The sequence below is a fragment of the Mytilus galloprovincialis genome, chromosome 3, assembly GCF_965363235.1.
Source record: "Mytilus galloprovincialis chromosome 3, xbMytGall1.hap1.1, whole genome shotgun sequence".
Classification (NCBI taxonomy): domain Eukaryota; kingdom Metazoa; phylum Mollusca; class Bivalvia; order Mytilida; family Mytilidae; genus Mytilus; species Mytilus galloprovincialis.
In genome coordinates, this window is record NC_134840.1 from 22,663,931 (window position 1) to 22,808,109 (window position 144,179).

Below are 144,179 nucleotides of genomic sequence, written 5' to 3' on the forward strand. Positions count from 1 at the left end.
AGTAATTTATTTTAACTGTTCGCTACAGAAGTTAACATAGCAGTATAACAGGAGGCTCTGAATCTCTAGTTTAAGTTTATATTGTTCTAGACATGGATGAAATATAAGTCTGTATTCATAAGCTCAAAGAAACATAACCGGCTTGACCATCTTGATAATATAAATGGTATCAAAAGAAACTCAATGGATTAGCACTGATACACGTGCATTGTTGTTTATACTTATATCAGGTTTATAATTTTGTTCAAAATAATCCATGAAAAAATGAAATAAGGTTTTTGAAAAACATATGTAACTTTCGGTTCTGTAGCAACCACAACAACAGCAGGTTTTATTTCCTATCAGATGGGCATACAAAGAACATTTAACAATATACACCAAAAAAAACCCAACAACACATAATCAAGTATGCATATAAATACATAAACAGTTAAACTATGTACCCTCTTGACCAAGATATTTACAAAAACATGTTTTGAAATTTTGTTTTGGTGAGGTGACAAACTCCTGCATAAATTCTGGATACGCCCCAGGTACTTTTCTATTTGTATATAAGAAAGGTCAATTGCAGGATACTAGTAAATAAGTAGTACATCATCGTGAATAATGGTACAAATATTACCGGGTCCACTCATTTTTGAGATAATTTGAATAAGTGTTCAATGCTTGTTATAGAAGAATTGATGATTTATAGATACAAAGGATTACAATGATTAATTTGTATGTTTTGCTATCAGAACTTTCCAGTACATAAAGTTGTTTATATCAGTAATTCTAAACATTTTGAAATATAAAATATGTCACAAATGTCATAACCTGCAGTAAAAATGTTAGGATAAAGCGTACACAATGTTTGTCCGCTGTTATTTTGTATGTACAAGGATTTGTATAGTGAGATCTCTATGTGCACATCTTTGGTATGAATTCGACTGTTAATTTACGCTGGTGAATTGTTGTTTTATTAAAGATGAATTAAAAAGTCGATCCGTATTTAAAGCAGGCAAAATCAGTAAATATTCATCTCCAGTATCTTACTATAATGTTATACGTAAAGACTAGGTATATTATATTCAAGTGTTCTTTCGACAGCATTAATTAATATCATCCCATGCCCAAACAGAACGAAATATTGACGGTGACCATGGAAGAGAATTAAATATCGAATGATGAAATCAGCAGTTTGTAAAGGAGGTTAACGAGTATCTGTGTCACCAACAACCATTATATATATTCTGTTATTTTATAATCATATGTTGTGCTGTATTTTCATTTACATGTATCTCTAACAGAATGATTCAAAGTTTAATTTGACACATAGAGAAAATATGCAATCAAACAAACCACAATAACGATATAGAATACACACAGACAAACACAATCTAAAGCGTTTGCCACATCCTTCCCTGTTATGTTATCATCTATATCATCAATATCTTTCTTGTGATCTTCCATTGGTAAAACAACATTACGTTTCTTCTTCATACCCCAGTTTGCCAATCTTTTTAATGGATAGTTTATTTCCGCTGCGTTTTCTTCAAAATAATATTTAGAAATAACTATGACACTTACCACGATTAGACCACTAAGTGAAATTATTGTTATCATGACAGCTAAAAGTACGCACATTGGATTGGAAGATGTTGGAATAGCGGTCGACACTAAAGTTAAGAATATGGCGTAAGAAAGTAATATTGTCATTGCTAGAGATACATGTTCACCTGATACCACTGGAATAACGAAGACCAAGGGAATCAAGAGAGCAAACAACAGAGTTGGTAAAATCATCATCACGGCATAATACAAAGGCTGACGCTTTATTTTAATTTTTACGTTGAACGTGCTGATATTGTTCTTGGTCTCAACAAATGTTGAATATTTCAAAAGGGTCCAGTCCGAATTTGGTGTATACCAGTCTAACCTTGCTTGGTCAAACGAAGAAGAATATTTTATCTTGGTTGTTGATAATCCCCAGTTTAAAAACATAAAATTACATTCCTGTGTGTCGAAAGGAAATTTTGCAACATTAGTAGGACACTTTGCTTTCATTATTCCTCCCGGGCTTGTGTAAACCTGTCCAGTATACATTAAAGTTGAGTAAAATATAACTCCTTTTCCAATAGGTTCCATTTCATCTACTGCATTTACAAGAAACATTAGAGGTGTCCAGATGTCAGATGGGTCTAAGGTTATAACAAACAAGTTATCAAAAGACAAGACATCCCACTGGAGCGCTGGGTCAGTCCAATTAAGTAACATAGTTCCCATGATGGAAATAGTTTCGTCAACTTCGCTCATGGATATGAAAGAATTTAAGAAAAATTCAACCCCAACATGAAGCTGTTTGGAATGGTTAGCTAATGGCATTATCCTTTTGGTGTAGTTTGATAACACATGTGAATAAAGATTTTGTACAGTAGCGTGACTTTGACATTTGAATCCAGGAATAATAATTAATAAGACAACTAAGAATGGTATAGTCGTGCACTTCATTATTCCGTGAGTGATGAATCTCAAGTAAACGAAATCGAAAAATACTGCCCTATAGTTTATCTCAGCTGATAAAATATAGATTAAAAATATCAATATGGTATGTCAATTGGCAGTTATTGTTCTCTTTTATTCATAATTAATGACTGGAAAATTCTGTTAACAATCTTAATGCATGCTTTTAAAATTTAAAATATTTTGAATGAAGCACTTCACATATTGAATTTATTTCATAATGAGGTTCACTATTAAAACAAAAAATAAGTGCTTACTAATGAAATCCTTGTTTGACTGAAACAATAACTTACTCATTTTATTATAAAACGTCACACTTATCACTTTACCATACCGAGTTCAAAATATATAATGTATTACATGAAGTAAGTTACTGTTTAAGCAATACTGAAAGGTCATATTGAGTAACGAATGATAAAAACCCGATTAAGCAGGAATTTATTGTTCTCTGTGAATACTTTAATTCAAATAAATACGTAAATTAGACAGGTCTGAGGCCGCATCTCTCAATCCATATTAAATTAATTAAGGCTATAGATATCGTATTAGGACACAAGCACACTGTGTAACGTTTTTATCTTACCGTTTATTATAACGTGTGACATTTAGAATGACGGCCTATCAAATTTATCAAGTCTTCAATAAAAAGACCTACTTCCATTGATGTATTCAAAAACAAACAAACGCCAACAATAACAACATATTGGCTTTTAATTGTTCTCTGCATTAATTAGACGAAACTATTCAGAATTAATTAAACGACTTAGCTTACTTGTTTAAACAACTTAGCTTACTCGTTTAAAAGACTCAGCTAGCGTGTTATAACAACTTAGTTTACTCGTTATAACGACTCGGCTAGCGTGTTATAACAACCTAGCTAATCAAACTCGTTATAACAACTTATCTAAGTTGTTTAAACGAGTAAGCTGAGTTGTTTAAACGAGTAAGCTAAGTTGTTATAACAAGTTAGTTAAGTCGTTTAAACGAGTTTAAAAACCAAAAGGCTAAGAACATTAAAGAAATGAAGAACTCCCTTTCAACCCTCAAGAAAAAAACTAAAATGTGTGATTGTTATTAAAGACTCTAATATAGCTTTTGATGTTATTTTATTTGATAATTTCATTACTAAAATCATTAAAAATGGCTGTTCCGTGCTTGATGTTCGATTTCGTCTAACTTGACCGTTCATTCGAATAAGAATCGGATGATTTCAGAAATTGTCACCAGTGTCTATCTCTATAACCTCACATTCAGAATCTAATTTCAATGTTTGTTTTATGAAATATTTGCGTGCTAATGGTATAAAAGAAACCAATAGTCCACCAAATATTTCCACAGCGCCGATTGCATAAAAAGATGTATTGTAATTTCCAGTTTTGCTGTAAAGCCACCCTAAAAAAGAACTTTTGATCATTTATGACGAACACATTTTTTTTCATTATTAAAGAACAAAATTTTCATAGAAGGACAACACTTCCACGTATACATATAACACAACTTAGATCTATACAAAACAACTGTGAACCTTTTATTGAACATTTGCTTTCCAAACATTCCGATGTTGAGAGTACCCAATGAATTAAAATCAAGAAACGTTATGATGTTGAGCGTATCCGATGAATGTTAACCAAGTACGTTTTAATGTCAAGTGTACCTGTTGAAATCAAGAAACGTTTTGGTGTTGAGTGTACAGATGAATGTCATAGAAACTTTTTGGTGTCTAGTGTACTTGATGAGTGACAATATTGATACTTTGAATGTCTAGTGTACCCGATGAGTGTTAATCCAGATACTTTGGATGTCTAGTGTACCTGATGAGTGACAATCTTGATACTTTGTATGCCTAGTGTACACGATGAGTGACAATCTTGATACTTTGGATGTCTAGTGTACCCGATGAGTGTTAATCCAGATACTTTGGATGTCTAGTGTACCTGATGAGTGACAATCTTGATACTTTGGATGTCTAGTGTACTCGATGAGTGACAATCTTGATACTTTGTATGCCTAGTGTACACGATGAGTGACAATCTTGATACTTTGGATGTCTAGTGTACCTGATGAGTGACAATATTGATACTTTGGATGTCTAGTGTACTCGATGAGTGACAATCTTGATACTTTGTATGCCTAGTGTACACGATGAGTGACAATCTTGATACTTTGGATGTCTAGTGTACCCGATGAGTGTTAATTCAGATACTTTGTATGTCTAGTGTACACGATGAGTGACAATCTTGATACTTTGGATGTTTAGTGTACCCGATGAGTTACAATCTTGATACTTTGGATGTCTAGTGTACCCGATGAGTGACAATCTTGATACTTTGTATGTCTAGTGTACACGATGAGTGACAATCTTGATACTTTGGATGTCTAGTGTACCCGATGAGTGTTAATCCAGATACTTTGGATGTCTAGTGTACCCGATGAGTGACAATCTTGATACTTTGGATGTCTAGTGTACCCGATGAGTGACAATCTTGATACTTTGGATGTCTAGTGTACACGATGAGTGTTAATCCAGATACTTTGGATGTCTAGTGTACCTGATGAGTGACAATCTTGATACTTTGGATGTCTAGTGTACTCGATGAGTGACAATCTTGATACTTTGTATGCCTAGTGTACACGATGAGTGACAATCTTGATACTTTGGATGTCTAGTGTACCCGATGAGTGTTAATCCAGATACTTTGGATGTCTAGTGTACCTGATGAGTGACAATCTTGATACTTTGGATGTCTAGTGTACTCGATGAGTGACAATCTTGATACTTTGTATGCCTAGTGTACACGATGAGTGACAATCTTGATACTTTGGATGTCTAGTGTACCCGATGAGTGACAATCTTGATACTTTGGATGTCTAGTGTACCCAATGAGTGTTAATTCAGATACTTTGTATGTCTAGTGTACACGATGAGTGACAATCTTGATACTTTGGATGTCTAGTGTACCCGATGAGTGTTAATCCAGATACTTTGGATGTCTAGTGTACCCGATGAGTGTTAATCCAGATACTTTGGATGTCTAGTGTACCCGATGAGTTACAATCTTGATAAATTGGATGTCTAGTGTACCCGATGAGTGTTAATCCAGATACTTTGGATGTCTAGTGTACCCGATGAGTGACAATATTGATACTTTGTATGTCTAGTGTACACGATGAGTGACAATCTTGATACTTTGGATGTCTAGTGTACCCGATGAGTGTTAATCCAGATACTTTGGATGTCTAGTGTACCCGATGAGTTACAATCTTGATACTTTGTATGTCTAGTGTACCCGATGAGTGTTAATCCAGATACTTTGGATGTCTAGTGTACCTGATGAGTGACAATCTTGATACTTTGGATGTCTAGTGTACTCGATGAGTGACAATCTTGATACTTTGGATGTCTAGTGTACACGATGAGTGACAATCTTGATACTTTGGATGTCTAGTGTACCCGATGAGTGTTAATCCAGATACTTTGGATGTCTAGTGTACCTGATGAGAGACAATCTTGATACTTTGGATGTCTAGTGTACACGATGAGTGACAATCTTGATACTTTGGATGTCTAGTGTACCCGATGAGTGACAATCTTGATACTTTGGATGTCTAGTGTACCCAATGAGTGTTAATTCAGATACTTTGTATGTCTAGTGTACCCGATGAGTGACAATCTTGATACTTTGTATGTCTAGTGTACACGATGAGGGACAATCTTGATACTTTGGATGTCTAGTGTACCCGATGAGTGTTAATCCAGATACTTTGGATGTCTAGTGTACCCGATGAGTTACAATCTTGATACTTTGTATGTCTAGTGTACCCGATGAGTGTTAATCCAGATACTTTGGATGTCTAGTGTACCTGATGAGTGACAATCTTGATACTTTGGATGTCTAGTGTACACGATGAGTGACAATCTTGATACTTTGGATGTCTAGTGTACCCGATGAGTGTTAATCCAGATACTTTGGATGTCTAGTGTACCTGATGAGAGACAATCTTGATACTTTGGATGTCTAGTGTACACGATGAGTGACAATCTTGATACTTTGGATGTCTAGTGTACCCGATGAGTGACAATCTTGATACTTTGGATGTCTAGTGTACCCAATGAGTGTTAATTCAGATACTTTGTATGTCTAGTGTACCCGATGAGTGACAATCTTGATACTTTGTATGTCTAGTGTACACGATGAGGGACAATCTTGATACTTTGGATGTCTAGTGTACCCGATGAGTGTTAATCCAGATACTTTGAATGTCTAGTGTACCCGATGAGTGTTAATCCAGATACTTTGGATGTCTAGTGTACCCGATGAGTTACAATCTTGATACTTTGGATGTCTAGTGTACCCGATGAGTGTTAATCCAGATACTTTGGATGTCTAGTGTACCCGATGAGTGACAATCTTGATACTTTGTATGTCTAGTGTACACGATGAGTGACAATCTTGATACTTTGGATGTCTAGTGTACCCGATGAGTGTTAATCCAGATACTTTGGATGTCTAGTGTACCCGATGAGTGACAATCTTGATACTTTGGATGTCTAGTGTACCCGATGAGTGACAATCTTGATACTTTGGATGTCTAGTGTACCCAATGAGTGTTAATCCAGATACTTTGTATGCCTAGTGTACCCGATGAGTTACAATCTTGATACTTTGGATGTTTAGTGTACCCGATGAGTGACAATCTTCATACTTTTGATGTCTAGTGTACCCGATGAGTGTTATTCCAGATACTTTTGATGTCTAGTGTACCCGATGAGTGACAATCTTGATACTTTTGATGTCAAGTGTACCCGATGAGTGTTCATCCAGATACTTTGGACGTCTAGTGTACTTGATTAGTGCTAATCCAGATATTTTTTTTAATGTCTAATGTACCCGATGAGTGTTAACCCAGACATTTTTTATGTCTAGTGTACCCGATGAATGTTATCCAGGCAATTATGATGTCTAGTGTACCCGATGAGTGTTATCCAGATACTTTTGGTGTCTAGTGTACTCGATGAGTGTTAATTCAGATACTGTTGATGTCTAGTGTATCTGATGAATGCTTATCAAGAAACTTTTGGTGTCGAGTGTGCTTGATGAATAGTAATCTAGAATCTTTTCTTTTATGTAGTGTACCCGATGAGTATTGAGACAGAAACTTTCTCAATCAAGCCACAATGTGTAAAAAGTAAACCATTATCGGTCAAAGTAGAGCCTTTTACACGGAGCCTTGGCACACACCGAACAGCAAGCAAATAAAAGACCCCAAACTGACTATAGAGTAAAACAAATCAAACAGGAAAACCAACGGTCTAAACTATATAAAAAAAGAAAAACGAGTAATCCAGACACTTTACATGACGAATGTTATTCGACAGGAAAGCTATGGTGTCGAGTTAACCTGATATTTTTTCACATAATTACATTTCAAAATAATGCATTAAACTTAACTTTAAAGCTTAAATGGCTGATTAGAATAAACATAATTTACGTTTAAAGTGCATTGTTTGTGAAATGACGTTTTTATTTACCTGCAGCAGGTGGTCCAATGAATGATGCGATTCCTTGTACCATTATGACAATTCCTAAAGCATTACTAAATTTCTGTAATCCTAATAAATCTATAAGTATTATTGCATACAAACAGATGAACACACCTGAAATAAAAATTAAATATCTAGCAAACAGGTGAAGAAATGTATTCTAAATTGGAGCAGCTTTGAAATTATTTTCATAATCAAAGTTATTTGATTTGAAAATTGTCTGTTAAATCTAGAGTTGTAACACAGTACATGATATAGTAGGCATAAAGATGGACTTAATTGCAGATTTGTGTTTACAGCCGTGTATCACCTTCATTGGTGATCCAATAGGTGGATCTATGGTAACGTATAAAAGTCCAAGTCAATATTTCATCGAAGATTGATGATTTTTATACTCTTTCGCGTTTTATATATTTGATATTCGTTTTAATTATTGTTTTGTTTTATTCATTACTAGTTTAATATTATTCCGTTTCGGGCCAACGATTTGTGTTTCCGTATATGGTGTAAGCGATTTTTCTCAGTAGAACTCATTTTGTCCGTCTTTTTCTGTTGCAGTCTCACTATCGCATTTCATCAATGTTGAACACATATTATTTGGTATATTAGATCCTTAAAAGCGTTAAGAATAGATTATTTGGTACATTTTATATAGGGAAGCGTTAAAAAACACAGATTTCAGTACACTAGATAAAAGGAAGCGTTTAGAATATAGATTATTTGGCATTTTCAGTTATTATCTTCATTGTGATTAACTACTTAACATAAACAAAATATAACGATCCTGATTTGAATAATTAAAAGTCGTTATTTGCAATTATGCGAGATGAAAACCATTGATATGTTGAGAGAAAAAAAAACCAACATATGATACTTTTTAAAGATTCAAGGAACTACAACATCTTACCGCTAAACCATCCATAAATCGCTGAATAGACTATCAAATATTCCACACTGTCATCTAAAGGATTGATGATAGTAGCCGTTCCACAAATCACCATTGAAGTGCCGTATAGCAGCAGACGATTGACCCACTTTCGGTCTGCAAACCAGCCAACCACGATGCGACCAGCCATGTTTGCTATTCCAATAACGGATATAAAGATAGCGCTTTCAGATTTACTAACGCCCTTTTCCTGTGATCGATCAGGTAAGTATATGTATGGAGCATTCATACCAAGCATTATAAAAAAGTTAGATAACAAAAAAATTATAAAATTAAAGTTTTTAAATGAAGAAAAATCATAATATGATAATGCCGACTTAAGGATTCGTGTGCAAGTATGTTCTTTTGGTAAATTGTCTAAGTCTCCCTCTTCCTTCAAACGTGAATTACTTTTATAAATAGCTGACGGCGTTGTTTGCTTATTAGCAAGAAATTTCTCTGTTTCTTCGAAAAGAAAATTATTTGAATTGATACCATAGGCAACATTTTGGGGTACAGAATAGAAATCTGGATGAGATTTTCTCTCTTTACTTAAACAAATGTTTTTATTATTGTCAAAATGTTTTACATGCGGTCTCAATAAAGAACCGAAAACTGCTAAGTTAAGAACTATTCCTCCAAGAATTAGAGTTGTACCTTTCCATCCATATTCATTTAAAAGTCCCTCCACAATCGGTGAACATACAAAAGTACCTACACCAGTTCCACAAACAGAAATACCCATTGCGAAAGATGTCTTCTTTTCAAAATAGATACCAACAGAAACGACAAACGGTAAATAAACCAATCCTAATCCAATCCCTGTGGAAAAAAAATAGGTAAGTGTTATAATGTATTAATATTATTCATCAAACCACATTTCAGGGACTATAAGATTGACTTTTAGGTATTTGCTTATTGTTGAAGGTCGTATGGTATCCTATATTTGCTCAAATAGACATCATTTGAACTCTGCTGATGGATAGTTATCTCCGTGAAAGTCATACAATATATTTGCACATCATTTGTTTCATATATATACTTCCTACAGATATTTTTGCACCGTGTTAAAGTTAATGAAGATGTGACAATAGAAAAGATATGTTGGAGCAGCTTTTTGGTTTAAATATGTTCAATTAAACTTGCTAATTTCTTGGTAGTCTTTCTCTAATATCGGGTACAAAATATATCAAACTTAAAACTTAAAACTAAAATAAACATTGAACACTTAAAAGAGTTTCGTGTGTAAAGCATGCTAACATTTACAGATATTACAAACGATTTGTGTTTTGTGTTCCTTGTGGTTTTTATTATTGGTTCAATACCTGATGTGTGATTTTTTAAGCAGTTGAGCTGCTTAATGCGAGCACCCTAGATTTATGTTCTACCCAATAAATGCTGAAAAATGTACCACTTTTATTATCTGGATGACTATCATGTTATTTATAACTATTTGGACACTTTTTCATACTTTTTATTCTGGAATATAAAAAATATTACCATAAAAACCTTAAATGATCGTCGAATCACCCAAAAGTTTTGAAGTTGCACATAGGAAGTAGTGCTCGATAGAAATCCTTCTATAGTTTATTATTTCCAAATGGCAAAAGTCGTAGGAATATTGTTTGTCATCGATATGTATTTCATACGTCCGTAGTCTATTAATCAGCTGATATAAGTTGGCGACAATTTCAAATTACATTTACGCACCTTTTAGATTTGGAGGATTCTGATGATACATGAATTATTATTAATCATTTTATTCGTTTTTTGTCTGAAATGATTGAAATTATATAAATTATCTTAATTCAGTAATCTTAAATGTATGCTCATTTGTGTTCTTGTTAATATTATTCCGTTATCTCGTAAATGACCTTCATGCTTGTCAAATAAAGTTGTTGTTATTGTAATTTTCTGATTGGTCGATGTCAAGGTCATTTCAAGATTGTTTCGCTTTAGTGTTACATAACACGTGGTTGATTTAGCTCAATGTCACTGGGGTAAAGCTGATGACCGTAACTGCATTCACGGTCATCCCAAGATGTCGGATGAAAATTTAGGTCAGTTTCTGTATTGTCTGTTAAAGTGTTTCTATATCATTTTCTTTACAAATCATACATTGAAACGATGTAAAGTTATAAAAGAATCACTCGGAAATCACTAATTACTTCTGAGAAATGTGCATGAAACGGGAAATTCGATTTGAAAAAATCGCCAAGATGACCGTAAATCACAATCGAGATGACCGTAACAGAATCAGCGATTCATAACAAGGCTGACCGTAACTGCTATTAAGATGACCGTAATTTGTAAATGATGACCGTAACTTTTAAAGGATGACCCTCAATTCTAAGAAATATCCGTAAAAACTATCTTTTTGTATCAAATGATTGCCAAAAGACATGCAAATGAACAGGAAGGGAAAACATGCCACAAAAGCGCGATAAAATGACACCTTACAAGCATAATAAAAAAATAAAAAATGGGGTGCACAGCCTTCAACTGCTCGACAAAAGATTTTTGTTTGTTTCTGGGATTCCTTTTAATGACATATAATAAATACACATTTTTAAAAATGCCAAAAAATTGCATGTACACCCATTGATATTATATCGTCTTTCATTTTGTCGTGCAAATAAAATAACAGAAATATTTTGAAAATATCATTCGAATAAACTAGTGAAGGTGAGCTCCAGCAAAGTAGATCCTTAAAATAGTATTGTACGAAAAGCGTATCACAAGGCGGAACGTTGTCAATTTGTATATATACAGAAATGTTATTCATATAGTCAGGATCCTACTTCTTCAAAATTATCTCCCCATTACGCCAGTTCATGCTCAAAATCGTAGAAATGGAAGCCATTGAAGGGATGACGCTCTGCCAATTTTGCTCTTGAAAACTGATAAATTTATCCACATAGCACCATTACGCTCGATCGTTATATGTCAGTTATATTTCAAAAGACAAATGTATCTACTAGCTAATGAGCATAATGCATTAGTTAATGATCTTGTCTGCATTGATTCAACTTAAAAATATTGTCTGTTCGGATGTCAGATGGAATTTTTGATAATTCTTAAGCATTTAAGAAAATTCTAATTAAATATTTCGTGGAAGGGCAGACTAAACATTTTCAGTGGTTGAAAATCATATTTTTTCGAAGATATCCATTTTCATCATCCAAATTAAAAGACTGTCGTCAAGTACTTTTAGAAAAAATAGCTATTCGAACACACCTACTCTGTTTTTGTGATTCATTAGATAGGTATCTTACTTGACCCATATATTTCATCTTTTCGTACTGTCATTTTTTTACGTTATAAAGTCAACCTGTAGCTTTGATATATAATAATGATAGAATCTGAAGCGAGATGCTATATAAAATACTCTTGCTTTGTTTAAAAGACAAAATATACACCCCAAACATGCCCTAACATAAAAAGGTGCACTCGATTTTTCTCTTTTCGATACAATCGTTACCTGTTTTGGGGAATTTTTTCTTGATTCACATAATGGAAGGGCAGACACGAAAATTTCTGAACTAAAATATTGATATGTTCTCCGTGATAAAAAAAATCGGAGGTTATGCATTTTCTATATCCAACTTTAGATACTATATATAAAAAAGAAGATGTGGTATTATTGCCAATGAGACAACTATCCAGAAAAGACCAAAATGACACAAACATTAACAACTATAGGTAACCGTAAGGCCTTCAACATTGAGCAAAACCCATTGTCGTTTTATTTGTTTCTATTAACTTTTTAAAATTTTGTTACTATATCAAACATTACAGTTAACATTTATCGCTTTCTCGATAAACACAGAGCTTCGATTCTTTTGTTCTATTTCAAAAGTGTTTCCGCCTGCATATATCAAAGACAAATTAAGATTTTAATCTGCTTCCTCTGGAACCATACACATGGGCTCGATTACCAAATATTCGTATGTATTATTAATGTTTTTAATGTTCCATTTATTGGCATTATGTTTTTCTGGTCTGTGCGTACGTTCGTCCGTTCGTCTGTTTGTCCGTTTGTCCAGCTTCAAGTTAAATAAAATTGAAACTTAGTACACATTTTCCCTAGGGTATGATCTTTTTAATTCTCAAGCCAAATTACAGTTTTATCCCATTTTCATAGTCCACTAAACATAGAAAATGATAGTGTAGATGAGGCATCCGTGTACTAGGGACACATTCATGTTTCTTTAAATTTTCGTCGTATCGCTGTCAATTTGTGTTAAAATTTTAACGTCGATATCAATAAATATTTCATTGGTTACGAGAAATATGCAATTTACTATCATTGTTATAAATCCTAAATATGGCCAATTATATTATAGTTCAAAACAAGAGGCTGTCACAACGACAGTAAACCGGATTTATTAATATTTATTTGTGTCCTGGCAATATCACAAGAACCATTACTGATGAATGGTGAAAGTGAAAATCGTCAATATCAAATTTGACCTCCATTTTGTCATCAGTATCAACATCTTAAAATTTGAAAAGCTTAGATTGAATGGTTCATGAGTAAATGCAACAACGTGAATGGAAACGCCATTTCACAATCTTTCAAGAACCATAACTCCTGAACGGTAAAAGTCAACATCGTCATTATTGAACTTGACCTCTAATTTGCCATCAGTAACAACATATAAAAATGTCAAAAGCTTTGGTTGAATGGTTCATGAGAAAATGCACGGACACGACTGGAAACACCATTTTTCAATCTTTCAAGAACCATAACTCCTGAACGGTAAAAGTAAAAATCGTCAATATTGAACTTGACCTCTAATTTGCCATCAGTAACAACATATGAAAATTTCAAAAGCTTTGGTTGAATGGTTCATGAGAAAATGCACGGACACGACTGGAAACACCATTTTTTCAATCTTCAAGAACCATAACTCCTGAACGGTAAAAGTCAAAATCGTCATTATTAAACTTGACCTCCATTTTGTCATCAGTAACAACATATTAAAATTTGGGAAGCTTAGGTAGAACATTTCATGCGTAAATGCACTGACACGAATGGAAACTCCATTTTTCAATCTTTCAAGAACCATAACTCCTGAACAGTACAAGTCAAAATCGCCATTATTAAACTTGACCTCCATTTTGTCATCAGTAACAACATATTAAAATTTGGGAAGCTTAGGTAGAACAGTGCATGCGTAAATGCACGGACACGACTGGAAACTCCATTTTTCAATCTTTCAAGAACGATAACTCCTGAACGGTAAAAGTCAAAATCGCCATTATTGAACTTGACTTTCATTTAGTTGTTAGTAACAATATATTAAAATTTTAAAAGCTTTGGTTGAACGGTTCATGAGTTAATGCACGGACAACATTTGATTGCCGCCCGCCCGCCCGCCCGCCCGCCCGCCCGCCCGCCCGCCCGCCCGCCCGCCCGCCCGCCGTACATCCCCAAATCAATAACCGACATTTTTGTCACAAAAATCCGGTTAAAAAGAAATTTATGAAACATATTTATATCCGCTTATCGAGCCCTTATTGAGATCGACAAACTCAACAAAAAAGCTTTGAATACAATACGGATATTTCTTAGAATTTATGGTCATCCTATAAAAGTTACGGTCGTCCTATATAAATTACAGTCAGTCTTTACAAATTACGGTCATCCTTTACAAGTTACGGTCATCTTTTTACCAATCACGGTCATCCTTGTTTTATGTTACGGTCATCTTGAAAATATTTTGATTATGATTTACGGTCATCTTAACGATTTTTTCAAATCGAATTTCCCGTTTCATGCACATTTCTCGCAAGTAATTAGTGATTTTCGAGTGATTCTTTTATAAATTTACATCGTTTCAATGTATGATTTGTAAAGAAAATGATATAGAAACACTTTAACAGACTATACAGAAACTGACCTAATTTTTCATCCGACATCTTGGGATGACCGTGAATGCAGTTACGGTCATCAGCTTTACCCCAGTGAATGTGCTTCAATAAATATTGAGATTAAATAATTAACAACTGTTTTCTAAAGGACGGCATTATTTAATTTCTAAAGGCTCATATTTTTTTAAAATATTAAGCCCGAATCATTGACGCGTATTACACCGTAATTGTTTTCGATTTACAAGGACTTTTTTTTTATTTCCGGTACAGAAAAATACAACTCTTTTCGATGTTTATTTAATAATTTTCACATTTAAACACTCTGAAAGTGTTCTTGAATTATTTCTGTGCGGTTCCTTCAGCAACTTGATGCTGGTTAACGATTTCCCCGTGAAAATGATGTGAAAAGAAATCGCATGATACGATAAAAAGGTAACGACTATTTAACGAGGCTCGAGTAACGTAAATGTTTTCTACAAGTTGAAGTTACAAACAAGTTTTTCTTAATTCCTACTATTACAGCTATTTAAAATTTAAAGAAATGTTTGTTTTTATGATAATATTATAGTAATGGAAGACAGTTAAACCGTAATCAAGATATTTAAATTCAGTTATAATTTGAGACGTTAATAAAATAGACAACTTTCGAGACGTTAATAAAATAGACAACTTTCGAGTTCGATGCATTTCCGTCAAAAACTCTGGTTTTAGTGAACGTCATTTGTGCGTTTAGGGGCGTCGTCACTTCCGTTCCCACGTTGAGCGAGTGGTTGGAAAACTATAATTCTATTTTGTACGAATTATTCGGCAAATTGAATTCTCAAAATTGACAATCAGCATTGCTGTCATTAGGGAATTGTCATTAAGTACCTGCAGAACAACCATTATTTTTTGTTTATCCTGCACAATGACGATCATGGGGAATGTGTCAAAGAGACAATAACCTGATCTAAGAGCAGACCAGTGGCGGATCCAGGGGAAAATGGGGGGGGGGGGGGAGGGGGGGTTAAAATTAAAAAAAAAATGTACAAAACAATTATGAAAAATAAATATGATATACAGCAACAATCGCCACATTAGTGGGTCCTCACTATGGACAGGTACATACAGAATGTGGCGGCTTAAACATCTTCATTGGTACAAAACTCTCCCCTAACATTGGACAGTGTATGTGCATAATCTCAGACATTGAATTTTTAAAAATATAAATTGGAAATAACTTTTGAAAGTGGTAGGATTGCATAGCGGAAACATTACTGTAGAAGCATTATTTGATACTTTAGAAATAGCTGAGAACAATGTCTAATGCACTTATTCTTTACAATATTCATCTGAACTTCGGCCAAGTTTGCCTTTGGGTTTTTGATTTACTGCCTATAGCACCCTTGGTGCTTTGATTATATAAGTTATTACAAATAATTTGGAAAAATAGGCCTACCTGAAACAAGTCCAAGTGAGATATATAGAAAATAAATACTTTCAGCGAATCCACTAGATATAAACCCGATCCCAGCTATCAAGGATCCAATAATGCTAATAATCCGACTCCCATACCGGATGGACAATGCACTGGATACTGGACCTATACAAACAAATATATGTTTAGTAATTTCAAAACAAATTCAATATGTTCAACAATACTGTTAGAACAAATTATAGTTTAATAATCCTACATAAAAAAATCATATGATATATAATAATATAACAAACAAAACTATAATATTAATTATTCTACAGTTTTTCATTTGTACGAACATATGCAGACGGCACACAAGAGCTGCTTACTCTTCCGGAGCGATTCCTTTTGTTCAGTCTTTATTTAAATGTGTGTTATTTTGCTATAATTGTTGTTTTTGTTTTTGCCATGGTTTCATGTTATTTTTTGTTTTTTAATTGCCCGCTTAGTGTCTTCTCTTCTGAAATGTCAATGATGCGATTTTTTTGTCAGTGTAGGTGCATTTGTATAATGTTCTTCAGATGATTTTCAATAACTATTAAATAAACAATTATTTACTCGAAACAAACAAAGTTCCAAAGGTTATTGAACTGATCCAAGCAGTTGCTGCTTTTCCTGCCTGAAGTTCCTCTGACAATTCAACAAACAGTATTCCAGATGAGTTGAGTATTCCAAAAACAATGAAGTTCATCATGAATGCAGCAAAAACAACAACCCATCCGTATCCCCCATCTGTTGGCCTTGCAGTACCAATTTTCGATTCTTTAATCGATTTGTCTTCTGCATTTACCATTATTTTCCTCCTTCTCTGTAAGATATTTCCACAATCATCTCTCTTACAAATACAATAGTGAGATAGATTTTTATATATAATGTATATTTAACGTGAGGATACCCTAATTGCACCTATATTGATAGTGTATTCACCATGCCGAATTACGGAGGAGGGAAGTAATTTTTCTTCTAATTGGCGCAATCGTATGTTTTATTTTAGGTGCAAATGATACCATGTAATTTTAAAACAGGTGGCGCAAACGTAGCATTGGAGATAAAAAGTTGTGGCGCAAAAGGACGCATTTTTGGCGCAAACGGACCTCTCCCTTTCTTACGAGGTGGTTGAATCGTTACGAGTAAAGATACTTATAAACAATACATAAATTATATAAATGCATAAAAGTGACCAAAACAACAACAATATTTAAATAGGAAACACAAAATGCAATCATTTATAAATATTTCGGATAAAAGATATCCTTCATTAGTATGATTATGATGTAAATTGAATCATTTCTATCTATTCTGATAACATTTTAACGTTTTGTGTAGCTACTTGATTATTTGTTGGTGTTTATGCCACTTTCAGCATTTTCGGCTATATCGTGGCGGGTGGTGTGTATCAGGGATGGGGTAATCCTAATCTGTAATCGTAATCGATTGTAATTGATTACATTTTTTCAAGTAATCGACAGTAATCTGTAATCGAAGACATTTTCGATTACATGTAATCGTAATTTAATCGATTACAGCAAAAATTTGGATGTAATCATCGATTACTTTTCGATTACATTTCGATTACTTTAGTAAAATAATTTGATGAAAAATAACCTATTTCAGAGGAAAATATGTATGTTATCACTTTGTAGTACAGATAAAATATTATGCATTAACAATACTTGAGATTTAAGCAACTGCCTTATTTCTATCTAATGTCTCTAGCTGCATTATGAGTAACCAGATCCCTCCCCTACCTAAATTTATTTTATATCTAGCTTTTGAAACAAATGGATGTATGTGCTTGTCAATAATTCAAGAGCTTTAATATTTAAATAAGAAAATAGATTTAAAAAAAAATAAAATAGATCTTAAATAAGAAATGTGTCTGTCTTTCGTTAAGTTCTGTACTACATTTTTTAAAAGTAGTAAGCTTATTTGTATTAAATTTCCTGAAAACATCATTTTCAATCAGAGTTGAAATTAAAGCTTAGAATACATAAACAGTTGGTTTCTTAAATGTTATGATATATATACATGTATATAAATTAGATTAAAAAAGAACACAAAATCCTTTTAACAATGAACCAATGGCAATGCATAGCAATTCTTTTTAGAAATAGATACATGTATCCCTTTGACACTATAAATATATTTTGTATATAATTTGATTGGAGAAGTTAACAACATTCTTGCCTTTACTAATGAGATGATCAAAGTCTTCTAATCAATAACAAACATACTTTGTTTTTATTTCAATTATCTTATGTCTAATAAAGAAGGAAATTTACAATATTTAGCCCCAGGTTATAAGTTGTACTCCAGTGGCAGTTAAATAATCTGTAATTAGGGTGGTTATCCAAACAAAAGTTTTAAAACATGCATGTCATTATATTAATTATAATAATAAATTTTGATCTTAAAAATTAGCTGAACTAATTATTTATTCTACTTTTTTTATATTTCCTTAAACATTGTAATAATTAACTATGCTAAAAAAAAAAATTTGAAAGAGTAAAAACAAAAAAGCTTACGTGTCAGTAAGAAAGCTAAATTTTTGAAAAACAATTAGTTATGAATAAGTGATTATTGCAATGCGATGACATCTTTCATATATGTTGAAAGTCAAAATTACAAGATTTTTTTTAAATATTTCTAATTTTCATCAAGAGATTTGATCTAAAAAGCAGCTATTAACTTATAATTTAGAAACAATGCTTTGAATGATGCATTACTAAAGATCTTAATTTCCACTATATATACAAATGTTGAGCAATATAATTGTGTTTTACTCATGTTATTTTTTGTTGAAATGTTGAAGTATGTAATTGAAAGTAATCGAAAAGTAATGTAATTACTTTTGATAAAGTAATCGATTGTAATCGATTACATACTAAAATTTGAGTAATCGATTATTAATCGATTGCACAAAAATCCTTCATATTAATCGATTACATTTGTCAGTAATCGTGCCCATCCCTGGTGTGTATGCCAGGAGAGAACTACCGATCTTTGGTATGAACACTGGCAATTCTAGTCATTTTTAGATTTCAGTCGAACACACTTGAAACGTACGGGGTTCGAACTCTCAACCACAGTGTTGGCAGGCTATTGATACAAAAAACAAATAAAAAAATATCCCATTTTAGACCAAACGAACGCCTCTTTTCCTTTACTACATAAAACCTAGACTCATCTAAAAAAAACACGGTCTGTTTTCGATAAAAAAAAAATAAAACAGGACAGAAAATAGTTTTATTTGCAAAATGTGCTTTATTGTACGTGCATATCATGTATTTGTGTAAAACGTAATTATAAGGAAATATAGATTCTATAAATGCATTTCCTTTGATTTGAGCATTCGTACGTGTATGAAAAGGATTTGCATCTAAATTTCTAAATAATAACATATAATCATATCAAGGGCATGTTTAAATTTTATCTAAAATAATAACTTTTATCATAGATACTTAACTTAAAGTACTTTAAATATTTATTTTCATCTTCGGTTTTATGTATTGATTCCCTATGAGACAACTATCCACTCAAGACCACATGACACATATATAAAAGTTAACAACTAAAGATCACAGAACGGCATTATTTTATAGCAAAACCCATTGTACAGCTATAAAATGTCCTTAATGACAAATGCATCAAAACAATTCAAACGAGAAAACTAATAGTCTTATTTACGTACAAAACAATAATCGAAAAACATAATTGATAAATAACAACAAACGACACACCACTGAATTACAGAACACACAGAATTTGGCCGGCTTAACCATGATTGCAGGCGCCAGACCCTCCCCTAGCATTGACCAGTGGTGTAACAGTACAATATTAAGAACAAACATTAAAAATCAGTTGAAAAGGGCTGCACTCATCGGACGATATAAAGCAAAAAAACAAACTAACGAAGACACTACATACAAAAACTGCAGATCTGAGAGAACTCTCAGTTACTGTAACAAGTATTCAAAGCCAATAACAACTAATAAAGAAATTTTCTGTTTGAAGTATGCATATATAATCCTACCTGTTACGACCATTTCATAGATAAAACAATTGAAGAGTCGTGATAAATCTTTCGCTCAAAGTATATTTTCAGTTAAAGTTCGGAGGACATATTTGACACTTAAGTACAGCATAAATTGTGATATTGCATGTACTGTGTACTGATTGTCACTACACTTCATATGATTATGATGATTAGAAATGTACAAATGATTATGATAAAGTAATTATGAATATTTAGTACAAACAGTGTATGCCGTGTACTATACATGCAATAGTGTAAATATGTAATGTTATCTTTGATCTATCACATGTTATACATGTTATATGAATGCAATTTGTCAAATATTCAGCTCTTTAAAAATTAGTTGGTTTGAAGAAAAACTCACAGTTCTTTCGGGCACACTTAAGAGCGGGAGAAGAACGTTTTTCGAGACGTCATGAATGGAATTTTATTTAAGCGGAAATCAGGGATTCACTCCTATTGGGACCCTGAAATAAATGAATAGTCCGGGAAATAACGCTTCAGTTTTTTGATATTTCGGAATGACAACCCTTGTAACCTCCTCTTCGTGAAGGTTCAGAATAACAGTGTTATTATTTGAAATAATTTAATGACGTGAGAGTTATTCTCATAAAAATTTTTTTTACTGTTTCTTACTTACCCGTTTTTGTATTGAAATTACGAGAACTGTTTACATTCTCTAATGTACTTCCGGCAACACAAGTCACAGATATTGCAGTAACTAATTTGTTTACAGGGATAGTAATACTATGAGGTCGAATTCCTCAATCAAAGAAGAAAAATCAATATTATTTTCTAATCACTGAGTTTCTCCAAGAAGGTATATCGTAAATTAATTACGTTGCTACATATTTGAGAACACATCGATTATTGTCTGAAGTTTGCAAATGGTATACACTTGTAATTGACCTTATCAACCTCTACCATGTCAAGATAAGCTGCATGTAATTAAGTGGCTGGTGATACTATAACAGAGACACAATGTCACCGTCCTTCTGAGAACAAATTATTTCAGCAGTGTTACAGAAATATAAAATTTATTTCCAAAAATAATATATAAATAAGAGCGCAAACGCTGAAATGTCTCGCCTTCTTTACAAATCATTGATATCATGTTGATAGTCCTCAATATAAAGCATCACTACAACTATCACATAAACTTAACATGATCCAAGAAAATGAGGTCTAGGTCATATAAAAAACAAACAAGAAATACATGTACACCTTACAATCATACAATACTCTAAGCAGTAAAGTTGACCTATTGCTCGTATATAGTTTTAATAAAACAGACTTAACCAAGAAAACTAAACATTGACAAATGAAAATGAAAATGAGGTCAAGGTCAGATGAACCATGCCAGGCAGACATGTACAGCTTACAATTCTTCCATACAACACATATAGTTGACCTATTTCCTAAGACAACAGACAAAAACACAAAAACTTTACTATAACCACTAAACCTTGAAAATGAGGTCAAGGTCAGATGACACCTGCCAGTTGGGCGTGTACACCTTAGTCCTTCCATACACCGAATATACTAGACCTATTGCTTATAGTATCTGAGATATGGACTTGACCACAAAAACTTAAACTTGTTTACTGATCCATGAAAACAGGTCGAGGTCAAGTGAAAACTATCTGATGGGCATGACGACCTTGCAAGGTATGCACAAACCAAATATGGTTATCTTTTTACTCATAATAAGAGAGAAATTGACATTACAAAAAATCATAACTTTTTTTCAAGTAGTCACTGAACCATGAAAATGAGGTCAAGGACAATGGACATGTGACAGACGGTAACCTCGTAACATGAGGAATCTATATACAAAGTATGAAGCATCCATGTCTCCCACCTTCTAAAATATAGAGCTTTTCAGAAGTTAGCTAACGCCGCCGCTGCCGGATCACTATTCCTTTGTAGAGCTTTCTGCGACGAAAGTAGCAGGCTCTACAAAAATATTGTATTGCCCTTGGAGGAATCATATCAGCTAAATTTAAGTTATTTTTAAAAATATTTTTCCGTCTAAGTCCCCGAGTTCTGATCTGATGTAAAGCGTTTGCGCGAAGTATCATGGATGCTTGCGAAACGGAAATTGAAAGTAGAGTCAACGTGGCCTTTCCTAACAACTGTAACAGCAGTATAACTAATGAAATGTGAGTTGTTAGTTTGGGGATATTACGTTGTCATTCAAAAGACTGACCATTTAAACAAATGCAATGAATGGCCATTGATTATATTATAACATTTTACGTATTTTATGTCAATTACTCTGTCCCTGTTCTTTTGACGGAGGCTGCAATGTTGTAAGTCATGCCGTTTCCCCTAAATTTGAATATCCCTCTTCACTAAAGAATAATGACATGCATGTTGTTATCAAACTTGACAATTCACCGTTTCAGAAGCTAAAGGCCAATTATCAATTGAAAATGATTATTCTTGAAATTTAGATGTACATGTACTAACAAAACTTTAAGCCAATTAAGTTACATTATATTATTCATAAACCAATCAAAATAATTTGGTGTACGTTTTATTCACATTGTGTTAGATTCTGAGATGGCGAATTAATTTCATATTGATTTATCTGATATATATAGGTTCCATAGATAATAGATTTACTTATGTACACATGTAATGATGTACAAGAACTCTCGCTATATTACCATGACTTACTTACATGTATCCTGGTAATGCCCGCGTCACACTGTCCCGATTTTTATATACGATGGACACCCGAATGCGAAAATTGTAAGTTCGTACGAAGTTGGTCTCGATCTCGTTAAAATACCAAAAAGTGACCGAAGCAAGTACGAAGAATAACGAAGTTTATACGATGGTGCCGAAATTATATACGATAGCAAAAGATGGACATACGAAGGTTAACCGAAGACGGGTATTTAAGCTTCATATCGCAGCCGAAGCCTACACGATAGATCACGAAGGCTACACGATGGATTATGATGATGGCGCGATGGCCATACGATGTCTAAAGACGTCGTGTACAGCTTAAGCGCTCTGACTTTAAAGTTCAAAGGTCAAGGTCACAGTTGCAGTTGTAATACAAGGCAATATCACCCTTGTGGACACACTAAAACCAATATTCTTCAAAATATTTTAACCACATTTGGTATATTGTTCCTCCTTGTAATGATTTGACATTTTTTACGTTCAAGGCCAAAGGTCAAGGTCATGCAGATGGACTTGTTTTTTCTCCTTGAAATAGCATAATACCCAGGAAATTGGTTGCTCATTTTTTACCTGCTGGTTCTAAAGACAATATTAAAGGTATTTCCAGTTACTGAATGTTTTTGTTGATTTCTAAAAAATTAGTTTATGTATCAAATATGCATACTCAATTTACTATTTTCTGCATGTGTCATATACAAATATAGGGTCCATATTTGTCCCCAATATGTTACATACGAGGGGATGCCACGCTCGGCATTGCCTTGTTTGAACTGTTAAATGTGTGCACTAGTCTGAATAATCACCCATGATTATGCCCATGTTTACTGATCTATCTTAAAGGTAAGGTAATGGGTTCGTTGATCCCTTTTATTCAAAAAGAGCTCTTTCCAGGAGAATATCATAATAATATAGACAAAATGAAGGATGTGGGGAAAGCAACAAATTTTCATTATGTTACTTGATATGAAAAATTGACAAAAAATAATATTTTACTTGTAAAAGTAAATCCTGAGCCTGTAATAGCTGTTCTTCTTGTTCCATTTGAATTAATAGAAACATCGCTATCGCCTTTCTTGTTCTCATAGAATCATATGATATGAGCTCCATGTTTTGTGAACGTCTTCTTTAACTGTCGTATTAGACTGACCAGTGCATATCGTGCATGGCACTTTAAATGTATTTTAGCGCGAAAATTAACTTACATTTAGCTGGATTTATTGCCGTCGTAGTTCCATCTTGTCGCCTTCGTACTTTTATTCGATGGCAACACGACGGGATTACGAGGTCTTCATGAAGTCGTGTTGTCATCGTAAGACCTCCGGGTAGCTTCGTGATTCATTCGTGTAGACATCGTAATGTCAAAACTGCCCAATGGAAACGATGGAAACACGAATGCAATACGATGTTCAAAGATGCATTCCCGGTGACATTACGATGGTGAGGATGGTGATACGAACTCAATACGAATCCTCAACATCGGACGCACCTTCGGGGATTTTTTAACATGTTAAAAAATTTAGAACCCTTCCCGAAGTTGTCCCCGAAGGCTAGAAAAAGTGGCCGATGGTTCTACGATGGTTAAAGATGGCACTACGAATAGCCCGATCTGGATACGATCAGTCCCGATTTTGAAAATTTCCATAATCGTGTTGCCATCGGCGTAAAAATCGGGACAGTGTGACGCGGGCATAAAGAAAATTAATTGGTTCAAAATGACGGCTACATATAATAAAATATGATACATGTACATAATATGTGGAAACACTCAGACACACACATGTGTAAAAACAGAAATAATATATATTTTAATCACAATTTTTAATGTTACTACAAAACAATGTTATCATAATCATATAACTTAGACTTAATAATTTAAGTTGCTTCTTAATTAACAGTGATAACTAATTTCCTCATAACTTATACTGAAATTTAAAGCAGGCCTTTCGTTTTCTGTACACATGGATAAATGTAGATGAAATCAGAATTAGCATAAAGTTTACATTGTCATGATTGTCTAATAAGCTATGACTTCATATTTTGAATAGGAAGCTTTGGTATACATTGCAATATCTCATTACATTGCTCCTTAAACACAGGTAGTAGGTGTTAATTTGTTGTTACATATATTGTTTGCATTTACATATTCAACTTTTAGGACTAAAGATCAGGAACTATAGTTTAGACTTCTTAATGGATAGTATTTATACCAAAGATGTTCATAAACATGCAATGAAACCTTGACAGTGAAACTTGAAAATAAAAAAAAAAAACTTTAGCTAAAACACCCTTAGGTGACAATTTAGGAAAAGTAAAGACAAAAATAATTTCAAGATTTAACACAAATCTACTTTTCACAATCAAAGGGAAATAACTCAAAAGATATTCATTGCATTTGGATTTTTTTTTTTAGTTTGAAACAAGAGCTGTACTCAGTATATTTAAAAAATATTAACTAATTAGAACTGCAAAAGAATGTTGTGATGAGTACAGCTGATTTATTCATAAATCAAGTTATATTTTCAACTCAATGAATGATCATTTTATAATGTTAACCTTTGATCAAAGTATAACAAATACCCCCCCCCCCCCCCCCAACAGAAGACTATAAATTGTAATTTCAGTAAGCTGGGTGACTATACCATTTGCAGGTATACATCTTGTATTTTTTAACTTGCTCTTATTTATTATTTTCCTTTATTTTTTACTCAATTTTTTTTTATTTCTTTTCTTTACAATGTTTTTTTATTTTGTTTATTATTTTATTGGCAAATATACATGAAGGTATAGAAATCATAGCAGAAGTATTATTATTAACATCATGTTCGAATCAGAGACCAGACCATTACTACATAACACAGATTGTGTTAACTTTTCTTTACTTATTGCCAGTTGTGTTGGACTTTTTCTGTCATTTTATATATACATTATGTTTCAAACTATTTGTGTCATTTATACTCTAAATGAAAAATAATCTTATTCAGATTGTCTCATACAACTGCCAAGGACTTAATTCAATTGAAAAGCGAAGAGATGTTTTAGACTATCTAAGAGCAAAAGATTGTAACATGTATTGTCTTCAAGATGCACACTTTTCTGAAAAAGATGAACAATTTGTTAAGAATCAATGGGGTGGAGAATGTGTCTTTAGTTCCTTTTCTTCAAATCAAAGAGGAGTGGCCATTTTATTTAATAATAATTTTGAATATAAGATTTTACAAAGTAAAAAAGATCAAAATGGTAATCTATTAGGATTGAATATTAAAATTGAAGATAGCAATATTACTTTAATTACATTATATGGTCCAAACAGTGACAGCCCTGATTTTTATGATAAAGTTAGTGAAATAATTGAAGAATTTGATAATCATACAGTCATTGTGACAGGAGATTATAATTTAGTGCAAAATCAAGACCTTGATACTTTTAATTACTTAAATATAAATAATCCAAAAGCCAAGGAAAAAGTTTTAGATATAAAGGAAATTTACAACCTAACTGATCCCTTTAGAGAACTATATCCAGAAAGTAAAAGATATACTTGGAGGAAACCAAACCCTATAAAGCAGGCCAGACTAGATTTTTTTTAGTTTCACAGAGCTTTTATCCAAATGTACATGACTTAAAGATACAAAATAGTTATAGATCAGATCACTCACCTATTATTTTACAAATAAAACTTAATAACTTCAGAATTGGGAGGGGTTTATGGAAATTTAACAACTCTCTTCTATATGATCCAAATTATGTCCATATTGTTCAAGAGGTAATAAATAAAACTAAAGAGCAATATGCTTCTCTTGTATATAATCGAGAAAACCTAAACTTAATAGACTCTAGTGAAATTGAGTTCACAATTAGTGATCAACTATTTTTAGAAACATTGTTAACTGAAATAAGGGGGAAAACAATATCATATGCTTCATTTAAAAAGAAAGAAACAAATAAATCAGAACATTTGTTATCTGAAGATATAAACAAGTTGGAAGAAATAACCCAAACAGATGAAATTTTGGAACAGATAGAAAAAAAGAAAACAGATCTTAGAATTCTCAGACAAAATAAAATGAGGGGTCAATGCATAAGGTCAAAAACACAATGGGTAGAAGAAGGAGAGAAACCTTCAAAATATTTCATAAATTTAGAGACATAAAATTATGTAAATAAAACAATTCCTAAATTAATTGATAAATCAGGAAATATAATTGAAAACCAAAAACGAATTCTAAACGAAGCGAAAAATTATTACAAAAATCTATATTCCAAAAATGAGACAATAAAATCTATTAATCTGAGCAATGCTTTACCCCATAAAGATATACCAAAATTATCTGAAAATATGAAAGAGTCGTTAGAAGGGGAAATATCATTTATAGAATTGACTGATGCAATTAAAAGAATGAAAAATGAGAAAAGCCCTGGATCGGATGGATACACAAATGAATTCCTAAAATTTTTTTGGATTGATATAGGTAAATTCATACATAGATCAATTAAATATGGCTATAACCAAGGGGAAATGTCTATTACCCAAAAACAAGGTATTATAACTTGCATACCAAAAGGTGACAAACCAAAACAATACATGAAGAATTGGCGGCCAATTAGTCTTTTAAATAATATTTATAAATTAGCATCAAGTTGTATTGCAGAAAGGATAAAGTCAGTTTTAACAATCTTAATGCCCTCGTCACACTGTCCCGATTTTTACGCCGATGGCAACACGATTATGGAAATTTTCAAAATCGGGACTAATCGTATCCAGATCGGGCTATTCGTAGTGCCATCTTTAATCATCTTAGAACCATCGGCCACTTTTTCTAGCCTTCAGGGACAACTTCGGGAAGGGTTCTAAATTTTTTAACATGTTAAAAAATCCCCGAAGGTGCGTCCGATGTTGAGGGTTCGTATTGAGTTCGTATCACCATCCTCACCATCGTAATGTCACCGGGAATGCATCTTTGAACATCGTATTGCATTCGTGTTTTCATCGTTTCCATCGGGCAGTTTTGACATTACGATGTCTACACGAATGAATCACGAAGCTACCCGAAGGTCTTACGATGGCAACACGACTTCGTGAAGACCTCGTAATCCCATCGTGTTGCCATCGAATAAAAGTACGAAGGCGACAAGATGGAACTACGACGGCAATAAATCCAGCTAAATGTAAGTTAATTTTCGCGCTAAAATACATTTAAAGTGCCATGCGCGATATGTACTGGTCAGTCTAATACGACAGTTAAGAAAGACGTTCACAAAACATGGAGCTCATATCATATGATTCTATGAGAACAAGAAAGGCGACAGCGTTGTTTCTATTAATTCAAATGGAACAAGAAGAGCAGCTATTACAGGCTCAGGATTTACTTTTACAAGTAAAATATTATTTTTTGTCAATTTTTCATATCAAGTAACATAATGAAAATCATAAACGCGTCTCGTACACCAACACTGCAGGTACACGTATATAGGGAAACCAACTTTTTCTTCATTATTCTGATTTTTTTTATGTATCGTCTGAGTTGTTGTCACACGAATGTTTACTCCATAACCATTTTGTTTTCTATATGTCATATTTTGCCGCATTTGTTGCTTTCCCCACGTCCTTCCTTTTGTCTATATTATTATGATATTCTCCTGGAAAGAGCTCTTTTTGAATAAAAGGGGTCAACGAACCCATTACCTTATCTTTAAGATAGATCAGTAAACATGGGCATAATTATGGGTGATTATTCAGACTAGTGCACACATTTTACAGTTCAAACAAGGCAATGCCGAGCGTGGCATCTCCTCGTATGTAACATATTGGGGACAAATATGGATATATGTATATCGGCATATAATTTAAATGCATCGTAAGATGTACACGACGGTTTTTAGACATCGTATGGCCATCGCGCCATCATCGTAATCCATCGTGTAGGCTTCGGCTGAGATATGAAGCTTAAATTCCCGTCTTCGGTTAACCTTCGTATGTCCATCTTTTGCAATCGTATATAATTTCGGCACCATCGTATAGACTTCGTTATTCATCGTACTTGCTTCGGTCACTTTTTGGTATTTTAACGAGATCGGGACCAACTTCGTACGAACTTACAATTTTCGCATTCGGGTGTCCATCGTATAGAAAAATCGGGACAGTGTGACGCGGGCATAATTAATAATGACCAGACAGGATTTATACCTGGTAGATTTATTGGTGAAAACACCAGACTAATATACGATTTACTACACTACACTGAAGAAAATGATATCCCAGGCATTCTCCTCCTCATTGACTTTGAAAAAGCTTTTGATACAATATCCTGGATTTTCATAGAACAAGTTCTTGATTTTTTCAACTTTGGATATTCCATAAAACATTGGGTTAAAACTTTTTTTACAAATACCAAATAAGCAATAACGCAGAATAATTTTCTATCAGATTTTTTTACAATTGAAAGAGGTTGCAGACAAGGGGATCCTTTATCCCCTTACATTTTCTTGTTATGTGCAGAAATTTTAGGAATTTTACTTAGAAAAAACGAAAATATAAAAGGTATTACTATTGAAGACTCAGAATTTTTGATATCACAATATGCTGATGACACCACACTTATTTTAGATGGTTCACCAGAGTCCTTAGATGCATCTCTTTGTGTTTTAGAACTATATGCTGAATGGTCTTGTCTCAAGATGAATTTAGAGAAAACAAAGGTAGTCTGGATTGGGAAAAAGAAATATAGCCAAGATACAATGTGTGTAAAGTGGGGATTGGAGTGGGGTTCCAACAGATTTACGCTCTTGGGTATTAAATATTCAGTAGACTTACAAGAAATGGAAACGCTAAATTTTGAACCCAAATTTAAAGAGATAGAAAGAACAATGAAAAGCTGGTCTAACAAAATTATACTTATCTCCAATTGGAAAAATTACTATAATTAAAAGTCTTATAATTTCAAAGCTCAATCACCTATTTCTAACTTTACCAAATCTTAATAATGGACTACTAAATCAATTCATAAAAAAATTATTTGATTTTATTTTGGATGGTAAACCAGACAAAATTAAAAGAGAAACAATTGCTCAAATATATGAACTGGGTGGGCTAAACATGTTAAATCTAAAACAATACATCAAAGGATTAAAACTAACTTGGATAAGAAGAATAATCAAACAAACTAATAATTATTGTAAGTTACTAACTTGTACTGAAAAAATTGAATTAAATGAATTATTCTTGGTAGGTCCAAGAACACAAGTAAGAAATCCTTTTTGGCAGGAGGTTTTTAATGCTTGGACTGAACTACAAACCAAAATAGCTATTAAGAACGAATACGATTTTATCACATCTAATCTTTGGAATAATAAAGAAATTAAAATTGGGAATCAAATCCCTCTGTATAAAAAATGGACTGAAAAGGGCGTCTGGCTAATAAATGATTTAATTGATAATGATGGACATTTAATGAATTGGCAGGAATTTAAAAAAACATATGATATTGATACCAACTTTCTTATATTTCAAGGAGTAATGTCAGCTGTTTATTCCTATAAGAAAAGTCTTAATATTAAAAGTAATCAGCTTATCAAGCCTTATGGGCCAATTATACCAACTACTATTTCTATTTTTATGAAATCTACAAAAGGATCAAAAGACATGTACAATGCTTTAAATGAAAAAATAACAAATATCACATCACAGGAAAAGTGGTCCTTAATCTTAAATAGACATAATATTATTTGGAATAAAATATACAGACTTCCGTTTTACATTACTAAAAACTCAAAATTACAGTGGCTCCAATACAGGATTAATCACAGAATTTTGGGAACTAATAAATTACTCTACAAAATTAAAGTCTCACAAAACAATAAATGCACTTTCTGTTCGGACTCAATAGAAACTATTGAACACATATTCTGGACATGTCCAAAAGTTTTTGATGTTTGGGAAGAACTTAATAAATGGATATATTCAAAAGTCCAAATTGAACTACCACTTAATTTAGATATTGTCTTATTTGGGATATTAGAAAAAACAGAAAAAAACTACATAAGAAATCTCATAATACTATTAACTAAATACTATATATACAAAACAAAAATGCAATGTGGACAATTAAATAGTATAGCCTTAAAAAATTATCTTAAAGAAAATTTGTTTATTGAAAAAATAATATTTTATAAAAATAAACCACTGCAAAGAGCGTACACCTGCTGGAACCCCTGGCTCCAACTAATAGAATGATTTTATAAGTTAACTTTCACGTTATAAAAATATCTACCCAATCCATGCTACCTCAGATTAAGATTTTCAATTGTTTTTTTCAAATTATTATTAATAATATTCTATGTTTATAGAAGGATTCAAAATATCAACTTTATGTACTCGATTTTGCTGATGTATTATGAACTTATTCACTATTGTTAATATACATGTAGTTCTTTGCCAATAAACACATTACAAAAAAAAAAAAAAAAAAAAAAAAAAAAAAAAAAAAAAGAATAATGACAGCATTACAATAAAAATAGAACTCCTAAAATGGACTTCTTCTTTCACAGGTAACACCTGCCTCATATCACAGGATCATAGAAAGATGTATCGTTTTGAAAGTTTCAGCGAGGAGAAGTTGGACCAAAGAGTATTGTTAGCCTTTGACACTGCAGTGTGTGACTTTACAAAATCACTTCCATTTCGAAATCCACACAAGAATGAATAAATACGGACGAACATATAATAAATGAGTTCTGCCATTTAAAATTTGTGTCAAAGCCGTTTACCGGTATTTATTATGCCCTAATGTAAATGTCCATCATATACATGTTCAAAGACATTTTAGTCCATAAATTCGCATATCCATACCGTTATTGTACGAAGTACTATGATTTACTTTGTAAGACTATCTATAGAAGAGACCGAACGAGTTATCACACATATTCACATGATACATTTTTACAAAATTACAGAGAGATTTTTCGGACTAGCAATTAAAAAATAAAAAAAACGACCATTTTTAGAAAAAAAATCTCAAACAGCACCGATCGGTCATAAAGTATGATTATTCGTACCAGATTTACTGGTTAAGATTGATAACTGCTACAGGACCAATATTTAGAAAGTTATAAGAGATACTGGTTCGAATAAGGACATCACTCTAAAAGAGGGGCGAAAGATACCAGAGAGACAGTCAAACTTATAAATCGAAAATAAACTGGCTAAAAATGAAAAAGACAAACAGACAAACAATAGTACACATGACACAACATAGAAAACTAAATAATAAGCAACACGAACCCCATCAAAAACTAGAGTGATCTCAGGTGCTCCGGAGGGTAATCAGATCCTGCTCCACACTCCACATGTGACACCCGTCGTGTTGTTCATGTTATAACAAATCCGGTAAATAGTCTAATTCGGTAGGTCACATTCATGAAAGGGAAGGGGATTGTATAAAAGAGATGCAGGATAAAACTGTCTATGAATTTGGCCTCTGAGATCTACAATTTCTTGGTTTAACGAAAACGACTTTACCACTAAGCGGTAAAATGTCGCTTTCCGAGTTTTGAAATAGCGAATTAACGGGTGAGCCACTGATGTATTTTGTCCTAGTCACCATTTTTTTATATTAATTTTCAATTGATCATGTGCAAGTATATTCATAGAAAAATATTTCATATAAAAAGTTATTATTTATAATGGACGATACGTAGTCATATATCTCAAACATATACATATAACAGCCCATCCAGCGTGTGTAGTTTGAACTGCACCAAGTAATCTACCTTAAAGTTTTCTTGTTATCCCAATTCTTTCCCAAGTTATTCACTTTTTCCAACATGTGCTGTGGACAATTTTGGTTGTAGTAAGATGTTGCAGATATGCCTTACGTTTTGGAAAGATAAACTAGTAGCTCATCTCTAAATCTGTTCCGTGAATCCTAACAATACGCTGTGACACCGACAGAAATAATTACAATCACGGACAACAACTTCTAAACAGAAAGTAAAATTGCACCATCAACCTCGATTTTGTCACGAGAAACAACAAATATAAATTTAATCAGAATTTGATCCAGCTCTCAAATAACACTGACCCGACATAAGTTGCCAATTTCTATTTAATGAACGACCATAATGGCGAAACCACAAACGTGAAAGTCTACGATTCGCTAATATCGAACGGAACTTCTTTTGTAAAAATTTACAATATATTAAAATTTGAAAAGTATTCGTTGAACATTTTGAACCTTTTGCACGAAAGCAAGTCTAACTTTATCTGCAATTGAGTTACCGGATTCTACGGTTGCAAACGGTTACTCCAGAAACATTCTGAAAACATAAACTCTAACGTGCAAGCATATACAGTTTAATTTTATGTTTCAAATATTTGCCATATATATGATTGAAAATGTAGTTAGTGTATATAAAGCCAAACATATTTTGAAAAGGTCCACTTCAAAGTATTTAAGCATTGAGTTATTCTTATAGGTTAAAGAGTAAGCATAACGAATAACCTCACACGTATATGATTACTATAACATTATACAAAGGCGGGACGAAGGATTATCAGACCGCAGCATTTATTATTTTATTTACTGAATTATAATCACAAAACCTAGTTTGTCTGATGTTTGTGTATATATATTAGTTTAAAAGAAACATATTCAGACAGATGATAACAGAGTAAGAAACAAATTTGCTAACATTTGATTGATTTTCTTTATTCCAAACAAAACATCCTTTCTACCTAGAACACACTACACAAGTTAGTTCTCGACCACTGACATACTTAGAACAATCTAGAGAACCGCATAGTACTTCTACAGGTGTAACCATAGCCTGGTTTTCTCTACTACCTGAGCCTGGGATTTGGACTGGCGAACCATCATAACAGATATATTCAGTTCTCCGTCTGTTCGCTGTAGACATTTCTGACATGAGATAGCCATTGTACTGACTCGTCCATCCTGGCGGACACGTTAGTCGTGCTGGAACCATTAAAATGGAATTACTGTTAATGGTCTGGCAGACGACACAAGCGGAATCATGATCTTGTAAGTACGAAGGATAAGGTTTTCCGGAACTGGTTTCCATCTCCACACCTACTATGACAGCTCTTTTGTTATTAAATGCTGCAGAGTAGTCGCCCCACTGCGGATTGGTTGGTAGACAGAGGTAATTGGATCCAGAGCCACCGAAGTTATGTTTAGGTCCCGACATGTAACCTGTTATGTACAATATAAATATCATTTCATTTCAGGTGAATAAAAAAAGAATATCATTATATATTATGACTTGTAAAGCTTTAAACCAAGAAAGAAATCAGTTAATGAAATTTTGCTTTACATTTGTATTTAGTGTAAACATTTTTTATAAAGGAAATCGTTATGTATATCTCCCTAAATGTATATAGGCTTACTTCCTCAATGAATATAATTTTTGTTCACTCAGAATGTCCTTCCATTTCAGTTGTGAATCATCACTGATTTTGAAAATTCTACCAGCTTTAAGCATCTTTTGGTAATTATAATTTGGTAGAATGTTCGAAAATGCGCAAACTGTTTTTAAAAATTCAAAGAATTTGTATGAATCTATAATGTGGCAAATTTTTGTACATGTTGAAAAATATTTAGAAAACGGCACAACCCTTCAAAAAATTCAGGTACAATTGACTCTACATTTTAAAAAATTTGGCAAAAACTGAAACTTATTTGCAAATAAGAAAGTGTATCCTCCTATTACATTTTTTGCATGAACCCCCTGAGTGGTTCATGCTTATATATTGGCGAGTTTTGGATGTGTCTATGGGCCACTCGATATCTCTCGGCCGGAAGTCAGAAGAAAATTCTCGGAACGTCTCGAATGTTTTCGGTCATTTATACAGGTCTTAACAGGTTGTTATCTACGTCTTTGATATGGTCTCTTGATGGCCCTTGACGACGCAATTATATTTGTTTAAAAAAGACCACTGTACACTGTGTGTATCTGGGTCAATTATAACGTGGTATTGTCTGTTGTCTCGATAACATGTAAACTAATTATGTTTGAAGATTCAACCACGGGATACTGTGTATTTCATCATAGACTTACGGAAGATATCTTTCTGGTTATAATATTAATATTAGGTCGGAAAACAGAGAGAGTTTTCTTATAAAAAGTATTTTATTCAATCAGAATCAAAGAAATATATACACAATATATACTGTATTTATGTTTCTGAAGAAACTAACAATGATTGAAATCAGAATATTTTCAGAGTTGCAATTAAGAAATAAGTATTTTATATGACAAGATACTCTGCTTTGGTATTTTTAAATATTCATTTGTAAAGAAAACATTAAAATTAAATCTAAATAAATTCTTGCATCCTACCAAAAAAAAATTGTTTATAAACAATAATCATTATATTTCTACGTTAATTATTTCATACCATTTTAGTATGTAGGTTTTATGAGTAATTATTATTATTTTTTTTGCATTGTAATATATCAATAAAACGGAAAGTAAGATAAATTTATTAAATATTAAAATTTTAAACGGTCGTAAATAAAAAAGTTCTTGTGTGTTTTCAATTCATAAAGCATGATTTTAAAGCCTTGCAGGTCACAACAACCGTAAAAAATAATTTACAATAATCACAACAAAATTCAATTACAACCATAATATTGATTATTTTATACTGTTTTAGTATGGATTTAGAAGTCTTTGCTTATATTTTGTATAGTAATATATTCATATAGTGGAATGTTAGAATTTAAAAATAGATTCATTCGATAAATAAAATGTCCATCCGTAATTACTGGACGTTCCTGTTTATTGATATTATATATATTCAAAAGAATTTGAAAAAAATACTAACAGGAACGTTAGTTTATTATAGAATTTTAATTCAATTTTTGTTTGTTTGTTTTAATAGTTTAAACTTATAGCATCTTCATATTTGTACTATGGTAACGGTTTGAAAATTTTATTCATTGACCTCCTTGTGTTGACCAACAATCCTACACGTCTTGATTGGTTTGATTTATTCACATTATAGATCACATTTCAAAAGCATTCTGTCGGTTTACGTTCTCAATTCCGGATAAAATGTCAATGAATCCGGAGTCAAACAATTTAATGTAGGCCGTTTGACATTCGAACTAACTATTATATTAAGATATGCGATGACGCAAATGCGTATTCTTTTCCTGAGTATCAGTGAGGAGCTTTCTATTTATTATTTCGTGCGCTAAAGTACTACTTGCATGCAATACTATTAAATTCACTACATGCGCCTTTCAAGCACGGTCATCATTACTAACGGTATTCTGACCTCGAGTTGTTTTTCTTTTGTTCCTTTTTTGAGTCACGTTCCTATTATAAACTTTGACCTTTTTGAAAAGCTAAGGATTGTCTTCCCAAGGAATACATTCCTTAACTTTGAAATATATTTAACCTTTTAACTTTTTTCATTCGAGCGTCACTGATGCTTTTTCATACATGTGAACCTCCCGACGGGAGTACAATAATCCCGTTTTCAGGGGTCTCCTCCCGTCCTCCCGTTTAGGAGAAAAAAACTCCCGTGTATGAAATATTTCATGAATGGAAATTTTCAGCCGCCATATTTGATAATTATTTACTACTGTACAGGTGTAATTGACACCTGTGTTAAATTTTACCTGTAAATCAAAGAAGATGTATAATTATATGGCTTCACTTGACAGCTTGGGTGTCAAACATACTGGTAATCAACGATGTTTACCTCTGACTAACTGCCGTTTATTGGAAATACTTGAAATACATTTTTGTTACTTCCCTTTGATTTATCCTGTTTTCAGTGATTTTGCTTTTAAAAATGTAAATTGTAAAAATACTATAAATGAATGATATTTTAATCAAATAATCATAAAAGGATGGTAATTAAATGAATTTAAATGTTTTGGGACAAATAAAAAAATATAAATTTATAAATTATTTCAGCAATCTAGAATTCTTTTCAAGGATTAAATTAAAGTTTATTTTTAAGTCTGTCTGACAAATATGTGAAATATGTATTTTACCGACCGTGCGAGGGCTGAAAGGCCAGCCAAGGTCGTTAAACACTTCCATATATATATGTGAAAGGAATGTAAGTACATTTAAACTGAATGTAAATGCGTCTATAAAGATAAAAAAAAAAAATGTAAATCCGTCTATTTTATTCCTAATAAATCCTTGGGGATGAGAATTTATTGTTTTAGCTAAAGACATCAAAATTTTTTACACTGTTTGAGTCTTTTTACAAATATGACTTTCTTAATGCTTAAAAGCCATGCATTACTATTGTAAGTGTTTGTTATTTTTTTAATTAATTTATCATGTTACAAATATACATGTATAGCATATTTCTTTCTTATTTGTCTATACAGTTACAATGATATGGAGATGGAGACATGAATACAAATCTGTACAGATAAGATAAATACATATAATGATTTATTTGCAAGCAGTGAACAATCAATTATCAAAAACAAAACAAAACAAGTAACAGATTTTTTTTAATATTTTATTTTCATTCAAATAGAAAGGCAATAAGGGTACTATAAACATATTACAAAAATTGATGGAAATTTGAAGAAAAAACACAATTTCTACATCATACGGTTACATTTACGACAAAATTTATGTCGATAAAAAACCTCCTGATCTGAGTCCTAATCTCCTGACCAAAATTTCCAAATCTCCTGATCTGAGTTTCACAGTCCATCACATGTATGCTTTTTTTGTAGACTTAACTCGTATCTGGCGTACATCATTTTAATTCTGGTATATTTTTATATCTAAATCTTTTTATATAAATTGTTTATTTTGAAAGTGTGTAAAGGTATTCATAAACTCCTGAATTAAGAAATTCTTCGGCAAAACTGAGTTTCCCTGTAGAATGTTTGAATTGATTTAAGTAAAATCAGGAAATCCTTAAAATTTGAGATGTTTCATGAGACCAAAATAAGTCTCTACATAAGAGGTCCGAACCCATTGCATGCCTTAGGTTTCACCGCATACAACATCTACCATAAGTAAAGACAACTTCAAATACGAGTTGAGAATATAAAGGCATTCATGTAGAAATCAAAATATAGAGATATGATAGATAAAATAAATGCATCCAGAATTTCCTGATTATATTTGCAAACTGAGTGCACAAATTTATAGTGCGATAGGTTTGTGCGATTTGCATAAGTCATCCGGTTAGTAGAAATTAGGATTTGCCAAAGGGTTATAATCGGAAAAATTATGTACATTCCAAAGTAATAATTAAAATAGTCGAGCTTTAAAATAACTATTCAAATAGAAGCTGTAAATATATACTTTCAACTGGCTTCTTCTATTCACAGTCAATTATTTCAATTCAAAAGCAAACACAAATTCAGCAACAATCTTTTGGTGACCCGGCAGTCAGCGGTCTTAGGTTCATGTATTGCTTTTCTTTTTTTTTTTTTTATAAAGAAAGCAACTTGTTTATACACATATAGTTTTAGATTTGATCGTGTGATGAACAATCATCTTGATTAGAATTTGCACTGAATATTTTAATTTTGATTGTATACAAAAATGTTGTAAGGGTACGGTACGGTTTCAACAATGGTGTTCATTTTAGTGGCAACTTTGTTATATATATATATGAAAGAACCAGAAGAATTTCACACTAGTAGTAAGATATAGATTTTTGACGTGGACTTGGTGTAATAATGACCCTAATTCGTTAATTGGTTTAAAATCAAAATAAAAGTCATATAAAACGAGTGACTTTTGAAAAATGATGTTTATCCAATTCTTGAACCAATGCATGTATATATCATAAACATAGTCTTCTGGGCATGATTTTATCATTTTTTAAGCAAACATATCTTATAATCGTCAATATTTTTTTCTCTCTGTCTGTTATGATGTGAAAATATGGCTGCTACTTAATTGTCGTGTTTTGAAGCCGTAGTTTACCGATTGTCACCTTAGAGTAACAATCAACAAAGAAGCATGTGTAGTTAGCACGTGTATAATTATTTTTTTTAATTTGAGGTTTCATATGACTTTAAGACAGAACAAACATTCAAAGCCTAAATTCTTGAAAATAACTTTGTAACGACTAAAGACTGACAAATCAAATATCAGTTCTATGTTTTTACATAGCGATAAAAGAACAAAAAAAGTACTAGGAATTTCAAATGTCCATATTTAAGTATGTTACATGAAGTAGCCTAGGCTTACACAATGACTAGATGAACAATCTTATAGATATTAAACCTACCATTATAAACCTTTTCGCTCGTAGGTGGACACTCAGAACGACCCCATCTGGTGAATGTAGGTCCATTACCTGAAATCAGTCAATACAGTAATTAAAATTTTACAAAGACTGGAGGGAAAATGTGTACATGTTCGAAACAATAATTATCATAGTTTGTAGCAATCACAATGCCCTTTCACAGAATTACATAATCAACAGATGTGAAACTAAAATATATTTTTCATTGCGATAGTTTCTTACTGGGAATAGGGGGGGATAAAAAAACGAATATAGTATAGCTGGAAGAAGCGGCCTTTAGCCTAACAGAGTTCTCGAAATCTTATTTTCCCCTGATGGTCATTGGAATACATCTGCTGGTTCTCACTATTTGCAAAATTGTGGTGGTCATTTAGAAATTTTGGATATCAAAACCTTTGGACCACCACTTTTCAAGAACTCTGGCCAAACGCAAAAAACAGTTTCAATCATAGCAAACTGTTCCTCAAGAGCAATATGATATATTTGATGTTAATTAAAGGGGCACTGGCTGTCAAAATCATGGTCACAGATTTGTTTCAAATTCTCATATTTGATTTATATAAACAATGTAAAACATTTATCCAAACTACCAAAAGTCCAAAAGAAACAGTTTACAGAGCATGGGGTAGAGAATATGTAGATTCGTTTCATGTGAATTTTAGTCCAGACGCCATCTAATTATCTAATTAACTATCGATTTGACCTCAAATGACCATATAAGCGATGTAAACATAATAAAGATATGAATAGATTAAACCAACACGTGCAATTAGATTTTTATAGGTCTGTTTGATTTTATTTTATAGATTAAACATATATGTTTCTCATTGTTTTTAACCGTATAAGAACCATTTTATATGGATCGAATAAGTAATTAAATGGGTTACCGTAGTTTCACGTTCATTGTTGACATTCTTTTTCTTTAAAAATAACCAGTACACGTACAATGCATGCGTTGTCAATCTCTAGCTAGGGGTTAAACTGAAGTTCACATGAATACGGATTTAATGAGGTTGACAGATTCATTGAAGAAAAAAATGTATGTGGTTTAAATTGTATTACTGATGAAATAGAGAATGAGTTTGATATCTACTTAAAACTGTTTGTGTTATTATACGCAGATGATACAGTGTTATTTTCGGATAATGCATCCGATCTGCAGTTGCAATTAGATATATTCTTTGAATATTGCAGTACCTGGAAATTAAAAGTTAACACAAGTAAAACTAAGATTATAATTTTTTCTGGTGGTAGATTACCCCAATATATTAACTTTATATATTACGGAAATGCATTGGAGATAGTCAATGAATTGACATATCTTGGGTTGAATTTTTCAAGAACAGGTAGCTTTATGAGTGCTAAGAAGATTTTAGTTAGAAAAGCAAATAAAGCAATGTATGAAGTATTGAAAAAGGGGAGGTTGCACAACTTGTCAGTGAAATCACAATATGATCTTTTTGATAAAATTGTGAAGCCAATTCTCCTGTATGGGTGTGAGATTTGGGGTTTCAGTAATACTGATATTATAGAAAAAGTGCACCTAAAATTTTGTAAATTATTATTAAACCTTAAGAAGTCGACACCCAATTTTATGATTTATGGTGAACTTGGTATTTATCCCATGTCTTTATATATACAGCTGCGTATGGTTAATTTTTGGTCAAAAATGGTTAATGGGGATGATAACAGGATTGCTAAAATACTATACAAATACGTGTTCTTGAAAAATTCGGACAACCAATTTAGGTCAGATTGGTTGAAATGCATTAAAGATATATTAGATAAATGTGGATACAGCAATATATGGTTGTCACAAGGAAATTTTAATTCTAAGTGGTTGGGTATTAGTTTAAAACAAAAGTTATTTGATCAGTTTCAACAGAAATGGAGAGCTGATATTGACTGTTCGCCAAAAGGTTTGGCCTACAAATTGTATAAACAAAATTTTGAATTTGAGGAATATCTGAATATTTTAAATGATAAAGATAGAATAACATATTGTAGATTTCGTACGGGTAACCATAAGTTACCCATCGAAACTGGTAGATGGAATAAGATTGAGCGAAACCTTAGATATTGTAACTTATGTCATTGTAACGAGATTGGTGATGAATTTCATTACACTTTGCAGTGTAGTTCTTTGGCAAATTTTCGAGCACAATATTTGGATACTTTTTTCTTGCACAGATGTAACATACTAAAATTTGAAAAACTATTTCAGTTAAAAATTAAGAATAAGTTGAAAAAGCTGTGCAAATTTATCAGGGTTATAACTTTTCAAGTGAGTCTTCCTGGTTAATCACCACTCTTCTTTACTATACTGTTTATCATGTATTATTTGATATTTTCATCTCATCTTGTCATGTGTGTTTGTGTTATGTTATATGACTTTTGATGAACTTCTTTGTACCATTGTATCTTTATGGTGTTTAAGAAATAAAGAATCTTGAATCTTGAGACAGATTCACTTGCAAGTGAATTAGCAAATATCAATGTTTCTTCAAATATCAATGTTTCTTCGCTTAATTTGATAAAATTGAACTATTTTGGCTGCTAAAAGCGAATTATTATTTCACTATTTCACTTTCATTATTGATTTAACAAAAAAAATCTTACTTTAGATTTTTTATGTATCTCGTAGCTAGTACCCCTTTAAAGGTTATACAACAAAATAGTTTAAACATATAAAGTTCTTGTTGATAAATTGTGAGTTGTAATGGGTTGACGACGGTATGTGTAATAGCCCCGAATGGCAACATTTGTATAATAGAAAAGAAAGCATAAGGGATATCCATCCATGACACAACATCATTGTTTGCACAGCAACATACACAAAAAGCAAAGGACAAGCGCTCTTATTGCTGTTATTGCTTTTACCTGCTACTGTATGAGTACTTTGCAATTTTAAAATGTACGTTGTAGATAGTGGGTTAAAAATTTACAATATTGTCCAATGGATCCCGGCACATGGATGGATGCGGTGAATAACATTTAGTTAGTGCAAATCGATAAATTATTTATTCTTGTTTTAAACGATACTTTACTCAACATTAATTTGATGTTTTAGAAACAATAATTTCATTTACTGCATAAATTATTCTTTTCCTACATTTATTCAGGGTTTTTATGTATGATAAATATCTGTTGTAGTAAATCAGCACAAATCAATATCGCATATTGCAGAAAATGATACCTGTAAAAAAAAAATGTCGAAAAAAGATTGTAGACATCGTATATTGTTTTGTATCTTGGCATGATAGTACTTTTTTTTTTTTTTACCTCTGAGCTGATAATCTGATCTGGAGTCAATTTCTTCTAGAACTTCCTCTAAGTTATAACCATGACACTCAGATGCCAATAACATACCAGTCCATAATATCAAACACTGGCGGAAATTTCGGAATACTAGACCCTAAAGGAAAAAAAAATATCAGTTTCATGAGTACATGCTCTTTATATTGCATGAGCGTGAGGGGTTTTGACGTGTGAAAAATGGACATCAAATATTCAATTTGGTGTATTACTATTTTTATTCGTCCAATAAAATCTTTGTGTATATATAATGACTTTTATATCTGACAAATTGTATTCATTAAACACCCACAAAAACAAAACAAAAACAAAAAATACAAGCGAAAGAAAGATATATTACCAAAACAACTAAATAATAATAATATAGTAAGCATTACCTGCTCCATTTGTTGAAAATATTTATCTGTTGGACCTGTATAGTTAAGTCTGTATAGTTAAAGTCTGTAGTTCAAAATGCTTCAGGCAAAAACAGAATTTTATTATCGTTCAGATATCATCTGTGTTATGGATGGATAGATGCAACAGACTCGCACCAATTAATTTGTTGACGATATTTACATTACATATAAACAAGAAGATGTGGTATGATTGCCAATGAGACAAGTCTCCACAAGAGAACAAATGACCCCACAGAAATATATGTTTTATTAGAATCTGATTTTATTCATTCCTTACTTTCAAGGAATCGATATTAATAGAGAGGCATTTAAAAATTAGATGTGGTTTCTCAATAAAATGTAAAATTCATGAAAACTAGTGCATTTCGTTACAACTTCCCAGCTAAGGAAACGACTAGACTAATTTGATATATTCGTCATATCTTGTTTTTTGACATAAAATTGTTATTTAATGCTTCTTTCGGTTATTTTATAGAGCTGTTAAGGTGTTGATCGTGCGCACATTTATAGTATGAAAAGCGTATAAAAATAATGCGTTTACCATTGCTTATACAGCACATTAAAGTTACAAAAAGAAGCATTAAATTCTTAAATAAATTATTTACATTACTTTATCAATTTTAGTTAAACAACTTGTAAGTTTTGTTTCAAATGAAAAAAAAAAAAAACCCAAACCAATACAAAATCAACGTTAGTACCGATAAGATCTGTATTAGGGATAAGGCAACGTCCTGTCCGTATACAAATATAAACATGATATAAAAACAAGAACAAAAGAAAAATATATAAAAAAAGGACAATATAATATAATATAACATATAAGTAAAGACAGGTCTGAACTGAAGTGTGAAAAATATATGTTGTGAATCTATGTGTTATTCTGATAGGGACTGAAACCGATTTCTTTATTTTACTAGGGTGAAATTTAAGGCCATCATCACCAACCAATAGAAGCTCAATTGATGATCGCATATTTTTTTAATTATAAGAACAATGTTTCTCTTGTTTCATTTAGAAAAGGTTAAGAGTACAACCTTCAACAAAAGACTGCCACTGTAGGGAAAACGGTACTATTACATTTTCCCAGCATTAGGTTGGCCTTTTGTGTACCAAAGACAGGTGAAGGAAGTCAACTCAGGAGGGCTGTGATTGGATTCAAGATTCAATATTTTATTATTTTATTTTATTTTGGATGTAAGGGTACAATATATTTTTTTAATTTATCTATGAATAACTGCAGTGTGTAAATTTACAATATAAATTTTAAAACCTATTAAAATATTTTCTAGAGAATTATTCGAAAAGGCTTCCAAAATTTCATAAATTTGGTGTAAAATGACGGTGGGCATGGATAACATAAACCAGCTTCGTTTGAAATTGGTCATGATACTATTTGGCTTCAATTTTTAAAATAGAGTAATAAAGTACTAACACCACACATAACTGTTTTATCCAGGTTTTTATTATGAAAACTGGTAGATTTAGAAAATGTTAGTATTGTCGCCTATGGCAGAATAAATAGTACCGTTTTCCCTGTATGCAGGATAATGTTTAATAATAACACGGTACAGATCAGCATCAACATTACTGAAAATGTTTCTCAAACGTGAATGCATACTGTTTAGTTTCTATTACAACAACTAAAAGTTGTAGACTGGCTATATCAATTTAGTTTTCATCTTTAGTTTAAATGTATTTAAATTGCGGCAGTTTGTTCAAATGATCAACGAGGAATTGTTTCTCCCCTTGTTATTCAAATCTTTTTTTGTCTTTTTTTTTTGTTTGTTTTGTACTTTATAAATGATGAGTGGATGTACGAGATATTAGGTGTTTGTATTACTATACTAATCGTGTAGATGTGAATATGTCACTGATAAGAATATTACAACTTGTGTTTGTAATGTCTATTGTGTCACAGATATAAAAGCAAAAGGTAAGTTTTATATTCAAATATACTGTGCGAAAAAGAACTAATGTAGAAATATTGAAGTCATGATTTATGGATTATGGAACACCCATCTTAAACCTAGACAAAAATATCTGTGTTTGATTTAGCATGTATCATGAGTATAGTTTTACAAAAACTATTTATCATATTCATCGTTTAAAATGACAAAAAAAAAAAAGCCGTGTACTGTAATTAAAAGATGACCATAAACACACCTGCATAGCAGCTACTATAGCAAATGTGCATATTGTTCAAATCTTCATTGTTTTTATTAGTTATGTATTTTCATATATTTTGGCCTAAAGCATCCCTGATGAGACAATATTTGTCGAAATGCGTAGTAAAAGAGGTACAATTAGACCTGTTCATGTAATTCAACCATTTTGATCGCCCAGTATATGTAATGTTGAAGCATATTGCATTCAGCGAGTTTTGATCGATCACTAACAAAAGGTAGCCATTAAAAAGGTTACTTTTATGCAGCTGCATAACATATTTAAAAGAATAGCATTGATTTTGGTTAGTACAATAAATGAGGCATAACGAGTTAAACGTACAAGAGCATTTTCTATTATTGTTCTTTTCTAGATTTAAATAATTTTGTTTTAAAGGGGACACTCTTTACTTAATTTAAAGGAAAAAGAGACAATCGTTCGTTCCGAACTTTCAAGTTTCCTTTTAAGACTGTGTGATGTTCCTTTAGCCATTTCTTCTCGGTTGTATAGTTCTTAGCTCATTCATTCTCAATACCAGTTTCTGTAGTGACATTTTCAAACTTTAATCAAATTATGTTAAAGATGGTATTAATGAAAATATATTGTGTGGGTGTTTGGATATACCGTAGAATTCTAATAAATAGAGAATATTATATGACCTTTTCAATATCACACCTGTATCAACCCGAGACATCAGTAATAAATAGAGAATATTATATGACATTTTCAATATCACACCTGTATCAACCCGAGACATCAATAATAAATAGAGAATATTATATGACATTTTCAATATCACACCTGTATCAACCCGGGACATCAATAATAAATAGAGAATATTATATGACATTTTCAATATCACACCTGTATCAACCCAAGACATCAATAATAAATAGAGAATATTATATGACATTTTCAATATCACACCTGTATCAACCCGAGACATCAATAATAAATAGAGAATATTATATGGCATTTTCAATATCACACCTGTATCAACCCGAGACATCAATAATAAACAGAGAATATTATATGGCATTTTCAATATCACACCTGTATCAACCCGAGACATCAATTATAATAAATAGAGAATATAATATGACAGTTTCAATATCACACCTGTATTAACCCGAGACATCAATAATAAATAGAGAATATTATATGACATTTTCAATATCACACCTGTATCAACCCGAGACATCAATAATAAATAGAGAATATTATATGGCATTTTCAATATCACACCTGTATCAACCCGAGACATCAATAATAAATAGAGAATATTATATGACATTTTCAATATCACACCTGTATCAACCCGAGACATCAATAATAAATAGAGAATATTATATGACATTTTCAATATCACACCTGTATCAACTCGAGACATCAATAATAAATAGAGAATATTATATGACATTTTCAATATCACACCTGTATCAACCCGAGACATCAATAATAAATAGAGAGTATTATATGACATTTTCAACATCACACCTGTATCAACCCGAGACATCAATAATAAATAGAGAATATTATATGAAATTTTCAACATCACACCTGTATCAACCCGAGACATCAATAATAAATAGAGAATATTATATGACATTTTCAATATCACACCTGTATCAACCCGAGACATCAATATAACCACGAGAGCTCTACTAAGTATACAATAACAAACGTTATACAACATCTTTGATTTAGCAGTAATGTTGATGTAGAAATTTCCATATTAACTCATTTATCCTTTGGATACACGTAAAGGTTATCCCCTTAAAACCATAGTAAGCACTTTGAATATTGTTTTTTTTATCGATATTAAAATAATTAAAAACATAAATAAAAACCATAAAGTCCTACATACTGTCAGTATTATATTTCTTTATTGTTGGAGAACATGATATATTTATTATTTGAACTAGGTTTTATAAACTGCGGGTACTCTTAGATCAGTACTTTGTGTTAACTGTTTTCGTGCTTTGTGAAAATCTGATGCAAATCGATTGAATGACACAAGCCCAGAAACATGTTTAACCAATCTTACCTCATTCTTTAGATGCTTATCGCAAATTTAGAGCCTGTAATTCAGTGATTGTCGTTGATTGCTGTCTGTAATTTAGTTTTCGTTTTATCATTTTTATATGACGCTTTGTAAACAAAACCATATTCCTATTTCAATAAGATTTGGGGTGCACGTGAATGAAAATTGCAATTGAATGAACTTCGGAGATCAGAATTAAAAAATTCAATTTTGAAACAGTTGGGTTTCTAGAATATACATGCTTCATCAAATTAAAATATCTGCTTTTCGAGCGTGTCTTTTTATCATCGCTTTGAAATACAAAAGGTTTGAATTTTCTTATTAAAACCGAAATATATAATTCTCATGTCATGTTCAAAGCTACTTTAAACACAGGTATGCATAATACGTGTCAATAATGTACACCTTGCATTATATTTGTCAACATCTTAATCTCCCATTATACTTGTCAACATTTAACATCTTATATTATATTTCTCATTATTTCCAAATTTACCTTACATTAATCAGCAATTTACACCTCGCATCATAATTATATTTGTCAACATTTTTCGGCACATTCATTGAAACATCAACACATTGGAGAAAAAGGACTACTAGAGTCATTTTCACAAAAATCTTACGAATAAGATTGATCGTAAGTCATGAACAATTCAGTGAGGTCGACGTTGTCCGCGCAGCCGGTGATATCGCTCAAGAATAAACAAAGTTAACTGCAATCCAATATATAGCCATATTTAGCCAATTTCCATTAAAAGAAGAAATGGATGTTAATTATTTCGATTGTCATCTTTCGGACTCTAATCTTATCTTTTAAAATGTAAAATAGCAAAAATACCGAACTCCAAGGAAAAAGTAAAACCGTTTTAAGTCCTTAATCAAATAGCAAAATCAAAAGCTCAAACAAATAAAACGAACGGAAACAACTGTTATATTTCTGACTCGGTACAGACATTTCCATTTCCAGAAAATGGTGTATTAAACCTGGTATCATAGCTAGCTATAAATATCTAACTTGTATGACAGTCCCGTACTCCACATGTAGTGCACTTGCTGCATGGGTAGGCATAATGACCTTTAGCTTTGCATTTAGCACACGTGAATGTTCAAGCCTAACACTTTGTAGAAGTAATTCAACTGTCCACGAGAAGGACCGCCACATGCCAAACACCCAGCTCCATCTGCTTGGGGTCGTTTTGGATTATGACATGTATCATTCATGGCACTAGCTGAATCTCCTACTGCACTACTGTGACTTTGCACTGCTCTTTCTGAGCAATAAATGATACAGTCTCTTCTAGTGTTTTTTCTGCATTGGGGTCACCTAGCAGGTCATTTATAATTTCTTGGTCTACAATACCTATCAATGAATTGTCTTTGATGATCTCATCAATATAATCAAATATGTGGTTGCAACTTGGCACGTTGTGTTATACTGGCAAAGTGCTTCTTGACCTCTGAGACTGGCAAAACAGTACAGATATTTTCCCAGGTAATTGATTTATCCTGCTCAATCTTCTATGTACCAGTGTGCTCTATTCTTTGACTTACTGTCTTTTGATAGCATTTAGAATGTCATGTTTGCGACATCAATTTGGTTGACATGCATAATATCTGTAAGAAGATTAAGGCAGTGGGAAAGACATTGTCTGTGATCGCCATCCATATTTTATACATTTTTCACTTTCTGGTAAATGCCGACCATTAGTCTGGATCACATTATGCAGCTGTATTATGTGGGTTAATTTTTACCTGTGCGTTGCTGGTTGAGGAAGAGTAAGGTGGATAAGTTCTGTCAAGAATCTGGACAGCATGGGTGAGAGCAGCTGCAAACGCTTTATCCAGGTCCTGGGGTTTCCAATCACAGCTGTTTATAGGGCACTGTAGAACTGGAATATTGATAAATTCACTTCGTTTCACCTGTTTATCAGTCATAAATGAGAATCACCATCTTCCTAGGTTTATCTCTTTAATTGTATGGATGACTGATACTTAAAATGAATATATACACAGTACATTAGTAAATGGTTAGTTAGGAGGTTACATTAAAAGGGAACTAGCTACGAGATATATACAAATATAATATATAACTTTTTGTGTTCAATCATTATTGAAATTAAAATAGAGTAATGATAATTAGCTTTTAGCAGCCAGGATGGTTCAATATTAACAAAAGAAGCTAAGAATCATCGATGGTGAATCGATCACTTGCAAGTGAATTCTTCGACATCATTGTATCAGTACTCGTGTGACTTCGATTCAACCCCATAGCTAAAGACGGACTACGCATTAATAATGTGTGTTCATTTATTAAAATAAAAAGAATTTCAGCATTGAAAGTGCATTAAAGTTAAATCCTTTGATTGATTCGATAAAAAATTTCATTCATTCATGTAAAAACGATGATTAGATATATTTTAAACCTATATCAGGAAATTAAGCAGACCTAAGAATAAATCCTATTGCACGCGTTCGCTATCTTTTTATGTCTATATTTATGTTTATATCGCTTTTATGACCTTCGACAGTTTTCGGAGGTAAACTCGATAGTTATAAGATGGCGTCTAGACTAATATATAGACAAAACGATGATACATATTATTGAGCCCATGCCCTTTAAAACTGTTTATTTTAAACATTTATTGTTGGATATACGTTTTTGTATGTTATAATTCAAATATGAGAATATGAGTCGAATCGTTGAACAAAAATTTGGCAGCCAATGCCGGCTTAGTGGCACCCAATCAGAAATGTTCATATTTAGCTCAAATATTCAAATATAATTAATGTTTGGTTTATAATACATGGTTCTATTTATCCGATTATGAACTTTGTCTCTCAATGTCAAATACAATATCAAGCAAATTATCTTAAAGGGGCACTAGCTGTCGAATTCATTTCCACCGATTTTAATCAAATGTTCATATTTGATTTATAACAATGTTGAACATTTATACAAACTATTAAAAGTCTAAAAGAAACAATAAACAGAGCAAGAGCATGAAAATACGTAGCTTCGTTTTGTGTGTATTTTAAAATTGAGAATAGAAATGGGGAATGTGTCAGAGCGACAACAAACCGACCATAGAGCAGACAACAGCCGAAGGCAACCAATGGGTCTTCAATGTAGCGAGAAACTCCCGCCCCGGAGGCATCCTTCAGCTGACCTCTTAACAATTATGCATTTCAGTTCAGTGATTATGAACGTCATACTAAACTCCGAATTATACACAAGAAACTAACATTAAAAAGCATACCAGACTAACAAAGGCCAGAGGCTCCTCCGATACCTCTAGCCAATGTAGAAAAACAAACGCACAACAATACGCACAGTAAAATCAGTTTAAGAGAAGTCCGAGTCCGATGTCAGAAAACGAACAAAAGAAAATAAACAAAATGACAATAATACATAAATAACAACAGACTACTAGCAGTTACTGACATGCCAGCTCAATACCTCAATTAAACTGATTGAAAGATTATGTCTTCATCATATGAATATCAGGCACAATCCCTCCTGTTAGGGGTTTAGTATTATACCATCATGAAATATATGAGAAGAACATAACCCGTGTCATGCCGACAATTGTTTTTAGAATAAATGTGTTTAAGGAGGCTCGCGGGTACAAAATTTTCAGCAACATTTTTTGTTTTCAATACAAGTCTTATTTATTACACTATTAGTTATAACTTTATGATATGGTACAAAAATCAACCAAAAAAAAAAATCGATTCGGTTTGGTCCCAGATGACTTTTAAAATATTTATATCATTGAAAAAGCTCAAAATTATCTCCCTATGGTGCAAAAATGTCATTTTTTGGCATTAAAATTGAAATATCTTTTTTAACTCATCGGTGACCTATATTTTTTATTGTTGTTTTCAAATAAGCTGTACATCAACTAAATTGTGAAATTTAATTGATTTCTGTAATTTAGTTCTTTTTTTACTTCGATATTACCTACATTTCTCCTATTAGTTTAACAGAAAAAAAAGGACTTTAACAAAAATGTATTCTTTTTTTGGAGGCAGATTGTGAGCTTAAATGAACGGTTATCCCACTTTTTTAATTTCATTTTTCTATTTAGTATATGATAAAGTTCATTTATAGAAAAATATACCGAAATCCTTTATGTAAAGAAAAAAAAATTTACACCCGCGAGCCCCCTTAATTCCGCTGCAAAGACCCTATAAGTGAATCAATATTAAATCCAAAATATGCAATCTTTAATGACCTGACAACAGTATCGTAACTATATCCCTTCTTAACAAGTCTGTTTAAAGGTTTTGTTAGCTTTTGTGGTGAATACTGCTATTGTGTTTTGTAAAGAATATTGCCATAAAAGATTGGATGTGAAATACATGAACGTATAAGATGTCTGCATGTAGAGTTATATTTACGAATTATTTCCTTGTACCGATGATAAAATTTAGTAAATGTTTTTTGACTAGTTTGTGATATCAAAAATCCTGGTGTTATAATTTTTCAGTAAGACATAAATTTAGTCTACTCACCATCTTATTAACTATCGAGTTGACCTCTAAAGTCATCCGGATGACCATATAAGCGATGTAAACATTAACATAGATATAAATAGAATAACTCGTGCTGTTTGGATTTTCTAGGTCTAATTAATTTCATATTATAGAGGAAAAATAAATGTTTATCATCATCGTTTTATCCTTATAAGAATAATATTTTGTGGATCGAATCGGTAAATCAAATGATTTACCTTTGTTTCACTTTGAATGTTGACATTCTTATCCTTTAAATAACTTAACACATAAAATTCACGTGATATCCATCTCTAGCTAAGGGGTTAAATTGAAGTTCACATGAATACGGATTCAACGAGGTCGAATTATTCACTTGCATATTGTGTGCTCAACATAATAAATATATATTTTTTCAATAATGACAACTATTGTAAACTATGTATATGTGGACAGAATGTGCATTCCTATAAACTTCATATACTATACTGCGAAATAAAAGCAAGTATTTAAATTCATTGTTATACTATACCTGAATACGAGGACACTTATACCTTGACACATGTTTAATAAGATCGGTATTTTATCCTGTTATATTGTTATCAAATTACAACGATATGGGATCAAATAAGTATTTCAATTGAATTTTCTTATAACAAGGGTTTCAATTGGAAAGAACAATCTTACAAACATGACGATTTTAGTTTTAATTGATCGATAAATCACATATAATAATTCTGTATTGGTACTAGATACCAAAGTATGGCAGTTGTTATCCATTCGTTTGATGTGTTTAAGTTTTGATTTTTCCATTTAATTCGGGACGTTACTTTTTGAATTGTCCTCAGGGTTTAGTATTTTTGTGATTTTACATTTTTTGTAAAACTTTTAGGTATTTCACATCAAATTTTTTAAGGTAATATTCTTTTCAAAGCATACTTATCGTATTGAACTTCTAGGAGTTAGGTAGTTTTGGCGTTGAACTTTTCTGTGTATGTTTTATAGAATTCGTAATCAAAATTTGTTTCAAAAGTGCTATGATAAAAATCAAACGTCAAAGTCAAAGATGTTATTGATATAAAATCCAAAATCTGGATTGTCATCAGACAAAGAACAAACATTTATCATTACAATCAATTATATATCAATATAGTACATTAAAAATATGATAAAAGAAAAAGACACTTCACTTAAACCATTAATGCCACCGGTTGACACCACCGATTCATTGGTATTCACGATTCGTCTCGACAAATTGACTTGATATCCTACGCTTACTGTTTAGAAACTTAGGAATTTAGATTTCCTGTCGACGGACTAACTCCATTGTGAGTACACGAGTCTACAATTGTGCTTTGTCATATGCTTTTTAGGTGGAGAAATATAAAGACTATTTGTATGTTTTGCAACAATATTTTAACAGTCTTTATTATGGAAAACACCATGTTTCCTAGTTGTAGAACACAGTTATTTCTTATTCACAGGAAAGATAACTTTGATTTTATTTTGTATTACAGTCTCAGATCATTAAACACTTTGACTTTTGCTTTCCTTCGAACTTCTTGTGGAGTATCATTTTCCTCAGCCACCCATATTCTGTCGTCAGGGTCGACACAAATTGACCATGGTTTCGTTATTCCGTCAACTACTGTCAAAATGTATGTTATAAAATGTCCTTCTTGATTTAAAAGGTGGATGAAATTATTGTCCTTGTCGGCAACGAGAATATTTCCGCGACAGTCTGAAGCAATACCACGAGGACTGAACGGTGAACAAGTCTTCAAATCTAATTGACCTCCATACCTAAAACGAACAATACCGAATGCATTAACTACTACCACTTTCCGAATAAAACAGTCTGAAACACACACGTCTTTATTTGTATTTTCACAAACAAATTTTGGTTCTCGATAAATTGGATTGTTTTGTCTATCACAGTTAATCTCTCTTTTTATAGTACCAGTTTTATCAAACTCTACAACTAGTCCACATTTGTCCTCGGTTGTATCAATACTGGAATACGGAATTAAACATACAAGATAATTCCCTGATTTAGAACAGCAAATGTCCCATGGGTCCGCTCCATGATATGTGAATATAGTTTTTCTTGATTTATCCATCGCAACTTCTACGACTCCAGCGTTTCCATCTGAATAAATGATGATCTGATTATAAGTTACTGTAAATCCTAAAACTTCCCTGGCAGTGTTGATTGTTTTAAGTTTCTTTCCTTTAATATCGAGCAGTGTGATATTCTTACCACTACCACTTACATACACTTGATCTTGTCCACAGTAGGAAATGTGAAATAACATGGAATAAGGACTGTCGAATTCGGCAATACAGCGAGGTAATTCTTTAAAACCTTGCTGTACCCTGTGAGTTGTAGCAACGTCCAGCGATTGTCGTAAGAAACAACTTTCTACAATATTTTCTTTTTGTTGTTGTTTTATTGGTGCTGTTTTAGGTCTTTGCATTAATGTTGTCGTTGAACTTTTGCGTGCTTTGTTAAATGGTTTCCATTCAACTTTCGATGAAGTTAAAGTTCCAAATATCTTCTCAGTAAGTGATACGTCACCCTCCTTAAATGATGGATAGGTGAAGCTAAAAGTGTCTTTAATCTTAGTATCGGAAACTTGTAAACCATACTTGCAGAACAATATAAGATCCACTGGAGTACTTCTCTCTAATGCTACTTCGGAAGTCTCAATGTTTACTTTCAATTCATTCAATTTCTCTTTCAACATATTCTGATACTCTGCCACTTTAGACACATCTGTCTTTTCCATGTCGTCGAGCTTTTTTATACTCTCTCGTAGAAGGGCATCGGCATTCCTTTTACATAGATCCACTTGTTTTTTCATCGCTTTTCTCACATCCTCATATATCTTTGATTTGTTTTGCTTTGTATTAGCAAGAAAGGATTCAACCTTATTTTCCTTTTCTTTCATTTTCTTAACGTTTTTTAGTAAAGATTTCCTTGTATCATCAAAAAGGTCATCCTTGCTAATATATTTGTGATTTCTGTGTGTTTTAATTTTACACTCTGCACAAATAGGAACTTTACAATCATCACATCCACTTTCAATACGGAATAAAGGATGATCTTGACATTTTTGATCCAAGGACGAACTTTCGCGAATCGAAACAACTTCATGGCTGACAAAATAAGCATCTAGAGAGTGCAATCTTTTGCAATTCTGGCTCATGCGATCCCCACATGGAACACACCTATACTCCGCTTCTGAAAGATTGCAATGCATGCATCGTATTACATCCTGAGCTTGGTTAGTGCTAGTTGATTCAGCCATCTTTTCCCTTCTATTCAAACACAAAGTATATTTTAAACAAAATAGGTTTTTTTTATAAAAAGATTTAAAAGTCTTTCATATTAAACAAGTAATTTTAGAACTAACAATTGATCAATATTGCACGGTTTTTATAATAAATTTGGAAGTTGGCCAATATCTTCAATGTGGTGGTCTATTTAATGTCTTTCATATTAAACAAGTAATTTTAGAACTTACAATTGATCATTATTGCGTGTTTTTTTTTTTATAGTATTTGGAAGTTGGCAAATATCTTCAATGTTGTGGTCTATTTAACAAGAACGGTTAGACTATTTTAACAGTCGTGAAAAGTCCTTACTTTTAAATGTGTTAATGATTGCTTCTTGTACTTGAAATGCATTTGTTGACACTTATTAGGTCTTTCCACTTTTCTGTGGAAAGACCTATTGTTTTTCTTCTGATTATTAGGTCTTTCTTCTGATTATTTTTTTTCCTTCCGCCTAATTGTTTTCTTGCGATAAATATTTGTTTCGCAATATTTTGCTTAGATATTTCTCATATGGTATCGTATGGTATCGTATAGTTTATGCGCTTTTAAATTATACCCTGCTAAGACGAAAAATCTTCTTTGTAAGAGTTATCTCCCCAAACACGGTTTTCCTTGTGAGTACATCTCCTCCGTAACAGTAGAAGAGACGGACAAATTTATTTCCCAAAATTGCTCATTAAATTCTTTGTCCTATTTTAACCGAAGCGATATGAACAGTCCATATGAGAGTTATTTCCCCTTATGCATTTGATATTAGTAATATGCATTTCTAACTGGTAAACCATAAGTGATAGAGACTTAGGGTCTTTTGATTTAAGGTCCTAGGTAAAAAAAAATGAAAATTAGGTCAAGGTCATATTATCAATTTGATTTGGCTTATTTTAATTTATCTTCAAAAACCGTATAACATATCAACAAATTATTTTTACTAAATTGATAGTTGCGACATGTCGTAACTTTTAAATTTTGGTTGGAAGGGTGCTTAAACAATTATTGGGAGTTTTCGCTCATCTTATATTTAGAATTATGCGTTAATTGATATAACTTATTAATCATACATATTAAAGACCTCACGTCTTTTGATTTGAGGTCGTTTATGACCTTAAAATTGAGGTCAGGGTCATTGGTTAATAGGACGTTCTATATTTTGACCTTTGCTTTAAATTCATATTTATACATCATAAAGCCATAGGACTTGACATTTTAGACTGATCTTTAGTATTTTAATATCAAAATAGATCTTTACTGGAGAAAAGACCTTCAATTGTTCTCTGAACAATTGTTTTTTTTCTTCTTCTAATTTTTTTCTTGCAATAAATATTTGTTTCGCAATATGTCGCTTAGATATTTGGTATATGATATCAAACAGTTAATGCGCCTTTGAAATTCACCCTGCGTAACCAAATAATTGTCTTTTTAGGAGTTATCTCCCCGAACACTGTTTTCCTTGCCTGCATCTTCTCCGTAACCGTGAAAGAAAGCGACAAATTTATTTTATGAAATTGCTTGTTATATCCTTTGCATGATTTGTTCTATTTTCACCGAAGCGATATGAGCACGCCATATGAGAGTTATTTTCCCTAATGCATTTGATATAAGTGATACGATTTTCTATCTTGTAAAACATAAGGAGGGATAGAGACCTAGAATCTTTGATTTAAGATCCTTTCGCCCCCCACCAAAAAAAAAAAAAAAAAAGAAACAGGTCAAGGCCAAAGGTCAAGGTCATATTCTAAATTTTGAATTTGGCTTATTTTCACTTATTTCCAAAAACAATATAAGAGATCGACAAATTATTTTTCTTAAATTGATAGTTGTGACAAGTCCTAACCCGTAAATTTTGATTGCAACGGTAAGTTGAACGTAAAAGGGAGTTTTCTACCCTCTTGTATTTAAAATTAAAATTGATCTCAAGGTCAAAACTTAATTTGAAGTCCTAGATTTTGACCTTTGCTTTTACCTCATATGTAAACATGATAAAGCCATGAATCTTTTTGCAATAGGTTTCAAACAATTTAACCTTGAAAAAATACAACCGGAAGTGACCTTGTGTGAACCAGAAGGAAATTTTGTTTGTACTTTATTGATATAAAAGTATATAGAACCAGATGTTTTTTGGAATAAGTGTGAAGTAAATATTTAAATAGTATCGGAAGTAACATTTTTTAAACCGGAAGTAACAAATTATCTCCCTTATTTAAAAAATATTGTGTAGAAACCATATATTTTTGGAATCAGCGTACAATAAGCTATCATTTGACGATTAAAATTACATTTTAAACCTAATCTTACTACTTTCATATTAAAATACAGGATTTTGAGTGGAAAGACCTTCAATTGTTCTCGGAACAATTGGTTTTTAATCATACTTTTATTTCTTTTCACATGAAAGTACATCAAACCACGTTTATATTTGTCCTTCTCTTCATAAAATTGTCACTCTTCGTTTCTTTAACTAAGAATATCTTGAATTTGCAAGTACTTTTCAAAAACAATGAAAACTCTCTTTATCGAAGGAACAACGTGTACAAGATCTTTTCACTAAGGCTTTTGTTCCTGTAGGATTTAATATAGTTGGATACATTTCCTCAGTATAACAGTTCACCGTCGAATTTTCTTATTACAGAATTAGCATGTAACTCAAATGTCAATTCAAAACAATTTACGCCTAATTTGTTAAACTAGAAAATCGCAACTTTCATCACCATAAAGATGGACATTATTAAATATTGAATTAAGGAAAAAGGTTAACTGTATTTTCCATTTAATAGAGTCGTATGGACTTTTGATATCATGGTATACATGTAATACACTTTCAAGGACAACTGGATGTGATTCTTATATGATTATCTCCCTTTTACCAGAACACAATATCTAGTGAAAAAAATAAAATGTTTATCGCTTTATAAAATAAATATAACGAAGATGTGGTATGAGTGATAATGAGACAAGTTGAACTTTTCATTCACAAATGTCTGACATGTAAAAAAAAAAGAAAGCGTAGATATCTCAAATATGTTTTCTGAATGCATGTACATGTATTATACATTCAGCTCCATAAGACATAATGACATGAAGCTTTATTTAGAGTCGGTAAAAGCATTGCAAGTACAAACATAAGCTCTGAAGAGCTTTTAAAACCGACATAACAAGAAGTAAAACAAAACATACATATCAAATCATGCACATACAATTAAACATATAAACCAAGAGTTCATATCAGTATATAAACATGCAGCACAAAAGTTCTCTAAGCATCAGTTACAAGTTAAACACACACTGATACATGCAATTATGAGATTAAAACACAAAAGCAAAAATAAAATGGTTTGCACATAAAAGTACATTAAAAGCACATATAGATTGGTTGGTTACTAAAATTATCACAAAGCAGCAGAAGCACTATAGTAAAGATAACAAAATACATGTGCCATGTTGAAAATGAAGCATTAAACCAAAAATAAAGAACAAAAATTAACTGGTTTTGAAGGCAAAACATTGGCATGATCTGCCAGACCCTGAATTTATCAAGTTCTTGAATTGATTTAAAGATGATTGCTTACGAAGCTCATCTGGCAGCCCATTCCTAAGCGGCCTATATCAAATCTTAAGACGTCCTAATGTTCCTATGGATGACACCATTTTGGAGCAAAAAATAGTATTTATTCGTCAGTTCAAATAATCACACTCATCTATAACAGTTCATGGCCAAACTATACAAAGGTCCGTCTGATATATATATTTAACAGGGAGCAATCTAATTGAAAAATTGAACCCTGGTTTCGTTATACTCTATATAATCAGAGTTTTTTATTACAATTATGTCATGAACTTTAACGAAATCTGAGTTCTATATTTGAATTACAATGTAGATTTAATAGAAAAATGTTATGAACACTTAAATACTGTTAGTTTTGAATAATACTCAATTATTCACAAACAATGCAAGAGAAATTGACTCGTCCGAACTGTTTGAATAAATCTTAACTGAACAACAAATACAAAGTAGAAACAAAAATACCGAACTCCAAGGTTAATAAAAAACACTGGACACTTTAAATTTGCAAAACACTCATTTGCAAATCTGCCGCCGCCTCAAATAAGAGCTACAGTGTCATGTATATAACCAAAATGTGCGGAATTACATGGGATTCAATAATTTCATTAGTTTTCTACTGTTACTATTATATTTATTTTGCTATTTGATTTATAAAAACATGGGATTTTCAATATCCCATGGGACAGGGCAAAATCCCATGGGATTTACCATTATCCCATGGGATTTTGGTTAAATCCCATGGGATAATTGTAGTCCCATGGGACAAAAAAAATCCCATGGGATTATTATTATCCCATGGGATTTTTAATATCCCATGGGACAAAATAAAATCCTATGGGATTCAAATTATAAATATATAGATATAAATATACAGTATGTGTATGTTGCAATGAATGCTGTTTGGTAGTAAAAAGTTTTAGATGTATACAAGTTTTTTTATATTTTATTAAATTTTTTTTCATTTTGTCACAAACATGTTTTTTATTTGTTAATACAATAAAGATTATAATTCTGATTTTGGAATGTATAATAAAATTTAAGGTCAAAGAGTAAAGTTCTTTCACTGAAACAAAATGATGACATGTTTAAATAAATGAAAAAATATTGTTTTGAAATCTTTGTCTTGTTTATTTTATAATGAAAAATAGAACTGAAAAAAATATTTCATATTCTGACTGAATAGTTTACTCTTTTCATGAAGTAAGGTTTTCTTTGTTATAGTTTCATTGCAATACATGATTGAATATGCAAACAATTTGAATGATATACCTTTGTGGTGTACATAATATTATGCTTATATTTGCAAATTTATAATTTAAACACTTTTTGTGTTAAAGTTTTAGTTTTCTTTTTCGCTGCTTGCTATGTACAATTATTCAGTCCACTATATAAGAGTCAAGTCAATAAATTATTTCATCCACTAGAATATTCCTGCAATTCTTAGACAAAACATTTTTCAATCTGTTCTTCAAAGATCCTCCTCGATACATCTTTATTGGATGGAGCGATTCAAATGAGAAGACAAAGCAGGTTTATTTGGACAACAACATACTAATATTTTGTTCATTCGTTCCTTCTTTCAATTGATAATAACATTGTTGCGTTTACATGATCAAGTTCTTGAGCATCTATGATCGTGATGATATGACTCCTTTTTGTTTATAGTCATATGTTGAAATTTCCTTTTTCTATTAAATGTAGAAAAAAACATTCCATTTCAAATTAATAAAAAAAGTAGCACTGTTGAGAAAAATATCATCTTCCAAGTTTTCTGTTCAGTATTGATCTGTTGAATGATGACCATGAAAACCGAGATGTCTGACCTACAAATACACAAAACTCAAAAATTATCAGTGAAGAGAAATACAGCAATAAAATGACTATTTTATCATGTTTATGAACATTTTAATAAACTTTCATTTAAATATCTATTGTTAGTACTCTTATTTCAGTGCTTTGTGTCTATGATTTACATATTACTGGTTATTGTTTGGTTCCTTGTTGCAGTCTTTTGAGTTAAGCCCATTGCAACAAATTTTTACAATTTGTTCAAATGTTGTGCTGTTATTAAAACCACTGTCCGGTATAGCGTTTGCTCATTGTCAAAGGCTGTACAGTGAACTATTTTGTTAAATTAAGGGGGCTCACAGGTTTCAATCAATTTTTTTTCTTAATACATGTAATATAGGGTTACGCTATATTTTTCTATAAATGAACTTTATCTTATACTTTATAGAAAAATAGAAAAATTAAATTAAAACTAGAGGCTCTAAAGAGCCTGTGTCGCTCACCTTGGTCTATGTGCATATTAAACAAAGGACACAAATGGATTCATGACAAAATTGTATTTTGGTGATGGTGATGTGTTTGAAGTTCTTACTTTACTGAACAATTTTGCTTCTTACAATTATATCTATAATGAACTTTGCCCATTAGTAACAGAGAACTATATTTGGTAAAAATTTACATAAATTTACCAAATTAATGAAAATTGTTAAAAATTGACTATAAAGGGCAATAACTCCTTAAGGGGTCAATTGACCATTTAGGTCATGTTGACTTATTTGTAGATCTTACTTTGCTGAACATTATTGCTGTTTACAGTTTATCGCTATCTATAATATTATTCAAGATAACCAAAAACGGCAAAATTTCTTTAAAAATTACCAATTGGAGGGCAGCAACCCAACAACCAGTTGTCCAATTCATCTGAAAAATTCAGGGCAGATAGATATTGACTTGATTAACAATTTTACTTCTTGTCAGATTTGCTCTAAATGCTTTGGTTTCATAGTTATAAGCCAAAAACTGCATTTTACCCCTATGTTCTATTTTTAGCCTTGGCGGCCATCTTGGTTGGTTGACCAGGTCACGCCACACATTTTTTAAACAAGATACCCAAAAGATGATTGTGGCCAAGTTTGGATTAATTTGGCCCAGTAGTTTCAGAGGAGAAGATTTTTGTAAAAGATTACTTTAATTTATGAAAAAGGTTAAAAATTGAGTATAAAGGGCAATAACTCCTAAACGGGTCAACTGACCATTTTTGTCATGTTGACTTATTTATAGATCTTACTTTGCTGAACATTAATGCTGTTTACAGTTAATCTCTATCTATAATAATATTCAAGATAATAACCAAAAACAGCAAAATTTCCTCAAAATTACCAATTCAGGGGCAGCAACCCAACAACCGATTGACCGATTCATCTGAAAATTTCAGGGCAGATAGATCTTGACCTGATAAACATTTTTTCCAGTCAGATTTGTTCTAAATGCTTTGATTTTGAGTTATAAGCCAAAAACTGCATTTTACCCCTATGTTCTATTTTTAGCCGAGGCGGCCATCTTGGTTGGTTGACCGGGTCACACCACACATTTTTTAAACTAGATACCCCAATGATGATTGTGGTCAAGTTTGGTTCAATTTGGCCCAGTAGTTTCAGAGGAGAATATTTTTGTCAAAGTTAACGACCACAGACGTTGACGCCGACGGACGCCGACGGACGCCAAGTGATGAGAAAAGCTCACTTGGCCCTTTGGGCCAGGTGAGCTAAAAATGGGGACACCATTCAATCACACTCACAATCCGCCTTTGAAAGAAGCATATATATACATTTTTGTAACGGTACTTTTTTTTCTGTTTAACTAATAGGAGAAATAGAGGTAATTTTGAAATGAAAAAAGAACTTAATTACAGAAATCGCTTAAATTTTACAATAGTTTAGTTTAAGTAAAGTTAGTTAAAAATGATTATAAAAAATATAGGTTACTGATGAGCTAAAAAAGATATTACAATTCTCATGCCAAAAAATGGCATTTCTGCACCAAAGGGAGATAATTTGGAGCTTTTTCAATGATATATACATTTTAAAAGTTGTCTGGGGCCAAAACGAATGGATTTTTTAGAATGATTTCTGTACCATATGAAAAAGTAAAAACTAATAAAGTTATAAATAAAATTAGTTATGTAAAAAAAAAAATTTAATATTTTTCTGAAATTTTTATACCCTCGAGCCTCCTTAAACATTGTTAAATGTCATTTTATCTCTATTGGAGAAAATTCTTATTTGAAATCAGACTGCTTCTTATTTTTATATCAACCCAGCCATATTATGCCTGTCCAATATCAGGAGCTTGTACATAGTTCAGTGGTTGATGTTGGTTCATATCCGTCATTTTTGTTTTTCATAATATTTTGTTTTTTTATAAATTAGTCTGGTATATTTGAAGTTTGAATTGATGCTTTGTTTCAAATTTTGTTAGCGTTGTCTTTTATAGATTACTATATCATGTATAGGGTATGAGTTTTTTCATTACTAACAGGTCATCATTGGCCTCTAATAAGTAATTACAATGCTTACATCCACATAATTGAACTCTGATGGATAGTTTTCTCATTTATCGTACCACATCTTATTTTAATAAATATTTAATCATTACTCAAGGGCTAAAACTTTTTTCAACAGTGGACTTACCATTTAGGCTTTGTTGACCTTTGTAAATCTATTTTTGTTGATAATTTCTTCTGTTTATAGTTTTCCTTTTATATCTTTAATATTCTTGCCCTACACATAAAAGGGTAAACAATATCATTTAATGACAAAAATAACTACTAATACATAAAAAGTAGGCAACTGAAAATTTTGCCTCATTTGTATATAACTTTGACTTGATTCTCATTCTTGCTGTTTAATATTATCATTGTTTTATGAAAATGAGGTCTTAGTAAAATTAACCTTGGCAAACAGATATCTTCTTTTTTTATATGACACCTTGCATTCATTTCGTACAACAAGTAGACCTATGCTTATAATATCTGATAAAATGACAAAACCAAGAAAACTTAGCATTGACCAAAGAACCATAAAATGCGGTCATGGTTTTATGAATCTGCCAGAGAGACATGCACACCTTACAATTGTTACATATCCTACAAATATAATCTACCTGTAACTTTAAGCATAATTATGATAAACAATGCAGTGTTTCATTGACCAATGAAAATGAGGTCATGGTCATATAAAATATGACAGACAGACATGTGCATCTTACAATCATTCCGTTCACTAAATAAAGTGACCTTATTGCTTACAGTATCTGGAAAATAAACCAAACCACAAAAGCTAAACATTTTCATAGTTCCTTATACCCTGTCACATTCATAATATATGTGCCTGTTCCAAGTCAGGAGCCTATAATTAAGTGATTGTCCTTTGTTTATGTGTAACATTTAACTGTTTTTCCATTTTTTGTACATAAATTAGGTTGATAGATTTCTGGTTTGAATTGTTTTCGTTGTCATTTCTGGACCTTTTATAGCTGACTATGCAGTATAACTGGGAGTACTCTCAGATCTGTTCATTGTGTCTTTTTGTGTAGGGATGTACAAGTACCCGGCCACATCCACTTGTATTTTTGTCCATCTGATGAGTTAAGCCTTTTTCAACTGATTTTTATAGTTTATTCTTATGCTGCACTGTTATACCACTGTCCCAGGTTAGGGGGAGGGTTGGGATCCCGCTAACATGTTTAACCCCGCCACATTATTTATGTATGTGCCTGTCCCAAGTCAGGAGCCTGTAATTCAAAGGTTGTCGTTTGTTTATGTGTTACATGTTTGTTTTTCGTTCATTTATTTATATAAATAAGGCCGTTAGTTTTCTCGTTTGAGTTGTGTTACATTGTCTTATTGGGGCCTTTTATAGCTGACTATGCGGTATAGGCTTTGCTCATTGTTGAAGGCCGTACGGCGACATTTAGTTGTTAATGTCTGAGTCATTTTGGTCTCTTGTGGACAGTTGTCTCATTGGCAATCATACCACATCTTCTTTTTTATATTTGTTCATTGTTAAGGCTGTAGGATGACCTTGAGTTGTTAATTTCTGTTTCATTTGGTCTCTCATGGGGAGTTGTCCAATCATACCCCATCTTCTTTTTTTATATTGTCCTATGTACTATGAAAATAAAGTAAGATGAAACTTCTCAGTCAGATATATGCACCTAGTTGACCTTTTGCTAATTTGAAAATAATAAAATAGAGAAACTGGTAAAAAAACCCAAAAATGTAACATTAAGCAATGAACCATAAAAGTGAGGTCAAGATTGAATAAAACATGCCAGTCTAACATGTACATCCCTAAAAATTTTCATACAACAAATATACTTGACATGTTGCATACAATATTAGAAAACCCGACCAAAACACAAAAACTTAACAATAACCACTGACCATGAAAATGAGGTCAGAGGATAGAAAACCAGATAAATTGACACAAATCCCTGTGGTAAGACAAAATGTGCCATAATATTAGTCCAAATGATAATAAAGTCTTGCATGGCTATTCTGTTCTGTTCTGGTTTAGAAAATCCCTCCTTCAAAGGAGCACTTTGCACAATGACGAATAAATGTTTATATATATATATATACACCTAAAAAGACATACTAGGTACGCCTCGTGAGATAAGTGTTGGTTACTGTCAAAGACCCTTACACTTGCTTGGCGGAAGGTTTTTAATTATGAAGACGAGTTCGTACTCCATGAAGAGCAAAGCAAAGCTTCCTTGTTATGTATTCTACAGTGTAGCAGGCATCCATGCATTTACATTTGCAACCACAAGCACATATAAAGCTACTAGGGTCCAATATAAAGTTAGTGTCTAGCTATTTCAACTTTTTTCTTGGACGCCGTCAGAGTAAAAAAAATCCTTTCAAGGTGTAATAATTGTTTGTATTACAAAAAGAAGAAACCTAAATCTTACTTGTTAGTTGTTATGGGCTAACAAAAAAGATTTATTTAAAGTTGGTTATACATACAATACAACATAAGCTCTAGAGCTTTTATCCAACATATATATATGACAAGCACAATACATAAAACATTAAGTGCATCACTGAGATAATAGTCTCAGATAGAGGGAGACAGGGTCAACCAAACCCCTATTCAATCTGAATGTAGGACAGAAAGTCACAGGACAAAAAGTCACGGTCAACAAGTCACAGACAAAAAGTCACAATTCAGTTTAGAGATTATTTTTCTTTGAACAAGAAAACACTTTTTTTTGTATTTTTCTTGAAGTTTTATTTAAGAAGCAACTTAGTAATTAAAATTTATTCAATAAATATCAATAATAATCAAATAATTGTTATGAAAACAAAATTTCAAAGTGGCTTGGTACTTAAATGGCTTCAATTTGCCATAAATATGGCCCCATAAATATATCCTTTGCAAGATTAAAATCTAATACATTTCCATTTATCGTGTTTATCGAGCTCTATGAGCAATTTCCTTAAATTAAAAATGAATATATGTAATAAAAAGAAAATATTTCAAGATCTTTTTCATATATATTCAAACCAATTGTCAACAATTTGTTTGTGACTTTTTGTCCTATCAAATTTGTGACTTCATGTCCTGTGACTTTTTGTCCTGCGACTTTCTGTCCGTTTACCTTCCATCTAAATCAGTAAACTGAATAATTGTTTTTTGAAGTAGTCCGGGTAACGAGTCGATATCTGTTATTAATCATGCAAATTGCGAGTCAACACTTACACACTTTTTTTCAGAATGTCAGCTAAAAACAAAGAATCACTGGTGATAGGGGAGTGTAACCGATGAATTGATACTGAATCAGATAAGATTTTGTAATACGGAGTTGGAGAACCTCTTTATTTGATCCACATTTGATCACACTCACCGGGAGATTTAATAATGAGGCTACTAAAAACATTTCATTTTCCCATGTTCGCTGTTTTTCGCTATAATTATTTAAAGCTGAATAAAGCTATTTGAAAAATACATTAATTTGTGTTTTTTACTGCTACAAGATATTTGAATAAAATCACGTGAAAAAAATGCTAATTACGCACCAGTTGCTGAGCAGAGAATCATTTAAAGCCAGGAACAGTATATACTAACTGTAAGAATAAAAATTCCCTGTAAAAAGGCAGTCAAATCTTAACAGAACTGTAACTTAATGATACATGTATATCAAGTTCCAACACCTCACCCAGCACCCTGGTTCAGCACACTGAGTTAGCAAACTGGTGTGTGTCAGTCTTATAATATAAAACTGTGTAGGTTCATATCGTTAGATTTATCGTTTGTTTGGATATTTTTAGGATCGTTGTAAAATTATATATCTTGAACTGTGTTAAAATACTATTTTAAATTGTTCAATTCGTTATATTTCATAATTTTGTCAAAGTGTACTTTTTAAAGTTTTAAATTTTAAAGATATAAAAAATGATTTGAGGGAAATTTGTTTGAACTGTAATGACATGGTCAGTCAACTGATTTGTTGCAAAGCTGATTACAGGTAATTATAACATACAGCAATTTTCCATTACGACAGTGCGTGTACTCTCCGGTGTGTATAAAGTAAAGTTTCTAGAGAACATCCTGTCTACGTGTAATACAGATTGATGACATTACACAAAATTTCTTTTGTTAAATGTGCTTAGGTATCTGTGTCTATTCCCTATTTCAACACCACAAATTTTTAGAAGAAAAAAAAATCAAAAAATCAATTATATGAAATAAAGAAGAAAAGTAGCTAATATCAACTTCAGTAACTAGTAACTAGTAACTGCGCATTGAGTAATCATAATTTCAATATTGCATGAACCAACAAATGGAAGTTTTTAACGACCTTGACTGGCTATACAGCCCTTGCACGGTCGGTAATGAACCAACCCTTGACAAAACGTATACATGTAGGCCTATGTAAAAGTGTTTAAAAAGACCAATTCCTATTGGTTATATTTCACACTAGGACCTTAGATAACTAGAACTAAGCAGTGGTTGATCCAGAAATTTTCATAAGTGGGGACCCATTGACTGCCTAAGAGGGGGTCCCTGCCAGTCATGCTTCAGTGACTCCCTATATAATCTCCCATTTTCCAAGATTAGTGTGTGGGGGTGGGGCTGGAAAAAAACCTAAATCCTCCTCTGCTAATTGGGAAGTCATTTTGTCTGATACACACATATAAATACCTATAATGTACAAAATGCTTCAAATATATGCATAAATAATAATGGTACGTCTAAAAACCGTTAAGGATCTCCTCGGTGCACGCAAGACATAAAAAGTCACTTAGGACATGTATTTTAGTGTTGAGGGTATTCATTCGATTCATAACTTATTTCTTAATCTTGTAATTTTTGTTTTGATAAAATTTGAGACATAAATACATGTATTGAGACATATAATATACATGTAATATATGTCTCTGATAAAATAAAACCAACTTTAAAGAAGTTATTTAAGTTTGAATCGGCTGTCACCTGTGTTTTGCATTGGGATGCCAAAACATTAATGTTATTTACAAAAATGCCAAAACCTGCAAATATATTTTAGGCAAAAAGAGACATTTATAAATCGATGATTTTTTACACTAAACGTTTTTATAATTTGTTATAGAAATATTAATAAGTACATGTACATAGTTTTATCAGAGACATATAATATAATTGTATTATATGTCTCTGGTTTTATCAAGGATTTGTATAGTAACTATACACATCCTTGGTTTTATAAAGTCCTTCATTGCTTCAACCCCTTGGTGAAATTTAAATGGCGAGACGATAATTAATAAACTATCTATCTATCGACATGCGCCGTTATTTAGGATTTTAGAATACGTCACGGATGACCGATGATCATTTTCAATACCAATCATCATTTGAATTTTGTCAATTGATCTTTAATGATTAGGACTGATTGGTGATGGCAAAGAATGTGTCTCTGTTGATGGTTATAAACACATAGAAGTAAACTTGACAAAAAAAAGTTTACTTGGAAAAAAATATAAAATTATATGAATATGCTAAATAAATTTTTCTTTGGTATGTAATAATCGAAGACGTTTAGAAATATAAAGAATCTTCACATAGTTGGGAAATTTTCTATTAAAGTTATATCATTTAAAAACGTTTAGAAATATAGATCTTTTTCGATGTACAATTTGGCCCGCTTGGAGATCTTAATAATTGTTTGCCTACTTTCGTCTATTTATATTGCTGAAATTCTTTAATAAAAAACTTGTACAAGCCCTTGCTATAATATAATGAAACTCGTCGCCAATATCACCATAAATACTTAAAGAACAGATACAATCTTATCCTAAATAGTTTGCCATCTAACAATTTAAAAAGAAATTTTGAGTCGAAACTGAAGTACCAAATCTTGAAAAAGAATCACCTTTTTTTGTAACAGTATAGACGTCGAAAATTAAACTCTATATATATATTCTTTTTTCAAAACTCCTGAAATAATTTAAAATTATCTTTAGACAGCTTTCATATGCAAATCTTTTTAGAAGTATGTGAGCGTATTACCCCCCCCCTTTTTTTCCTTCTATAAAATTTATTTGTAAACGATTTTGTGTTTTAATTTGTGTTTGCTAATTAACTGTTATGTAACATGCCGACTATGAATAAAGCTTTGAATTGAATTGAATTGAACTGCGGTTCATGTTGTCAAAAGTAAAAAATGTCCCCTTGTGTATAAGTTATTTTTAAAAAAATATTTGAAGCAGCCAGAAGAATAAATCATTACCTGAACTTAAATACATTTATTTGTAAATAAAGACAATTTGCCTAAAACATTCTCTCATATATTTAAACAATTGTAAAATAATTAATTCAACGACTTTCTTTTACTTTTTACTTTACTTCTTCAGTTTTTTTTTACCCATTGCTCTTCAATTACTGATCACACATTTTTCGGATGCTTTTTATCCTATTTTCGTATCGAACTTACATGTTAGCAGTTGAACGGAATTAAGTACATTTTTCAGGAATTTACAACTTAAATTTTCAACAACAAAATTCCACACTTTTTTACTGGGATTTTTTTTTCTGTTTTAAAGGCGCCACCAGTGACCCCGTAGCACACATAACCAACACCTCACATGGCGTATTCACGATGTTGAGGTATTGACCTACAGTCACATTTATCAATATACAGCAAGTAGGTAATTTGGTGTTGAATGCCAGTAGGTCAGAATTTGTTAATTGAATTTTACCTGTAAAAGGGTCACTAGCTGTCAAATTCATGTTCATCGATTTTAATCAAATTCACATAACATGTGGTGTTGAATTGTTTATTAAAATTCCACGCACAATCTTGGCTGATATGCATATAACCATTATTTCATGAACCTGCATGAAATATTGACTTATCACAGAACTAAAAAAATAAACCACCGAAAGTCCACATAAGAGATCATAAGAGGGTATAGAGAATAACGGACAAAGAAAAAAAGGAATAAAGAATAGTGAAAGAAAGAGAATAATGGTAAAAAGTGTAAGTCATTAAAAATATAGCTTAAAAAAAAGAAGCCTCTTGCATCAATTTGAGGAATTAACCCAAGATTAATTTTACGGCGGCTTATTTTATTTTGGATTAAAAATAAACACAATTGACAAGTTTCCTTCCCCTGCATTTTCGATCGCACATGTAAATAGCACGTTGGTCTCAAATAAGACACTGATACATTACAACACTTGCCGTCAGTATTTGAAAATATTAATTAAGAAGGTATAGAAAATTAATGCACACACACTATTATCCACCACAGGCCTAAATCGTTAGTCCGCAAACAACGAGGGTGATAAAAAACCCAGCACTTTGAACACAGCCACCGGCATGCTATGAATTTGAAAGCTTCCCAAATTAGTAACTATCAAGTTTATTAACCATCTAGAAAACTTTTGTCCTTCTTTATCAAAAATGAAATTTAAATCAATTTATTCATATATTTGACCGACTAGAATTAATTGGGGAATTTAAACCAATTTCTATTGTAAGTGATAAAACTATCAGATCATATCAGGGTGATTGAAATGAGGAAAAAGGGGGGTGGGTGGTGATGAGGTATTTTGGGAGGGGGGGGAGAAAGAAGGGAGGGGGAGTCCACCCCCTTCAATTTGAGAATATGCTATTATCTTGTAAACGGTTTAGATCCCCACCCCTAAACCATATATATTCTTGAATGGGACAATAAAATGAATCAATTAAAATTAAAGGGAAGTCCCTGGGGGGTCACCCCACCCCATTCAATTTGAGAATGTGCTATTATCTTGTAAATGGTTTAGATCCCCACCCCTAAACAATATATATTCTTGAATGGGACTATAAAACAAATCAATTAAAATTAAAGGTTAGTCCCTGGGGGTCACCCATCCCCGTTCAATTTGAGAATGTGCTATTATCTTGTAAACGGTCCAGATCCCCACCCCTAAACCATATATATTCTTGAATGGGACGATAAAACAAATCAATTAAAATTAAAAGGAAGTCCCTGGGGGTCACCCCGTCCCGTTCAATTTGAGAATGTGCTATTATCTTGTAAACGGTCAAGATCCCCACCCCTAAACCATATATATTCTTGTATGGAACAATAAAACACATCAAATGAAATATAGGGAAAGTCCATGGGGGGTCACCCCCACCCTCACATGTTTGAAAAACTTTTAAATGGTTGAGATCCCCAGTGGTTAAGTGAAAAAAATTCCGGATCACAGGGGGAGGATTCTAGGGGTTGGTAGTTCAACTTGGAACCCCTCCTTTTTTTTGGACACTCAATGCATTTGAATGGGAACATATAGTTGGAACCACCCCTCCTAAATCTTGGGTTGGGAACAGGGAACCCCTTTATAAAATGGCTGGATCCATCCAGGCATACCATCTAGCTAGCTATTAAGGCTTTAAAAATATGAAATAAATCAAACAAGGAAATTAACGGTGTAGGCAACTGTTTTGAATTTTAAAAAAAGCCTTTATTAACAATGTTAAATTTTGTGTGCATTTATTTTTGCTTATTTTCAATAACAAATAAATAATGGACAGAATTGCGTGATTGATTATTGTAATTTACGAAAAATCTGCATACATGTTATAAAATGGGAAGTAGAAACTGGGAATTTGTCAAAGAGACAACAACACAAGTGACAACCAAAGAGCAGACAACGACCGAAGGTCACCTATGGGTCTTCAATGCAGTGAGGAAATTTTGGCACTGGTCTTCAGCTCATAAATATGTCTCAGAAATGAGAATGATATACAGCTCTCATTTGCATTAATAAAAACCTGACAATATGTTCTGAATATCAGAATATACAGTATTGCAAGATACTCTCATATTGTACACATGGAGCTGAGAAACTGTAAAATTAATCATGCTAATTTAACATTTAAGTCCTCGGAATCAATCTTAATATGCATACTGTTGTACAAAGGAATATAAGTATGCAAAAGACATATATATATATATATATATATATATGGTCTTCAAAAATAAGAGTATCAATGCTATTAATTTATGACAAGAATTATTTTGGTCTGTTTAAATATTTAGGAGGTTAGTATGGCCTCCTTTTTTGTGATGATGTTTTCCTTTTAAGCTGGGAAAAATTGTTTGTATCAACAAAAATAAAAACACAAAGTTAATCTAAAATTATGTTTTTATCATTTTTTTATGTTTAGATCATGTAGATTGTCAGCAAGATGAAAAGAAAAAAAAAATATGCAGCTCAAAAGTCAAAATGTGGATAAGCTGAGGTTCAAGGTCCTACTTTTGCAGATTTTCATATTTTGCATGAATGAATTTAAAGTTTATACCATGGACAGCAGAGAAAGAAAAAAAAAACTTTCAATTTTCCTGCTTCTGAAGGATAAATGTAACACATCTTGTTTTTGGTAAGTTTTATGCTCTGTTTTAATAGTGTTGGTGCATTCATCTGTCCAGTCCTTCCTCTAAATTGTATCCTCTTTAATTTCAGTAAGTAGCCTGTGGATTTACATATATATACTCAAAATTTAGTACTAATATTAAGGGATTTTAGCATGACATTCTGTCGAATGCTTGTTAATCATGTTTATGTTCCAGAACATATGAGTATTAAGACTACGCGTACAGTCTGCCCAATTTTAAGAAGTTGGTCAAGTTTATTAGAAACAAATATACATTACAGATCAACATAACTGAAATCTTTAATAGATTAATACAAAAAGTTTAATTGCAGTAGAAATAAAAATACATGTTTGGTTGAGCTCTGGTATTAGACAGTACAAGTACCGGGTATACTCAAATGGTCTGATTGTATGCATATGGTCGGACTGTAAGAGTATACTTATATGTTTCGGACCATAAACGTACGGTCCAAATACTTATATGGTCTGAAACATTTATACATGTCTTAAAACAAGTATCTGACAAACACGTTGGTGTTTGTGAACTTGGTAATAAGTTATTCGATAGAAATATAATGTTTTCAGATTATAAAAATAAAAATATCCCATATTTACTTTTAATAAAGAAGAAGATTATTGATGTATGTATAACTGTAAAATGAGACAGCAAGCCAACAACACAAAAAATAAGTATGAAACAATATATTTTTTTGTATCAATGTTATAATCATGATAATTTCCAATATGTCCGAAGATTTCAAGGTATTTTTACATTGAAATAAAACACAAATTGAACTCTGTCAGAACTTCAAAAGCTTAAAGATATATTGTTTCTGTTGTCTGCATTTTGTATAATATATTGAAATTCTAGTGAATAATGGAATATGTTATTATAACTGCCTAAAGTTTTAACATTGATCTTTATATATGATATATATAACTTAGGAAAATACCCAAATGTTATAAAGAAGAATAAATTAATTGATTATTATATACCGGTAGTATTAGAATAGGAAGATGTGGTATATTGCTAATTTGACAACTCTCCATCAGAGACCAAAGGATGTAAGAGGTTAGAAACTGATGACATTGGACAACCTTTAACAATCAGTAAAATCCATACCGCATAGCTATTTTTATTAAAAATCATATTATTGCTACATGTATACAAAACATTTTATATAATACTTCAGATTTTATTGGTTCTTTTTCAGAAGGATTGAAATTCATCATCTAGAATAAATGGAGAAAACATAGAAACAAGACCAGAATAAATTCAAAGACGAAAGTTGGATCAGCTATTATTTTCATCGCTCACTCAATGATTTGAAGTTCTTTTAAATACCAAAGATATTGAAACCACAATAATGTCAATGTTCTGTGCGCTGAATGACCAAAAAGTGGACTATAAGATCACACAATGCTGGATGATAAGAAACTATTAATGTTTTGTGTGGAGGGATATTGTGAAAAAAAATAGATTTACTTAAATAGCTACTGTAAATTCAAGAATTGTTGTGAGGGTTTATATTTGCAAAAATTGCAACACAGATGTAAACGCAATAATTTAAACTCCCATTTAGAAATATTTTATATGAATTAAACTGATCTCAAAATCGTAAAAAATTACAATCTCATATTAGTCTTAAATGACAAAAATCCAATAATAAATGCACGCAATAATTTCTGAATTTACAGTACTTAAGTATGTTCAGCCTTATATTAGAGTTTTTCATTGATTTTAAATGGTAAATAATAGTGTTTCAAGAAAGTATTCTATAATTCATAAATTAGCATATATTGATACTTACATTATCTACTTTGTTGTTTAAAAGTTTAGTTTTGAACAGTTATGGAACAATATGTTGAATTAACATTTCCAAAGAAAAAAGATATTCAATTAAAAAGATTCATCTTATAACAATTTACTACCAAATAAAATACATTGTAACATACACATTACTGTATATTTATATCTATATATTTATAATTTGAATCCCATAGGATTTTATTTTGTCCCATGGGATATTAAAAATGCCATGGGATAATAATAATCCCATGGGATTTTTTTTGTCCCATGGGACAACAAATATCCCATGGGACTACAATTATCCCATGGGACCAAAAAAAATCCCATGGGATTTAACCAAAATCCCATGGGATAATGGTAAATCCCATGGGATTTTGCCCTGTCCATTGGGATATTGAAAATCCCATGTTTTTATAAATCAAATAGAAAAATAAATATAATAGTAACAGTAGAAAACCAATGAAATTATTGAATCCCATGTAATTCCGCACATTTTGGTTATATTCATGACATTGTAGCTCTTATTTGAGGCGGCGGCGGATTTGCAAATGAGTGTTTTGCAAATTTAAAGTGTCCAGTGTTAAAAGTATATGTAAGTCTTTAAATACCGAACTCCAAGGTAAATAAAAGTATATGTAAGTCTTTTTAAAAATAGCGAACTCCAAGGTAAATAAAAGTATATGCAAGTCTTTTTAAAAATAGCGAACTCCAAGGTAAATAAAAGTATATGTAAGTCTTTAAAAACTGATAAAATCAAACGTTACCTGTAACCGTCTGTAAATCCCTCTCTATCAAGAGAACCTAAAGTTCAGCCAGTATTTATTTCTCTATATTTAGTCTGTTTCAAGTCACTTTTTTTTCTATTTTCAACCAATGAGCTTGATAGACCTTTGTTAGACTTTATCAAAAGAGATATGATCTTTATAATATAGATTTTTATGACAAATAATTAAATTTACGATATGTAAGTATTATTACGCTTAAAAGTTGACAAGTGAAATTGAGAATGGAAATGGGGAACAACCCGAACAAAGAGCAAATAACAACCGAAGGCTTCAATACAGCGAGAAAATCCCGCACCCGGAGGCGTGCTTGAGCTAGCCCCTAAACAAAAACGTAAACTAGTTCAGTGATAATGGACGTCATACTAAACTCCTAAATATAGAAAAGAAACTAAAATAAAAAATCATACAAATCTGACAAAGGCAAGAGGTTCCTGACTTGGGACAGGCGCAAAAATGCGGTGGGGTTTAATATGTTTCTTTTTAGATCTTGACATTCCTCCTTTACTTCTAGCCAATATAGAAAAAACAAACACACAAAAAAAAAAAAAAAAAACGCACAGTAACAACTCGGTTCAAAAGAAGTTCGAGTCCGATGTCGGAAAAGGTAACAAAAGAAACAAAATGACAATGATACATAAATTAACTAAGAACTACTAGCAGTTACTAACATGCCAGCTCGTGACCTCAATTAAACTTAATGAAAGATAATGTCTTCATTATATGAATATCAAGCACAATCCCTCCCTTTAGGGGTTTAGTATTATACCATCATAAAATATACGAGAAGAACAAAATCCGTATCATGCCAACAACTGGGTTTTAGAATAAATGTGTTTGTTTTCGATGCAAAGACCCTATAAGTAGATCAATAGTAAAACCAAAATATGCAATCTTTAATGACCTGACAACAGTATCGTACCGATATCCCTTCTTAATAAGGGTGTTTAAAGGTTTTGTTAGCTTTTTAGGTGAATGCCGAAATGTTTGTGCTTTGTACCGGTAATTAATATTACCATAAAAAATTGGGTGCGAAATACCTGAACGTATATTTAGATGTCTACATGTTAAATTATATTTATGAATGGTGTCCTTGTACCGATGATACAATTTAGTAGATGTTTTGACTAGTTTGTGTAATAATTTTTCAGTAATACATAAATTTCTCTCGCTAAAATCGAATACGTTAGCGAATCGTACAAGTTGAGATATATAAACACCATAAGATAATGTCACCATCTAAAAATGGATAATTAACGAGAGGAAATGAAAAATCCTCTCTTTTATCTTATGTTTTGGTATTAAGCTTCCCGTTTATGATATATATATATCAAGATCGAGAAAAGGGCAGTGTTCAATGTTAGTATGAGCTTTAGTTCAACAGGATAAATTTCTTTAGTATACATACTGAAGTCGTCATTATTGAGAGCCAATATATTATCCAAATATATTAAAGTATTGTTGATTTTTTGTATCAGATGTTATTTATATAGTTCTACCACTCGAGTTATTATTGAAAGACGTATCATTGACCTGGTAGATCTAATGAACTTTCAGTGATACTAACCTACTCATGTTTTGAAGGCTAAGCCTTAAAATTCCAAACAGTTTGAGAATAGTATTTCTAATTATCCGGATACTTTCATTTTTAAGTTTGATTTATGTCCGTAATGTTTTCCTTTTATTGAAGCCTGTATCTCTTTTTTTTTTTGTTCAACTTCGTAATTTCGATCAGAGTAAATATTTGTGACTTCATGTATGCCGTTACCACGGTTTCGTAGCCTTTAGAAAATCTTACTGACGGGCAAATAATAAAAAAAACAACAGTTATCTTTTCATTTTAGAAAACCTTTACATATATAGTCTCAAAAGAGATCTTTGAGTATAACTACTGCTACCGATACTACTAAGTAATTATGCCCCAATGTACTATGGGCACATTTTTATTTTTATTTTATATTGATACATAACTAAATTGAATAGACTAATTTTTTTTAATTGAATGGTAGATTAGAGTTTAACAACATTTTCATATTGATGGCTTTGCGTGCGGACAACTTTAATCGGTGTTGAAAACCGGGGTGCCTTTTTTGCCATGGCGTTGTCAGTTTCTCTTGAATTATGGGTTTTAATGTCCCCTTGGTATTTGCAGCCTCTTAAAAAATATATTTCTATCCAGACTTCAAAGTGAGTCATTAACATTTATTAACACCTTATTATATTTACCTTGCACATGGTCACTGCATCTAATGTTTATAATCTTAATCCGTTTTAAGTATAATAATCAATATTTTAGTCTAGGGAAGCTTCGTCTATCTATTATCTATAATTATATGTTGAAATTTGGCTTTGCGGTGACATTCCAACTCTTATGCTGGTACTTTTTGTCTATAGTCATTGCAATGCTTTGTGTAGATCTAAGAGAATGTTCAATTTGGTCTCTGTCTTTTTAAAATTTTTTTTTTTTTTAAATTCATATGATTTTCTAGGTGACTAACTATATAGCAAAGAAAACTTAAAAAAAAAGTTTCATGGTTTAATATCATTATCTATGAAAATATTCTTTTAAATTATGGTCTTTTGTATCGGATATTAAAATGTCATTTTCTGTTTAGGAATATGGGATAGCATAAATAACTAATACTCCTATTTTCTATGCGTTTTGAGAGACTCTCCCACACAATGTAATTCATGTCTTTGTTTATCCGTTCATGGAAATATCTAGTGTCAATATTATACTTCCATGGACCGGCGCACTCTCTTGTTTATCCGATAAATCGAATGAAATGACCCTCTGATTTTAATTATTTTTGTATGAATGCTGAGAAAATAAATCTCTTGGGAGTTTTTCTAAATTGAATTTCATTATAAATTATTGAGGAAATGTTTCATTATTGTTCAGGAAAGTTAACCTTGAGATTGCCTCTCAGAACCTTGAAAAGTAATATATGATATAAACATCAATTACACTGATAAGACATGTATACGGTAGCACGAACCGTCTTATCTTACAAATCATAATGTAATACAAGTACATGTATACTGAGAGCACGGTCTTCTGAACAAGTGAGTTCAAACTTTGATATAGTAATGAAAATTGTTAAATGTTTGGAATGTGAAATATTTGAAGTTAATGAATTCGTAATAAATACGAGGATTAAAACTTTGTACGTCAGACGCGCGTTTCGTCAACATTAGTCTCATCATTGATGCTCGATTTAAAAATTTAAATACGCAAAATGAAGTTCAAAGTTAAAGTGCATTGAGGACCCACGGGTTCGGTCAAATGCGACTAAGTTAATATATTCCTGGGGAACTAAATCCTTAGTATATCGAAAAATTTATAATCTTAATAGCAGTCACTATTTAGTTATGATAATCATATCAATGATAATCCATGTCAACAGAGAAGTGCTTGAGACTTGGCTGTACTGCACTAAATGTACAATTACATACAATTACAATCGACATACATTTGATCATTGATATTTGCTAAATATTTAGTGGCTAATATTTCATAAAGATCACAACAAACATGAACAAGTTTTAGAGATAGTCAAACCCTGAGGGAAGTCAAACTATGTTTTTTTTTAAATACTCTTTATCTTGAATATAGCATGTTTACTTTTCTCAACCCCGCTGACAAAACACTACCAAAGAGTACGATTAGTTTAAGTGACTGTCTGACCTTCAACAACAGTATATAGCATTGGCTTTAAAGTCAAAAGATAACCAATATGCGGAAAATGTAAAAGAGGAATTAAAAGACCAAATGTATGTCAACTAATAAAGATAACAGATCAATATAGTGATCATTTGTTTACTTATGAAGATAAGCGTTTTATAGTGTGAACATTTACATATTTCACTGCTTATAATGCGTATCCGCATAAATCTACTTAAAGAAAAATCGGATATGGAATATTGGGAGACTTAACTATTTAAAAAGAGCTTTTCATCAGGAAATCTCAGCTTTTCCTTTGCAAGCTTAAAATTAAAAACAACGAATATATTGAGCAAAACATTGCATTACATAATGTAACTTAATATTAATTAGGGTTATACATATTGGTGTTTATTTGCTGGACCACTGGCGCATTTCGAAATGCATTTAGCAATATGGGCCATCATCAAACAAACAGGTACAATATCCTTAAAATCAACGCATATTTTAAAAGTTATAAATATTTCAGCCTCCTCAATTATGAAATGATTTCTGCGTTATATTTGTTTTCAAATCGACACATATTTTAACTTCGTATTATTCTGTACTTTATATTACACTGTCATGAAAATAGCTTTGATTTATTTATTAAAAGCAGGGAAGGCTTGGTTTTGTCTTTTCGGCGAAGTTTCAAAAGCGATGTGTGCTGTTTCTGGCGTCGGCGTCAACAATGTAATGTTTTGTGATTATGTCAGTTGTATGGCTATTTTTTAACCATTCAGGGCCGTAACTAGCCTCTTGTAATAGTGAGGCGAAATATATTCGCGGAGCGGAGCGAGGGGTCGTGTGTGTGTGTGTGTATGTAGGGGGGGGGGGGGGGGGGGGCGCTGAAGTCCCGCAGAAGCTCTGAGAAAAATAACACAAAATCGTGCATTCTGACTTTGGTGATTTTTTTATGACTAGATTTAAATATAGTAACAGTGCAGTATTATACTTTAAGTACTAGTACTGCTTAAGTCGACACTATGGACCATCTTGACCCTGTTTTACGGTATTAATGATTATTTTATTGTTGAAGACCCTCCAGCAACTTTAACCATTGATCATTTGTATTTTTTTTATGCATTGACTTTGTGTGCAATTAGGTTTCGTGCACATTAACTCAATATTGAATTTCCTTTATTGATCTTTATGTTCTGTTAAAGGGTCTGAACATGACTTAATGCAAGTTAAACCCTTAAATGGAAAAGGTCATATGGCAATAAATTATTCGTTTTTTTCAATTATTTGATACCGGGAAATTGGTGACCTTATTTTAATTTAAACCATGTCAGCTATCTAGTTTTCTCTACAAAATAAGACAGATTTGTATTCTTTTATATCAAGTTCAATTCTCCATGTACATTGTAGAAACGACCATTTTTTTTCTGTGTCTTGTAGCATCAACTATTCTTAAAATATTCTCTCGCACAATATCTTGACATCGGTGGGCATGCAACATTGCAAAACCACACTTTTACAAATGAAAATCAACACTCATACTATAGTCATAAAGTGGGACCATAAATGAACAAAAGACAAACCCGGGACACAGAAGTACAAACAATAGGCCATCAACTCTGAAAACTAAAAGTAAAAATAGAAACATGGATCACTAAAAACATGCAGGGGCGACACCAGAGAGTGAAGAGAACTTGCTTCTTGCTAGACACTTTCCGTTATTAAAACAATTTGATTTTGTTTTTAATTTCTAACATGAGGCAAAATGCCTCAATGAGGCATTTGACTCAATGTAGTTACGGCTCTGCCATTAGTGGTACATGTACGCCATTGATATACATAACTGTATTTCCTCTATGATAGTGATTAGGTATACATGATATAAATAAAACAGAAGATTAAAATTTTACCGGTTTTTGAAATATTTGACGATTTGTGATACGAGGGAATAGGACACAAAGATATAGGGTTCATTACACAGATCTTGTCGTGCAATATGCCTCTATAACCATACAATCCGACCAATCTTGTTGTATGGATCTGAAATTTGGGGTTATATACCACATAAGAAACAAATACATTTGGATAACTTTATATCAAAAGAAACTGATTATCTTGTACTAGAGAAAATTCATACTAAGCTTTGTAAATTTTCACTTGGAGTTAATATAAAAACATCAAATATGGCATGTAGAGGAGAACTAGGTTCACTCCCTACACTGTATTATGTAATAATGAATATGGTTAAATATTGGATCCATCTTATGAAAGATATTGAACCTTCAAATATTATTCTAAGGGAAGCCATAAATCTATCTCATTCTATGGACAAACATAACCAGGAATCTTGGATAGGAAGCATTAAACATATATTTAAATTTCTAGACTTAGAATTAAGAACTTACAGAAAATTTAAAAATATTTTTATGTTTGAACCATATTTAAAAATGAATTCAAAAAAAAGACAGGCAAATAATCACAAGATTTAGAACTAGCTGTCATGATCTTGAAATCGAAAGAGGGAGGTATATTGGAATTAAAGCTGAAGACAGAAAGTGTAAGTTATGTAAGAACGCAGTTGAAGACGAACTACATTTTCTTTTAAAATGTCCTGTTCTAAAAGATACTCGATCTCAACATCTATCTAATTTAAATTCAAAATTCAAACATTTTTCAAGATTATCTGATGAAATGAAATTTGTTAGGATTCTTTCATCTGAAGATTTGTTTGTTACTTCAAACTTATCTAATTTATTGCACTCCCTTTTTGAAGAACGAAAGAAAATTATAGAAAATATTGTTGTTTGAAAAAAAAAAATAGAAGAAAAATATATTTAGATATATATAGGAAATAAAATTGATCAGGAGTTGTCTCCCATAGACCTAAAACTATAAAGATTTATGTAATTTCTCCAGGTCACAGTGGCACCCATAACAACTATGTTTTGTCAATAACTTGGTTTATATCAGGTTAATTAGTGTAAATGTGTATTCAAGTGTTTTTTTTTTTGTTTAAATGTACTTCAATCATTCTAATCATTTTCTGTGCTTTATTTTATCTATCTATCTATGCTAAATATATGGTTTAGAGGCGGAAATCATCTATTTGAACAATTAGCTGAAAAAAGAGCAAGCGAGCAATGGACGTTTGGAACAAAACATATGGCTAACTGGAAATCATTGCAATTAAAATATATATAGTTTAGAGAGTTAGGATCTAAACAATGTTTTATATCTTAAATTTTATAACGATATAAGTATTGGTGTACTGCTCAGATATTGCCAGAAACATCACACAAACATAAAGTTTACGGGGTGGGATGTCTACTATTTGACCTTGAGATGAAAGTTAAAATCTAAGGGGTCATCTTAAACGGTATATGACATATCTTCTTTATGTAATGTACCCTAGCCTATGTCACAGGACAGAAAAGTCATGTAAAGGACACACGCATTGTGGTCTGACCACCGAAATTACCCATTTAGTCTCAACTACGGTGATCGTCATCGACAAGATTCATTGAGGGGAACGTTATAAAAGTTTTATTAGTACATATTTATTGTGGATTTTCAAAGTTTTGATTATGCAATGAGCAATAAGGAAAAATGGAGATGTTTTATTTTCAATCACAGTCGATTTGTAGTGAATTGTAATGACAATGTTAATATGCACTATATAAGAAGATACCACAGGGTGTCTTTGTCATAACCTATACGTCTGAAGTCTTTTTTTGTCAATATATTTTAATTTCAGAGATGATAGCTGTCATTTTGTTATCGTTAGAAGGTTTTTGTTACAAAGGTTTCAATACATAAATTATAGATACATTCACATTAGTAAGTACGATTGTGATGATTACACAATTGTATCGATATCATTCAAATAATAACAAATAAAGAACTTTACAAATAACTTAGACTTATCTATTTCTACTTTCAGAAATTTCTTGATATTCTGCATGCAAAATTTTAAAGCTTACGTAAAATTATGTATAAAAATGTAACAGAAATAACCATATCCGTGGACAACAAAGATACTGATAAACAGCATGATGTGGAGCAAGAACATCTGACCGGAAACGGTGATTTTAAAAGCAATTTTTCACTTGACAAAATTCAAGATAGAGATATTGATGGAGGCTGGGCATGGAAGGTTTTGGCGGGTACATAATTGTTTTACAGAAATATTTGTTAATTTATTAGATTTTATTACAAAATTGTGTTCGAATAAAATGATATAAGATCTTATTACAAAATTGTGTTCGAATAAATGATATAAAATTAAAGTAGCAAAAAGTTTGAATTAAAAAGTACAATAATGAGAATTTATAGATCCGATGTCTATCATACAAATAAACAATGCACGTAGGTCATCTGAGGCTGTGAGAGTAAGTAGAGTTTTTGTACTTTACTGGCCCTTGTGTTGATTATACAGTTGTTCCCATTTAGTTATAAATCAAATGTAAGGAATTGCACTAGATTAGCCAATATATTATTAGATAGCAATAATTTTATCTTTTAATTAAATATTTATATTGATAACCATGTATACTACGATTTTAGAGGATACATCACGTGTTTTTTCTGTAAAAAATATTCATTAGGGAATAATGTACACAAACACCCGAAGCAAGGTTGTCGGTTCTCTGAACTTTCCGAAGTCCTTCGTGTATTGCCGAGTTTATTAGCTTCGGTCCTTTCCTTGAAGTTGAATGTACAGCTGCGACCAAAGTTTTGAAAGCTGAAATGAGAAAACATGTGAGAAAACAAAAGTCACAAGGTTCGAAACATAGCAGTTCACCTTGTCTGAGTTTTTATATTAATACATTAACTGAAAAGTGTGACAAAATGTTTATTTAATTAAAACTAATATCAAACCACTAGAGCTACGCTGCAAAGAATCTGCAAATAGTACCCTAATTTAAAACGTTTTTTTTCATTTCAGGAGCTACACTAACTTTTTGTGTGTTTGGAGCTACCATGAAAGGGTTTGGTGTATTCTTTAATGGATTTATAGAAAGGTTTAATGCTAGTTCAGTAGTTACGTCAATGATAAGTGGTGTGTTACATACAACATATAGCATATGCAGTAAGTCTTAGATCTGTACACAAATACTTGTCTGAGGCACAAAGGTCATTGCAGGACATTTTGTTTTTAAAAGCTAAATGAGCAAACCATAAATTAATTTATCCGTGGTAAAACAAGTGTTATAACAACGGATTCATGCTAAATATTATATCTGTAACATATTTCCAAAAAGAAAAAGTGCCTTTTTTCAGAACAGATCCTTTTCTGATGATTTTTTTTCACATTTTGACCTATAATTTCTGTTTGCTTGGATCACACACCACGTTGTCAACATATTGGAATTATATGCGACTGTCATACAAGTGAGAGGTTGAGTTAGCTATACAACCAGGCTTAATCCACCATTTTCTAAAAGAAAATGCCTGTTCTAAGCTAGGATTATGAGTATTTTTATACATTTGTTTGACGTGTTTGAGCTTTTGATTTTGTCATTTGCCTAGGGACTTTTCGTTTAACATTTCTTCAGAGTTCGGTATTTTTGTTATTTACTTTTTAAGATCTAACATGTGTGTGTTTGTCTTCCCGAATTGGTAGTGTCAACAGTAAAAAGTTGTATATTTTCAGTCGTTCTTTATCTTAAATACCAGCGTGAGAGGATTTAGCGGGAGTTGAGACTGAATTGACAAGAGAAAAACTTTTTTAGTACACATATTTTTTATTTTAAACTAAAGAAAAAAAAATGAAATGTACAGAGAAATCGTTGAATTGCATCTAATTATACTTGCAGCACTGCCTGTTTTGACAATAGGTCTACGGTATCTGACAACAAGACAGTGTGTAATAATAGCAAGTATTTTGTGCAGTGGAGCTTTTATTGGTGGAAGTTTTGCTAGTAGCATAGATATTATTGTTATAACAAACGGATTAATGGCTGGTGAGACGCTTCGTTTGAATTAAAAAGCATTTGTGGTTTATGGAGAAGGACTATTTAAAAATTAATACTGATGTCTGCATGTTTCAGACAATGAAAGCAAATAACTAGCACATTTTGCATTTCTATTTGCAAATGTCCAACGCAATTCACTTTGAAATCGTTGAAAACCTACAAATTTCATTGATATTTATGCTTATCCTCTTAGCCAATTAAAATATCTTGGATATTTAAAATATTAACATCATTAATTTGTCGTGACAATATCTGTATTCTACATAACGAATGCTAGTTGCAATGAATTGCAGAAAATGAAGATAAACTTCAAGAGTATGTCAGAAAAGGATATTATTGTCTCAGTTCTGTAGAGTTTTCGTAAATCCATAATGCAACTTTAATAAAAATAACGGTACCAATTTTGTTGCACCAGATGCGCATTTCGACAATACATGTCTCTTCAGTGATGCTCGTGGCCAAAATATTTGAAATCCAAAGCTTATATAAAAGATGAAGAGCTATAATTCAAAAGGTCCAAAAAGTATAGCCAAATCTATGAAAGGAATCAGAGCTTTGCATGAGGGAGATACATTCCTTAATTTATAATAATTTCCATCATTTTGTAACAGCAAATTTTAATAACACAAAAAATCCGTATTTTCATGCCAGTACCGAAGTACTGGCTACTGGGCTGGTGATACCCTCGGGGACTAATAGTCCACCAGCAGAGGCATCGACCCAGTGGTAGTAATAAAATTAACGGTACCAATTTTGTTGCACCAGATGCGCATTTCGACAATACATGTCTCTTCAGTGATGTTCGTGGCCAAAATATTTGAAATCCAAAGCTTGTATAAAAGATGAAGAGCTATAATCCAAAAGGTCCAAAAAGTATAGCCAAATCCGTGAAAGGAATCAGAGCTTTGCATGAGGGAGATACATTCCTTAATTTATAATAATTTCCATCATTTTGTAACAGCAAATTTTAATAACACAAAAAAATCCGTATTTTCATGCCAGTACCGAAGTACTGGCTACTGGGCTGGTGATACCCTCGGAGACTAATAGTCCACTAGCAGAGGCATCGAACCAGTGGTAGTAATAAAATTAACGATACCAATTTTGTTGCACCAGATGCGCATATCGACAATACATGTCTCTTCAGTGATGTTCGTGGCCAAAATATTTGAAATCCAAAGCTTATATAAAAGATGAAGAGCTATAATCCAAAAGGTCCAAAAAGTATAGCCAAATCCGTGAAAGGAATCAGAGCTTTGCATGAGGGAGATACATTCCTTAATTTATAATAATTTCCATCATTTTGTAACAGCAAATTTTAATAACACAAAAATTCCGTATTTTCATGCCAGTACCGAAGTACTGGCTACTGGGCTGGTGATACCCTCGGGGACTAATAGTCCACCAGCAGAGGCATCGACCCAGTGGTAGTAATAAAATTAACGGTACCAATTTTGTTGCAGCAGATGCGCATTTCGACAATACATGTCTCTTCAGTGATGTTCGTGGCCAAAATATTTGAAATCCAAAGCTTGTATAAAAGATGAAGAGCTATAATCCAAAAGGTCCAAAAAGTATAGCCAAATCCGTGAAAGGAATCAGAGCTTTGCATGATGGAGATACATTCCTCAATTTATAATAATTTCCATCATTTTGTAACAGCAAATTTTAATAACACAAAAAAATCCGTATTTTCATGCCAGTACCGAAGTACTGGCTACTTGGCTGGTGATACCCTCGGAGACTAATAGTCCACCAGCAGAGGCATCGACCCAGTGGTAGTAATAAAATTAACGGTACCAATTTTGTTGCAGCAGATGCGCATTTCGACAATACATGTCTCTTCAGTGATGCTCGTGGCCAAAATATTTGAAATCCAAAGCTTAATATATGAATCCTGGATAATTCTTGTATTATTTGTGAAAAAATATTGTCACTGGATGTATATTGCTGTAAGAAAAAGAGCACGTCTTTCAAGATTCCATTAATCTGCTTTTTGATTATGATGACATTGTCTTCTTTTTTTTTAGGTTTAGCATTTACCTTTTGCCACGGTCCTCTCATGTATCTTACTGGAGTTTATTTCATGAAACGACGGAATTTAGCACAAGCTGTAGCAGTATCTGGATTTACCTTTGGAGGTTTAATTTTCCCGCCAATTTATAGTTACCTAATTAAACATTATGGACTTCAAGGTGGAATGCTGATTACTGGAGGGATGCAGCTGAATCTGATAGCTTTTTCTATGTTACTTAGACCTAAGACTATGAAAGGAAAATTGAATTTGAAAAATGAAAAAGATGATAGGGATACTACGCAACCGGAAGCAAGTACTTTACTAAAAAATAACAATATAATAGATATTTTCAAAGAACAATCATATGCAGGCAGAAAAAGAAGTATAAGCCTAAGTATTCCTAAAGCAAGAATTGAGCAAAAACATTTATTTGAGAATGCTTATTCAGAGCAACATTTAGCCACAGATGCAAACAAAGGTTCCTTAACAAAGATCATAGACACATTATCCAATTCAAATATATCACGTGTTTTGAGTGAATGTACTTTCAGCATATCTTTACTTGACTTTCATGACAAACCTGTTTCAAATGACTCCAATCAAAGTATCGAAAAAGATTGCAGTTGTAAAAATAAATTGGTTGATTTTAGTCTGTTTAAGAAACCTTTCATGTGGATATACGCTCTAGTTTATTGTTTTGGAAGAGTGCCAGCAGCTTATCTCAGCATCTTTATAGCACCATTGGCAAGAGAAATGGACACTGATAATTCTGGAGTCGCTATACTAGTTGCACTTGTAAATGCATGCGACTTTATTGGAATGGTAATGTGTGGAATTATAACTGACAGGAAAATAATAAAAAATCATGTAACTGTTATAGTAACACTTAGCTTAACCAGCGTTTGTCTGATGTTCACACCGCTTTGTAAAGAATTCTGGCATTTTGTACTACTCAGTATTGTAAGCGGAATTGGTGCAGGAGGGATATTCGCTCTGACTCCACCAGTATTGGTAGATTTCCTAGGACTTGAAAACTTCCGATCTGCTATGGGTATTCTAGTATTATTACAAGGAGTCAGTTTAGGAATGTCAGCTCCTTTCATGGGTGAGTCTTTATAAGTCTATATGTTAAAAACTACATAAGAAGTGCACTTTATATTTCAGTAGGTTTGCTTTTTGTTATTGGGAATGCTTTTTTCTCCGCAGTTTTGCTATCATTACTTTTGTGAATGTAAAATGAATAGAATTTTAAATGATTATAAACATAATATTATCTTCTCAAAACTATTTTTAAAATTCTATCTAATAGACTTTTTCATTGACAAAAAAGAGGGTTTTTTTAAAACAAAATTTATGCAAAATTGGACAATTTTACAAGACATGTGGCTTAAAAATAGCACGATGACCCATACTTTTATTATATATTTAAAAAAAAGCATAATAAAATATTCATTTTGGCAAAGAATAGGAAAATTCTATCTGAGAAAATATATACCGATGATCTACCTTAAAAAACAACATAAAAACTATTAACATGAAACCTATTCAGAGACTTACAAATATGTTAACAGGGAAAGTATTTGTTGTGTATGTTATTAATGAAAAATACTAAAGCTGTCAACTACAATTTATATTGACATTCAGTGCTGTTCGTATAATTTTTGACTTAATTTAAACAATAGAACTGTTTCATAATACTGCATCAATATTTCATTTAATAGAAAATTATAAGATAGGAGTAACTTTTATTACTCCAAATTGGCAATATTGGCGTGTACAGCATTGAAAAACAATGTTACTGTGACCATGCAGTCAAGAAATATGTTCAGAAACGCTTCATGAATGCAAAGACACATTTTGTTTTATAATTGCCTTTAATCTGTGCTAAACCATATGCATTGGTCATAGGATGACATAGATTCCGGATTTAGAAAGTAAATTTTTTTATGATCTTTCCTTTTAGTTAAATGTAATGAAATGTTCTCAATAAAACATCGAAACCATTCCTTCACTAATGCAAGACTATTTATCATGCAGTTGCCTATTGTTAGAATGTACATGTGTGATTTTGATATAGTTTAGATGGTTAATTCGGAATATCGTATCTTTTATATTTCAGGATTTTTGAGAGATGTAACAGGAACCTACGTCACATCATTTTTCTTCATGGCAGGTTGTGACTTTTTAGCTGCGACCATCTTTGTGATTGGCCTTTACATTATACGTAAAATCAATGAAGTTAGATAAACAAATATCTAGTTAAATAGAGTAATCTATCATGACACATAATTTTTGAGTATTTAATCAGATAAGTTGAAAACTTTCTCTCTCTGTCATCCACATCATATTAGATTTACACAAATATAATGTTGTCTTACATATTCTATGTTCGATACAAAATACAAAAGTTATAATTTCTATTTCTGATTGGTTTCAGTTATGTCTTTTACACGAGCATTTATTTAAATATACGAGTAGATAGAATATTCATATCACGACCTAAAACAGTTATGAAAGAAACCGCGACTTAAGTCCAGCATTGATTGCTTTTGTGTCTTTGATTGAAAGCGCAATATACTCGCTGCCTCTTCACATTCAAAATGTCATTTGTGTATCACCACATACAAACAGACAATAAGATTCACAAGATAACATATCATATAAAACAATCAACCATTTGCAATGTATGCACCAACCTAAAACAAAATTTGACAGACTTTTAAGACACAATATATATATATATATATATATATATATATATATATATATATATATATATATATATATATATATATAAATATCAGGTTTTGCAACTACAGTAACAACATTTCATTATCAAATAAATGTATATATTACCAACTATCTGGTAGAGAAAAAAACTTATTATAAATGGCATGTTTCCGAGGCGCTTTCAGAATTACCTTCATCAGGAACACTCAATGTCACATGTGAAAATTAAAAAAAAACTCAACGTATATCTTTATGTATCAGGCTTTGCTTATGAGAGTCTACACGAGAATATTTAAATGTCACGAAGCTCGTTTTCTATAATAGAAGGGCAGTTAAAACATATCATCATATGAACTTTCTTTCCGTTCATACCTTCCACTTTCTATTTTGTTTAGAACTACTCCACATCTCAAGCATGGAAACATCACTTCTTACGTTACGCAAGACATCGTTACTAGTAAGCGTTATCTGCGTTCCCATGACAAGGAGATTTAAGTATGGTTCAAAAGAAAATTTTTAGAATCAAGGTTACAGAGCAATTTAATTCTTTGCATACATTTACCTAATTTCTTTTTTCGGGTATTTACTTATGCCACAATGCGAAGTTGTCAGTGAAAAAACTATGTCGTCCCTTATCCTGTTCAATACATACTACTTTAAGGCAGGAACTTCTGGCTTTAATTTCAGATTTTCTAGTTCTAGTTCAATTTGACATTAATACCTTATTTGGTAAAACCATACTCTCGAACGAGCAAACCCGACTTTTATTTATTTCAATACAGAAATATGTCATAATAACTAAACGATTCAACTCCTTTATAAAACCTAAGCATTTCATTCTGCAAACAAAACACTACTAGTATATACTGTTTACCACGTTTATCCAGTATTTTATTTTAATGAAACTATCACTAGCTTACATCAAATAGGTAAAACATGGAACACAGAGGACAAATGATCACTATGCTGGAGTTTCTTATTGACAACACATTTGTTAAATTTGAGGGTACTAGACTTTTTCAACAAAGTGTCGGCCTTCCTATAGGAACGACTGTGCCTTCTTGCCGACTTCTTTTTATTTTCATATGAATCGGAGTCACTTCAGCCACTTGTTAAAAACAAGAAGATCAAAACAGTCAGTTAATTTATATTAACATTCAAATATATTAACATTCAAATATAACTAATAAAAATCCAAACTTTTCCAATTGGGTACAACTAATATATTCCTGAGATCTAGAATTGAAGAAACAAGAGACACGACTTCCTCTGTCTCATTTCTAAGCATATACCTCGCATTGAACATACGCGTTCATCTTTTTTTTCTGTTTTACTTTCTTCTTTTTAGCTGCGGAACCGTAGCTCATAGGTCCTTATGTTATTTTTTTGACTATTTGCAGACCATAGAGCTACGGATATTTCCTGTTTCAAAACACGTTCGGAATTGCGACCCAAGTTCAGGTCGCACTTATTTCCCCCCAAAAAATGTTTATAAACCATGCAAAGCTTGTCAATTATATATATAGTTCGTTTCGTTAGACATTTTTCTAGGAAATGACGTACCTATTTAAGTTTGAATATTCATATTCTTAACACTATTATCTAATTAATCCCATTTGTATACATTCTCCGCCTATTTTGTTCAGCCATATTGAATTTCGTCGTGACGTCACGAAAAAAAAAGAATACTATCTGGTAAGATATAGGTTCTTGATGTTAGTATTTATAGCATAATTCATTTCAAAAATATATTTGATGAAATATTTCTTTTTCTTTCATTTTTTTTTCTATATAGTACTTAGTTTTCCAGAATCAACTTCGTTATCGGTATGATCGGTGTTCCCTTAACATTGGGCACAGTGTTGTTTCTTCAAACATATGCGCTGTCGAATATGGCTTGAATATGTGTCGTCTAAATATTATTACACGGTCATATTAGTACCAGAATCTATGACAAACGAGACGATTTTCTTTTAGAAATGATCAATTCCCCCCACTTAAGCAGCAATATAACAACTTTACCTGCATATGGGATATAATTCCCAACTTATTCGGTACACTATTCAAGAGCTTGCAGCTCATACGCAGACTTTGTTAAACGTCACCACTGTCTGAGTAGAAAGTTGATGAACCGGGGATATGTCAAAGAACGTTTCGCCTTTTTCTAAACAAAGTTCATCGGAAGGTACCTTGTTGATAAATGTTCCATATCAACTAAATAAATAATACACGATGGTATTGAAGTATAGAATCTGGGTATTCGCGTCGTTTATTGTCTTTATGAATATTACTTTACACTGTTTAGTCTGTTTTGGTGATATCCATTTGACGTGGCTCTGTACTTGTACATCCCGTCAATGTGTTAGGGTAATATTTTGTATTCTTGTCATTCATTTTTACTAATGGGTTTTTTTCTATATGTCTTTTGTGTTTCTTTGTTACATATTTGTTTGTTTTTATAGTGATTTAGATTATAACACAGTGTTGACTTCTGTACCCCAATTTCTGACATTATTACCTAATATGACTGTTTGTTTGGTTTACAAATCGTAGTCAATATAATGAAATATAATGCACCAATTTCTGACATTTTTACCTAATATGCCTGTTTGTTTTGTTTACAAATCGTAGTCAATATAATGAAATATAATGCAACTGTCATACAAGTGAAAGGTTTAGCTCGCTATAAAATCAGGTTTAATCAACCATTTTCTACACAAGAAAATGCCTGTACCAAGTCAGGAATACCGAGAAGTTTTATCTGAGAAAATATATAATACTATATACACACAAAATTCTGATCTACTATACACAAAAAAGAAACGTTGGCAATAACGTTTCTGCTTTTAAATAGAGACATTGAGTTTTAATATTTGGATTTGTTTTCTTATTTTCAATAATAATTAATATAACAATTCACATTGTGCATGTACCAAAACAAAACAATATATCTTCCTTAATTTTTCAAAAACTATTTTTTTGTAGATTTATTGGCACTTCTCGTGAGTGCAAATTGAAAACACATTTTTAAAAGGAAAATCATATTTGTCCAATATCTTCTTGTTAAAAAATACTTGAAAAGTGTTAATAATTAAATTGAAATCCTGCATACAATGATTCTGACCCAATAATATAGTGTCCAAAAGCTTCAATTACGTAAAACAGCGTAGGTATCATACGTGCAAGATTTCATTAAATCTTTCTAGATAATCTAATCTAGGAAAATAAAAGAAGTAAAATATTGGCAACGTTATAATTACTGACAAAATGACGTTAGTTCTCTCCTGTGTTTAAGTATTATATATAATCATGAAATAGATTTAATGTTGCCTGAGCAATAGGCTGTCAAGAGAATTCATTAAGATTTTCTGATACTACTGTTTACAGATTAGTAATAATTACAGTTCCTGTTGTATATGTACGTGTATATTTCAATAATTATGCAAGCTGCGAATCGACCAGCATCGATCAAGTACATCTAAACTGTTTTTTTTATTGAATTGTTATCATTATTTTGAACACCACATGCGCTTTGGGAATGACACCCCTTTCTAAATATTTGTTCGCGTTTTATTTTAGTAACAATCATTATGCTTTATTAAGTACTAGTTTTGTACTAATATTGTACTATTAATATTTTCTGATACTACTGTTTACATATTAGTTATAATTATAGTTCCAATTTTATATGTGTAGGACTCTAAAGTGTGACGGGGATGCTAAGGTATGATGGTCACGCTAAAGTGCGATGGTCTACGCTAAAGTGCGATTCCTCCAAACGCTAAAGTCCGATGGTCTGCGAAAGTATAGACGTAAGAAACGTAGATAAATTATGACGTTTACAAATTACAGTCGTTTATACAAGCTAAAAATGAACACGCCGGAAGACAAATAACAAATATTTGATTAATAAGATTTTTTCATCCAAATGTCAATGACTTTATTAATTTACACCTAACCGTGCTTTGTCGACTGAAGCAACTGTGTATTTGTGTCGGGTGCTGGAAGAAAAACTTGCATCCTGCTGTCAACTGTTTTACTAAAGACCCTAATACAAGTAGTATTCGCATAGATATCCTGTATCCTGCTTTTATTGGAAGCGAGCGGATACATTTGAATCATTGTTTATGTTGCAGTTAATTGTGCGGTCCCCGTTAAAATGTTCTCACTTTCATTGAAAAGTATAAACGTCGGCTAAATAAAGGTGCATCTTTATTGTGTAAATTATTAATTTTCGGCTGAAACGTTAGTTTGTACATAGCAGGAAAATATAACATGGATGTATAGTCGCTACATAAAAAAGACGAAAATTAAGCTCGGTAAACATCGCTTTTCTCTCTCATTTAAATTAAACAAATAAACGTTACATATTCCGACAATAATCGAATTATGTATCTGTAATGTAAAATGGACGATTGTAAGGAATGTGATCCCATTAGTGATAGACTAGCTACACCAATATCACAATATTTAATACGCGCGAATTGTCAAAAAATCATTTACAAGATATATAGTGTTCTGTGACACCCAAATTACTCTTTAGTAATTATTACGTAGTCGGTCTTTTAGAATTATTCACTTAAGACTACGGTTAATTAAAATTATAATGCCTTTCGCATATGGTATACCTTATAATACTAGATTATACAAAAAGAATTATTTTTACATTAAGTGTTCTTAAACGTTTTTAAAAAGCCCTCAAACCTTACTCTATTGGTCCATCGCACTTCTGCGTTATATGCCATCGTATTTTAGCGAAAAAACAACCATCGCACTTTAGCGTGAGACACCATTGCACTTTAGCGTAGACCATCGTACTTTAGCGTGACCATCGCACTTTAGAGTATCATCGCACTTTAGAGTCCTACATATGATGTACGTGTATATATCAGTTATGCGTGCTTCGAAACGACTAATATCGTTTTTTTTTTTTACATCTAAAACAATATTTGTATCATATGAACACACCGTGCGCTTTGGGTTGAAGGAATGAAACTCCTTTCCATAAATTATTAGCGTTCTCCTTTCTTCACGTGAAAAATCATAAGACTTTATAAAGTGCTAGTATTGTAAAATGGTACGGTAATGACAAGAACACATTAAATAAGTGAACTTAGCTAAATTAATAAAATAAAACAAAGTTTTCAAAACACACACATTATTATTTAGAAAGAAAGGAGGGATAATCCCCAAGCGCATGTGAAAAATACGCAAATGTTTATATTTATCCAAGATAATGATTCAGTTTAATAAAAGTAATGTAATTAATCAGAGAAATAGATTAATCGGAAAAGCAAAAAGCGATCAAACAACTACAATCAAGCCTATTTGAAAAACTATCACATTAAAAGTTTAGGCGTAAACATTATTCTCCTATGGCATTTTAATGAAATGTGTATTGACGGTTAAATTCTACACATTGGAAGAGTAAGGGATGATAGTATCGGGAATAGTATTACCTTTTACCTTCTGCATAAATATAAAACAAAATCACAATCTTATCTTTGAAAAAATCTTTGTTGCAACATTCAGTTCTGAAATAAATGAATGAAAAGGGAGGGGGGAGGGGTTGGATGAGTGGATGCAGGAACGGAAGAACGAAAGAGCAAAATATGAAGTTATAGTGACCATGAATTTTTACTATAAACTGCAACATGTAACTGAGAATCATTTAAAAAAAAGTCTATTTTTAAAAGTGATAGTCGATGTGACGTATGACCTATTGACATCAACATCAATAGGCTTTCCTCCTTTCAATACATATCTAACCTGTGAAGGTTTCATTCCAATCAACCAAGGGGCATGTGTTTTTATTTAATATATTTTTAGTTAAAAGTACCTTAAACTTTGACATATGGACCCAAATCCAATAAGCTACCTTCCCTTTATCTGTCAAAATAATATAACTTACTGTAAATATTTCCTTTAACATAAACCACATTTATCAAGCAATTCTTAACAAAAAGGTTTGGCAAAGGATCAGCACATGAATGCACCACAATTGACAAAAAAAAAATAAGCTCCGAATCATCAATTAACCTATTTGAAAAATGTTTTCAACATTATCACTAACTCGCTAATTCTCAAATTCCAGATAGAACATAAAGACCACAGAACGTAACAACCACAGTTCTCAAGATAGCAGAGTTAATATAACATATAAGGTAGATGTTTTCGTTCTATTTTTAAGTGTAAATATGACTGCAAACTATTTGCAGATTACACGTCGTTCAATAAGCCGGATCATGATGCATAGCAGATTGAAAAATCGCGACCTGGATGAGTTAAACGAATGGTTTATGTGTTTTTATCCTGATAAAACAAACATTGTGTTATATCCGAGTGTTGTATATAATAAATAAACTCATCATAGATACCAGGATTTAATTTTGTATTTACGCCAGACGCGCGTTTCGTCTACTAAAAACTCATCCTTGACGCTCGAATCCAAAAAAGTTAAAAAGGCCAAAATAAAGTACGAAGTTGAAGTACATTAGTGACCAAAATTCCTAAAAAAAAATGCCAAATACAGCTAAGGTAATATATTCCTGAGGTAGAAAAGCCTTAGTATTTCAAAATTTCATTTTTTGTTGTAAAAAGTTAATTTATAAATATAACCATACCTATTAAATTCTTACAATACTTACATGTTCTTTATCTTTCTGAAACAAAATCAAATGGTAAATATTATATGAGCCAGTCCATGCGAAAAGGTACAAAAACGAAAAATTTACGAAATTCTAAAAAGTGTGCATAATTATTGGTAGTAGACTTGTGATTTATAAAACACATTTACTTTCCCTCATATCATCAAGCTGTGAGCTACACGCACCTGCGAGTGTTGAGACCCCCCTAGTTTTATCAAGATTTTTAGTGAATTATTTCATATATTTCAATCATTTTCAAAGTACAGTTTAAATGGCTTGATTTGCCAATCGATAACGTTAAACCTGGTAGCAGTGGGGATAAGGCTCTCGCTTACGATGCGGATATCAATGCAATCAAACCGGGCAACGGTTCGAATCCCGTGCAACTAAGGTTGATTTATATAATATTAAATAACTTAACTTAACTCAAAGTACAGTTTAAATGGCTTGATTTGCCAATCGATAACGTTAAACCTGGTAGCAGTGGGGATAAGGCTCTCGCTTACGATGCGGATATCAATGCAATCAAACCGGGCAACGGTTCGAATCCCGTGCAACTAAGGTTGATTTATATAATATTAAATAACTTAACTTAACTTGATTTATATAATATTAAATAACTTAACTTAACTTAACTTTAAATAACTTAACTTAACTTGATTTATATAATATTAAATAACTTAACTTAACTTAACTTAAATTTCAATTTCTAAAACAGAAGATGTCATAGTTTTTGCATTTTCCCTCATGTTTTAATGTTGTCTTTCTTTCTTTAAACCTGTAGATCTAACGGAAATTATTGACTTTTGTCTCTGTAGTGTCATAATTTTTTGTAGTTTCTGGTCGGTATAGCATTAGTCCGGGGAACAAATGATTTTACACTTGCTCAAATACCAAAAATTCAGATATTTCTACGTCTTTTTCGGTTTTAGTTGACAAATTCGGGATAGAATTGACAATCTTATGAATGTTTACATTAATGTAATTTTTTTTCGGATAAAATCGTTTTTCAAAAATACTATAACAAACTTTGATAACGTGTCCTGTAAAGTTTACCAAAAGGACTTTTTGTACCTTTTCGCATGGACTGGCTCATATCTGATCCACATCAGATTCGTACATTGGTTGAAATGTGTATTTTTTCTAGACAACCAAAGATAACTTTTGACATATAGTATAGAGACTTGTCTATGTGAAGACCGTACATTGCCACGTCGATATTGTTTGTATTTGTGTATTTGTGAAGCTGTACCTTACCATACATTATATCTTATATTCACTTTAAATAAAAAGTTTCAAAATTATTTTCTATTCATTATGTAGTTTTCAGTTTAAACATTAATATTTTTCCAATATATTTCAAACAAAATATTCAATTTTTTTTTCTTCTCGACAATGATTTAATCATCCTGTCTCTATGTGGAACTGTCTCACCACAACATAAATCGTTTTATTCTGTACTGAGTTGATAAAATTATAGCTTTTATCTCCCCTTACTTCAGGTCTAAAGTTGATAGAGTTCCAAACAATGAATCGAACAGTTTGGAAAAGATCAAAACGGAAAAACTTTCTAACGCTTTATGTTTCGCAATCAGAACACCTAAAGCTCTGTTGGCGCCAGACATCTGCAACATGTATAGCCATAATCTAGTAATCCAATTGTTCCGACACTACAAGTCCAAGATAGGTATACTTATTGACTATTTGCAAAGTTACATTTCCACTTTTGAAATCGATGCAGATCTTCGTGAAGAATTTACAACATTTGATTTGTTTCCATTCACATACCAAATAATTAATTCATTTACTTGTCATGAGTAAACCTCAGTTTTAAGAAAACTATGCCACTAAAAATGCCTTATACAAACCAATAAAGTTTCCCTGAAAGGCCGTACCTTGACCTATAATGGTTTAATTGTTATTTGGATGGAGAGTTGTCTCATTGGCACTCATACCACATCTTCCTTTATCTATTCATTCAGAATGTATCATGTATTTCCTGCAGACTCTTGTAGACTAAACATGTAGCTGTCAAATTGACACTCGTGTATCCCCTTATTCCATCTTTATCTATGTACATATTTACGATACCATTAAAGTTAAAGTAATTCCCAACTGTTCCACAAACTGAAATAGATTAAAAGTTATCGCAACTGTACAAAAGCCTTTGCACGAGAGCAGTGAAAATATGGTTATTTACCAGGCTTTGAGATCTTATGTATTAACTGTTATGTCGTTTGAACTATATAAATAAAAAGGAAATTACATATATTATATTACTGCCAGGAAGGATTCCGTTTCAAAAGTGGATATAAACAGATCTTATCGTCAATATAATGTTTAAGGGATACATCTCTTTTGCAGTTTTGAACTATTTAAACCCTGCGTACTTGATGAATTTTCAATATATAAAAGCGGTCCAAATATTCCTTATTTAAATTTGCTTAATTCGTATACGCTAATCTGTTTTGATCTCAAAGTGTTTACTTCTGTATAACATTTATAAATGTGTATGACGTAATTCTTGATGATTAAAATTATAGTTAATATTCCATGAAATATGATTAATGATTTCACATAACATAATTGTTTCGGGTTTGTTTTTCAATTCATACAAAGGAAAATAAATTACATTGTTTTTTTTCAAGTAACAAGTTTTAACAGAGAAATCTTGAAATCCACAAACCATATCTCAATTAGATTCTTTCAAAGGAGTGCTAATAGTCAATAACATTTGATCTGTTATATCAGTAGTATGTAACGATACAATTTATGTGTTGGGAGCTATCTGACTAATCAAGATTTCTTGAGGTGAAGCCGTTCTTGCTACAGTTATTAAACGATATTTCGAAATTCTGACTAGTTGTAAACTGATTATATTGTAAGGTATCAATAAATAGATTTACCTTGCGTTGTGCCAGTATCCCAGCCATTGTAAAACTAATTTACTATTTCCCCCCCTTGAAGTGAAATAAAACTTTGCGAAGAGTATATGAATGTGTATGTCATATTTATATGCGCTTGTGTTGTTCTTCTATATTGGCCAAATCAACCGATTTTGAGGGTTTAATGACAAAACCCGTTCAATACGTAGGTTAACAAAATTAAAATTTACAATATTTAAATTATTTCAGTTTAAACAGTTTCGACAATAACAATGTGTTGACATTGATTAGCTAAACAGTAATAACAGTCATATCTAAGACCGACTTTAAGAACTGTCTCAGGGATATAAAACCAGTAGGCATTATATGCTGTAGTTGAGAAATGCCGTGTAGAACGAATATCGCACTTGTACTATGATTGCTTTATATCTCAAAATAATATACATGATTGATTCCTATATTTACTATTACTAGATACAACACGCAGAAATGTAAATACTGGACAGTATCATTAGATTTGTTATTATCTCATTATCTATGTGATGAATTTTTAAAAAGTTCAATATCGGATATTGAAGTGATTATGTTAATATTCTCCATTTAAATTGGAATTGATTAATTACGTTGAAGAAATAGACCAATTGTCGTCAAATCAAGTGAATCTTCTTGATTGGACTAAATATCTACAAGTATTGTTAGTATTAAACAGTTTTATTAAGCTTTACACGGAGATATAAATAAACAGTTGGAGTGTATTCAATGAAAATGAAGGAAAACGGAAGTATTAAAAGAAGTGAAAAAAAAGTGAAGAAATTCAAAGCACTGAAAGATTTTGGGGATCAAACCAGTTTCCACGGATTTCGTTATGTAGCGGAACATTCTTCATTCTCCATTAGAAGGTAAGAATTTTTTATGCTTGAAAACATTTCTCACACCTTTGTATTTTTGGTCTTAATAGATAGTTATCGTATGGCCTGTCATAAATATCTCATCTTCTTGATGACGAAAATTATCCTTAAAAAAACCCAGAACGAATTGAATATGTTAGTCGCTATGATAATAATAGTGAAATTGGAGAAGGGAATATAGTTGAAAATGAAGCATACAAAACCTTATTGAGTACAGCTATTGATACAACAGAAGAAACTTGGGATAAGAAATATGACAAGTATGTGAACGAGGAAATGAATAAGGAGGACGTCAACGATGCAATTACAAACACATTTCTTGTCCAACAGCAGGTTTTAAACGTAATACTGATTTGTTAACAGTGATCGTTCCTCTGCGGGAAAGATAAGTGCATTATAACATTATTCGACAAATACAGGAAGCAGTTGATGACGAAAAATCAGCATCAATTTAATGAATTATTCGATAATAAGTACCTTGTAATCAAAAGTGAAAATGAGGCTTGCGACGATGATAAGGAGGAAAGTGGTACTGACCACGATATACAGGAGGAACATTCATGTATTTAACCTACTGCATTATACGTACTTTGTTAAATTCATAGTTATACTTATGTTGACAAAGAGGGACGAAAGATACAAAGGGACATTGAAACTCATAAATCGAAAATTAACAAACAACGCCATGGTTAAAAAAGAAAAAGACAAATTATAGTACACAAGAAACAACACAGAAGACTAAAAACTAGGCAACGCGTCTAACTTGTCTGCTTTGGAAATATCTAAAGAACATTTACTATAATCTGTCAAATACTGCTAGCTTTTCTAGACCAACAAACTTCATAACTGTGTACAAAAAGAGAGGAAGTACAAACCAAGTAAACATAAAATATATGACATTTAATGGTCACATTGGCCTCACAGGTTTATTTCCTTATTAATGTTTTAAGTTAATCTTATATAATTACACCTGTCAAAACTATATCTTGTGTAATATTATGAAATAACTGTATACTTCATTACCTAATGACATACTCAATTCAATTAAAACGTTTCTTAATTGAAATATTCATCACAATCTTCATATGGGATTTATAATTAGTAAGCTGATAATACAAATATCGTCTGCAACTGTTTATTACTTATATTGATATAGGAAGATGTGGTGCGAGTGCAAATGAGACAACTCTCCATTCAAATAACCATTTATAAAAGTAAACCATTAAAGGTCAATGTACGGCCTTCAACACGGAACTTTGGTTCTTGGGAAGGGATAAATCCTACTTTGTAAAGGACCACTCTGATTCAAATAAAAAATTCTCTGACACTGACATTATCAAGATGCATGATTTCTTGATTGACAACATATTTGTTACGTTTGGAGGACGTGTTTTTCAACAGACTATCGGTATTCCAATGGGAACGAATTATGCCCCTCTTCTTGCCGACTTGTTTCTTTATTATTATGAGGCTGACTTCATACAGGAACTTCTTAGGAAGAAAGATAAGAAGTTAGCAATATCCTTTAACTCTACTTTCCGTTATATAGATGATGTTCTTTCACTAAATAATTCAAAATTTGGTGACTATGTCGAACGCATCTATCCCATTGAACTAGAGATAAAGGATACTACAAATACAGTTAAGTCGGCCTGATATCTTGACTTACATCTAGAAATTGACAATGAAGGTCGATTGAAAACAAAACTTTACGACAAAAGAGATGATTTCAGCTTTCCAATTGTGAACTTTCCATTTCTAAGTAGCAACATTCCAGCAGCACCTGCATAAGGTGTATATATCGCCCAATTGATACGATATCCCAGTGCTTGCATTTCCTATCATGATTATCTTGATGGAGGGTTGTTTCTCACAAGGAAGCTATTAAATCAAGAGTTCCAAATGGTGAAATTGAAATCATCTCTTCGTAAATTTTACTGACGCCATCACGAGTTGGTTGACCGTTATGGAATAACCGTTTCACAAATGATATCGGATATGTTCCTTACCTCGTAACTACAATTCCCTTCCCTTTCATGAATGTGACCTAACGAATTAGACTATTTACCGGATTTGTTATAACATAAGCAACAAGACGGGTGCCACATGTGGAGCAGGATCTGCTTACCCTTCCGGAGCACCTGAGATCATCCCTAGTTTTTGGTGGGGTTCGTGTTGTTTATTCTTTAGTTTTCTATGTTGTATCATGTGTACTATTGTTTGTTTGTACTTTTCATTTTTAGCCATGGTGTTGTCAGTTTATTTTCGATTTATGAGTTTGACTGTCCCTCTGGTTTTTTCGTCCCTCTTTTAAGGAATTTTTGTCAGAAACGCGGTTTCCTTAGTTTCCCCTTACGATACAGGTTAAAATATTTGCCCCACAACACCCATTTTCTCTTCATATAAGTCTTTAAAAGTTCATAAAAAGGCATTCATCAAAATTTAAGGAGATTCTAGATTTCTTTTCTTTCTATTTGAGACCTAAATAATACTAATGCAAATATAAGGAAAAGTCCCAGTCAGCTTTTTCAGTTTTTTTTGAAAATTAAATACCCCGAAAAGGAGGTCTTTAGCCTATCAATATTTTAGCTGATTCTTTTTTCATTAACGTATGCTCTTCTGATTTATAGAATAAGTTTTAATTTCTAGACTTTGCTGAGTCTATGTACATTTGTTGTACCTTCTTAAAACAGTTAAAAAAAGATTTTTTTAAAAAGAATTCCCCGCATACTTATTTTAGTAATATTGCTGACATTCATAAATAAAATAACATGACATTTTAATTCTCTTAACATTGTGATTTTTTTAATAGTTTACAAGCTATGTAACATTTGAATATTTTGTTTTATTAATCAACAAAAACGTCACATTACAAATCATGTACTTGTTATGATAATCAATTTGACTTTTGGTTGGCGATACACTTAGTATAAGCCAATACATCTATATTCTCCAGGCTAACATGTTGAACTTGTGTCGATTTATATAGTCATTGTAGTGTTAAAACAGCCATTGTTATGACTTGTACGACTTTGCCCCCCGCAGAGCTATAGAAAGTCAATACATTAACGGGTGTTACACGGACTCTTTTTAGATGATACACGGACTCTTTTTAGTTGTTACACGGACACTTTTTATAAAGAGAATCACTCGTGCATGATCAGTGAGTTCATGGGCACTTTAACTTCCAATTAGATTTGAACAGTTTGGTTCACCGACTTATTTCCTGTCTTTTCATTGAACAAAATATTTACGTTAGCATCAATATTTTTTTTTTTAAAACATTTTCAGTAAAATACTATTCATATCAGTACACTAAGGGATTAGACATTTAACTTCAAAAGGAGGGGGGTATGGTTTCTCCTGAAATAGATATTTTGATCCCAAATTTTATGAGAAAAAATTTATTATGGTCAAGCAGATGACAAATGTTTTGCATGATTCCTGATTTTCCGAATACCGTAAATAGTGCTAATTTAAACAAAAACTTTTGGGTGATAGCGTTGAAAAGTAAATAGTTGATATACTCAAAAGAGAACATACCGCCCCCTTTATGAAGCAAAATATTCGGTCAATAAATGTTTTCTTCAATATATGGACATGAATAGTATTTTGGACAATGCGGGAAATAATGAAATGATGATACTGACGCGTATATTTCAAAAAAAAAAAAAAAAAAAAAAAAATAAGACAGGAAATAAGTAAATAAAAATCAAATCTAATCAAAAGATAAACTCCCTATCAACTCACCAATGCACGATTGATCCTATAAACAAAAAGTGTTCATGTAATACACGTCCAAATAAGCAGCAAATCCAGAAGAAAATCATTCAACTTATGTCATCAATTTAGGGCGGTACGCTGCGATTGGATCATAATGTAACACGTGTTTAATCCCGATCAACACTTGCTGATCTAGAGACGAGCATGCATTTAAAAAAAAAAATAAAGTATATGCCTGAATAGATATAAAATATTAAGACGAAACCAATTTTTTCATAAACATTTCATTTACTAATGAAGTAGGAAATTCATTCTTTTGATACATTTATATTGTTATCGAATTTATATCAGTGGCGGATCCAGGTCCAAATCCAGGACAAAACAGGGGGTCCAATTTTATGTCCCTATTCAAATATAATGATCGTCCAAAAAAGGGTTGTTCCAAATCCCCGGGACCCCACCACTGAATATTAAATTCATGTATTTTGCAACAAACGCGCGATTTCTAAGATTTTTTTAAGGGGGAAACGGGGGATGGAATGGCACATCCTGCCTTTCCTTGTTCACAGCCTGTTTATTTTAAAATGAATTAGCCCCACTCCCACCCCCTCCCTTCCCCGCTTTCCGTTTCATCCATAAAAATCAAACGTTATCCTACTTACCACTAAAATATAACTTTAATATATTACTTTTTTACAAAGTTGCATTTTAAAAAGTTTTAAATGTGTACAATATTCATCTTTTACTTGAAATGGTTCTTTTTATCAAATTATTAGATTCTTGATTTTTTTTCTTGAAAAAAAAAATCTCGGTTGTAGGGAAATGGAAAAAATGGGTTTGTACTATAACTTACATTTACTGCTTTATGGCTATCTAAGTTTCTCGAATGTTTAGTCTTGCAAAATGTATCATTACTTTCTTGAAACGTCGTACAAGTCAGATAAAAAACAAAAGTAACAAAAGAAACAGGCCGGTAACAACCAGCCGAATAGTTTTTCTGCACTCGTGCAGAAAAACTATCCGGCAACGGTTGTTACCGGCCTGTTTCTTGGTTACCTTTGTATTTTATCTAATACTTTTCTGTGATAAATATCAATAATTAATACGGGTATTGGTCAATTTATACAAGTTTCAGGCATTTTCATTGTTGTAAATTCAGTATACTACTATGAAGACAATTCACATGCGATCAACCACAATGAATGTGATTGCTATATTATATTATCCGTGCATTATAAGTATTACGGATAACTGGACACATTCTGATTGTCTTCAAGGGGATCTCGTAATTAATAACAAGGGAAATGTTTGGAGTTTGAAATAAAATGCTGACGTTATAATGTTCAGACATCAAGAATCTTCATAAAAACATACTCTTTAGTTTGAAATTCATTACCAGTTTCATATTTGTATAAGTGTTCGGTAAATAGATGTATTTCCCTGTAAATTCGAAAAATAAATATGATAAACGATTACTCACGTTTGAATTACATAATATGTCAGGGAAATTACATAACATCAATTTACCTTTAAAAAAAGTTAATGATACATTCACATTAGTATTGAACATTAACTAGAATTTTAATTAACACAAATATGTTTAAGATCCTAGTATTGTTTGAAAGATAGCGATATCGACAGAATCATAATAGTGATTATATATCATTAGACAAATTTAGTAAAGTGCATAGGCATATAATATAAATTTGAGTAGATAATGACACAGTGAAGCGCAGCTAAAAAAATAACCCTCTTTCCTTACTGGAACCTTAACGCAATGACTATCACCGGTTTGAACGGAATGATTTGCAAACTGACGGCTACGAATTTTAGAACAACATCATCGAGTAATGCCAATAGAGGTCGGTCATTTAAAGACGTATCAACCGTATCATATACGTTGACGTATCTGCATCTGCAGATATACCAAAAAAACCGTATATGATCCAGAGCTTTAATTTTGTGTACTTTCAATAATGCAAATGGGCGACTGATCTCTAATTGAGAAATTTACAAATCAATTGAAAATATCGATGTTTTTGTGAAATATGTAACCCGACTTTTTAAGATATTCCGGATAGTTCGAACAGTTTACAGGCATGATAGGAATGAATACGGTAAAATCGTTTGTTTGTGTATGAACTCACGTAGAACCATATTGTTAATTGACAAATAGAGTGATACTCAGTAATTTTCTATTACCTTTTATGATAAAATCGCAAATGAACAATATTCAAAGTTCCTTTAATACATGTATACAAGTAGTACATTTGATTTCTTTTGTGTTTATTCATATAAGATCTTGAAATATTTTTTTAACTGGATTATTAAAGGATTGTGTACGATATTCTTGTACCTGCCCTCCATTGGCTCTGTTTTAAAAGTAGTTGATAGAACCCCTTATTGTTTTTTTTACAAAACACCAATATCACAAATATTGAAAGTGTATGTTTGATTGTTTCGAAGAGATTCCAATTAGGTTTTTTTAAATGAAGCATGGTCTTATTAATAAGCTCGAGATCACATAATATTTTTTGATATATCTGGAGATGCGGATACGTCAACGTATACGATACGGTTGATACGTTTGTAAATGACCGACCTCTATTAGAATTAATAACAACTAAGAACAAATTCTAAAAAGGGAAACACCTATAACTAAAATACCGTACTGCAAGTTAAATTCAAAAGGGAAAGGTCATAAAAACTTACAAAAAAATCAAACGTGAGACTTTATCAACAAAAAAAAAAAAACTGGTCATATTCCTGACTCGGGACATGCATGTTTGACTGTCCCTCTGGTATCTTTCGTCCCTCTTTCGTATGGAAATGGTGGGTTAACGAAACCTGAGGTTGAAGCTTGCACTTGTCTGACAGTTTTTTTTATAATTATAATGACAAGATTGAATGAACAACCCATAAAGACATATCTAGTTAATATGACAATTAATATGACCATTATTAAGATCCAGAAATCAAAATTGTCAATCATTCAACCAAACGTACGCATAAATATATAAAAAGACGTCATTTCAATATAAATATTTGTTACTAACCAACTTACTAACTAAAAGTGTGAAAACTTGTATTGTTAGGTATATGAAACAACATTTTCCTGCTAAAACCATTTACATTATAATCAGCCCAATACTTATCTATGTCAATATCAGAAGTAAAAAGCCGGGACAAATTGTGCTGTTTTATTTTGTTAAGAGAATGAAAAAAAAACCAGTCATCTTCAAATTTAGTCAATATCCTGTTGATTTTTATTTGCTGAACATTTCATGATCAAATATGTAAAAAGATACTACTGCCTATTAAAAAATATAATTTCAGCTAACAAACACAAAGCTATCGACCAACTGTACCAAGTATTGACATGTGTCGTAATTTTTGCTTCTTGCTATGTTTTGGTATAGTTATTAAAGCCAACAAATACAAATATCTCATAAAACTAGTAAATACACCGGGTAATAAATAAATACGGACGTCAAATCTGTTGTCTGTTCTCTCTCATCATTGGTTGCGTGAATAAAGTCAATAGAAAAATGATACTTTTATTAAACTTTTAGACCAGCCGATATATTTCCATACAAGTACAATATTCCAACAATAATATATAATTTACACACAGGACGGAGCTACTAAAATAATAGTCTTACTTTTATTTTCGTACGGGTCAACTGGAATTATCTTACATATTTCAATGACAATATAAATAAAATGCAAGGCATACACCTATCTGCGTTGCTTCTTACCTCTAAATTATAACCCTTACTTGTAATATAAAATGCGAGGCATACAGCTAATGCGTTGCTTCTTACCTCTGGGAACCCCCGGGATGAGCCTTGCAGCAAGCCAAATGTAAACACAGCAAAGACTGACGAACGTGACGTTGCACTGGTATTTATTTCAAATTATCGGAAGTAAATTTTCTAATCAGGAAGAAAAACATGACGTCAAAAGCTTACATAAATGTCTGTGTCATTTTGGTCTTTTGTGGATACTTGTCTCATTGGCAATCATACCACACCTTCTTTTTTATATATAAAATATAGGAGTCCTCGACTCAAAATGCTTATAATAATACAATATTATGAATAAACAAATCTAGACATATTAATTCTTCCAGTTAAGAGCTCACAAATGAAAACTTTTGTGTTCACACTTTAAATATTAACCCAACAGTTACATTCTGAACAATACATGACAAAGTTGCGCCATATATGACATTATCGATACAGCTAATAACATAAAGTAAAACGTACGTTAATTACTCATTCAATATACTTATTACTAGAAATAACTTCTGACAACTTATATAAACTCTTTTGATACAATAATAACAATATTTCTTTACTTGGAAATAACCAATACACACATTTACAACAGTATGGTTTCCATTACATTGCTATTTGAAGTTTGCAGTCAAAATTCATGTTCACCGATTTGATTCAAATTATAATATTTGTTTTAATTAAACATATTAAATCCTATATCCAAATTACAAAAAAAAAACCAAACCAAACAATCAATACTGAATGGACTCGGTATAATATATCAGTATTTCGTGTGTAACTTTAAACTTGATGCCATCTCATTAAACTATAGAGGTTTTTCCCGTAAAATGTCCAATCGTATAACGACGACTGTTATATGCATGTTAATTATCATGTCATGATTAACAAAACATATTTAAAGATATGTTTATACATGTATAAAAATTTTAATAAGTCAACGTAATGATTTTTCCTGCATGGTTGATCCCTTGTTTCACTTTTCAGTCTTGACAATCGTTTCGTTTTAATAAGTAAGTATGTGAAGCACATTCCTTACCCATATCCAGCTAACATTATTAGGGTCAAATTGATATCCAAGTATACTGATTCAAATGAAGTTGAATTATTGACCTGCAAGCCATTAATACATTAACTTATTAGTTACTGTTAATTTACTGACGCAATATTTATTTTTGATGGAGCTTTTTTTTTATCCGACTAAAGGTAGACCATCGTACAAGCATTACTGCAAGCCAAAATTTGAACAATAGAAAAGCTGAATGAATAATTGTGACGGTTTGTCACGCCCGCATAATCTTCAGCTCTATCAACGACCTTCTGTTAAACTATAAACTCATTAGAACTGTTCATTAGAATTGTTAAATAAATCTACGAATACTGATTCGTTTTTTACAAGATGCATTTGAAAAGAAACTCATCATAGACACTAGGATTAAAATTTGTACGCCAGACACACGTTTCGCCTATAAAATGCTCTTCAGTGACGCTCAAAACATAGAAATTAAAAAGTAAAAAAAAAGTATGAAGTTGAAGAGCATTACGAACAAAAAAATCCGAAATGTTTTGCTTATTACAGGTAAGGTGATAAGGTAAAAGACTGTTCCTATGCGTAAGGTTATGTCAAGTGCGTGTGTCGTGTAAGAAATTAAAGCTTTAGATCAATACACCATGATAGTCTTATGTCAGTAGATAGTTATTTGAAATTTATTTGCTTACTAAGATGAAATATGTCCTTACACTGTCTTACACGCAAACGTACCCGTAGGTCTTAAAATGACACATAATAATTTCAAATATATGCCAAAGAGTCTAGTCATTTTCGCAATGATTGAAGAGTACTGTTTGCATCAAACATTAAACAGCTCTGACCATACACATGATAATTAATCACTATTAGATAATTTTATTTATTAAATTTCACGCTTACGATAATAAATTCTATATAAACATGGATGTATATTCATTAATTTGTCTTTAATCTTTACACATACTTTCGTACGTGGATTATTAATATACCTCATGTGGCAAAAGTAATACTGATTCAAATCAATGTTGATTTCTACGAAGCAACTTGTGAGCGATGTGAATATATAATAGGGTGTAGCTCTTTTAGTGTATTTGTTAAAAATGTTTGACAGGCTTATAAAGTATATACTGACTTTAAAGTTATAAGAACGTGCATTTTTCTTTCAGACTGCTGTGGTTCTTACTGATCTTAGCATGCTTTGGAGGTTTAGTTTTCCAAATTGTAGACAGAGTAACATATTACTTTGGATGGCCTGTTACAGTGAATGTTGGTGTAAATTATAATAAAACACTTGAATTTCCTGCCGTCACCATATGCAATCAAAACGCTTTCAAGTAAGTTGTTTGAAAAGAGAATTCTAAATATGAATGCAATATATTGATTTCTTTGTATTGTTAGGACAGTGAGATTGTACTTCAAAAATCTTTTACATTTCTATCTCAGGGTTTGCATAGTTTTTAGTATGGACAATTTTGCTTTCATTGAAATCTGAGACAAACCTCGAAAAACTAGCATACCTATACTCTATACAAAGGGACACCAACAACATCACAGGTAATATTACAAATATGTAATATAACCGTGACAGATACATTATACAACATGAAATAAACATTATTGAAACGAATTTGTCACAATTTCAACCATGTCGTAATTTTTTTCGTGTGAACAGCAATACTTATTCGAATGAAAATTCAAAACGGAAAGTCCCTAATTAAATGGCGAAATCAAAAGCCCAAATACAACAACAGAAAAGATAACACCTGTATATTCCTGACTTTGTTCAGAAATTTTCTGATGTAGACATAGTGAAATAAACCTGGTTTTATAGCAAGTTAAACCTCTCACTTCAATGACAGTCGTACAAAATAATGGTTTAGTTAAGTTCTTGAAATATTTCAATTTTCGATTGTTGTAAATGTATGAGCTAAATGTAGGCCTAACGTGTCCTATTAGAAATTGGAATGTCCAAAGCCACAACCTGTTCTCTTTCCGTAAATGTGATGAAACCAAAAGTGGTGTAAGACAAAATTGTTTACATCCCCTTGTTTTAATAACACTGCTTTAATATATTGGAATTTTAAGTAAGTGTATTTCATTATAAATTCAAATTTTTTGTCCAATTCATATTGCTAACCTGATGGAACCATCGAGAATTCATTCTTCATAAACAGCATGTATGCTTGAAAATCGGGTATTATTAAGTATAATTACAAAAAGTAAAACTTAAATAAAAATTCAAAACGGACATCCCCTCAACAAATGGCAAAATAAAAAACCCACATCAAACGAAAGGAAAATGGTACAACAATTATGAATAAGATTAAACTGGTAAAAATGCGAGAAAAAAATAATGTTCTGCCGACTTTGATGACAATCGTTGTTCAATTATGGTATACTTAATTTCGAAAGGTTTTTGTCTAACATTTTTCAAACAACAGCAAATAGAATGTCCATTTTATTTGATTGAATTTATTTACCTTTCGAAAGCATTTCGTATAAAGAGAAGATTCTCAATCATTACTAAGCGATGAAAGTTACAAATTGTCTGATTCGTGTTTGATGCATATATTTTGCACCGTAGTGTAGCACTTTGATTGACAAAACTTCTTTTGTAGAAGCATTATCTTGACTGTGAACTGTAATTTATGAATCAATTTTACATACATCATCAAACTTTGTTGCTATATCAGTAATATAACGATTAACCGATCAGTTACTATGTATAATTATTGCCAATGATAATATTCCTCACAAAAGATCAATTGACACAAGAAAATTAATAACAATAAGTCATCGTACGACCTTCAACAATGAGCAAATCCCATAATCATAGTTAGTTATAAAAGTCATTGAAGACAAAGAAAATTAATGCAAACGAGGAAACTAACGGCCTAATTAATGTACAATTTGTTTTAGCGAAAAACAAATATGTAACACAGCAACAAGAGACAATCACTGAATTACGGGCTTCTGACTTGAGAGAGGCACACACAACCATAATGTGGCAGAGGTTTTATATGTCAATATAACACAATAGACAATGATTATATAAAATGATAAGCTGGATACAACTAGTCTAAAGACGTCATTGCCTTAATACTGAATTTCAAAGTAACACTAAAATGCATGTGCTGGGGTATTATTCCCGCTATACAGACAGTTCTGATTTATTGTTTATTTGAGTCTCACATCTTTGTTATTTTTAAAGTGACGTGTAATGCAGTTTTAATTTCGGAACGGCTTTATGAATAAAGTCTTTGCATTTAATAGCATTAAATATTTTATTTGTGATAGAGCATCTTTAGCTACAGAATATGGTTGGTATGAGATGATAGAAAAAATGTTTACAACACAAGCATCCCTTGATGATTTGCTACAGAACAATATGTATGAGAATATTACGTTAGAAACGTTGTACCTTAAGACTGCACATGAAAGGAATGATTTTATTTTCAGGTATGCAATTAACTCAATCAAACTATTATAATATGTATATCAGTTATACTGAAAAAAATTGTCCACAATACATTTTTTTTTATTAAAATTTTTCGTCGGAAAATATCGACATAGGAATACGCACATCATCATCCATATCGCTGTCGTTCTTTCTTCATCCCCTTTAGTTTTTTCAGTGTAGTTGTAGTTATATTTAAGTTATTTAAATTTGATAGAATACATGTTCACGTTCAATTATTTTACATATTGTATTGTAAAGTAGTATACGCATGTTTAATTTGTGTCTGATTCATTTTCCTTTTTGCAAATGCGTTTTTTTCTCAACTAAACAGAACAGTGGTTGTCGTTGGTTTATGTGTTACATATTTGTTTTTCGTTCATTTTTTTTATATAAATAAGGCCGTTAGTTTGCTCGTTTGAATTGTTTTACATTGTCATATCGGGGACTTTTATAGATGACTATGTGGTTTGGGCTTTGCTCATTGTAAAAGGCCGTACGGTGACCTATAGCTGTTAATGTCTGTGTCATTTTGGTCTCTTGTTGACAGTTGTCTCATAAGCAATCTTACCACATCTTCTTTTTTATATATAGCCTATATAAACAGGTCTTCGTGTTTTATATGTAGGTTAGGTCATTTTTGTTTATGTTTAAGTACAGTGCATTGTAAAGGCTCTAATAACCAAAATACTTGAACATTCTGTAGCTTATACAAGGCATAGAATGATATCGCATACTAGTATACTGTCGTATATATTCAGACACGGAACAGAGATACAAAGACGGTACAGTACTAATTTGTACCATTCTTACTCATTTTGTAATCCTATTTGTAATCATAGATGATATGTGTTTCGATTAGAATTCCTATAATCAATGGTCTAGATTATTGCGTATTCTGTAATCTTTGTTCATTATGACCTCATGTTTTGTTAAAATATACTGCCATGTAAGATGATGCTATTCTGATTAAAAGTATAAATATAATTATTTATGTTTAATTTGATGTACTTTGTTTGGATATGTTTTAGTTGTTCTTGGAAAGGGATACCATGTAAACCTGATGACTTCAACCAGATATTGACAGACCATGGAGTATGTTTTACATGGAATAATAAAAATGACCATTATGTGTCATCCCCAGGTAAACTAACATACGAAGGACGTATGCATTTTTTCAAAACTTTCAACCACTTTACACGTTAAAAGTAGCGCAATGTTATCTAGATGTCGCGTTTCCTTTTTTTACTTTGTTTTATTTCAGTTGTTGTACGAATAAAATGATTGGATACAATAACGTAGGTGTATTAAGGCATACTTATGTTCTTTTAAAAACTTAAGTTTCTAACCGTATCTTATAAATAAAAAACAAACAAACAACAAAACTACCAACTTAAATAAAGTACAAAGGACTTATTATTTATAATTTATATTATTCTATGACGATACGTTAGACAATAAGTCCAAATCAGCGTGACGTCAATATTTCTTATGGTAATATGACCAGTTTTTCATTTTCTAAGAAGTACAAACCTATTAGATTATTTTTACGTCTGAATACCTACACAGTCTTGTAATTAAATTTTCTGTCTTGTTTTATGAACTTAAAAAGCGTAAAACATTTCCCATTAAAGAGTGATTATGTGTTCATGCGCATTTCTCCACCAAGCCAAACCAGATTATTTGTATAGTTAATACGTTATGATATCAATACACATATAAAATAAAAACAATTTCTTCAGTTTTGACGTATTGCAAAAGAGGCATAAGATGTGGAAAAGTTTCCATGACGATTAACAGTATGATTTATTGTTATGATAATGGTATCTGAAAAACAACGTTACCGGAAACTTAACGTATTAATCATTTAAGATGGGATTCAGATATATCTTTTGTTTCCTTTTATTGTTGCAAGTCTAAAATGTACATGAAAATTTCTAATAAACAAACTTTTTCGTATTTACAATACATAAGTCATATGCCAATCTTATAAAAAATCACCATTAACAAATTAAAACTAAATGAATTACTTTAAGACAGGGCCGGGGCTCTATCTTTTTCTTTAAGTATCGCAAATAAGTCTAAAAAAACCCAATAATTTATAAACGTTTTTCTGAATATTCTATTGAAATTTCTATTCATTAGTTTTAACTACTGCTAACATGGTCTTAGTCTAGAATATGACAGTTGATTTCGATTCATTTCTTTGTTGAAATCTAAGTTTGTGATTTTGTGATCTTTGGATTTCCTGTTTTTTTTTTATTTTACATTGTAGCTCGGTATTTTTGTTACAACTCATGTTTTCTAATTGATTAATCATTTTGATGATGACAAACTGAAAATGCGCGTAATTTGAAAAAAAATCATTTAAGAATAAGGAATACTTGTTTATTATCATTAGTATTGATAGTGTCTTCGACGCAAAGAAGACAAGTGTCAGTCCGTGTAAATAAAGAAAACGATCACATCTCTTGAAGTAATTCAGAAATGAAGCAGATCTGTATCAACATTAAGTGATCTGAAAGGGGCATAAGCTGTAAAATTCAAGTTCACCAATTATCATAAACTTTCATATTTGATTTATAAGCTACAAAAACTTATATCCTACTTACAAACAGTCCAAAACATGAACGTTTAACAATGCATTGACTACATTAGAAAATGTCTGTATCAAGTCTGGAATATGACAGTTGTTATCCATTTGTTTGATATGTTTGAGCTTTTGATTTTTCCATTTAATTAGAGACTTTCCGTTTTGAATTTTTCTCGAAGTTCTGTACTTTTCACAAATAAACTGGAATCACTTCCAATCATATATTTTGGTGAGCTTGTATCAAATTTAAATGTATGTCAGCAATTATCTCAGATACTCACTATCAATAAACTCTTTAGAAAGATAAATGGTTATGTGAAAATGAAACGGATTTCGAAAATTGTACTGTAAGCGCATTCATGACTATTTCTTGTTAAAGTGTAAGTAAAATGTGTATCACATGTTTATATATCAGCATTGTGCTTAATTCAGGTATGATTAAACAAATGTTCTAAGGAGTTATGCTACTCCGAAATGTAAATTTAAATATACAATTGCAGTATAAGCGCTAATATGCTAACTGTTTATGCCAGAGCGCCTCCGAAGACATTGGTTTACAAAACTGCTTGTGTTATTATTTCAAAGGTTGATCGTCTGTTTCTTAGGAAGAGTACATAGCGTATAGCGCAGATCATATATTTCCGGCAGGGATGCCATTGAATGTATAAATGTTAACGTAAACTAATTTGGAAGTGTTCCTACCCTGACACGTCTTATCAGGGTTTACTTGAAGAAAATCAAAGTTTTGGACAACAGACGATAGTACATATACTCTATGTGCTGTAGCGGGTATTATTTGAACGGTGTTTTTTATACTTTGTCATGTCATATTTACGTTTCTATTTGTGCTTAATTGTTTATTGTTTGGGTTTATATTCAAAATATTTGTAAGGAGTGTAACAGAATCAACTGTCAAAAAAGAAGTTACGTATGCAACAAAAGAAAGCCGGAAGATACCAAAGGGTTTTCTTTAAAAGTAGTGTTCGATTTTACTAAACCTTCAACATTAAAAGAAAATTGATCTTTAAGCCGATGTTTACAAATAGGATACATGATTCCAAGTTTATGATATATAGAATTTGTATCATAAATTTCCATTGAATATGATTTTGTCATAGTTGCCGTTCCTTTTGACAATTATTTACAAATCTGCTTTTGTTAAATACACGACTTTTGATTTTTTTTTTAATAAAGTCGAAATTGTCCCACATATTGATTGATGTCCCGTAAATGTTTGCACTATCGTATTGGAAACTTCTGATGAGTGCGTCGTCTCTGATTGCGAAATGGAAAATATACAAATGAGGTCCTTTAGGACTCAGCTTTAATAAGCATTTGCTATAAATGTCTTGCCAGCAGGGATTTCAAATTGTTACATCTTACAATCAACAGACGATCCATAAACATGTCATAATCCTAATCACGCATTTATTATGAAAGGGATTAATGAGTAGATTTCCTCAAGAAAATAACTAGTACTTGGGAATAATCGTAGGTTAGTTCAGTGACTTGTTCAAATGAAATGGCCAAACAGGGAAATTAGTTGTCAAATGAAAATTAAATTCATTAATCAGAGGAATGATTTCTTGTTTGATCTTCGAGTACTATGATTATCAAATCTATTTTTACCGAATATACCATCTTTTGTTTTAAGATTAGGTCTTAAATTATAAAAACCTGAACAAATTAACATATATTTTATACTAATAATCAAAGCATCAAACAATAATTTAAAATCATACAGTTTTACTAAAAGGATTTCGTGAATTAATAAACACTCATTAAAACACATGTTGTCAAAAGATCGAAAGAAATTATAAAATATGAAACAAATTGGTAATACATACAACAATGGGAATACAAAGTAAGTTCCGTGAATAATATAAAACAGTCACAATTATTGACGAATTTAAAGTGTTTAACATTTCATAGTCACACGACTTGACAATATAAAAATTCTATAAAGCAAAAAGGGTTGAAAACAATTTCATCGTGAAGACATCTTCAGAATAAGTAAACAAATACGAAAAGTAAAGTTAAAGAGAAAATAAAACCATGACATAAAAAAGCAAATCTATAAAGTTAAAGCACTTATAATATAAGGACAAATTAGCTTTAAAGTTTTAAATCATGTTTTGTTACATAGGATGTTATCTTTATTAGAAGTTAAGAGTATATTCGGCAATGCATACGGAACACAAAACATTGTGTTTCACTATGATGTGAACTTATGAGTATTTTGTAGACAAAACGCGCGTCTTGCGTAAATATAAAATTTTAATCCTGGAATCTTTGATGAGTTTAGTATTAATTCATATTATAAAATATAGAATTTTAATTTTGTTAGGCATATTTTATAATTTCTTTACTAGACAGATTTAAAATATTGACTTTTATTTTAGGTGTAGAAAATGGATTAAAATTGAGACTGAACGTAGAACAGTATGAATATATGCCGGGACCTCATGATGCTGCCGGTATTAAGATTCTTATACATGATAGATTGGAAATACCAAGAGTGTATGCCCTTGGTCAAGCCGTGTCCACAGGTTCCAATGTTTTTGCAGGTGTGCAATTGCTGAAGGTAAAGATATATTTAAAGTCGATAACTTAACCACGACTTGCTTGCTCTTCATCCTCTAAATATGCTTTTATCTAGCTTTTTATTACTTGTTTATCTTTTTTAAAGTAAGAAAAATCTCTATTTGATTTGTCTGTGCATATAATTGTAGCAATATGTTACAATATACAAATGTTGTTAGTTTATTTTCGATGTGTAAGTTTGACTGTCCTCCTGGTATCTTCGTCCCTCTTAACTATAACTAGCAAACAGGCAGATTAAACCATCTAAAAAGATTGAGCTGTTTATCTAGTAATTCTGTGTGAAATGATTGATTACTAGTAGTTGATTGTTGATTTCTAAACGTCCAGTGACAACTCTTTCTCGCAAGTGAAATATAAAAAATGTAGAAAAAAAGTATATAAGGCAAAACATTCGTACGTTTTGATTTTCACTTTGTCCTTGCCAAAATCCCTGTCTCTTTCTTCCGTTTTTGTCAAGAGCACGGCGGTTGCAATATGAGTTGCTTACTCTCTCAGATCCTTAATGTGAAGTGAAGTTTGTTTTGATCAATTTTTGGTTTTGATTATTTTTGTACGCAATGATGTCTTGTAACTTGTTTTCTATTGACTATTTTTTCCCTCAATGCATTTTGATTGTCCCTAATAAAGTATTTTTTACTTTTAACTTTTCTAGCAAATAAATATGTTATTATTTTATTTGCGCAAATAGATCGAAACAAGCAAGTTTTATCTTCGACAAAAAAAAACCGTTTAGTATAATAGGAACTTTATTTTCTGTTTACACGTAAAGGATTGGTATGTTGACAAGAGTTTGATTTTGTTCTTGTGCTGTTTGATTATCTATAATACGGGATTGGTAACTCTTTGATGTTAAGTTAAAAGTAATAATACGTCATCAATATGTTTTATCACCTTCATCATGCATGTCATTTAACAATATAATTGTCAACCTAGCACATACTACCGAGATGAGTGTATCAGATATCTAAAGCTAAGTTATCAATATATATCTATTACCTATGAAACACGCATGACAAAACAAAGTTAATTGAGTAATAATGTTTTTTTTCTATTCCAACATCTTGACTTATTCTCCTTTTCTGATCTATATATTCCTTATAATTCACTTCAGCATCGGGTGTGTTACCATGTATGTATATATAGATCTGCTGCTTCATTTTGTTTGCTTACACCTTAATAGACTTTCAAATTTCAATGTTAATGCTCGTTTGCAAGTCAGGAATATGACAGTTGTCGTCCATTCGTTTAATGTATTTGTCATTTGATTTTGCCATGTGATTAGGGACTTTCCTTTCTAAATTTTCCTCGGAGTTCAATATTTTTGTGATTTTACTTTTTGCATGTGTTGTCCACTTTGTTTGTGTTGACATTATTTTTTCATGGAAAGATTAAATGAACATTTACTTGTATTGAAATAAGCACTCTAGAATTTTCCCTGTGAAGGGCCACACAGAAATGACAAAAAAAGCCCTTAATAGTAATCTAACTTTCTTTGTGATAGATTGTTACATACGTATATTAAGATGATTGGTTCATAAGTTACATCTATCAGAATATGAATATGAAGCGAATGAACAACTATACCTTTGTAACATTAAATATAAGGAGAGAATACTTCTGAAAAGAGATTTAAATTTTAATTCTGAAAGATAATGACAGGAATCATTTTTGTAATAAAATGAAAATACAGCCTGATCTAAATTAATATTGATATTTCAATGGAAATTCTTGTACTTACTGTTTTTAATTTATAGTTAACCTTTTTATTTTTATTTAAAGTTATTTTATAAAGACATGTTTAAGGCACCTGAATGTTTATTAAATTCGAGTTATACAGATATACAGTCAGTGGATCCGTGAGGGAATGTTACAATTTCTGTATCATGAAGAAAAATGTTTCGACGTATTTTCAAAAGCAGTAACCAATAGTGTATTCTATTGCCCGGGTAAATTCGATGTTTTTCTTTGCATCGATCTGATGAATTAATCTTTTTTCGACTGATTTTTATAGACGTTAAAAGGTTAAAAGACGAATTAGGCGCTTATATTTTTTTTTAACTGAGCTGCATTATTTGCGTGACTCTCTCAATTCAGGAGTTGTAGTTCAGTTTGTGTCGTTAGTTTATGGCTGTCATATTTCATTTTCGTTATTTCGTTTTGTTTTGTTTTACATTTGTCTGTTACCTTTTTTAATTAAATAGTCTATTTGTTTTCATGTCGGTCCTTTTATGGCATAATACGGGGTATGGATTTTTCTCATTGTTGAAGGCCGTACTGTTGCCGACGTCCACTTCATTTGAAATTTGTTTGATATTTGTCTCATTGGAAATAATACCACTAATCTTTGTTTGTATATACTGTTTGTTTTCTATTATATATCGGTCGTCAGTCATTTATTATAATTTGTTTACTATCAATTTCTTTAAAGAAAATGTGATGGTATTGTCATTAGAGTTCGAACGAAGTCTATGTAAGAAATGTAACCTAGGAATAATACAAAGGATATATATCTGTGTTAATGTTTATATTTTATACAGTTCTTTTTTTTGAATTTTCCTCGGAGCTCAGTATTTTTGTGATTTTACTTTTTGTAACCGAAGTTAAAGTGTCACATTACTATCATTGCCGATATGACCTTAATATTTATACAGCAGAAAATGCATATTGATAATGTCGAATATAAAACCATTGTGTTGTTATAGAAATACATATTGACATTGGTTTCATGGTCCGTTGTTTTACACAAAAACAAATTAATTGCATGCTTGAAATCTTTGTTCTGTTTTTTTCTCCAGGCTCTCAATTATACAAATAGAAATCAATTAATAGAGAAAATATTTCGTTCCATTCGTCATTGAAGATTTCAAAAATATAATATGATTTTATATGTGTGATAGATTTTAACATGCTTTGAGAATGCTATAAAAACTGAAAATGTGTTTTAGATTTGTGGAAAAAATAAATGAATAAAAAATCTAAGATAGTAACATCAAAGTATACGAAGTATAATTATGCTAAAAAGATGAGTATTGTACAGATCATAAGATGTCACATAATAGTTATCAAAGGTACCAGGATTATAATTTATTACGCCAGACGCGCGGTTCGTCTACATAAGACTCATCAGTGACGCACATATCAAAATATGTATAAAGCCAAACAAATAGAAAGTTGAAGAGCATTGAGGATCATAAATTCCAAAAAGATGGCAAAGGTACATGTAATCTATGCCTGGGACGAAAATATCCTTAGTTTTTCGAAAAATTCAAAGTTTTGTAAACAGGAAATCTATAAAAATTACCACATTATTGATATTCATGTCAACACCAAAGTTTTGACCACTGGGCCGGTGATACCCTTGGGGACGAAACGTCCACCAGCAGTGGCATCGACCCAGTGGTGTAAATAGTTATTAAAGGTACCAGGATTATAATTTAGTACGCCAGACGCGCGTTTCGTCTACATAAGACTCATTAGTGACGCTCATATCAAAATATGTATATAGCCAAACAAATAGAAAGTTGAAGAGCATTGAGGATCCAAAATTCCAAGACATAAGACGTAAAATGTATTACTTCTAGTACAATAGTACATATAAGTTTCAGTTAGACAGAATAATATTAATATAATCATGTTTAAGGCAGATGTTTGAATGTAACATCTTACTTATCAATCGGTACTGCAGATGTAATATAAACAATATTTCACATAATTTGACTTTTGTTTTAGTATTGTTTCTTAACTTTAACTTTTGAATAGTAATATATTATTTCAATTGTTATATTGCTAAATGCGATAAGTCTTTTTGTCTGATTTTTAGCATGGCTTTTTTTAATTGTATAACATCGATATCGCCACTGAATAGTCTATGTGCTGACCAGTCTATGTTATCATGATCAGATTGCAGTAAAACTCCCGCACACAAGAAAGGGTACAATAAACATGAGAGACATGTTTGATAATTTCAATGTTACACAATGTATTGTATGCATTGATTTGTTTTTATAGATATTTATATTTTCTTGATGTTGTCTCATTCCTGAAAATTAAGGTAATAAGTTTAATTGCAGATTTTAAGTTAATCTTCCGATATTAATATTTAATTTCATTTTAAGGTGAAGCTTTTTATAATTTTCCATACAACTATGGCAGAAACTTTCGGTTTGAGGTAGTTTTTGCTTTCTTGGTGATGACTAAAAACGCACAAACTTATCCCTTGAGCGAAAAGTGAGTACACATAAAAACGTATTGGACCTGTTGCAAACAGCACTTATTGCGATGATTATTTTTTAGAAAAAAGCTGTATCATATAGATATACATTTTCTATACTATCGAATGAATTGAGTACACTATTTAGGAGTGATATGACTTGTCTAAATGCCATTTTGTATTTCCTTGTTGACGTATCTGTTTCTTTTTTAATGAATTTAGATTTAAAAACAGTGTTGACTATTGTACCTTTTTTGACATTCTTATCTATTATGTATGTTTGCCTTGGCTACACTTTTTTGTCAATATAAAGGAGTTCAATTTGAATGTTAAACACGTGAGAGTTTTAGGTGGCAATAAAACCAGGTTTAATCAACTTTGTTTTTACTTAACGGTATGTCAAAAAGATGACATTTGTTTTCCATTCGTTTGATGTGTTTGATTTTTTGATTATGCAAACCGATAAGGGACTTTCCGATTTGAATTTTCCTTTGAGTTCGTTGTATTTGTTATTTGATTTTTTATCAACATGTCATAAGAGCAGTGACGAACAAATGATGTGCAGTACCATAATAGGATAAATAATAGGAATTTGAAATTGACCAACTAACTAAATATTAAATAAAGAAAAAAACGAATATAGTTTTAAGATGTATACAGTAAAAGACTATCTTATTACCAGTAATACATCAATAAATAGTGTCCTTAATGCCATTCGTGGAACAGACTATTGTTTATAAATTGTATGTGGTCAATAACAAGCTTTACTAGAAAAAACCCCATCTACGCCTGAAACGATCAAATATACCCAATATTTATGTATTCGAAGGCAACACATTTATGAGGTCATTTTTCTTTCATTTGTTGTTTAGAGATAGTAATTCAAAATAACCCTGATCAAATACATAGTTATTTATATGATTATAAATCTTACAGTATATTTTGATGAACAGAGCAATATCAGAATTAATGAATATAAGACATTTTGTCCCCTTCACGCAAACATCACATTAACACCTATGAAATAGGAATAATCAATCGAAATTGAAAAACATTCAATCACACAGAACTGACGTTTATTAGGAAAACTCTTTGTTAGAACTGTTGAAAGTAAACAAAAAAGTATACATATATACAATAATGTTTTACCCAGCAATGTCATTCTCGACACTTGAGTAATTGATACTTGATTAAATTTGATGTTGACCTCTAGATGTCTTTTATTCTATTTTGTTGGTAGAATTGGCGTATTAAATATATAACATCTTCATGAATTATTCATATTCTTTATGAAAAAATTAAATGCTGGGTAGTGATCACAAATAGAATTCACGTTACCTCTTTCTTATTTTCAATAAAACAGTTATACTAATGGAATAAATGTCAGTGTAAAACTGAAGGAAAGTTATGGACATATGATGAAATGAATTAGCTACATATTTCTTTTGGCAGAACCTGTTTAATATATTCCCACTTAATTCGCCTGTTGGGACATATAATCAATAATCATAAACTCTTTTACTGAAGTGTCAAACTAACTTTGTTAATTCTGAACTTTAAAATCGATGAAAAATTGGATATTTGTAAATCAAATTGCTTTTTTTTCAAAGTATTGGTCTTGATACCTCTAAGATGCCTTTTCCAAAAAATAAATGTTTTAACGATGTGAATTGTACGACAAACCAGGCAAATTGTGATTGTTTTCATGCATCTAAAATTGCATTGATTCTATTACTTTTATAAGTTTTTTGTTTACCCAACTTAAGGTCCGAAAAAGTAAAAAAAGGAACGGAAAATACTAAGGAAACATTCAAAACTCATACTTTGAGATAAACTGGAAGCGTCATGTCAAAAACGAAAGAAAAGAATTAAACCAAACAAGTTGACAAAACTCTACATATAACACTAAACAGTGAGCAACACGAACTCAAACATAAAACTATGGATTGTTTTATGTGCTCCAAAAGAGTATGAAGAACCGGCTCTAATCGTAGAGCTATAAAAATTCACGAAGCACACATGTATCTCTTGCTTTTAACTTTTATTCAAACTGATAATATTGGTGGTGCTTATTTGACAAAGTAATTGATTAACTGATACAGATACAATTTTCTATTGGCTGCATGATTGATAACCCCATTTCGTTGTATATTCTTGTGAAACAATCACATTCTAGAGTATTGACTCTACCAATGCTATCCGCGCTTCAAACAAAATGTGAAAGTTACTTTCTTCCATTTCGAATGCATTTTACAACATGTATTCACTTCTATAATTAACCCCAAGGAAATCTAATATACGGTTCCTTTGAATGTTGCGATTTATCTCCACTTTTAGATGAGTCAAACAAGAATTTTCTAATTAAATTAAAGAAACCTATCTGATATAAGAATTTTTTTTAGAACAGAACCATCTGAACACTTACACATAACACAGTTTCAAAATCATATGATCAAAGTTAAGTGATTTAACTGCATTTTAAATTCAACCTCTGCGTTAAAAGCATATTAGATTCTTTAATATGATTAAGTAATACTGTTTTCGACGAACTTTATGTCTAGAATGTACTTGCATTTTTTTCAAATTTAATCTTTGACAAATTCTTTCCTTGTATGAAATTTATTTTGAAACCGTTTCAAATAGTTTTAAGCACGTTTGATATTTTTATTGAAAATTTTAAACTAATTTAACAGTAGTCAAAGATAATTATAACGAAATTTGTCATACAAGTTTTTATTACATGTCTGCATCGTGTTCACTTCATTTGATATTACCTTATTTTTATATTTATGAATAAGACGACAGAGCAATCCAATTATTTTCAGTTAAATTTAAACCGGTTTCAGATATATAACAGGAGAAATAGTTTTACCGGTTGTTCGATGTCAGGTTACTTTGCCGTCTGCTAAGTATACACGAATTTGAAGTAAACATGGTAAATGTTGTTTCGGAACTCCTTAAATGTGTGTCGCTATTTGGGGAAAAGAAACCATGATTCAGTGAACAAGAATGTAAATCCATAACAATTTTGTTTATATGTTTATATATAACGCGCGACACATAAACAACCGAACGAAAGTGGGGAGCTAGTGCGGAGAACTAACTTTAAACTAAGGATTTTCTTACCCGAGGAGTAAATTACCTTAGCCGTATTTGGCACAACTTTGGGTCCTCAATGCTCTTCAACTTTGTATTTATTTGGCTTTTTAACTATTTTGATCTTAGCGTCACTGATGAGTCTTATGTAGACGAAACGCGCGTCTGGCGTATAAAATTATAATCATGGTACCTTTGATAACTATTTACACTACTGGGTCGATGCCACTGCTGGTGGACGTTTCGTCCCCGAGGGTATCACCAGCCCAGTAGTCAGCACTTCGGTGTTGACATGAATATCAATTATATGGTCATTTTTATAAATTTTCTGTTTACAAAGCTTTTGAATTTTTCGAAAAACTAAGGATGTTCTTACCCCAGGAGTAGATTATCTTAGCCGTATTTGGGAATCACCAGCCCAGTAGTCAGCACTTCGGTGTTGACATGAATATCAATTATATGGTCATTTTTATAAATTTTCTGTTTACAAAACTTTTGAATTTTTCGAAAAACTAAGGATTTTCTTACCCCAGGAGTAGATTATCTTAGCCGTATTTGGGAATTTTGGGTCCTCAATGCTCTTCAACTTTGTATTTGTTTGGCTTTTTAACTATTTTGATCTGAGCGTCACTGATGAGTCTTATGTAGACGAAACGCGCGTCTGGCGCATAAAATTATAAGCCTTGTACTTTTGATAACTATTTAATAAGATTGTATACACAAAAACTTTGGATTTTAGAGGTTCATTCTTTTAAAAGTCCTGATGGTCCTTGTGGGACATTTCCCGTTGTCTTTAATGTCACGCTTTTTGCGGAAACAATTAAAATGTTTAATTCGTTAACATGGCGATACTTTGAATTTGAAATGTTTGAATTTAACCCTATGCAATACATCCGATTTTGACTATGAGAAATTTTGACAAGAACTTTTGCTGGCTATTTATACTATAAATCGAAAAAAACTCCTTATCAGGAAGATCCTGCATAAAGACAATTTATTTTCATGTGTGCAGTTACAAAACATACTGAAACACCAAATTGAAGCCCCATTAATGTCCACTTAAAGCAGAAATCCAATATATAAAATTTCCTTTACACCTTTTTTCCAGGTTATAAAAGGCATAAAAGGCGTTTCTTCCACCCAATTTTACCTTTGTGCTTTAACATATAAAAGTTAACTTTTGCAAATAGCGGTGTTTTGAACAACCGTATGAGCTAGCATGGTTGGCCTTTTGATGCTTATGAATGTTTAAACTTACATGACTTCATTAAATAGAACTTACATGACTCCATTAAATAGGTCCTGCCTCTTTTACAAAAACTGTCCAAAACAGATTTATGAAAACTGACTGAAAGTTTTACGGTCACTACTGCGAGTTGGTCGTCGAATATTGTGTTGTTGTCTCTAAACACTGGATACATGATTTTCAGGTATTACATCTTCAGATAACAATATAGTCTGGTAGCTTTACCGACTGTGAAAATCTTTACTGAGCGTGAAAAACATATGTTGGTTGATGCATGCTTACAATGGAGATGGATCCGGTCTCACATTTTGGAGTTCAAGCGATTCTCTTAGTTTTTGAAATGCCTCTTCCAAAATCAATGTACGATATTTGATTATCGGTAAACTATTGTCGCCTTAACAATAACGTGATTGTAAAGTTAGCATTTCATATTTTGTTTTCTCACAAAAGGAGTATAACTTAATGTAATGTTTAATAATTATTACATGATGTTTTGGATTTTGTATTTTCTAAACATACAACATATTTTGTAGAGCTTTTGATGAGTGAATATTCATTTCTATTCTAAACTTGTTTATCAAGCTATGACATTATATGACAAATTTTACTGTCGACAAAAATATTACGGACGATAAGCTTTTGAATGGTATAAGATATAACGCTATGTTAGCTGGTCTCATTACTGTTTTCCTAGTTGTGCGTTAATAAAAAATGTTGAATCGTAACAATTTGCATTATATTTTTGTTTTTTAACTTTATGTAATTTGAGAAAATAACATTTTGTTTTACAATAGATGACAGATGAAAGATATTTTCAATGATTTAAATTGCTGTTTGCATTTCGATCTAAATCTGCAACAGGTTACAACAGTATTTTTAATACGGAAAAAGCTTCCTGTACTATTCTACGAATTATTGTATTGCGATAATCAATTATTTTAAATGCTTTTGTTTTTACATCGTTAAAGTAGTTAATATTGATATGTTTTAGAGTGCATTGCATCGCGTAAAGCATTCCCATTTTCTCTAAATTAGTTTTTGAATTATTAACGTTCCATAAGCAGATAAGTTATCTCTGTCTGCAATCTAAGATAACTCAAATTGTATAATAAACCAGAATCGTTTTGCACAGATGACGAAATATGTGTTACACTAACTATCCAAGAATCCTTTTTCCCGAATAATTATTAGATTTTCATCGGATTTTTACGCAATCAAGCTACACAACGGGTGCAACGTGTTGGGCAGGATTTGTGTACCTTTACCGAGCACCAAAGATTTTGTGTTTTGTGTTTTGTGTACTGTTGTTTGTCTATTTTTAAAATGTTTAAGTATCATTATTATTATTATTATTATTATACAGTATTCATAACAGCGCAATTAATAATATTAAAATTACCCTAAGCGCTTTACGACATATATCTATTCACTTATACAAGTATTAAAAATAAAATATGAAAGCCCATGTTATATAAGCCTAATATCGCCAGGTTTATTTCGCATTATGGGTTTGGTTGTCCCTTTGCTATCTTCGCTTACGATTTTGAATATTTACTCTTACTAATTTAGTAGCATATTCCGGATGGGATTTTAAACAACTAGATACAAATGATTGCATTTATAACTCAAAATTTACTATACAAGTGGCAGCACAGTATAGAAATACTATCTGTACAAAAAAGTTTTGATATTTTTAAACCTTATTACTTTTAATCAAACTAGAACACACCCGCGATATCGCGGGGAAATAGAGCGTATGTAAACTGTAAAAAAAAATATGCTGACTGGAGAATTTCAGGAGAGGTATCAAAATTCAGAGGTACTTAGGGACTGGGCACATTTTTTTGCCCTCCTCCTATTTTCCAAATACCGATTTTTATACCTTCTGTTTTTCTGTACTCTATGAACATGCATATATACTTTAATTACTCAATACAGAGAATTTCAGGAGAGGTATCAAAAGTCAAAGGTACTTATATATATATATATATATATATATATATAGGTAACACATGCCCACCGAAAGCTCTTTTTTTGAGAGCCCAGGTGGTCGTGTGGTCTAGCGGGACGGCTGCAGTGCAGGCGATTTGGTGTCACGATATCACAGTAGCATGGGTTCGAATCCCGGCGAGGGAAGAACCAAAAATTTGCGAAAGCAAATTTACATATCTAACATTGTTGGGTTGATGTTTAGACGAGTTGTATATACATTATGTACACAGCCATGTATCACCATCATTGATGGCGATCCGATGGATACATCTGTTGTAGGGTTGTCACTGACTCAGACGTACTTATGAATATAATTATTTTCTGTGACTGTATCTTACATTAATTTGTAGGATCCTTTACTATAGATAATTTAGCTGATCTGTAACAATAACATCTTCATGCCTTATATATCATGTACTGTAGTACGCCGCTAGATTAAAACTGACGTGGAAAGGTAACACATGCCCACCGAAAGCTCTTTTTTTGAGAGCCCAGGTGGTCGTGTGGTCTAGCGGGACGGCTGCAGTGCAGGCGATTTGGTGTCACGATATCACAGTAGCATGGGTTCGAATCCCGGCGAGGGAAGAACCAAAAATTTGCGAAAGCAAATTTACAGATCTAACATTGTTGGGTTGATGTTTAGACGAGTTGTATATACATTATGTACACAGCCATGTATCACCATCATTGATGGCGATCCGATGGATACATCTGTTGTAGGGTTGTCACTGACTCAGACGTACTTATGAATATAATTATTTTCTGTGACTGTATCTTACATTAATTTGTAGGATCCTTTACTATAGATAATTTAGCTGATCTGTAACAATAACATCGTCATGCCTTATATATCATGTACTGTAGTACGCCGCTAGATTAAAACTGACGTGGAAAGGTAACACATGCCCACCGAAAGCTCTTTTTTTGAGAGCCCAGGTGGTCGTGTGGTCTAGCGGGACGGCTGCAGTGCAGGCGATTTGGTGTCACGATATCACAGTAGCATGGGTTCGAATCCCGGCGAGGGAAGAACCAAAAATTTGCGAAAGCAAATTTACAGATCTAACATTGTTGGGTTGATGTTTAGACGAGTTGTATATACATTATGTACACAGCCATGTATCACCATCATTGATGGCGATCCGATGGATACATCTGTTGTAGGGTTGTCACTGACTCAGACGTACTTATGAATATAATTATTTTCTGTGACTGTATCTTACATTAATTTGTAGGATCCTTTACTATAGATAATTTAGCTGATCTGTAACAATAACATTTTCATGCCTTATATATCATGTACTGTAGTACGCCGCTAGATTAAAACTGACGTGGAAAGGTAACACATGCCCACCGAAGGCTCTTTTTTTGAGAGCCCAGGTGGTCGTGTGGTCTAGCGGGACGGCTGCAGTGCAGGCGATTTGGTGTCACGATATCACAGTAGCATGGGTTCGAATCCCGGCGAGGGAAGAACCAAAAATTTGCGAAAGCAAATTTACAGATCTAACATTGTTGGGTTGATGTTTAGACGAGTTGTATATACATTATGTACACGGCCATGTATCACTATCATTGATGGCGATCCGATGGATACATCTGTTGTAGGGTTGTCACTGACTCAGACGTACTTATGAATATAATTATTTTCTGTGACTGTATCTTACATTGATTTGTAGGATCCTTTACTATAGATAAATTTGCTGATCTGTAACAATAACATCTTCATGCCTTATATATCATGTACTGTAGTACGCCGCTAGATTAAAACTGACGTGGAAAGGTAACACATGCCCACCGAAAGCTCTTTTTTTGAGAGCCCAGGTGGTCGTGTGGTCTAGCGGGACGGCTGCAGTGCAGGCGATTTGGTGTCACGATATCACAGTAGCATGGGTTCGAATCCCGGCGAGGGAAGAACCAAAAATTTGCGAAAGCAAATTTACAGATCTAACATTGTTGGGTTGATGTTCAGACGAGTTATATATATATATATATATATATATATATATATATATATATATATATATACATCAGTGAACGCCATGAATAGTAAAGAGTCCCCCCCCAAGATAACCATTGGAATTGATAGTAAATTATAACAAATACAGTAATTCATAGTAAATGTATGTAAGTATATAGAAATATATCCGCAGTGACCGCCGTTGATAGTAAACCATAGGCGGATCCCAGGGGGAGGGGGGGGGCTGGGGGGCCTTACCCCCTTTCGTTGGAAAAAAATTGTTGACTATATGGGGAAGCATGAGAGTAACGCCCCCCCCCCTTTTAGGTCAGTCAACGCCCCCCTCCCTTATGAAAAGTTCTGGATCCGCCACTGTAAACTAATTGATAGTAAATAGCAAATATTATTCATTTTCGTTTTCCTCCCAAAATAACCCAAACTGAAACACGTTAAGCAAGGATGACACATGCTAGTACTCAAAATGATAGCAGAAAGCAAATTCATATACTTTATTTCATAGTCTTTGTATGTTCGAAGTACAGAAAAACACAAACCGGAAGTCTAATCTGACTTAAAGTTTTGTCCAATGACGGGAAAATATCCGGACGCATTCTTTTTCGTTTTTTATCCCAAATAACCCAAACTTAATGATCATAAGAATGGATGACAAATGCGACGACTATACATGTTACCTATAGGACACAGAGGCATGATGATTAATTTATTGTGAAAGGAGGAGAAGCGACACCAAAAATGAGGTCTTCTCGTTTAATAGTATAGATGACGGGTAATTCATTTTAAAAGGGAGAAAAAAAATATTTCGTTCAGTTGCGTATTGAATAAGTAGAAAATACGTTTTTCATACTAAACGGTCACTGAAATCGTCAACAATAATAACACGCCGAACTTTTTAACAAACAACCTAATCGTCACGCCTGGACGTCTTTTGTTTTTAACCTACACTACTTTTCATACCTTTTGCAACCATTTGTGTCGACCTATTGCAATGGAACAGACTTTGTTTAAGTTTGAAAAACAAAAGAAAATTTGCTTTCACATTTATTCTTACGTTCAGCCATTAAGATGATGTCCTTTTTGTTAATGTTGATTGGAGCACATCTAAACTTAAAATCATATGAAACGAGTGACTGGTGAAAAATAATGTTTATCCAATTCTTTAACCAATGCATGTATAAATCAGAAACTTAGTCTTCTGTGCACGATTTTGTCATTTTTTTATGCAAATATATCGTATAATCGTCAATTTATTTTCTCTCTGTCTGTTATGATTAAACAAATATGGCAGCTCATTAAATGCCGTGTTTTGACTCCGAAGTTTACCGATTGTCACCTTATAGTAAACAATCAACAAATAAGCATGGGTATTGAGCACTTGTTTAAGATGTACAATCAGATACTACTTTATTTAAGTGACAGACCCGTTCGTATTGCGATCACCGGATTTTTACGAGTAGGGTCACGCTAAGGTGACTTTGCATACGGAACATATGTCGGCGAATTGCTTCCTGGAAGCAAGTAATTGAAAAAAAGTAACTTCTTCTAAATTTGGAAAAATTCTAAAATTTTCTTCAGAAAAAAGAATATGTACATAAGTTTAATAATGTAAACTATCCATTTTGTTATAAAAAACATATGCATCATGTTTTTTAATTTGAGGTTTCATTTGACTTTAAATGTTTTAAATTGACAATCAAGGCGGGTGATATTTCAAAGATACGACACAATATATGTTAGATGGTAACATTCAAGTTCTTCGTAGGGTTTTTACGGCAGTGCGTGCATATTGTCTATACCTCAATTGCATCTATAACTCAAGAATGGTTGAGTTGCATGTCTCCTTTGGAAGTTTTGTCACTTTGATCTGATTAACCGTTATATAATATTTGAGTCACAGATGACTGACCACGAATAAATGACACTTGTCCCAACAATAATCCTGTCACTTCTTCCTTAAATGTTTACTTGACCGAATACGACTTGTCTGTATATTTTTTTACAAGCAATAAAAACACATTTGTCCCAACCGAGTTCTTCTTTGCTTTTAATTTGGTGGGGCTCGTGTTTTTCACTCCTTAGTTTTCGTTGTATTGTTTTGTCTGTGTGTAATTGACTTTCATTTTTGACATTCCTTTTATTATACTTTTACGTTTAGCGTTTCAAAATAATTAGTCATGTTTATCAAATTTTATCTGATATTAATTATGTAACGTTCCACTCATCTTTGTTCAAATCAAGTCTTTCTTATCGAATTAAGGACCGATATAGCGTTATCTTAAATAAGTTTTAAGCATGGATTTCTCTGAATATCTTTAAACATACCGGGGCTGTATTCAAGCGAATGACTTGGTAAATTCATTTACAGAAGAGTCTTCTGTGGTTTAACTATCTGTTTATAAACGGAAATTGTGAGTATGTATAATATATGTATTCATATTTTGGTTATAGGTTGTAAATCTACCCTCCCCACATGGTTTATGCAGTAGCAGAGAACTGGATTATATTGACAGATACTCACAAGGAGCTTGTAAACTAGACTGTCTGTCACATACAGCTGCCCAAATGTGTGGATGTAGACATATTTATATGCCATCAAAAGACGGTTTGTTTTAGCATTTTAGTGCATTCAATCATTATGATATCAAAGAAAAGGGAACATTTGTTTCTCATACATTAACATGTCAGAAAATGAACCATATCATTTGAATTTAATTAATTCATTTCAAATATGGTTTGACATTTGATACGGATTCAGTAAACATGCACTTTGAGGCCATGTTTATGGTAGGGTAAAACCAAAGGTGCTTAAATATGCATTTATGCTATTGTTCACTGACCAAGGCAAGGTTTTGTGACATTGTTTCTGTTTGCTATGCGTACATTCTTTTGTATACTGTTTTTTATCCAAAGTTTTTAACAAATCTCAATTATTTCCTTCCGTTGTACGTGGGCTCGTCGTAAACTTTTGTGGTGTTTTCTTTTCTCTAATCGCAAGGCTCACAAAATAAAACTCGACTACAGTCATTGTCTAAATGTCGGATATATCATCAATTAAAAATCTAGTCGCCATAACATCAAAAAAGAAACAGGTAAATAAACTCATCATTGATACCAGGATGGCTTAATATATGTGTTATTATGTAAATTCATGCTCACTCCTTTGAATTCTTATTTCCTCTGTTGCTATTTGCATATGCCTCATTTAATGTCAATCAAGTCAACCACTGTGACAGTAGTCATATATAGTAAAACATTTTTTTTGTACCTGTTTCAATGAAGTATACTACAAATCTGCTTTCAGTGTCAAATAGTTTTTGATAATTTACCTTATAGTAAGAAGCCCAAGCTATTATTGAAACCGACAGTTTCCTGATCTTACTATAAAATCATAAAAAAGATAGAAAAAAAAGAAATTTAATTGTTTATTATCCTTAGTAAAACTAAAAACTACTGTCACAGAATGTGTAGATGAAAGAAAACCATTCAAATGAATAAATAACTCTTATAAAAAAATTATTTCACTTGTCAGGTACAGATTTTAGCTGAATGATCGATTGGACAATTATTAAATAACGTTTCAATATTATTTCGAAATTGAACATTATTTAGACTATTATGTGCATCAGAAGTGGTATAAAACTCAAACACTAAAAATGAAATGTTGAAGAAAATTATATTTGTTTTAGGTTACCCTCCAGTTTGTACGATCAAGCAGTACTACGGCTGTTTAAAACAGATATTGGGTATGTGATAAAATGAAGTATATGTATTACTGGTAAATCATTAAACCAGGGATATCGTTACCATAAATTACCTAAAACCTTCACAAACTATTTCCATAGATATAAAGATTTTGTTTTGAAGTTTGGTAGTACCTGTAGAAAACTCATTTCAAACGGGATAGCGCATCCTCATTTTACAGAAACGTTGTTAACCGTGCCTGGACATTTATATTTAGAAATGATCCTGGTATACTCATCCCTCCTTTAAATAAACTTATGTTAAAAAGGTTTCCAATTTAAAACAGTTTAATAATAATATTGCATATTGTGTTCATTGGTATAAATATTGATTTTGTTATCAGTAAATTAAAAGCAAACTAAATATTACTAGTATGTTATATACATATACACATTCATGGATCTACAATCTGTCGATACCTGTATCTTGGCATTGCGCAAGGTGATGTTTTTCTCTGACTGTTTATGACGTCTTTACACTAAATTTATTGGATGTGTATGGATTAGTAATTTAGTCTTAGATGCATATTTTTTTTATTAGTTGTTATAGGCTTTGAACTAGCTGTCAGTTATCTGCGAGTACTCTCAGATCTGTCCCGAGGGTCCTTTTTTTGTTGGGATGTACAAGTACCCGGTCACGTCCACTTGTATTTTTGTCCATCTAATGAGTTCAGTCTTTTTCAACTGATTTTTATAGTTCGTTCTTATGTTGTACTGTTATACCACTGTCCCAGGTTAGGGGAGGGTTGGGATCCCGCTAACAGATTTAACCCCGCCACATTATGTATATATGTGCCTGTCCCAAGTCAGGAGCCTGTAATTCAGTGGTTGTCGTTTGTTTATGTCTTACATATTTGTTTTTCGTTCATTTTTTCTGAGATAAATAAGGCCGTTCGTTTCCTCGTTTGAATTGTTTTACATTGTCATTTCGGGGCTTTTTATAGCTGACTATGCGGAATTTGTTTTGTTCATTGTTGAAGGCCGTACGGTGACCTATAGTTGTTAGTTTCTGTGTCATGTGGGTCTCTTGTGGATAGGTGTTTCATTGGCAATCATACGACATCTTTTTTTTTATAGCGTGGCAAAACATTAAAATATAAGAAGTATTAATTTTTATTAATTTTTTTTCACATTGCAACGGAGCATTATCATTTACGTGGCGGACATCCTCAAAGCAATAAGTTAACTTGTTGAAAACTTTATTCTTAATTATCAGAAGGCTTTTTCTCAAAACTATATAAAACAGACGTTAACTTATAATGATTGTGGCCAAATTTAGTTTAATATTGAATTCCATTCTGTGGTTCTCTAACAGAAAACATCTGTATGCATTTCCCATAGGGTCCTATGTTAAACTAAGTCCCCCGCTGTTGGCCATCTTGGATGACGGATCGACTACAAAGTAACAACACTTGGTCAGCATCTCATAAGAAACATTCATGCTATGTTTAGTTTCATTCCGTTCAGAGTTTCTCTAAAAGAAGACATTTGTATGCATTTTCTATAGGGTCCTAAGTTAAACTAAGTCCCCCGGTGATGGCCTACTTGGGTGATGAATCGGCTACAAAGTAACAACACATGGTCAGCATCTCATAAGAAATATTCATGCTATTTTTGGTTTCATTCCATTCAGTTTTTCTCTAAAAGAAGACATTTGTATGTATTTCCCAATGGGTCCTGTGTTAAACTAAGTCCCCCGCTGGCAGTCATCTTGGATGATGGATCGACTACAAAGTAACAACACTTGGTCAGCATCTCAATAGAAACATTCATGTAATGTTGGGTTTCATTCCAGTCAGTGGTTTTCTAGAAAGAGGCATTTGTATGTATTTCCCATAATGTCCTATGTTAAATGTAGCCGCCGCTGCTGGCCATCTTGGATAATGGATTGTCTACAAAGTAATAACACTTGGTGAGCACCTAAAAAGAAACATTCATGTTGTGTTTGGTTTAATTTTATTCAGTGGTTCTCTATAAGAAGACATTTGTATGTATTTTACATAATAACAAGACCCCAGTGCAAACTATAAAAGGCCCCCGACATGACAAATGTAATAATTCAAACAACAACAAAAACAAGAAAAATAAAACAGTATTATACCGTTGTTCAAAAGTTCGAAAGTCCTCCGATCATCACAGTATATTATAATTAAATAGTAGTTTATGTATTACTGAGAAATCACTGAAAATTACTTATAATTTCTCACCAAGAGCAAATCCATAATTCATTTGGCTTTCAAGCATGATACACATATTTGCATTGACATATTTATTGTTATAGATTTGAGATAAAATATAAGTAGTAATATGGTTCTTGATTCAGTTTATTTCACCGTTTTGTATTCCGATTAAGATAGTCCATTCATCCAAACAAGTATGTAAATAGTAAACACAATGGCAATGTAATGATTTTCTATTTTAATATATTATAATGGTTAATCTAAACAAACAATTAACACTATTGACTTTCTTGTTGTTTAATTGTTCATTAGATAATGAATACATAGTGCATTCATGATGATACTTTGGTGACATAGTTAGATATTTCAAGTACTAAAAACCAGGAATAGTATAACTTGAGTTTGTATGTACTTAAAATGTACTGCATTTAAATCTAAAAAGTCAAAAGTTGTCTTTATTTGGTTGTATACTACCGGTTATTTTTTTTTATTGCAAATGAGACAAACATGCTAAAAATCTCCGATGATGAGATAAATTTAGAGATGAAGTAAATTGTTTGATTGTCATTCCAGCTATGTCTCTCCAACCAAAGATTAGTTATCTGCATCGCTTTACTTCATATACAAAGATACAAAAGATAAGACGACATTCAAACTCATAGATCGAATATAAACTTACAACGTTATGGCTAAAAAAGGCAAAGACAAACAGACAAACAATATTACACATGACACAACATATAAAACTAAAGAATAAGCATCACGCACCCCACCATATACCAAGGCGATCTCAGGTGTTACGGACGGGTAAGCATATGCTGCTTCACATGTGCCATCCGTCGTGTTGCTTTTGTGTTGTAAAGTACCTTTCGATATTTAGAAGCTTTCATCTGTCTGTATTAACTAGGATAAAAAAATACTATTTAGCGTCTGATCTTTTTTTTACCGAATGTGCCCTATTTTTGATTTTGATACTATGACTAAGTGCGGATGTTCATGGCGGCTGTTGCATGCATAGCAGGAGACACTATGTTGGTGTGTCTTATTTCTTTCATTTTTTTTTTGAGTTTAATGAATAAACTCATCATAGATACAAGGACTACATTTTGTATATACGCCAGACGCGCGTTTCGTGTACAAATAAAGGCAACAGTAGTATACTGCTGTTCAAACTCATAAATCCATGGACAAAAAACAAAATCGGGGTAACAAACTAAGACTGACGGAAACGCATAAATATAAGAGGAGAACAACGACACAACACTACAATGTAACTAACACACACAGAAACGGACCAAGCATCAGACAAAATCCCACGAGAATAACAAATATAACATTAAAACCAAATACATGAATTTGGGATAGACAAGTACCGTGACACGTCTTATCGCAATGTCAATTTACACTCAAAAATAAGAGAAAACAAACGACGCAACGTTAAATTGTAACACACACAGAAACGAACTATAATATAACAATGGCCATATTCCTGACTTGGTACAGGACATTTTTAAAGAAAAAAATGGTGGGTTGAACCTGGTTATGTGGCATGCCAAACCTCGCACTTTAATGGCAATGTTAAATATTACATAGAAATAACAACATAATATTACAGGACTACAATACAAAAGAATAGGGAAACGTATTAGACAAAGAAACACATGATTAATGAATAACAAAAAGCATCAGGTTTAAAATTTAAAAACAAAAGACTCATCAGTTAAAAAGGCCAAATAAAATACCAAGTTGAAGAGCATTGAGGACCAAAATTCATAAAAGTTTTGCCAAATCCAGCTAAGGTAATATACCCCAGCATGTGTATGTTGCCTTTGGTGATTTTTTTTGGTGAATTTTCCTCGGAGTTCAGTATTTTTGTGATTTTACTTTTTAATTGATTTAACAGATTTTAACATTGATAAATTATTGTATGCATAGCCATCAGTTACCATAGTTCATGACAATTTGGCGGTATTTCATTACGCCGTATGAATAGGATCTTATATTAAACGATATGAAATCTTCAGAAGACGTGTAAGCAATGATTCGCTTACATTACATGTACCATTCATTGAATTTTTTACTGCAGTTTGTTATTGACATATAGCAACATTGTAATATGCTCGAAAATGACATCAACGACACGACTATGTGTTGTGAAGCACAGTTGAATATAGTCTTACCTTTCCGTCTACTATCCCTGTTTAGCCGAGTTTGTAAAGTTTAAACTGTTGATTGCCCTATGAATATGTTATAGGGTGTCATATGACGTCTTGTATCACAGCTGGAAAATGTTTTTCATTTTGAAAATATACTGATCAGCTAGAGGTGCTACATGTATATACAATTTTCGTGTAGAAAACTCAACGGTTTTAATTTTTAGTTGGATGTTTTGCAATTACATTCACAATAAAAATTTTAGATATTCATGAACTAATAAATAATAATGTTTTGTTGATGTGATTAAGTTATGTATTTCCAAAAAAACGTTAATGTCTAATTGTTCGTTTCTATGTTTATTGCATTGCCGTTTGTTTTGTGTTGCACTTTAGTGTTCTGGTTGTTTTCCTCTTATGGTTGATTTTTGTATGAAATCCGAATTTGTTTTTTTTCAATCGATTCATGACTTTTGAATAGTTGTGTAGCACTATTGCCTTTATTTACACTAATAACGCAGAGTTTTATACCTGTCGCAACATGATAAACAAATTATATTTTATTTTTTATACAGTTTCGAGGATATTTACCCGTATAAACGTCCGAACCGTTAATGCAATATATATATTAAAGACACAAAAGTATGGTTATTGCTGAGTTTATTTGTACAATATAATATATGTCAAATATTGAGTATTTCGCTCAAATGTAGATTTAATGCATACTCATGTTTTAACATTGAAACATAGCGATTTCTTTCAGAAGAATCAAAATTTATGCAAAACCGTTCACCAGGAATTCCGTAGTAAAGCAAAGGTTCAAATCGAGGTATAACAAAAAGAACTCAAATGTAAAACGATGAAAAAATACAAAAAATAATTTTTCATTGTAGATGATTTTCCAAGTATGTACGAAGAGAATTGTAATTGTCCTGTTCCTTGCACATTTAATGCATATCAAAACGACATATCATATGCTTCAACTTCAAGGTTTGCTGCAAATAAATTCCTCGCGAAGAATGTTACACAAGAACTGGGAGAAAAGTTGATGAATGCAAATGAGGTTACTTCCCAAATGGACGGGGATAAACTTGAGGAATTCAAAGATCTGTACACAAACTTCCATACAAAATTATCTGTTGTTGAAAATGAATTGTTTGGTAATTTGATGAACTTACTGGGAGAGGTGAAGATACGATTTTCAGAGGATTTCGACTTTTTAAGATCAGTTTGTTCTTGGAAAAAATGGTTGTATGGGTATCAAGAATACATTGTGCAGAAGAATTTCATCCGTGCACGAGACGCATACGAAGAGCGTCATTTTCATATCATTTCCCTTGCGTATACTGAGTTTATTTTAATGATTGAAAATAAGATAAAATCATTAAATTCAACCGTCTTTGCTGACGAGGCTGTCCGCGATTTTCTTTATCATCAAACTATCAATATTTTATTGAATAGACAAGAAATAGTTCGAAGATCACTCATAAATTTTACTGAATTAATAACAGCTTACCGTGAGGGGGTAGGAATATTCAACTATACATATGACTCTGCACCAAAGTCGCACAACGATTACGCAGTTCCGGTGCATTTGATGAATGATTCTTTAACGCATAATAATTATGCCGTTAAATACACTGACAGGTTTGAAAGTTATTTGAATAGAACTTATGACATTTTAACATATTTGAAGGAATTAGCTGATAACGCGTATGCAAACCGTAGTGTGACAGACGATGAAATGTTTTATGGGATAGAAGAATTTAGATGGTTAATGCGAAATTGGAGATACGCAAAAGCGGTTACTTATTACGAAGTAGTAGAACGACCATATCGTATATTACAAGACAGACATTCAGAGTTTGAACAGAAGTGTTTCTCTGCAGAAGCTGTAATGGAATCGATAGAAGAAACAATACATTCCTTAACAAACACAATTAGATCGGTTAATAACACTCTTTTCGCACCACTTCATTTGATTAGTACTATTACTGATCGTTATTTTTCTAATTTTGTCGGTACAAAGTATGATATTGGAACTCAGTTTTTATCTGGGCAAGTGAAAAATGGTAAACTTGATCTAACAAACTTATTACAATTGATCTTAACTGATGATTCTGATATATCGTCAGAATTAGACCGAGTATTTTCGTATCATTTAGAAATTTATGAAACAATAGTAAACGAACAAGATTCCTTTATTTACTACAATTTTTCCAACCATTCCGAATATTTACAAACATTTGATGATATAAAAGAAATGATTACCAGTAATTATACAGGACTCAAAGCTTTGGTAACATTGTACGAAACAGTTGGTGAAGACGGGACAGCGTTCTTACAATCCGTAAAAAACTTGGAAGAATACTTTTCAGCTTATTAATAATGAATTTATTAAGTAAGTAGCATTAACTTAGCTAATTAAAAGTTTAATATGCTTTATATGTGAATCGTTTTACATGTTAATATGTCGTTTCATTATTGAGATTTAAAAAAAATGGTTATGATTTTTTTCATATTTCTTGAGATACTCTCTGAAACTCCTATATTTAAAGTAATGTCACGGATATTTCTTATCTTATTACCGAGAGCGACTTGTAACAATATTTTTACTTGATTGAGTAACACAACGGGTGCGGAAGTGCTGCTCAGTCTTTTTATTATAATTGGTGATGTTAAAGTCTGGTTTTATCGGACTTGCAATTTTCGAATTCCACTCTATTGATTGTCTCTCTCTCTCTTTTTCTCTCACTCTAGTTAGATTTAGTTAATTTAATGACAACAGCAAGCTACCTAAATAAGGCGTTCACGTTTCATGATTTCAAACATTCAATAAAAAGACTGTACAAAATGACATTGTCACTTTTTGAGGACTTTTGCACAAGTGAAAAAGGTCAATTTAAATAAATCGTGATAAAATGAAAAATGTCAATTCGTGCACGATTTTCAGGTTTTCTGCTTAAGGAAATTTTAATTCCATTATTTAACACCTTATATTTTCTTTTCTTATCATGTTTTAGGGAAAATTTTCTACAACTTGATATATTTTATAAACAAATGAGCTATGAGGAAATAACTCAACAGGAAGCTTATGATCCATTTGCTCTGATTTGTGAGTATCAAATATTAATTAATTAATTCATGTTTTTAGTTCAGCAAATTGATCTTAATGTATAACAAACGTATGTAACACCCTAAAATTAAATTCCATGGCAAAATTGAGGAAAAGAAATAAGCTGAATGTTGATATTTATCAGAAACTAACAACATAAACGAAAAACCCAAAACCGCATGATGTAATAGTTTGAGCTTTAATTAATTTCTTTACTTTTTTTATCAATTTAATCAATCATTTGTTGCAATGCGGATATCTTTGAATTCGCATCGACCAGATACTAACCAACAATGGATTATATAACACATGAAGACTTTTGTTGAAAATTTGCTACAAAGTGAGGTTGCGATGTTTTTAATTAATGTTGAATAACTGTGTCTAATTTGAATTAGAACGAAGTTTATTATGATTAATTAATTTATCAACGAAAGCATATAAACTGGGTTGGTATACGAGGTTATCACCAGCCTAGTAGTCAGCACTTCGGTGTTGACATGAATATCAATTATGTGGTCATTTTTAAAAATTTCCTGAACATAAAACTTTGAATTTTCGAAAAACTGAGGATTTTCTTATCCCAGGAATAGATTACCTTTGCCGTATTTGGCACAACTTTTTGAAATTTTGGATCCTCAATGCTCTTCAACTTCGTACTTGTTTGGCTTTATAAATATTTTGATATGAACGTCACTGATTAGTCTTATATAATCCTGGTACCTTTGATAACTAATTTGTATACTCAAGTTCGTAAAGCTGCAAATAAACATCACATATGACCAGGACAAATTCATGTTCACAAAAAAAAAACCACACTGTATAGCAGGCCTGTTTAAATGACTGTTGAAACATTCAGTTCAAATATGTCTTGTTTAAGAAGTATATATCGAAACCAATCCTGCCTAAAGTTAACCTCAACCCTGACAGCTCCGAAAAACTTAGACCTGTCCTAAAGTAATTTTTTGTCTAATTTGCTCCACACTAAGTTTAATTGTGAACATAGACATTTTAACATATAGATAACAAACGATAAACATGTTACGTTTTATTTGTTTGGTACAACAAAATACTTTACTGAATATGTATATAGATATAGGAAGGTGTGGTTTCAGAACCAATGAGACAACTCTCCATCAAAACAACAATTTATAAAAGTAAACACTTATGCATATATTACATGTATACATATAATATTATAAGATATCTTCGTTATATTCAGTAGATACTTTTTTTAATTTTAAAGTAATATTCACAACTTCTTTTTCAGGTGATATTGGAGGATCTATGGGACTTTTTCTAGGAGCCAGTTTGCTGTCCTGGTGTGAAATATTGGATTTATTTATCACAAATTTTATGTTACCAAGAAACAGGCCGCAAAAGTGAAATTGATGACAAAAAGTGTAAAGTGTTATGTTTGTATCAACAAATTGTACAAGTTTGTATAGACAAACGACTATTCGGTACAATTATTTCATTCATATTAATCATATCTCATACTGTTAAACAAACTATTACTTTGTATAACATTTGTTATATCGAAATCAGTATTTGATTGGTCAAGACTAGACCACGTGATACTGATTCAAACCCCATACTTGAATCAGAGTATTACATTCACCTCTTTACAATGGGACTTTCTTGTGTGATGTTGCGAGCCGTTAATGTACATAGCTTTCTGAATATTGACCAATAGCAAGCGTTTTAAATATTTAAAACATTAAATGTCGAGAAAAGATAAAAATAGTATTTCACGAGATTTGGTGGTGGGATCTTTATCTCTAATGATTTCTTTACAATATATACAGGCAAACGTATTCCTTCTTTTCAAGTGATCTACAAAAAAATGTTTTCTTTCTATGAGATATCATCAGACATGGTCGTTTTTTTTTCATGCCACCACAATAGAAAATTCAAAGGAAAGCAAGAAAATTCGACGCCAAAATCGAATTTTGACCATTAAGTAACCAGCTGAGATCAACGAACCACACTGTGACTAAAAAAGAATAGTCAACATGTCAGGAAAAGGATAAATTGTGTAAGATTAATAAAAACAGCATAGAAATGTTTGAACCAGTTTGTTCCAGTACCAAAAAATTGGTAAATCTTTGAAGTTAAAAATTCTACTGGTTTTCCAGCAAATGTTCCACAATTAGACAAAACATGAAAGCGTCATTGATTTATCATGCGAAAGATTATAAATCGTCATTAGATAAAACATTTACATAATCACAATGGCGACAGGAGTGACAAAAAGTTAAATCACAAAAATACTTAACTCGGAGGAAAATTCAAAACGGAAAGTCCCAAATCAAATAGCAAAATCAAATAATAAAACACATCAAACGAATTGACAATAACTGTCATATTCCTGACTTTGTTTGACTGGACAAGTTTCCCTTGCATTAGTTTAACCTTACAAGAATTAAATGTAAAAGTTGTCAAATCCTTACAGTAATTGAATATAAGTGAGTCTGAATTGTTAAGATACAGTTTAATAATTTAAAGAATTTCAATAAAATTAAAAAAAAAGTCCTCTCTTTATGTTATTATTGGAGGTATTTTGGTACAAAATAACAAATTTTACATATTTCGGTCAACTTTTTAAACAAAAGATATCACTAGGTTATTAGGAACTGCAAGACAATCAAAAGAAAGGTGAAATATGCAAAATGAACATTCAAATTATAGGGATAGCGCATACTAATTGTACGGAGGTTAAAAACTAAGGTACGATCCCAGTAAAGTTATAAATTCTTTAAATAAAGTAATTGTAAAAGGTAATCAATTCAACACTGTGATGAGATTTTTGAACATGGTTTTTATTTGTATTTATATTGATTTTGTTATCAGAAAATTAAAATCAAACTTAATATTATTTCTATATACACATAAAATTGAGAATGGAAATGGGGAATGTGTCAAAGGGACAACAACTAGACAATAGAGCAGACAACAACAGGTCTTCAATGCAGCGAGAAATTCCTGCCCCGTAGGTGTTCTTCAGCTTCCCACTAATGGCTCCGCAATCTGTATTTATCTGTATCTTAATTGGCATTGCATTAGGTCATGTTTTTCTCTGACTAATAATGACACTAAATCCACTGGATGTGCACCGATTGATATTTTAGTCTTAGATGCATATTTTTTGTAATAGTTGTTATCAACTTGAAACAAGCTGTCAATAACTGCACGTACTCTTATGTCTGTATTCATTGTCTTATATTTTGGAAAGGTAAAAGTACCCAGCCATGTCGCACGTACTCTTAGTTCTGTACTCATTCTCTTATGTTTTGGGAAGGTAAAAGTACCCAGCCATATCCACTTTGTTTTTATTAGGTTTATTTCTGCTTTGTATCCATCCGAAGGCCAAGCTCTTTATAACGAATTTATTAGCTCTTTTGTTGTACAAGCATATAGTAATTTCCAAAACTGACTGACCAAGTAGCTTTCGAAAATTGATGATCTATTATGTTTATGTTTGAGACTAAGAGCAGCAGCAGTGATCTTAGATAACATCACATGATTGTTTTATATTATTTGG

At 31.9% G+C, this 144,179-nt stretch overlaps 3 protein-coding genes, 3 long non-coding RNA genes and 1 pseudogene across 11 annotated transcripts; 4 read left to right on the forward strand and 3 right to left on the reverse strand.

Moving 5' to 3' along the window:
• Window positions 1-3,591: 3,591 nt before the first annotated feature.
• Window positions 3,592-21,183, reverse strand: LOC143067439 (monocarboxylate transporter 12-like). Of its 2 annotated transcripts, none has more exons than XM_076240714.1 (6): window positions 20,979-21,183; window positions 16,861-17,110; window positions 16,285-16,428; window positions 8,952-9,791; window positions 8,033-8,158; window positions 3,592-3,894 (listed from the first exon to the last, which is right to left on the reverse strand). In XM_076240714.1, the coding sequence occupies exons 2-6, from the start codon at window positions 17,093-17,095 to the stop codon at window positions 3,713-3,715; spliced, it is 1,527 nt and encodes a 508-aa protein (XP_076096829.1). In that variant the 5' UTR covers window positions 17,096-17,110; window positions 20,979-21,183; the 3' UTR covers window positions 3,592-3,712. The 2 variants fall into 2 exon arrangements, with proteins under 2 accessions (XP_076096829.1, XP_076096828.1); XM_076240713.1 differs by lacking the exon at window positions 20,979-21,183 and adding an exon at window positions 20,336-20,474.
• LOC143067440 (uncharacterized) lies at window positions 21,030-31,778 on the forward strand. Its single transcript, XR_012975949.1, has 2 exons — window positions 21,030-21,158; window positions 31,580-31,778. It is a non-coding gene; the product is annotated as an uncharacterized LOC143067440 (long non-coding RNA).
• A 1,944-nt stretch (window positions 31,779-33,722) lies between these two features.
• Window positions 33,723-51,980, reverse strand: LOC143067444 (uncharacterized). Of its 2 annotated transcripts, none has more exons than XR_012975952.1 (4): window positions 51,738-51,980; window positions 42,585-42,717; window positions 39,285-39,353; window positions 33,723-34,242 (listed from the first exon to the last, which is right to left on the reverse strand). It is a non-coding gene; the product is annotated as an uncharacterized LOC143067444 (long non-coding RNA). The 2 variants fall into 2 exon arrangements; XR_012975951.1 differs by lacking the exon at window positions 51,738-51,980 and adding an exon at window positions 42,995-43,089.
• LOC143067443 (monocarboxylate transporter 12-B-like) lies at window positions 44,893-88,980 on the forward strand. Of its 4 annotated transcripts, none has more exons than XM_076240720.1 (6): window positions 44,893-44,948; window positions 82,509-82,731; window positions 83,514-83,657; window positions 84,385-84,531; window positions 86,574-87,665; window positions 88,680-88,980. In XM_076240720.1, exons 2-6 carry the CDS (start codon window positions 82,557-82,559, stop codon window positions 88,805-88,807), a joined length of 1,686 nt encoding a protein of 561 aa, XP_076096835.1. In that variant the 5' UTR covers window positions 44,893-44,948; window positions 82,509-82,556; the 3' UTR covers window positions 88,808-88,980. The 4 variants fall into 4 exon arrangements, with proteins under 4 accessions (XP_076096835.1, XP_076096833.1, XP_076096832.1 ...); XM_076240718.1 differs by lacking the exon at window positions 44,893-44,948 and adding an exon at window positions 77,927-77,970; XM_076240717.1 differs by lacking the exon at window positions 44,893-44,948 and adding an exon at window positions 78,949-79,046.
• Window positions 52,771-55,034, reverse strand: LOC143067441 (uncharacterized). The gene has a single exon (XM_076240716.1). It carries the CDS (start codon window positions 55,025-55,027, stop codon window positions 53,228-53,230), a length of 1,800 nt encoding a protein of 599 aa, XP_076096831.1. The 5' UTR covers window positions 55,028-55,034; the 3' UTR covers window positions 52,771-53,227.
• LOC143067442 (uncharacterized) lies at window positions 69,367-73,995 on the forward strand. The gene is made up of 3 exons (XR_012975950.1): window positions 69,367-70,158; window positions 72,106-72,318; window positions 73,527-73,995. It is a non-coding gene; the product is annotated as an uncharacterized LOC143067442 (long non-coding RNA).
• Window positions 88,981-99,508: 10,528 nt separating the features above from the next.
• Window positions 99,509-143,581, forward strand: LOC143066233 (uncharacterized; annotated as a pseudogene).
• The last annotated feature ends 598 nt before the right edge of the window (window positions 143,582-144,179 follow it).

Bases quoted from the DNA above. Each gene is read 5' to 3' on its own strand.
- LOC143067439 (XM_076240714.1), bottom strand. From the start codon at position 17,095: ATGGTAAATGCAGAAGACAAATCGATTAAAGAATCGAAAATTGGTACT. The intron at 16,429-16,860 runs GTAAATAATTGT...TTGTTTGTATAG, and splicing joins TGGAACTTTGTTTGTTTCGA to GTCCAGTATCCAGTGCATTG. The intron at 9,792-16,284 runs GTAGGCCTATTT...TTTTTTCCACAG, and splicing joins CTCACTTGGACTTGTTTCAG to GGATTGGATTAGGATTGGTT.
- LOC143067441 (XM_076240716.1), bottom strand. From the start codon at position 55,027: ATGGCTGAATCAACTAGCACTAACCAAGCTCAGGATGTAATACGATGC.
- LOC143067443 (XM_076240720.1), top strand. From the start codon at position 82,557: ATGTATAAAAATGTAACAGAAATAACCATATCCGTGGACAACAAAGAT. The intron at 82,732-83,513 runs GTACATAATTGT...TTTTCATTTCAG, and splicing joins GGCATGGAAGGTTTTGGCGG to GAGCTACACTAACTTTTTGT. The intron at 84,532-86,573 runs GTGAGACGCTTC...CTTTTTTTTTAG, and splicing joins AACAAACGGATTAATGGCTG to GTTTAGCATTTACCTTTTGC.